This window comes from Salmo salar, chromosome ssa05 (assembly GCF_905237065.1).
Source record: "Salmo salar chromosome ssa05, Ssal_v3.1, whole genome shotgun sequence".
In the NCBI taxonomy this organism is placed as follows: Eukaryota; Metazoa; Chordata; class Actinopteri; order Salmoniformes; family Salmonidae; genus Salmo; species Salmo salar.
The window spans coordinates 41,965,845-42,100,299 of NC_059446.1; the positions used below are offsets into that span (position 1 = coordinate 41,965,845).

At 43.8% G+C, this 134,455-nt stretch overlaps 1 protein-coding gene and 1 pseudogene across 2 annotated transcripts; one reads left to right on the forward strand and one right to left on the reverse strand.

Annotated features, from left to right (window-relative positions):
* Positions 1-17,604: 17,604 nt before the first annotated feature.
* On the forward strand, positions 17,605-31,554 carry LOC106604908 (rod cGMP-specific 3',5'-cyclic phosphodiesterase subunit alpha-like; annotated as a pseudogene).
* A 1,485-nt stretch (positions 31,555-33,039) lies between these two features.
* Positions 33,040-93,642, reverse strand: LOC100136477 (peroxisome proliferator-activated receptor gamma coactivator 1-beta). Of its 2 annotated transcripts, XM_014200071.2 has the most exons (12): positions 93,487-93,642; positions 53,137-53,322; positions 52,069-52,254; positions 47,187-47,318; positions 41,308-42,271; positions 41,071-41,116; positions 40,527-40,591; positions 39,240-39,792; positions 39,030-39,105; positions 38,801-38,919; positions 38,519-38,652; positions 33,040-37,464 (listed from the first exon to the last, which is right to left on the reverse strand). In XM_014200071.2, exons 1-12 carry the CDS (start codon positions 93,565-93,567, stop codon positions 37,373-37,375), a joined length of 2,634 nt encoding a protein of 877 aa, XP_014055546.1. In that variant the 5' UTR covers positions 93,568-93,642; the 3' UTR covers positions 33,040-37,372. The 2 variants fall into 2 exon arrangements, with proteins under 2 accessions (XP_014055546.1, XP_014055548.1); XM_014200073.2 differs by lacking the exons at positions 53,137-53,322; positions 93,487-93,642 and having other exon boundaries at positions 51,982-52,237.
* Between the last annotated feature and the right edge of the window lie 40,813 nt (positions 93,643-134,455).

Sequence of the window (134,455 nt, forward strand, 5' to 3'; positions counted from 1 at the left end):
CTGTAAAGTCCATGGAGAACAGGAGCACCTCCTCCCAGCTGCCAACTGCACTGAGGATAGGAAACTCTGTCACCACCGATAAATCAACTATAATTGAGAATTTAAATAAGCATTTTTCTACGGCTGGCCATGCTTTCCACCTGGCTACCCTACCCTGGTCAACAGCACTGCACCCCCCCACAGCAACTCGCCCAAGCCTTCCCCATTTCTCCTTCTCCCAAATCCAGTCAGCTGATGTTCTGAAAGAGCTGCAAAATCTGGACCCCTACAAATCAGCCGGGCTAGACAATCTGGACCCTCTCATTCTAAAATTATCTGCCGAAATTGTTGCAACCCCTATTACTAGCCTGTTCAACCTCTCTTTCGTGTTGCCTGAGATTCCCAAAGATTGGAAAGCAACTGCGGTCATCCCCCTCTTCAAAGGGGGGGGGGGACACTCTTGACCCAAACTGCTACAGACCTATATCTATCCTACCCTGCCTTTCTAAGGTCTTCGAAAGCCAAGTCAACAAACAGATTACCGACCATTTCAAATCCCACCGCATCTTCTCCGCTATGCAATCTGGTTTCAGAGCTGTTCATGGGTGCACCTCAGCCACGCTCAAGGTCCTAAACGATATCTTAACCGCCATCGATAAGAAACAATACTGTGCAGCTGTATTCATTGACCTGGCCAAGGCTTTCGACTCTGTCAATCACATCCTCATCGGCAGACTCAATAGCTTGGTTTCTCAAATGATTGCCTCGCCTGGTTCACCAACTACTTTTCTGATAGAGTTCAGTGTGTCAAATCGGAGGGCCTGTTGTCCGGCCCTGTGGCAGTCTCTATGGGGGTGCCACAGGGTTCAATTATTGGGCCGACTCTCTTCTCTTCTCTGTATACATCAATGATGTGGCTCTTGCTGCTGGTGAGTCTCTGATCCACCTCTACGCAGACGACACCATTCTGTATACTTCTGGCCCTTCTTTGGACACTGTGTTAACAACCCTCCAGACGAGCTTCAATGCCATTACATCTCTCCTTCCGTGGCCTCCAACTGCTCTTAAATACAAGTTAAACTAAATGCATGCTCTTCAACCGATCGCTGCCTGCACCTGCCCGCCCGTCCAGCATCACTACTCTGGACGGTTCTGACTTAGAATATGTAGACAACCCCAAATACCTAGGTGTCTGGTTAGACTGTAAACTCTCCTTCCAGACTCACATCAAACATCTCCAATCCAAAGTTAAATCTAGAATTGGCTTCCTATTTCGCAACAAAACATCCTTCACTCATGCTGCCAAACATACCCTTGTAAAACTGACCATCCTACCGATCCTCGACGATGTCATTTACAAAATAGCCTCCAATACGCCTACTCAATAAATTGGATGCAGTCTATCACAGTGCCATCCGTTTAGTCACCAAAGCCCCATATACTACCCACCACTGCGACCTGTACACTCTCGTTGGCTGGCCCTCGCTTCATACCCGTTGCCAAACCCACTGGCTCCAGGTCATCTACAAGACCCTGCTAGGTAAAGTCCCCCCTTATCTCAGCTCGCTGGTCACCATAGCAGCACGCGCTCCAGCAGGTATATCTCTCTGGTCACCCCCAAAGCCAATTCCTCCTTCGGCCGCCTCTCCTTCCAGTGCTCTGCTGCCAATGACTGGAACGAACTGCAAAAATCTCTGAAACTGGAAACACTTATCTCCCTCACTAGCTTTAAGCACCAGCTGTCAGAGCAGCTCACAGATTACTGCACCTGTACATAGCCCATCTATAATTTAGCCCAAACAACTTCCTCTTCCCCTACTGTATTTATTTATTTTGCTCCTTTGCACCCCATTATTTCTATTTCTACTTGCACTGCAAATCTACCATTCCAGTGTTTTACTTGCTATATTGTATTTACTTCGACACCATGGCCTTTTTTTGCATTTACCTCCCTTATCTCACCTCATTTGCTCACATTGTATTAAAGACTTATTTTTCTACTGTATTATTGACTGTATGTTTGTTTTACTCCATGTTGCTGTGTTGCTGTATGTGTCGAACTGCTTTGCTTTGTCTTGGCCAGGTCGCAATTGTAAATGAGAACTTGTTCTCAACTTGCCTACCTGGTTAAATAAAGGTGAAATTAATAAATAAAAAATAGCTGTGTTCGAATACCCATACTAACATACTGTATACTACATACTTAATGAGTGTATATACTACATACTATTAGTTCATTTTAGTATACTGTAAACCAACAGCATCATTCCAGTTGAGCGTACTAGAGATTCGCCTGTCTACCGGAAGTTGATGCTGTTGCTATGCAATGGCTTGCTAGTAAATTCAATCTGGAGTGCCAAAGCGTTGTCAGATTGTGCTTTCGCAAATTCAGAGCGTTTCGCTCTCGGAGCGCACCCTGGACGCTCTGGCCGAGGAGTAGGGTTGATCCGAGCGTTCAACGGCAGTCAAGCACCCAAGCTAACTGGCTAACGTTGGCTAGCTACTTCCTCATACAAATGAGAGCACACCTCACTGACCATTTTACTCACCCTAGCAGAGCTGGTTAGGCTGTTTTCATGTCATCCAGAGCATTGGTGACTAACTCTGCTGCTGGCAACAATTTAATTACGCTTTTATTTACGTTTACTGACACCGACCATATTCTACAAGTGTTGAGCATTCGTAAATTCATCAGCTATTCTGCACGAAAGTGCTCTGAAATAGGAGAAGATAGACAGAATTAACAATGTCCATTGAAACGCTCAACGACTATACCAATTAGGTAAGAATTATGTGAATATTAAAGTCAATAAACGTTTGGTAGTTAGATAGTTAATATTATGCCTGGCAAGTTTGATGTATTAGTAGCCAACTAACGTTCGATAACTAGCTAACATACCACGTAGCTAATAAATTGTCAGCCAACATAATGTGTGTGTAACTTATTTGAAAAGTCATTACTTTATTACATTGCTCAACATTTTCTTAACATTTGGCATAATTAGTTATTTTCTCAAATCTGAAAACGCTGTGAAGCCACACCCATTTTCTGAAGAATTTCATTATGGGCCCTAAATGCACAGAAATAGTGTACATTGCATGTATACTACGTATTTTGGCGAATTTAGTACAACATCCGGGAACTTTTGGCATACTAACTATATCCATACTATGACCAGTAAGCATACCATATACTCAATTCATGTCACAAATAGTATGGTTAGTGCGGTTAGTATGAGTATTCGAACACAGCTCATGTCTCAATTGTCTCAAGGCTTAAAAATCCTTATTTAACACTGATTGAAGGTAACATCAATAAGGGATCATAGCTTCACCTGGACAGTCTATGTCATGTAAAGAGCGGGTGTTCCTAATGTTTTGTACACTCAGTGTATATGTTGTGTATTAAGTAGGGTTGCAAAATCCCGGGAACTTTAAATAAATTCCCTGGTTTCCCCAGAAATCCTGGTTGGAGGATTCAGGATTTCCTGCCCTTCTGATTCCGGGAATTCTCAAACTGGGATTTCAGGAAAACGAGGGACTTCCCAGAATTGTGCTACCCTACATTAGTATTAAGATCTATTTCTGTAGATATACAATCTTTAAAGCAGTTAACAGGACGTGTCACATTCTACATTTTGAGATGAGAGGCTCTGTGAGTAGTGGACGGCATTGCTAATGGTGAAAAACATGTTTTCCTCCTTTTCCTTAGGGTAGTAGCCACCTCTGTCCAGTGACTCCAGTACTGAGGTATTACACTGGGCCAGGAAAACCTGGACCCCCAACACCTTATAATCCTTACAGACTTCCTTCAATGCATTCACCCCTGCTGTGTCCAGAAACAGCACGGGGCTGCAGTCTATAACCACAGAGTGGAAGTTGTCTTGATAGGAAGATTTTGGTTGGTCAACTCGGTCTCTTTATTAATCTTAGTCCTGTCCTCATCTCCTGCTGTCATGGCTACTTCATCCTGTTTCGTCCTCTGTTTCTCCAGCTTCCTCTGCTGGGCGTTCTCCTTGACGGGGTCCAGGCCCAGGCGGCGGTACAGAGTCGTCTTGGAACAGGCTCTGGTTGGCATAGTAGATTGACGCCTCGTAGCGGAAGATGGCCACCCCAGGCTGGGTCTGCAGGCCCTTGTAGGATGCCAGGTCCACGTAAAGCTCCCGTTGGCCGGCCCAGCCCAGCTCTAAGGCCTGGGCTCTCTAAGTGCGCCCCAACACACGGAAGGCTGAGACCATCACCCCAACCAATGCTGAGGTTGCCATGGTCACCAGCCAGATGGCGGCATCCACACGGTTCACACGCCACATCCGCGGGATGTCTGTAAACTTGCGCAGCGCTCCCTGGAGATTCACCACAATGATCACTGCCAGCACACACCTAACAGACAACAACATGAAAACAATAGCAGGTTAATAAAGTCATCACCAAATCAGTGGAAGATAATCCTCCGGTAAACATGAGATGAACATGTAAAGAAAAGCTGAGTACACTTAGACACAGAATAGCATGGCCTCTGCAACTGGATCCTGGACTTCATATATATACACTACTCAAAAAAATAAAGGGAACACTTAAACAACACAATGTAACTCCAAGTCAATCACACTTCTGTGAAATTAAACTGTCCACTTAGGAAGCAACACTGATTGACAATAAATTTCACATGCTGTTGTGCAAATGGAATAGACAACAGGTGGAAATTATAGGCAATTAGCAAGACACCCCCAATAAAGGAGTGGTTCTGCAGGTGGGGACCACAGACCACTTCTCAGTTCCTATGCTTCCTGGCTGATGTTTTGGTCACTTTTGAATGCTGGCGGTGCTTTCACTCTAGTGGTAGCATGAGACGGAGTCTACAACCCACACAAGTGGCTCAGGTAGTGCAGCTCATCCAGGATGGCACATCAATGCGAGCTGTGGCAAGAAGGTTTGCTGTGTCTGTCAGCGTAGTGTCCAGAGCATGGAGGCGCTACCAGGAGACAAGCCAGTACATCAGGAGATGTGGAGGAGACCGTAGGAGGGCAACAACTCAGCAGCAGGACCACTACCTCCGCCTTTGTGCAAGGAGGAGCAGGAGGAGCACTGCCAGAGCCCTGCAAAATGACCTCCAGCAGGCCACAAATGTGCATGTGTCTGCTCAAATGGTCAGAAACAGACTCCATGAGGGTGGTATGAGGGCCCGACGTCCACAGGTGGGGGTTGTGCTTACAGCCCAACACCGTGCAGGACGTTTGGCATTTGCCAGAGAACACCAAGATTGGCAAATTCGCCACTGGCGCCCTGTGCTCTTCACAGATGAAAGCAGGTTCACACTGAGCACATGTGACAGACGTGACAGAGTCTGGAGACGCCGTGGAGAACGTTCTGCTGCCTGCAAACATCCTCCAGCATGACCGGTTTGGCGGTGGGTCAGTCATGGTGTGGGGTGGCATTTCTTTGGGGGGCCACACAGCCCTCCATGTGCTCGCAGAGGTAGCCTGACTGCCATTAGGACCGAGATGAGATCCTCAGACCCCTTGTGAGACCATATGCTGGTGCGGTTGGCCCTGGGTTCCTCCTAATGCAAGACAATGCTAGACCTCATGTGGCTGGAGTGTGTCAGCAGTTCCTGCAAGAGGAAGGCATTGATGCTATGGACTGGCCCGCCCGTTCCTCAGACCTGAATCCAATTGAGCACATCTGGGACATCATGTCTCGCTCCATCCACCAACGCCACGTTGCACCACAGACTGTCCAGGAGTTGGTGGATGCTTTAGTCCAGGTCTGGGAGGAGATCCCTCAGGAGACCATCCGCCACCTCATCAGGAGCATGCCCAGGCGTTGTAGGGAGGTCATACAGGCACGTGGAGGCCACACACACTACTGAGCCTCATTTTGACTTGTTTTAAGGACATTACATCAAAGTTGGATCAGCCTGTAGTGTGGTTTTCCACTTTAATTTTGAGTGTGACTCCAAATCCAGACCTCCATGGGTTGATAAATTGGATTTCCATTGATTATTTTTGTGTGATTTTGTTGTCAGCACATTCAACTATGTAAAGAAAAAAGTATTTAATAAGATTATTTATTTCATTCAGATCTAGGATGTGTTATTTAAGTGAGCAGTATATTTAGCTAATGAATAATGGGTTATGCATAAGCGTCTAATTTATAGCCTCTGTCTCTTGCGCAATACGCACCTGCGCTCCACTGGCCTCTCTTTAAAAAACGCTCCTTAGCTCTTGGAGTCCCAGGAAAAGCTAGACCAGAATATTTTGCTGGAGATTTTTTTTAATACTAATAGACTATTCGAAGAGGGATGCAAGCTCTTGTTTGTTGAATATTAAATACCGCAGCCAATAGAACTCACAGGGAGTTTGAAAGGAGAACGCACGATAACGGTAGGCTATAGCAGATACTTGTTCAGATCCATAACCATTCAATCTTCCTGAAGAGAAGTGAAAGTCGTCTGCATCTTATTCTAGTCCTATATTATTAAAGCATGTCATTACAATGATGAAAATATGGACAACGATATGTAGCTGACCTATCTATGGCCAAATTGCTCAGTTCAGCATCCAGGAAAATTACTCATGACAGTAAAACATCAACCTGCAACCGGAGTTTTTTTTTTTTTTTAAGAAACGAAATATGTGACCGACCACCTGAGTCGGTCTTATGTAGCGGTATTTGAAATATTTTTGTTTTTATTTATTTTTTACATTGGATAAAAGTAGTGACTCAGAGCTACAAAATGGTATATGATATACTACAGTTGAGGAACAATGGGAAAGTAATTCATCTTTGAAAGTTGATACATTTGTAACCCCAACTTTTAAAGAAAATGTCCCTTGAATGTCTTGGTACACCTACTGGCGAGCTCTTCTTTGTCTACAGCTATTCAGTATCGTTCACACCTTCTTAAGTCTTAGCAATGTTGAGAGCAGCAGCAACACTTTCGCAGTTCTCTATGGCTAACGTTATATATTTCAACCTTGCTACTATGGCTTTTGTTTAGCTATACATATTGAGCAGCTAATGTTATAGACATAAGAGGGTTACATGGCAGACCAATCCAAACTCATCTCTCGGCATGTCCAAACACACCAAGACAGTCGTGAAGAGGGCACGACAACGCCTCTTCCCCCTCAGGAGACTGAAAAGATTTGGCATGGGTCCTCTGATCCTCAAGAAGTTCCACAGCTGCACCAGAGAGCATCCTGACTGGTTGCATCACCGCCTGGCATGGAAACTGCTCGGCCTCCGACTGCAAGGCACTACAGAGGGTTGTGCGTACGGCCCAGTACATCACTGGGGCCAAACTTCCTGCCATCCAGGACCTCTATACCAGGCGGTGTCAGAAGGCCCAAAAAATTGCCAAAGACTCATCCCACCCTAGTCATAGACTGTTCTCTCTGCTACCGCATGCCAAGCGGTACCGTAACGCCCAGTCTAGGTCCAAAAGCCTCCTTAACAGCAGTCTCTTTACCTCAATTATCTAGACTAACCTGTGCCCCCACACATTGACTCTGTACCGGTACCCCCTGTATATAGCCTCGCTTCTGTTATTTTATTGTTGCTCCTTAATTACTTGTTATTTTTTACTTGAGTTTATTTTTGTGAATACTTTAACACTTTTTTTCTTAGAATGGCAATGTTGGTTAAGGGCTTGTAAGTAAGCATTTCAATGTAAGGTCTACACCTGTTGTATTCGGCGCATGTGACAAACACAATTTCATTTGTCCAGCCTATCCATTTTCTCAGCCAATCATGACTAGTGGGAAGGTTCCTGACTTTTTCAGTGGTTAAAGCAACTAGTCTCATAATTTAACAATTGTATTTGCATTTACAGATAGCATACAAGTTTGTTATTAAGGCGCATGAAAGTTCAGATGTTCCAGAAGGCCTTTCTGCGAAAAAACACATTGTCATAAAAATAATGAATATAAATACATACAGTTGAGGTTTACATACACCTTGGCCAAATACATTTAAACTCAGGTTTTCACAATTCCTGACATTTAATCCTAGTACAAATTCCCTGTCTTACGTCAGCTAGGATCACCACTTTATTTTAAGAATGTGAAATGTCAGAATAATAGTAGAGAGAATGATTTATTTCAGCTTTTATTTCTTTCATCACATTTCAAGTGGGTCAGAAGTTCACATACACTCAATTAGTATTTGGTAGCATTGCCTTTAAATTGTTTCACTTGGGTCAAACGTTTTGGGTAGTCTTCCACAAGCTTCCCACAATAAGTTGTGTGAATTCTGGCCCATTCCTCCTGACAGAGCTGGTGTAACTGAGTCAGGTTTGTAGGCCTCCTTGCTCGCAAACACTTTTTCAGATCTGCCCACAAATTTTCTATAGGATTGAGGTCAGGGCTTTGTGATGGCCAATTCAATACCTTGACTTTGTTGTCCTTAAGCCATTTTGCCAGAACTTTGGAAGTATGCTTGGGGTCATTGTCCATTTGGAAGACCATGTGTGACCAAGCTTTAACTTCCTGACTGATGTCTTGAGATATCCACATAATTGTCCTATCTCATGATACCATCTATTTTGTGAAGTGCACCTGTCCGTCCTGCAGCAAAGCACCCCCACAACATGCTGCTGCCACCCCCGTGCTTCACGGTTGGGATGGTGTTCTTCGGCTTGCAAGCATCCCCCTTTTTCCTCCAAACATAATGATGGTCATTATGGCCAAGCAGTTCTATTTTTGTTTCATCAGACAAGAGGACATTTCTCCAAAAAGTACGATCTTTGTCCCCATGTGCAGTTGCAAACTGTAGTCCCGCTTTTTTATGGCGGTTTGGAGCAGTGGTTTCTTCCTTGCTGAACGGCCTTTCAGGTTATGTCGATATAGGACTCGTTTTACTGTGGATAGAGATACTTTTGTACCCGTTTCCTCCAGCATCTTCACAACGTTCTTTGCTGTTGTTCTGGGATTGATTTGTACTTTTCGCACCAAAGTACGTTCATCTCTAGGAGACAGAACGCGTCTCCTTCCTGAGTGGTATGACGGCTGCATGGTCCCATGGTGTTTATACTTGCGTACTATTGTTTGTACAGATGAACGTGGTACCTTTAGGCATTTGGAAATTGCTCCCAAAGATGAACCAGACTTGTGGAGGTCTTCTTGATTTATATTGATTTTCCCATGATGTCAAGCAAAGAGGCACTGAGTTTGAAGGTAGGCCTTGAAATACATCCATAGGTACACTTCCAATTGACTCAAATGATGCCAATTAGCCTATCGGAAGCTTCTAAAGCCATGACACCATTTTCTGGAATGTTCCAAGCTGTTTAAAAGGCACAGTCAATTTAGTGTATGTTAACTTCTGACCCACTGGAATTGTGATACAGTGAATTATAAGTGAAATAATCTGTCTGTAAACAGTTGTTGGAAAAATGACTTGTGTCATGCACAAAGTAGATGTCCTAACTGACTTGCCAAAACTATAGTTTGTTAACAAGAAATGTGTGGAGTGGTTGAAAAACAAGTTTTAATGACTCCAACCTAAGTGTATGTAAACTTCCGACTTCAACTGTACATACATACATACATACATACATACATACATACATACATACATACATACATACATACATACATACATACATACATACATACATACATACATACATACATACCAGTCCAAGTCCAAAGTTTGGACACACCTACTCATTCAAGGCTGTTTCTTAATTTTACTATTTTCTACATTGTAGAATAATAGTAAAGACATCAAAACTAGGAAACACATATGGAAATATGTAGTACCGTAATTTCCAGACTATTAAGCGCACCTGAATAAGCCGCACCCACTAAATTAAAAAATATATATTATTTTCAACATAAATAAGCCGCACATGTCTATAAGCAGCAGGTGCCTACCGGTACATTGAAACAAATGAACTTTACACAGGCTTTAACGAAACACGGCTTGTAACAAAAATAAATAGGCTTTAACGAAACACGGCTTGTAACAAAAATAAATAGGCTTAAACGAAACACGGCTTGTAACAAAAAATTTAAAATTAGCGGTAAGCTTTAGTTGTCTTTTTGCACAGAGTCAATTCCTCACGCTGCTGTTTCCAACGTCTTATCGACTCATTAAGACCAAGCTCCCGTGCAACAGCTCTATTTCCTTTTCCAACAGCCAGATCAATCGCCTTCAACTTGAAAGCTGCATCATATGCATTTCGCCGTGTCTTTGCCATGATGAGGGCGACAAAATGACTACCGTAATCAGAATGATGGGAAGTTTGACAGCGCTCAATTTAATCTAAACAGTAAACAAAAAAGTTGTTTGACCTTAACCCGTTCGGCAATTTCATTGGTCTAATGAAAGCTTCATGCCACCAAAAAACTGAGCATGTCACAGAATTAGGTTTTTTTTAGAAAAAAATTGAAAGCGGGAAAAATCCATATATTAGCCGCGTCATTGTTTAAGCCGCGAGGTTCAAAGCATGGGAAAAAAGTTGCAGCTTATAGTCCGGAATTTACGGTAACCAAAGAAAGTGTTAAACAAATCAACATATATTTTAGATTCTTCAAAGTAGCCACCCTTTGACTTGATGACAGCTTTGCACACTCTTGGCATTCTCTCAACCAGCTTCACCTGGAATGCTTTTCCAACAGCCTTGGAGTTCCCATATATGCTGAGCACTTGTTGGCTGCTTTTCCTTCACTCTGCAGTCCAACTCATCCCAAGCCATCTCAATTGGATTGAATTCGGGTGATAGTGGAGGCCAGGTCATATGATGCAGCACTCTATCACTCTCCTTCTTGGTCAAATAGCCCTTACACTGCCTGGAGGTGTGTTAGGTCATTGTCCTGTTGAAAAGTAATTATAGTCCCACTAAGCGCAAACCAGATGGGTTGGCATATAGCTGCAGAATGCTGTGGTAGCCATGCTGGTTAAGTGTGCCTTGAATTCTAAATAAATCAGAGACAGTGTCAACAGCAAAGCACCCACACACCATCACATCTCCTCTTCCATGCTTCACATTGGGAACCACACATGCGGAGATCATCCGTTCACCTACAATGTCTCTCACAAAGACACAGATGTTGGAACCAGAAATCAAAAATTTGGACTCATTAAACCAAAGGACAGATTTCCACCGGTCTAATGTCCATTGCTCATGTTTTTTGGCCCAAGCAAGTCTCGTCTTCTTACTGGTGTCCTTTAGTAATGGTTTCTTTGCAGCAATTCGACCATGAAGGCCTGATTCACACAGTCTCCTCTGTACAGTTGTTGTTGAGATGTTGTTACGAACCGGCTCAGAGTTCGCAACAAAAGGGAGAGAACGTGGAGACAAGGAAGTATCAAAAATATATATTTATTAAATAAAGTAAACTAAATACAATTAACAATGGTGTGTGTAATCAGTAATGTAAGTGAGTGTTTTGCATGCCTGAATGTAATAGTGCAGGGTGTTGAAGGGTGCAAAAGCAAATAACCAAAAAGCCACAAAAATACTACAACCAAAATCAACAACGGTGTCTGCGTGGAGAGAGTCTTCCCAATGACTGTGGAAGAGGTCTCTTTATCCCAGGACACACCCGGGCCCAGGTGTTTCCCATCTAGCTGACGACCCTCCCAACTCCGCCCACCGGCATCCTAATAAGGAAACAAGAACAAAGAGAGAGAATACGGCAGACAGAGTGGGAGGGTCATCACAATGTCTGTTGCTTGAACTCTGTGAAGCATTTATTTGGGCTGCAATCTGAGGTGCAGTTAACTCTAATGAACTTGTCCTTTGCAGCAGAGGTTAACTCTGGGTCTTCCTTTCCTGTGGCGGTCCACATGAGAGCCAGATTCATCATAGTTCTTGATGGTTTTTGCGACTGCACTTGAAGAAACGTTCAAAGTTATTGAAATGTTCCGGATTGACTGACCTCCATGTCTTAAAGTAATGATGGACTGTCGTTTCTCTTTGCTTATTTGAGCTGTTCTTGCCATAATACGGACTTGGTCTTTTACCAAATAGGGCTATCTTCTGTATACCACCCCTACATTGTCACAACACAACTGATTGGCTCAAGCGCATTAAAAAGGAAAGAAATGAATTAAAATGCATTCCAGGTAACTACCTTATGAAGCTGGTTGAGAGAATGCCAACAGTGTGCAAAGTGGTCATCAAGGCAAAGGGTGGCTACTTTGAAGAATCTCAAATATATTTGGATTTATTTAACACTTCTTTGGTTACTACATGATTCCATATGTGTTATTTCATAGTTTTGATGTCTTCACTATTCTACAATGTAGAAAATAGTAATGAACGTAGGTGTGTCCAAACTTTTGATTGGTACGTTATGTTCAAATGTCTCTCCTGAAGTAGTGACGTGCGACATCCGCCTAGCTGCTTGAAACTAGGGTCACATATGCTTCATATGAGGGGAGGGATGCTTCTCTGCTAAAATCAGGGTAAAAGATTGAAATGAATGGGTCTTATTCAGTACATTTAGTTATTGCTTGCTTTTCTAAAAAGTCTACCAACCTTGCCACATAAGAGAGTAGCTAGCTTGTATAACTAACTTGATTGATAGAATGAAATGGCTTCTTGGTAGCTAGTGATGAGGTTGGGAGATAAGGAAACCTATCGGCTAGCTAAAGCAAACTTCATAAAATTGCTATGTGGCTAGCAGTATTACAGAGAAACATAAAAAAAGTTATCTTTATTTTAAACAGGACAAATCTGAGGGGGATGTGTCCCTATGCCCCCTATGGGCATGAATCCGCAAGTCCTACACCAGCAGTGCATGTTCTCTCCCAGCTTCATGGTTTGAATGATGTGCGTATTTAAATTCCATATAATAAAATACAGTAAAGTTATACAGTCCAAAATCAAAATGATTAGCCTACTGGAGCTTGTTTAATTTATTTAACCAAGAGAGCATATATAGCTACATCTTTGGCCTTTTTATATATTTCTGTTTTGATATGTCTGGTAGACATATCATAGGCTATGTATTGGATAAAGGAACAATCATTTGGCCTTTTTTTGGTCTTGGGCTCATAAAATGTCTTTAATGTAGGGCTCATCGGGTTTAGGTAGAATTGTCATGTAGATCAAAGCTCCAATCAAATCCAAACATATTTTAATGCGGTTACCAGGGAGAAAAGTTATTTATTCTCGGGATGGAACATTTGTAAACTAACGGGAAAATATAAAAAATATTAAACCCTAACAGGGATTTAGAGCAATAATCTCTATGGCTGTGTTAATAGTAGTATGAACTGGTCATGCAAGAAACTGACTAGGAGAGAGGAATACGTGGTATTGCCTAAGTAACCACACAGCTATGCAAAAAGTGCATGTCACATTGACATGCCATCTACTTGGATATACTTTATATAACAAAAATGATAATATAAAATATATATATATATATAAAATAATTATTCACATTTTCAAACAGTCCATTTATATTTTCTAACGTTGCTATACATTTGGTTGAGTTTCTCTCTCGCCTGAGTAGCCTCATTTCACTGCCAAAAATAAAACTAAACCATCTAGTGTTCAGTGAAATAACAACAATGTAAAATACAGGTAGCCTAGTCAAATAATTAGCATCCAATCACATTAACCGTTACTCGCTGGAATTCCACTAACAGTCCGTATGTAGCTGCTGCTCATTCCGTTTGCTCGAAAATCGATGAAATAGTTTTTAAAAAGTAAGGCCCGCGTCCATAGAGACACATACCAGCTTTAGTGGCAGTACTACACCTGCACCTGTCGACGACACAATTTCTTATGCTTCCACAAGCACATCAGATGCTAGCATCAGTAATTCTACATTTGTTGTTAGCCCAGCTAGCATGGACACTGACAGATGTGAATCTGATGCAGGCGAGGAGCTACTGCCCCCTTACCCGGGAAACCACCGAACAACAGACAGGGACATTAGACCATCGAAGAGGCGCAAATGTGATGAGAACTAATGTTACATTGATTTGGGGTTCACTTGTATTGGGAGTAGTGCCTTTCCTCAGCCACAGTGTGTTATATGTGCAAAAGTACTATCTCACAACTCAAAACCGTCACTCTTGCGCAGACATTTAGAAACAAAACATGCCAATTTGAAAAATAAGCCACGGGAGTTTCTTGAGCGAGAGTTAAGATGACTTTCGAGTAGTAAGACACGTATAAAAGCAACCAATACCATTTGTAATATTCATATGTGAATACATACTGAATTATAATTGGATGCATTTTACCGCCGTATCATACTGTGCGGTGATTGGTTAAGACCACCCAGACGGTTAGGTCATGGCCAGTTGATCATGGTTGGAGATAGGCGAACATGCAGTTGTAGCTAGTTAATAAAGAGTTATGTTAAGAAACATCCTGTAGTTCTGCGTTTTATTATTTTGTACAAAGCGTACAAAACAAGACACCATTAATAAGAAGGGACTAGAATAGTCTTATATGGTGAGCTATCGAGTGACTAGGACAGGCAAGCCCCATACTATTGTGGAGGACTTAATTCTTCCTGCTGCCACGGATATGACTGGGACAATGCTGGGGGAAAAGGCCCCAAAAAACTATACAGACAATTGCTTTATAAAACACTGTTTCACGACGCATCAGTCCCTTTCATGCCCTGCCTCCAGTCCACTTACTGATATCTGAACAAGAGAGACTCATCAAAATTGCAACAAGCGGTTCGGTGAAAATTGTATTTAATCAGAAGCCACTGCCAGACTTATGGATTGGGCTGCGCTCAGAGTATCCTTCCTTAGCAAATCACACTGTTAAGACACTGATGCCCTTTGCAACCACGTACCTATGTGAGAGTGGATTCGCGGCCCTCACGTGCATGAAAACTAAATACAGGCACAGACTGTGTGTGGAAAATTATTTAAGACTGAGACTCTCTCTAATACAACCCAACATTTCAGAGTTACATGCATCCTTTCAAGCACACCCTTCTATTTACCTGTGATGAGTTTTATATGTAAGATGGCTAAATAAAAAGCAAAATTCTTGATTATTATTATATTATATGAGCTCTGGTCCTATAAGAACTCTTTGTCACTTCCCACGAGCCGGGTAGGGCCAAAACTCACACTCATTCTTATGTTTAATAAATGCATCGTATAGTGTGTGTGTGGGGCAGGCTTACAATGAAGTGGGGGGGGGGGGATACATTTGCGAGTGCGCTGACCCTGGTGATAGAGGGGATACGCAGCTGGAGGTTGAATGTTTGAAGGGGTATGGGACTAAAAAGTTTGGCAACCACTGCATAATGGTTGCCATAAACGACTTTAACCTCGTTTTAAGAACACATTCAATAAAGTCTTCGTAATAAAGTTGTTAGGCTATCAATATCTATATAATAGCTTAAAATATTTGTTGATAACTTTTATAACGGTAAATACAGATTACATGATGTTATGAATGGGGACCATTGTAAACATTGCCAACGTGTGCACCACCAGGTTACCTCCTGTACTTTGTTGACAGCAGTTTAGACTACATGCACATTTTAATACGTTACTCACCTGAGCCTGTTACAACTCTTCGTTTATAAGGTTATTAGTAACAAAATCATTGGATACTTTATGTATCGTTCTGCAGGGATTCAGCGTAGCACTCGACTTGTGTGGCGTACGTCATGACATATTCAGTGTAGCCCTCAGCTTGTGTGGCGTACGTCATGACATATGAAGCCAAACGCAAACGCCCCATCACGTGACACACACATTCGATCAGAAAAGGGTTTGCATTTTATTCTTACTCTACATCTTTCAAGGGAGAAAAACTCTCTGAAGAATCGTCCTTAAGAACATCACAACATGAATGTAGTATGTCAGTGTTATGACAATTTAATGTCTGATTGAGAAACTATACAGTGCTGCAGACGCATTCGCTTTACTGCCCCCAAATGGCATGCTGTGTAACTTTGACATGCTAGACATCCTAAACCAGGGACCCCCAATAGGCAGACCGATTATATTTGTCCCTCCAAAATGGTCATCCCAGTGTAATCAAGGTTTGAAATTATTCTATTTTTGCCAAATTTGATATCTGTTTGAGGTTATTGTGGTCAATTTGCAGTGTACAAATAATTTATAACTATGTTCCGGACCCCTTGCCATCCGCCCAACAAAAAAATCGGCCCGCAGCTGAATGTAATTGGGGACACCTGCCCTAAACCCAACCCATGGATGCATTGGCTTCTATTTCCAACTCCCCCTGATAGGGTAGTCAAATCTGGGTGCAGATACATGGACAAACATAGATCAAAGGCTATACACTACAGCAGGGGTTTTCAAACTTTTCTTGCCCAGGGACCCCCACCCAGGCAAACCAGCGAAATTCTTCCATGAAGCTGTGAGAAAATGTTGCCATTTTTAAGCACATTTCCAGCAATTCTACACAGTTTGGTATAGAGCTGTCAGACAAGCAAATGTTCTGCAATTCTACGCATTTTGCCATGGCTAATGCTGTGTTCCTCAGCTCAAAAATTATAAGAACATCAATGGGCATGTGCCATGAATACCCGTTTTTTGGAACTTTGATTCTCCCTGACTGTCTAGCTTTTATTTGATTTGATCAATGTATTTTCTGCATGCTTTCTATCTGGTTTTGGTCATTTAAGTTGACACTCACTGAAACTACTGTTTTTCCATACCGAAAATGACCACTTACTGTAGATGCCCTGCCTAATTTTTTATACAGAAAAAAACTCTGTAATTATGTCCAATTACTGTAATTTTCTTCATATTAAAGAGATAGTTTTGGCAATGAAGCCCTTTATCTACTTCCCCAGAGTCGGCTGAACAGGAACAGCTAGAATGCTAATTGTTCCTGTAGACTTCCAGTCATTGCACTAATACTTCCTTCATACTGGACGCAGAGACATAACAATGGTATCCACAATGGTAATCTCTTTCCAGCTAGTGATATTCATCAAAAAATTATTTTCACATAACCGCCTGCACTACATCCGCTGACACTTGGAGGGCCACAGACTCCAGTTTGAAAACCCCTGCACTACAGCACATGACATGCAGCCTGCAGGCTGGCAGAAAATATAGGTCAGGAGTATTTGATTCAAATATTGTCATATTTGTCATTGCCAAAACTCAAGGCTTAGTGTAAGGTTTTCATTAGGCAAGCATGTCACACAGGCTGTAAACTCACACTCTGGGAAATATTTGAACTTAAGAGCTTGGTAAGTCACACTCCATCTCATTTCAACATTTAATAACATTATTTATTAACTCAGCTGCAGGAGGGTGATACACTAAACCAGTTAAAATCATTCTACCACTCCTCTGTTTATTGCTTTTAGTGCCATGATAATTTTTCTACTCAGTCTGTGAGTAAAATAGTTAATGGAAAGCACAGTAGGCTACGAATTATTTTCACGACACTTTAAGATATTTACCGTAGGACGTTCTGTACACCCACAAGTACTGTAGGCCTACAAAAGGTTATTCATTGAGGAGACAAATTCCAGGTAGGCCTATACGTCTGGCAACATGTGAACATAACATATTATAATCTCAATGTGTAATTGGATGCAGGCTTATCAACACACATGACCATTTAAAACCATCCTGCTAATCGCTATTCTTCTCAACTACCTGCAGACAGTTTAGGTACTCTCTGAGGAGCTGTAGGATACACACACCACACACAGCAACTGAAAAATGGCAGCCGTGGACAAAGATGTGGCGGAGAAGTTTCTCGACAGCAACCCTGACTTCGCCAAGCAATACTATGACGCCAAGTTCTGCCCGAAGGTCATCTCTAACCTTTTTCAAGACAACATGACTTCCCAGGTGAATATCAGCAGCTTCCATGAGCTGAACATGGTGGAAGAGAGTGAGATCATATTTGACATGGTCAGAGACCTGCAGGACAACCTCCAGATGGAGAAGGCCATCTTCAATTTCATGAAACATCTCAGCTTCATGATTCGATCAGAGAAGATGAGCCTGTTCATATACCGGATGCGTAATGGCACGGCCGAGCTGGCCACGAGACTCTTCAACGTGCACAAGGACGCCACCCTGGAGGAGTGCCTGGTCCAGCCGGATAGTGAGATAGTCTTTCCCATGGACATTGGCATCGTGGGCCACGTGGCCACCACCAAGAAGACTGTTAACATTCCAGATGTCTCACAGGTAAACATATAAAGCGATAGATCAATTGTGGAGAAACCTTGCAATTAAAAAATTCACATTCCCAATACAGGTAAGAACCACTTTACAGTTGACCTCCCAGTTTGTGTTATCTTATACAATTGGACATGTTTATTTCTATGAAATTTAGTAAACATGAAGTATTCCATTCCACTATATAGATGAGAGCATTAGTACTGACAGATTCAGAGGCCTACTTGCCTACTGCCTCTAGATGGGAGCATAAGGCCATCATATTTGTAATACTAATTCCCTCAAAGCCAGGTCCATTTTATTGGAGCCAATACATTTAACATTTGAAAATGACTGGCAATCTTATTTTCATACTTTACATGTTTGTCACGTTACTACTTATCCTCAGTGGATTGCCATCATTGTCCATACCTGTATTAAAATGAATTATGTGACCTAAAACTAATAAGATTATGCTGTTTTCATATTTAACCATGCACTGCCTTTGATTACAGATACATTCTTAATATCCACATCTAGAACCTTGTTATTCATTTGACCAAATAGAGCACAAACACTCACAGATAATATATCCTTTATCAAATAATAACAAAGTAATACAGTCAAAGTATCATCGTGATTAGACATGTTTTCCTGTCATAGACCTTCTCAACGGTAGCATTGTTTGTGAAATAGAGACATATGATTACTCAACTGATATCAAGGATTACAAGTGTCCAACCACTGAGAGAGACTGCTCAGTTCACTCTGGTATAGTTGGAATAATTATTTATGGTAATTAGGGAGAGGATGGTTCGAGATCTGTGTCTTCCTTTTCCCTAGTGAAAGGCAGAGCCACCATTACCTATATATGTAAGTGTGGTGGGGGATTGCCACGGCAAGGCAGTCCCCTCCCTCACCAATCGGTTGTGCAGGGAAGCATGACTGCTGGGTGTTACTGGGCCTGCAGGGGATAAAGCCCTTTAATCTCATCTGAATTAGAGCGATGCTGGATTATTTCTAAAGGTCATAGCCCAAAAGCCATTTTTCCCAAGTTAGCGTAATTTCAAGAGATCTCACCTTCATTCTATTCAATGTCACCTGTAATGTCCTTTCCTTTAATCCAGATGTTTTTAATCATGATACATATTCTCCAGTCAAGAATAGCTCACAATGACACTGAGAGAACAAACCATTCTCATCGTTAGATGATATGACAGTGAATTCATTTATTCTTGGATTAATATGAGTCTCCACAAAAGCATATTATGTTTTTAACAATGTGTTAGTAGTGTTATCAAAGTTAGTTTTTACATAATCATATAATAATTTCACTTTTTATTTTACTTTGGCTCTAGGGATTCACTGTGACATGCAAGTTAAATGATCTCAACAATGGATTTATGATCAAAAGTAAAAATTAAATGTAACAAGATGCAGCACATTGACAGATGCTTGTTTATTAGTTCTAAAAACTTTTCTCTGGATTACCCCTCAGAGCAGCCACTACAGTGATTTTGTGGACCAGATCCAAGAATACCAGACCAAAAGTGTCCTGGCTACCCCCATCATGAGCGGCAAGGATATGGTGGCTGTTATGATGGCTGTGAACAAGATTGGAGCTCCCCACTTCACTCAGCAGGATGAAGAGGTAACCTCTCTAACCCTACCCACTCCCCTCAGCAGCTGCGGACTGGGACCAAAAATCGTCCCTGGTATTTCTAACCACACCAGCCCATTTTCTTTCATGAGGCCCCCACATTGGACTTTTTTTCCCCCTTGCATCCCACATTATTAGCCAAATAATTATAATTTTGTGCAAAAAACCCACTGGGCGAAAAATGGACCAGCCAGTCTGCCGCTGCCCTTCAGCCTCCTTATGTTTACAGATTAAGCTCAGAAATACATCACTGCTAAAGTAAGACTGAATTTAGATGTTTTTGCACTTTACAGACTCTGTTGAAGTATCTCAACTATGTGAACTTGATCCTAAGAGTGTTCCATTTGAGCTACCATCACAATTGTGAGACCAGAAGGGGACAGGTAAGACCTCTCCAGATTAAATTGATGATGAGAGCTGCTTATATTTCATTATTACTAAATGATATGCTTTTCCTGCTTGACTCCATAACTACACCTCCTCCCATCCTTATAGGTCCTGCTCTGGTCTGCCAGTAAAGTGTTTGAGGAGATCACAGATATTGAGAGACAGTTCCACAAGGCCCTCTATACCATCAGGAATTTCCTCAACTGTGAACGCTACTCTGTTGGCCTCTTGGACATGACCAAAACTAAGGTGAGGTTGGACAGGAAATTCAACCTACTAAAAGCAACAGCATGCCAGTGTTGAGTAACCACTCACCATTATCTTGTCATGTTAATTTGACCTTTTATGTTTACTTCAACATGTTGACTTAATGTGGGTTAATATGTTCCCCTTGTATTGAAGCGTGATTAAATGGGAGAGGTGCCTCAATACGATGGACCCAAGACTCCTGATGGCAGAGTAAGTGACTAGTGACTAAACAGTACAGTAGACAAATTACCTGTACAGATCTGAGTCCATACACTGCTGTCTCCAGTTATGTATTCATACATCAACTCATACAATCTGATTCTAATTACATGCAACTCGTTTATCTCCAGGAAGTAAACTTCTACAATGTGATTGACTACATTTTACATGGAAAAGAGGAGATCAAAGTTAGTGAGTAATTTCCTCATTGACGTAGAAAATAGAATTATATACCAGTACATTATCTTTTAATATTTATGTGCAGCTTTTACACCCACAATTACATTTGGGTGCATGTATTACTGCATTTGATTTGGTACTTTTTGAAATTACACATCTATAAACTTCTTTCCTTCGAACTTTGAAGTAATAGTATCATATTATTATCTCCATCTCCCAGGTTCTTGTCAGGAACCCTGCTCTGGACCACTGGGCTCTTGCCAGTGGCCTGCCCTACCTACGTTACTAAGGAGGGACTGGTGAGCTGAGAAGCCTTCCCTTACTTACTGAAGAATGAATGCATCCAAAATGGCACCCTGTTCAATATGTAGTGCACTACTTATGACCAGGGTGCATAGGGATGGTAGTGTGCCATTCCCGGGATGCAGCCCATGTCTTCTCTTCCCTGTACATGGTATCCATGGGCACCAGACAACCAGAAAGTCATTATAGTTAATTACGCAGCTGTCAAACGCACACAGCCTGGAAATGAAATGTACTCTTGCACTGAAATGATGGATAATTGCAATTTTGTGGACATTGTAATTAATCGTGCAGTGCTTTTCATCTGAGTGACCATGATCATCCTCTCCTCTCTTCCATATTTCTTCTTCTCCCCTCCAGATCTGTAACATAATGAACGCAGCCCAAGATTACTTCTTCAGCTTCCAAGTAAGAGCAGATCTCTGTCTGATTAGCTCAGTGCTGTCAAATGCACAAATAATTGTTGTTGTTGTTTTGTAACTATTTGTATTGGTATTTTTTCACAGTTACAGTGTAAACAATGAATGAAATACAGAATATTGCACATGTGATTTTATACATTCAAATATACCATGAAAAAAAATACTTTTTGAAGGATGTAGGAATGTATATGCCCATACAAAAATATTAAATACTTAAGTAACACTTTCATAACAAAACATATAATAAACAACAACAAAGTTTCAAAAAACACGGTCTTCAAAATGAATAGAACAATTATAATAATAAGTCGGTCTAATATTAAACCCTAACAAAGGTAAATAAATTAAATACAAAACTAGGCTCGGCAGTTTGCTGTGGAGTAGAGGGAAATTGCATTGTCTCTACATAGTTAAAGAAAGGCTGCCACCTTCGGTAGAATTTGTCAGAAGAACCCCGTAGGGTATATCTTCTCCAATTTACTAAAGTGTAAGACATTTTTAATCCACACAAAATGAGGAGGGTGATTTCCCCCGAAGTAAAATCAACCTTCTTGCCAACAAATAATGATGTTATGGCAGTAGGAGCAAAAGATACCTGTAATACTTTAGATATAGTATTAAAGATGGCAGACAGATACTTATGTAGTGACGGGCAAGACCAAAACGTATGTATCAATAAAGCAGTAGCATGCTGACACCTGTATCAAACAGGGTTGACATCAGATCTTAGAGAGTCTGAGTTTAATCAATTAAAACAAATATTATCTCTGCTACTGAAGGGGCTATAGTCCTGTGGCCAAGTGGAGTATCATTGTAGTAGATAGATTGATACTGCTATTTCCAACACTTGGCAATGACTTATCCATACAAAGTATTTTAAATTCTAGTTACAAGTCATGCATCGCTGAGGACTAACACATTCAACGTCAAGGATGTCAGGTTCAAGTCATCAAATATTGTTTTTGTACTGCTGTGAACCCAATGCAAAGCCATTGACGCCAGATGGTTCCTGTTTCCTTGTCCTGTTCAGAAAGGGCCTGTAGATACATCTGGCTTGACCATTAAGAACGTGCTGTCCCACCCCATTGTGAATAAGAAGGAGGAAATAGTTGCAGTGGCCACCTTCTACAACAGGAAAGACGGGAAACCCTTCGGGGAGCAGGATGAAACTAATGGAGGTATGCTACTCTCAAGTGTTACTGAGGGGGAAGTAGAGCGAAGATACTGAGTCACCGCTGTATAAATAAATACAGGCCATTGACAGTATCTGCATTATTTATTGGTTAGAGTCAAGCCTCCTCCTCTACTCTCCTCTATTCTCATCCACTCTTACATTAGGGATAGTGTGTCACGTCCGTTGTTTGAATGAGACCAAGGTGCAGCGATGTAAGCGTACATCATACTTTTAATAGATGAACACCGAACAAAACAAAGAAAAAATACAAAACAAATGTAAAGTTCTGCAGGCTTGACAGTAGCTAACAAAAACAAGATCCCACAAAAACGCAGTGGGAAAAGGCCGCCTAAATATGATCCCCAATCAGAGACAACGAAAGACAGCTGCCTCTGATTGGGAACCATATCAGGCCAACATAGAAATACATAAGGTAGAATGCCCACCCAAATCACACCCTGACCTAACCAAATCGAGAAAATAACAAGGCTCTCTACGGTCAGGGCGTGACATAGTGCCAGTTAATGCATAATATAACTTTATGGAGCCTTTGAAATATTTATCAATAACATTGTAAGTTACAGTAATCTATTTTAAAATATAGCTTCCCAATCGTTATTGTAGCACATCCCCCTCTCAAATCCCGTTTGATAGTGCCTGTGTATACTGATTTTGTGAACCAAGGTCTGAAATACAATAGTCTAACTCTATTGTTGGTCATTGCAGTCTCTTACCCAGTTCCTTGGCTGGTCTGTGCTCAACACAGACACCTATGACAAGTGGAACAAGCCGGAGAACAGGAAGGACATCTTCCAGGACATGGTGCTGTACCACATCAAGTGCAGGACGGATGAGACCCAGAATGTCTTGGTGGGTAAAGTCAAGTTATTCACACACACAGGTGGTGAAAAACAAATTTATAACATGGTAAATAGCCTGCCATACTAGATACGGGGTTATCAATCAATGGTGGAATGTTAGTTACCATCTGTGAGATTTAGACAGAGAGATTTGTACAGAAAAAGAACCAAGGTTTTCAGGGAATGCAGAAATGGATTGATATAGCGTAATGTCATCCTAGGTGAACACTTATGGTGTTATTTTCTTTTAGAATACCAGGGAGAGGTATGGAAAGGAGCCAGCCCTCTACCAAGTCGGAGATCTTTCAGTTTCACTTCTGTGACTTTGAGCACAGTCATTTAGACCTGGTCAAGTTAGGCATTAAGATGTACTACGAGTTGGGTGTGGTGGACAAGTTCCACGTCCCCCGCGAGGTGAGACATCTCTGATGAAGAAGCATCTTGGCAAGAGTCTCTTCTTCCTACTTTTACCAAGTCATGTTTTTCCACTATAGATGCATAGCTCTGCTCAATAATGTGTAATAAAGCAACGCTATACAATTCAGTCGTAACAATTGCATGATTAACATTTAATAACTAAATCATGACAGTTTTGCTGGTTATGGGTAATGATTTGATATGATCCCAATGTAGAAGATGTTAGCTACCCTGGTTACATTGGCTTTATGACATGTGTTTCTGCTATGACTAGCTGACCCATAACTATCCCTATGCATATTCCTCTCAGACCCTCGCCAGGTTCTGTTACTCCCTGAGTAAGGGCTACAGGCAGATCGCCTACCACAACTGGAGTCGCGGCTTCAACGTGGGCCAGACCATGTTCACTCTGCTCATGGTGAGTACCTCCTCTCATCTACAGCTAACCAGCATTCTATTACAAAAAGAGGAGTCCCAAATGGCACCCAATTCCCCAGGTACTTGTAGTACTTGTAGTGCACTCGATAGGGAAAAGGGTGCCCTTTGGGACGTATTAAGCCTTACATTACACAAACCCTCAGGGATAAAAACATAACCTACATTACCGCACACGTATACCATGAATGATGATACCATGACAGTTGATACATGTAATACATCTTCAAGCTGTGGTGGCCAGGTGTAAGAGTCTATCTTTACTGCGTTGTGAACCTCCTGACACCAATACCCTCCTTCCATGTAATGTAGCGAGTCATCCAAGCGTGACCCTTCCTCTCGCTGCAGTGCTCCTATAATGTATAATCACAGTAAACTCCTCAGATATTCATAACCCGCAGAGGAAGGAGGAGCAGAAAGCAGCGTCAGGCTCATTATCAGCAGCCCTGCGTGGCTGTGTTGCTCGGTGGGTCCATGCTTCATTGGTTCTAATGAGGCCTACAGAGCCAGGCGTCTCCATAGGAGCAGGCTGGGAGCGGCGTGGGGGTGGAGAGGGTGTCACTGCAAGGACATTAATAAGAGGCGCAGGTGTGGCCCCGTACTGCCCCTGGGGGAAGCTCCATGAATCCTGGCCCTAACCTAATTTCTTGTATCATTAGACATGTGACCTAACCTAACTTTCTGTATCATTGCATTAGACAGGTGACCTGAAGCGTTACTACACAGACCTAGAGACCATGGACATGGTAACAGCCAGCTTATGCCACGATATCGACCACAGAGGCACAAACAACCTCTACCAGATGAAGTAATGGAATGACTGTGTTCAAATAGTGTTTGTTGTCGTTCAAATACTTTGAATGTTTGATTTGAGCCTGTCTAGAGTACCAGAGTAAGCTAGAGTAAGTTCAATCAAGCGTAGCTTAAGTATTTGAAGGAAAACAAATACTATTTGAACGCAGGTCTGCTGCCTACAGTGATACCTGGAAAAGTGTAGAGACAGCAACTGAGAAAGCAATGACTCGTTACTTACCAATGGCTAATCTATCTTTGCAATCGATCTCAATCTTCCTCTCTCTCCTCCTGTGTTTGTCAGGTCTGGAAACCCTCCTGCCAAGCTCCACGGCTCCTCCATCTTGGAGAGACACCATCTGGAGACTGGGAAGACCCTGCTGAGAGATCCTGTGAGTGGGGTTGCCTCCCAAATGGCACCCTATCTGTACATAGTGCACTAGTTTTGACCGGAGCCCTATCAAAAGGAGTGCGCTCTATAATGAATAGGATTCTATTTGGGATGCAGCCTGAGCCTCTCTAGGTTCTGACCTGAGATGGGTTGTTTTCTCCCTTGGAGAAGCTAGACTGTGAATGATGCAGTTCTGATGGCACAGAATGTGCCTGGGAGAATCTGCCCACCAGCCATCAGATAATTAGGCAACTTTCAGTGTTCACATTATCACCGGACCATGAACTGTGGCAGGCAGCGGCTTCATACTTCCCTCTAGGAACTGGAATATGTGAATTATCCTAGGGCTTTGTTTGTTATTCCTTATTCATACATTTTATATATAATACATATGTGTTGGTATTCCCGGATTCAACAGTACATGTTAATACTTATGTTATCACATTCAAACTTATCTTGGTACCTGTTTCAGGCCTTAAATATTTCTCCGAATCTAAGTCGTGCTCAGCATGAGCAGGTCATACATCTGATGGACATCGCCATCATCGCCACCGACCTTGCTCTCTACTTCAAGTGAGTGGGTACCGCTGTATTTCTCAAATATTTTTTAAATGCATGGCCCCATAATGCATACATTACATACCTGAGAGCATAGAGATTGTCTGTGCGTCCCAAATGGCACCCTATTCCCTACATAGTGCACTTGTGTTGACCAGAACCCTATCAGCCATGGTTAAAAGTAGTGCACTATATAGGGAATAGATACAGGGAATAGGGTGCCATTTGGGAGGCATGCTGAGTCATGGTAACTGAGGATGATTTTCTCCTGTCTGTAGGAAAAGAACCGTGTTCCAAAAGATCGTGGACCAATCGAAGACCTACGAGAGCTGGGATGATTGGACCAAGTACATAACACAGGAGACTACTCGCAAGGCGATAGTCATGTAGGTGAATTTCCTAGCTGAGTGGTAGGCCTGGGCATATGAAGGTAGTTGTGCCCTATGGAGGAAACTATGGATGTCTTTGTATTATTTCACTTTTCAAACAAAACAGGGTAGACACTAAGACAAAACAGGGCAGAAACTAGGACAAAACAGGGCAGAATCTAAGACTAAACAGGGCAGAAACTAAGACAAAACTAAGACAGGGCAAAAACTAAGACAAAGATAAACTATGGATGTCTTTGGCTACAGGTCCAAGACCATATTGGACTTAAAACACAATCCGTCATCAATTATGTTTTCACTAAGGTGTGGAGAAAATAATTGTACAACTGCTTTTCCTACAGACCTTCGAACTGTAATACTACTCACACTCTATTTGTCCTCTACATACACAGGGCTATGATAATGACGGCCTGTGATCTGTCTGCTATCGCCAAACCATGGGAGATCCAGAGCAAGGTAATGCCTCATGTCCACCAAATGCATCAAACTCTTTGCGTTCCGGCAGCAGACATTCATTGTCAATGGAGTAGTCCCCAACGCTGCGCTGTGCTCTGTGTACTACTGCATGCGTTCAATATTTTCCACTCGTGCGTTGCTTTACCTTGCGGTGGTACAAACGAAAGTACACACACAGACTCCAACTAGCTAACTTTTATCTAGTTGAAAAGTGAAGCATATTTTAAATTGTTTTATTTCACCTTTATTTAACTAGATAGGCCAGTTGAGAAGTTCTCATTTACAACTGCGACCTGGCCAAAATAAAGCAAAGCAGTGCGACAAAAACAACACAGAGTTCACATAAACAAACGTACAGTCAATAACACAATAGAAAAATCTATGTACAGTGTGTGCAAATGTAGAAGAGTAGGGAGGTAAGGCAATAAATAGGCCATAGAGGCGAAATAATAGCAATTTAGCATTAACACTGGAGTGATAGATGTGCAGATGATGATGTGCAAGTACAGATTGCAAGTACAGATACTGGGGTGCAAAAGAGCAAGAGGGTAAGTAATAATATGGGGATGAGGTAGTTGGGTGTGCCATTTACAGATGGGCTGTGTACAGCTGCAGTGATCGGTAAGCTGCTCTGACAGCTGATGCTTAAAGTTAGAGAGGGAGATATAAGACACCAGCTTCAGTGATTTTTGCAATTCGCTCCAGTCATTAGCAGCAGAGAACTGTAAGGAAAGGCGGCCAAAGTAAGTGTTAGCTTTGGGGGCGACCAGTGAAATATACCTGCTGGAGCGCGTGCTACAGGTGGGTGTTGCTATGGTGACCAGTGAGCTGAGATAAGGCGGGGCTTTACCTAGCAAAGACTTATAGATAACCTGGAGCCAGTGGGTTTGGTGACGAATATGTAGTGAGGGCCAGCCAACGAGAGCATACAGGTCGCAGTGGTGGGTAGTATATGGGGCTTTGGTGACAAAACAGATGGCACTGTGATAGACTGCATCCAATTTGCTGAGTAGAGTGTTGGGGGCTATTTTGTAAATGACAACATCGAAGTCAAGGATCGGAAGAATAGTCAGTTTTACGAGGGTATGTTAGACAGCATGAGTGAAGGAGGCTTTGTTGCGAAATAGGAAGCCGATTCTCGATTTAATTTTGGATTGGAGATGCATAATGTGAGTCTGGAAGGAGAGTTTACAGTCTAACCAGACACCTAGGTATTTGTAGTTGTCCACATATTCTAAGTCAGAACCGTCCAGAGTAGTGATGCTAGTCGGGCGGGGATGTGCGGGCAGCAATCGGTTGAAGAGCATGTACTTAGTTTTACTAGCATTTAAAAGCAGTTGGAGGCCACGGAAGGACTGTTGTTTGGCGTTGAAGCTCGTTTGGAGGTTAGTTAGCACAGTGTCCAAAGAAGGGCCAGATGTATACAGAATGGCTTTGTCTGCGTAGAGGTGGATCAGAGAATCACCAGCAGCAAGAGCGACATCATTGATATATACAGAGAAAAGAGTCGGCCCGAGAATTGAACCCTGTGGAACCCCATAGAGACTGCCAGAGGTCCGGACACAGGCCCTCCGATTTTACACACTGAACTCTACCTGAGAAGTAGTTGGTGAACCAGGCGAGGCAGTCATTTGAGAAGCCAACGTAATTGAGTCTGCCGATAAGAATGCGGTGATTGACAGAGTCGAAAGCCTTGGCCAGGTCGATGAAGACGGTTGCACAGTACTGTCTTTTATCAATGGCGGTTATGATATCGTTTAGGACCTTGAGCGTGGCTGAGATGCACCCATGACCAGCTCAAAAACCAGATTGCATAGTGGAGAAGGTACGGTGGGATTCGAAATGGTCGGTGATCTGTTTGTTAACTTGGCTTTAGAAGATTTTACAAAGTCAGGGCAGGATGGATATAGGTCTGTAACAGTTTGGGTCTAGAATGTCTCCCCCTTTGAAGAGGGGGATGACCGCGGCAGCTTTCCAATCTTTGGGGATCTCAGACTATACGAAAGAGAGTTTAAATAGGCTAGTAATAGAGGTTGCAACAATTTCAGCGGATAGTTTTAGAAAGAGAGGGTCCAGATTATCTAGCCCAGCTGATTTGTAGGGATCCAGATTTGGGCAAGTTGCTGCAGGGGGTGCTGAGATGTTGGCCGGGGTAGGGGTAGCCAGGTGGAAAGCATGGCCAGCCGTAGAAAAATGCTTATTGAAATGATTGATTATCGTAGATTTATCGGTGGTGACAGTGTTTCCTATCCTCAGTGCAGTGGGCAGCTGGGAGGAGGTGGTCTTATTCTCCATGGACTTTACAGTGTCCCAAAACTTTTTGGAATTAGTGCTACAGGATGCAAATTTCTGTTTGAAAAAGCTAGCCTTAGCTTTCCTACGCGTCAAGTATGGAAAATGCAGGCTAGACATCCAGCAAAACAAAACACATATGTATCGGGTGGACATGGGGGATTAACACAGATGTTTGAAGAATGAAGTCCTGCTGCTATTCTCATATGGCAGCATAGTAACTGCAGAACTACTGTATACTGTTGCGCTCAGCAGAGGATGTGAGAAGAATGTGGAATATCCTTTCTGTGATGGCATTTTGCTCGTGAGGTCTGGATTGCATCAGAAGCAGGCCTTTCATACTACAGTATCTATGAAATCTTAATAGAATATTTCCGTACTAGCAAGAGTGCACAAACAAATGCACTCTTGTTGCTATGGACATCATCATACTGTAAGTTTCATAATCAGTGTTGTGTGTGACCATTCCTGTGTGGGCCTGCAGATGGTGCTGTCTGTGGCTGCAGAGTTCTGGGAGCAGGGTGACCTGGAGAGGACTGTGCTGGAGCAGCAGCCTATTGTAAGAACTGCATGGAGGGAGGGAGAGAGAGAGAGCATTCCCATTGGGCATGTGGTTATGTACTGCCTATTATGTAGTGCACTGAGTCAGAAAGAGCGGTCACCACGGCCCAGTCAACTGGACCATATCCTGACTCACACCATTTTACCCAGCCAGCTCCCTAGGAGTGTAATAGCATTTGTGTCAGAATGGGAAACTTTAGTTTAGGTTTATTTGATTGCTTAAGCTGGAGTAAGTAGAGCCCAGTTGTTGTTTCAGTACATTTGCACTACTAATCCCATGATTCATATCTTTCCCCACAGCCAATGATGGACAGGACTAAATCAGCTGATCTTCCCAAGATGCAGTGTGGTTTCATCGATTTTGTCTGTGCTTTTGTGTACAAGGTGAGTCCCTGCGTCTCTATTATGAATCAATAACTACTAGATGGCACTGAAGACCAAGCAAAATAGATCTAACTAGTATTTTCAACTGAAAGTTTTCCCTCCCTCCTCATCTACCTCCCTCTTGTCTCACACCTCCCCTTCTTCCCCTTTTCTACCCCCTCCCACCTCCTCCCCATCTCCTCTAGGAGTTCTCTCGTTTCCACGTGGAGATCACTCCCATGCTGGACCGCCCGCTGAACAACAGAAGGGAGTGGAATGCTCTGAAGGAGGTGCACGAAGCCAAGCTGGCCGCTCTGGAGGAGGCCAAAACGGCCAAAGAGGAGGTAGCCGTCGCCACCACCGCAGCCAAGCAGGGGACACACACACACACAGCACCAAGAGACACACAGACAGACACAGGAAAGACCAGGGAATAAGACTGTTGATATTAATTACACAGTGGAATTTATAACGTTGGTGAAGAACCTCATTTATAGTAACGGCCATATCATTAAGAGATGCTCCAAACGTCCTCTTCAGACATGGAGGAAACTACTAAGAGCAGCTATTCTTGGGGAATCCAAACATTGCAGACTATCTCTATTTGAAACAATGTATAGCTTATGCTCTGGGGCTAATTACATTTAATCAATGTGAGATTAGGGCCCATGTTCATAAAGCTTCTCAGAGTAGGAGTGCTGATCTAGGATCCCTTTTAGATCATAATGAATACGAGTATATGGACAGGGAGGACCTGATCTCAGATCAGCACTTCTAGTCTGTGACGCTTTGTGAATACGGACCCAGTACTCTAACCTTGTGTTGTTCCATCTCTCACACAGGAAGTGCAGCCGAAGCAGCCCCCCAGTCAAATACCTGTGTTGTCAACTAGACTAGAGAGTTCCCAGTCCTGGACCAAAGTGACTATTCTTCTCAGCACCAAGACAGGAACTTTCAGTCCCTGTACCCGATATCGATTTACAAGAGCTGGTTAACATTAGCCTAGCATAGCTTTACAGTATACTGCACTGTGCTGTACACTGACCTATATATGGAAGGAATTGTATCAGGCTACAGAATCCACAGGGTACACAGGATGGAACAGGGTGTGGACAATGTCAACGACAGCCTATTCCTGTGCAATGAATGTGAATACTTAGGCATTTTAGTGGAATTTACAATGAACTGATTGTACTTGTTGATTAGGCAATATGAAATTGACTTAGAAATATGGAATTCAGTGTTAATAAAATGGGTGGGTATCATTTCCAATGGCTAAACATATATGTAGACATATATCTTTGATTTCAACAGTGGTTATCCTATGGTTATTAATAATGTACATAAACCTGTAATTCAACTCTCTGCACTGGTCCCTCACTGCAGAATTAAGTCCACAGCATTAGCATCATACCCTCTGCGATGCAGCATCCTCCCTCAGGATATAGTGTGTGTGTGTGTGTGTGTTAACTGTCCCACTGGGGCCATACATAACAATCTTACAAAACACAGAACGATGCCGTGAGGGTGGCAACCTAATTGAGCACGGAGAATGAGAACTGATTGGAGGAGGGGATCAGAAGGCGGGTTTTCCTTTCCTGTAGCGAAGAGCCGTGCGTCACCACTATACACCACACAGCTACACACGCAGTAGTGAGCACACGCAAGCACTTTGCTAAGCACTGCATTGTAGTGTCGTCACTCGTGATGGTGACGCTGCTGCCTCGCTCTCTGTGTTTCACCAATAGGGGAGAGCTGCAGTCAGGGTTGCCCGTATAGGGCTGTGATGCTCAGTGATGCTCGCAGTGTCTCGTCCTGACACAAGGGCAGCATAGCCGTATAGAGGCTGAGGCTGCAGAGGAATGAGCGACATCCAGTTAAAGAATATCACACTGATATGTGAACCACAGGCAAGAAGAGCAGAAAATTGGCCAGTGGCTCCTTAAGATACATGTTAGTCATTTAGCAGACTCCCTTATCCAGAGCGACTAGGTTTAAGTGCCTTGCTCAAGGGCACATTGACAGATTTTTCACCTAGTGAGCTCTGGGATTTGAATCAACGACCTTTCGGTTACTAGCCCAACGCTCTTAACTACTGGGCTACCTGCCGCCCTTAATCAGTCTAATCAGTCCTTAGCAAGAATAACTGCTCAGTGCTGACATAGACACTCCAAGGGACCCCACATCCCCTTCCCCAAGCCACTGTATCAAAATAATGAAATATAGAATCATACCAAATATGCTTGTGTCAGATGAGATGTTACTCTTCGCAGAAAGCAGGGGGAACGGTAGGTATAGCTTTACTCTGACATTGGTCATCCTAATATTTATATATTTCTTAAGTCTATTCTTTTACTTTAGATTTGTGTGTATTGTTGTGAATTGTTAGATGTTACTGTACTGTTGGAGCTAGGAACACAAACATTTTTGCAACAACCGCAATAACATCGGCTAAATATGTGTATGTGACCAATAACATTTCATTTGAATTGATTTGCTGTGTAAGCATTTAGCTATAGAAATACCCTTTTGTTGCTTCCTTGTATTGTAGTTACTAGTTGATGCAGGTCAAGAATCAGTGGCGTAGTATGCATAGTATCAGTGTCAATGCACTTTATGTATTGGCTCTGAATATGCAACACATAAAAAGGACTGTAAAGATATGAATTCAACTATTTTAACTACTGCGATTGTGTGTTGTCTTGATCTTGTGGTGTAACACCAAATCATTGTATCACAGGGATACTTCTAGACCTGCTCTATTCTATTTGCTCCAGTACATGTGTATAGTCTCAACCATTGACACATCAATTAATGCCAAACTGATAGTATAATGTCCAAACCTTCACATGTTGTTCATTAGGATTTTATTTTTTGGAGGCAAATCAATAAAATATGTACTTTTTACAGTATATGAGGAACATTTCTACGGTTTAATAATGTAAACAATCTCTGAAGAGAAATGTATTTAGTTTAAAATGAAGCCATAGTCTTCATTTTGAAACTATTTACATGAATTAAAATATAATTTATAACATCAGATAATTTCAGTCTATAGATAAATGTATCTACGAAACTAGATTTTAACAATTCAAAAGTACTGAAATGCATTTTGTCTCCACATTCTGAAGACATCTGAAATCAAACAAAACAGGAAGAAAAAAAACACCATTAAAAGACATCCAAACTAAGTGGCATATAAATAAAAAAAACAATAAACGTAAAATAAACCAACAGATGTAAAAATATAAAATCTTACTAGCAGTATTTACCGTTTACCAAAACTACATTAAAAAAGGAAATCATTTTGTGAATTTTGATAGTTATTAGATGTAAATAGACAAAAAAAATCAATAGCAATGAAAAAATCTGAACAAGAAAAACAAACAATATATGCCCTTTTATGTCCATTTTTCTTCCACCAAAGACCCGCTCACAGCTAGCTAGATTGTGACAGTTTGCAGCCCCCAAAGTGGCCATTGACATCACATTACCATTATGTTATCAGCTGTTTTCTGTGTGTTGACAGAAAGCTCTCTTTCTGTTTGGGATACAAAATAACCTTTGATACACATGGCCATTTACATCCAGAGTACAGTGAACAGTGGTGATTCAAGGACCAGTATTGCACACACTTTCTTTCTATAGGGCAAGTTTAATAACATGGTGAGTTTAAATAGACATTTTCCAATTAAATAAAATCGGAAAACTTAAATATGTATTTGTGTGGACTATGTAGTTGGATAATGACAGTTAGAAAATCAATCTGACCAGGCTCTCTGAATTCGATTTAAAGCCAACATCAAATATAGTTTTGGTCAACTTGCCTCAAGTTCATTTCTTGCCATTTTCTGAAATGAAGAATGGGAAGAATTGCATTCTGTTCTGACGAGGGTTACCTTTGGAAGGGGTTCAATTTGGATCATCTCTCAACCTAACAAATCCTAGATTGACAGTAGTTGTTGAAATGTGCCGAAGTGCTCTGAAACACTGAGGAAAATGGTCAACATCAAAGTTTTCTATAAGAAAGTATATAATCATCTTAATATCTACACAAACACACAAATATATATTCATATGTATATATATTTATATACCTTTTATAATATGGCTGTATTGAAAAAAGTTGTAATAATAATAAAACACATTGGATTTGAAAGGAGATAAAACGGTAATATTAAAAGCTATAGTGATAGCTTCATTTTCCCCCTATTGTTTTTAAGGCTCTCCTCATGAGAATCGTTTGTTGTCATTCAACTCTACTGATGGAAGCACTCCGCTGGCATCAAGTAGTCTGAAAATTCAACAGGGGCTAAAAAGCGCAGTGACTGTTTTCTTTCCCTCTCTCCAAAATTAGAGTCATACATGTTCACAAGTTGCCAATCATTACACAAGTGTCCACTGAATTTCAACAAGCTTAACAACATGTGTCAGTAATAGGCCGAGCTCCTTTCATGAAAAGTTGTGAACAGATATTTCACTATTTGGGGCTTTATGTGCAACGGTATTATTGTTATACGTGATTTTTTTTGATGTATGGCATGACTGACCACATTATTATTATTTGTCATTTTATATATATATATATATATATATATATTTTTTTTAACAGCAGTTCTACAACGTACAGTACAGGATCAGTTTTCAAGGATTTATTTTAACAACCAACCACTGAAATAACCACTTCCAATCTTTGAGAAAGGTTGTCTCATAGATATATGTATTGCATCTCAATTGCGTAAAAAAAAGAAAAATCATCAAAAATATTGAAATCATTAAAAAAGAAATTCAACTTTCTATAGCATATCTAAAGGGATACTTTATACAACAGTGTTTGACTTGTGTCAAGTCATTTTCAAATAAATTCCCTTCAGTTCAGTTACTCCCTGTATTGTTCAACCTTGCATCTTTAAACAGTTTATCCTTGCCAGTCTGATTTGCAATGGTGTCCCACCACCTTTATAACGCACATCTACAAATCGCTGTATAGACACAACGATACATTTCATGTTTACACTACGTATAGTGCTATATACACATTTAATAATATCATATTTATATTTTTTATCATGTAAACCAGCACATTCTCTCACTTTTTAGTAGTATACATACTAAGCACAAATAGTCATTCAGCTTTTCTTCTTTTGATTAGCAAGTATTTTTTTCTTTGTTTTTTTATCAGTATGTATAGCACTAAATATTTGTATTTTTTTTCCTTTAGTAAACCTACTAGGGTAAGCCACGAAGGCACATCCTGATAGGATACTCTAACACTGAATAAGGCGTCTTTGTACTTAGTGTGCGCTCTAATAAAGTCGAACGAGAATTCAGTGATGTAAACATTCAATTTCATGTGTGTTACAGAGGAGAAGATTAGATAAGTGGGGAAGAGAGAGAGAGAGAGAGACAGGGATAATCTGTTAGTAAAAAAGGAAGGAGGTTTGCCAAGGCTGGGGCAGCACGAGGCCCCATGCCCACACACAGAAGAGCTAGGGTGTACAGTATTGAGGGGCTGGGAGACAGGGGGACCTGGTCTTTGAAGAAAACAAGAAAGAGCGGGAGAGAAGAAAATTGGTTTTCAGTCTCCCAGCACACCAGAGGGCCATGGGTCCTCCTGGGATCCCCGGCGATGGCAGCGCCAACCCGAACACGAGACAGACAGACGACACACTCAGGTACACATCGGATACACAGTCCAAAAACTGACACGGAAACTATTTTGAGTTTTTAGCCACGAGGCGAGTTATGGGAGTTGTAGTAGGAAAAGCAAGCTGAACTCCTCCACCAATAAGAAAGGATAGCTTGGGAGAAGTAAATTAATGTTTCAGAGGAGGAAGAGCAAGAGTAAAAAGAGGGAGAGAGCACCCAAGAAGAAGAGGAAAGGATCTAAATGAGGTGGAGACGCTTGTCTGATGTGGTACCGTCCATATCTCTGGGAAAATTCAACAGAGTTCAACAGACTTTGGATTTACCACCCCTCTCTCTGGTGTTAAACGGTACAGTGAGCCTTGGACGCTCTCTCCCTCAGCTATGCTGCTGGGTGCATCACAAAGAGACAGGCTGCAATGGAGCTCTATTAAAGGAACACAACTCCCGAGACTTGGATTCAGGTAAGGGCTCTACATTCAGATCAGTGAGGTGTACATTCCATTACTATAGTATACGGTATATTCTAGAACCTGGAGTAAATGTCTGATTCTGCTCTGTCCTTGGTTGGGTTGCGCTTACTGATTGATATCAGACATGTTCAGATAGTACAAACAGTGCAGAGAATTGGCTGGGATAGATTGTGATTTTGCTCTGGAGAGTGAGTGAGTTTTCATGTGGTAAATATGCCTAGAAGTTTACTTCATGACATAATAGCGTTAGTTGTCATAGCCCCATTTATGTGGGGTTGGTAGGATAGGAAGTGACTGCCATCCTAGATCAGCGTAACCAGGTTGTGAGAGTGGCTAGCTCAGCAGCAGTGGGTAGGAAACCTATAGAGTAAAGCAGCCAACAGCATAGCAGTGTTGAGTGGCAGAGTAGGGGGAAGAAGTCGAGTGAGGAAACATGATTACCTCGTTAGAGTGCATAGATTAAATCAAGGAAGCACTAAAATGACAAAAAACAAGATTTTTTTTTCTTTTCATTTTCGATTTGTAAACTCTAAGCTGTTCCAAAGATTTTTTTGGTTTTGTATTTTATGTCATAACACACACAGTTTGAACATCCACAATTTTGCTAATATTAAGCAGGTTTTGTTATATACCGTACAACGTAATGGCGAATACAGCTTGCAGTTCCACCAGTAGTGACCAAGGGGGTACAAAAAAACGACACGCACACGCAGACACACACACCACAACGACCAACAGAGGGAGCAAGGTTTGCTACAGAGGTCTCGCCCGCCCACACGCCCATCGGCTCTCAACGGGACCACGACGAGTCACAACAAAGTCATGAACACAGACAGGAAGCAGCTTTTTGTGTTCAGATACATTTTATGTTGTTTCGTTGCTTTTTTTTCTCCATCCCTCCAACCCCCGCTAGCTTCCTCTGTAGTATCCTCAGCTGAAAGAGACAAGGTCCGTTTCTTATTCCAATGTTAAAAATGTAAACATGACGAGGTGCCTTGGTTGAGGTACTGAGCCGAGTCTGGGGGTGGTATGAGGGTTCTAAGGCGAGTCCAGCCGAGTCACCGTCAGCGATGCAGGCTCTTCTGGGCCTCCTTTAGCAGGGTGTCAAAGTCCAGGGCGTCATACTTGCTCTTCACCGGCCCTGGTCCAGCTTCGTCTGGAGAGGGAAACACACAGCTTTGTTAGAACAGTGTCATCATAGCCGTCAACATTACATGGAGATACAACTTGTACAATATCTTAGCATTGCCGCCATCCAACAGTTCATACTCCTTTGGGCGGCAGGTAGCCTACAGGTTAGAGCGTAAGGCCAGTAACCAAAAGGTTGCCGGATCGAATCCCTGAGCTGACAAGGTAAAAATCTGTTGTTCTGCCCCTGAACAAGGCAGTTAACCCACTGTTCCTAGGCCGTCATTGTAAATAATAATTTGTTCTTAACTGACTTGCCAAGTTAAATAAAGGATAAATACAAGTAAAAAGTGCTACACATTTCCTTTGCATTGTAATTTCAGAAAAATTTCCATAATATATCTGCCGCTAATAGTGAAATGATAGTTTCACAGTATTACTTATTCGCCAGTGTTGTGATTGGCTGTGATATTCCCCTATTGATTTCTCCTGCCAGAGTGGCAACTGTTGTCAAACTTGGAACGCTATTATGGCTTTGTGGCTGTGTTATCTAGTCGAAATCTCAAATTTCCTGGTTGCTAAAATTCTACAGTTCTGTCAATTTCAGTTTATGTGAGAAAACAAGCATTGAATAGGGTAGGGAATCATTGTACCATCTAAATCGCTGTGAAATATACTAAATATGTTTCACAGCGATTTAGATGGTACAACGATTCCCTTCACTATTCGGTGCTTGTTTTCTCACATAAACAAACTGAGCGAACAGTGTAGAATTTTAGCGAACAGGAAATGTGCTATTTCCACAAGATAACACAGCCACAAAGTCAGAACAGTTTTCCCAGTTTGACAAGAGTTGCCGCTGGGCGGGAGAAATCAATATGAGAATATCACAGCCAATCACAACACTGGTGGGTAATACTGTGTAATACTGTGAAACACTATCATTCCATTATTAGTGCCAGATATATTATGGACATTTTCTGAAATTACAATGCAAAAATTTGAATAAATCCGATGTGTAGCACCTTTAACAACTTTCTACATTCATGATTTGACTGTACTTTGACTGTATCTCTGTTTACCCAGATCTATGTATCTCTTCCTGCTGAGCCTGTGCATGCCACCCCCTCCGTTCTGGAAAAGCGGCTCTCGTCTGTGCCTCTGGATCTGCTGCCCGCTGGGTGCCGGACGGAACTTGATGACTCCACAGCGTTCCCTATGCGCACACACACAAACACATGCGCACGCACACACACATCAACACACACAAAAGACAGAGAGTTTCAGCACGTGATCCTCACCTTCACTGCATTCCGTACTCTGGAAGGTCAGACAGGCCAGACAGGCTGATAAAAAAGACCTACTCGTGTTTCGTGATGACTTTGCAGTCCTCTGGGTCTCCAAAGGCCTCGAAGCGTTTGCGCAGCATCGTTTGTGTGACGCTGCTTGGCAGGTTGTGTATGTAGAACACTTGGCAGTTGTCCTAGGCAACGACACAATGGCAACCGTCAGAACAAGACACTTGCCGCAGTGGCAAATCATGCCGACTTCACACGCACTGTAAAAACTCATAATGGCAGAACTGGTGTTTACCTCGTCAATTTGAAACACAGACTTGGAGATTTTGTTTCTCTGCTTGTCTCCGTGGCACGTCTCAGAGTTCTCACAGCTGAGGAGAGAGACACAAAGCAGAGACAGAATAAGACGGGAGCTAATGGAAGAACCTGAGTCACATGCCAATGCGAGAAGACAGTACACCTGGCTGTGACTGCTAATCAGACTGACAGTGGTTTATATTCTCACCTGAAGTCGGGCTTGCTGCTAGGCGAGTGGGGCTGGCAGCAGCTGGAGTGGAGAATGGGGGAGGGTGAACGGGAGGAGCGTTCCCCCTCTTCATCTGAGTTGTGGGGGGATAAAGCGTCCCCCTTTCTGTCAGCCCTGTTACCGTTACTCAGGTACTCTGGCACCTTGGAAAAGAGCCTGTCTTCACGCTGCTGTTCCAGCCTCTTGTCCCCTTGGACCCTGCGCTCAGCCCTGTCCCCCTTAGGCTCTGGCCCCTCCGGAGAGGAGCGTCCGAACAGCGAGTGGGCCAGCATGGCGGCGGTTCTCTTCCGGCTCTCCCCCAGACTCAGCAGGCAGTAGTCGTGGTCTCCGAAAGTCCTGTGGACTTTGGGTTCTGCATCGATGGCCTGGCCCATCTTGCGGAGCTGGGCGTAGAGTTCAGTCTGCTCGGGGAGCTTGCGGGAGTGGGCCCGGGTCAGCCACGAGCCCTTCGGGGGGGATTCAACTTTCCCCTCTGGTTTGAACAGCTCGTCCTCCACTTGCTTGTGAGGGGGGGTGGTGGGAGGGGTGAGGCCTGAAAAGACGCACCACTCTAATAAGTCACATGTACCTCACAGTGGTTTCATACAGCTCTGTTGGGTTAACATTAGAGAAACATCAACAGCTCAGACAATTTCACTGGTCACGTTTTAAAACACCGCTCATGTTTAACTGTTACTGGGTGTATTGTCTGTTACTCTGTTCACTTCTATCTGTCTTTCAATGGCTTTCCCAATACAACAAATTGCTTTGATGCTGTTATTTTGTAACATTACGGTAACACAGCACATTGATACGGCACAAGGCGAGCACACAATCTCAAATTCATTTTGACTGAAGTGCGTATTTGACTTTCAGTTGTTATTAACATTATGGCTTTTGAGGAAGATATCAGCGGCAGACACTGCAAAGCATTGTTATATCTGTCTTTCTCCGCTTCCCAAGTAGCTATACACCCAAATTAGCCATGTCAAGATGACATTTACCCAGGAGACGGATCACGTCATTAGACTCCAGTCATGCTCTTCACAACACGATACAAATACATTCCCCCTCTCCTCTACTGCTTTGCTACCGAGCTGTGTTAGCAATAGTATACGTAAAAGAGATAAAACGAGTCTACAACACAGTACATTTGCTAGCGAGACTTTATTTCCCACTAGGCAAGATACTTCTGACAGACACAAGGATATAGGATATAGCTCCAAAATGTTGTCTCGTCAAGCCAAGGTGTGGAAGACGTCAAGATGATCAACACCCCAACATTACCTGCTGTGCCACACAGGTCCACGCTGAGAGTCTGCTCAAAGGGCCTGTTGGCAAACTGTGTCTCTCTGATCATGGGTTAAAAGAGAGAGAGAGATTGCAGAGTCATCATCAGGGCCAGGGGAAGGGGGTGCATGGGTCGGGGTAGAGGGGCGATGTACTGCTCGGGTGCTCAGATTTTTTTTTTTTTAAGGATTTCTTTTCTTTTGTTGGAGATTGTATTACATTTTCGTTGTGAACGTGAACTACATGAGAATAGCTTTCCTTTACAGCCGTCTTTGATTGGTATTACAGTACAAGCTCCTTCTCCTATTGAGGTCTATTTTTGGATCTGTGTTACCATGAAAGGCTTGTGTGGAGTGCTTTGGGGGATATTACAGTCCACAAAGCAGCAAAAAACTATCTGGGGGCCAGAGAACTGCACAGTCATTTCACACATGAAAGAGTTTCAGAAGTGTACATTCAAAATAGCTTTGTGTGTCCAGTGGGGCTATGGGCTAGCAGTATATGTATTGTAGTGTATAGGACTATAGTACGGAAAACAAACCCAGTAGATTTGGGAGTCAGCGGCAGACAGAGGCAGGCGCGTTTCTCTGCAATCAGAATGAGAGAAAGAGTCATTGGTATAAAAACAACATTTTACCAGCCTTTTAACAGTGGCACTTGTGTTATTCATTCACATCAAATTGAAGAAAGATACTGCATGATGGAGCCATGTGGACTGAAAAATCGGGACAGGTCTTGAGAGCTTGGGGCTTCTGACATCGTCGCCATCTTGCCTTACCGTTTTGACAGCAGAGGTTATCGGGTTCGGCTGCGTCTGCCGTGGTTTGGGAAGTACTGTTGTTATTTGCGGCGGAGTCTTTCTCCGGGTCGTCTCCCAGGGGGTGTTTGACTGCCTTGTCCTCCTCGTCAGGGCGCCGCTCCCCGGACGCAGGCTCCTCCCTCACCCGGCCTGCACGCACCTTCTTGGCGAAGCGGCTGGGGAAAGAGGCGAGCCTGCGGGAGCGGCGGACTGAGAAGGAGGCGTCCTCCAGGTCAGGGCTCAGAGGGGCCTCTAGGCCGTGCTCTTTCATAAGCTCTGGTTTGGTTGAGCTGGCAGTCGGGCTAGGGGTCTCAGTCTTTCTGTCATGCGCTGGCTTGGTGATAGCATCTCTGTTATGGGTGTAGGGGGGACTGTGGAGTCTGTAAGGCTTGCTCACGTCAAAGGAGTTGACCGCTTTGAGCAGTTCGCGCAGGAGAGAGTTGGCTTTGACCTCCCGTCTGCGGGTAAAGGCAAGGCGCGGCCGAGGGGCGCTGCTCTGGGCCTGGGGGGCAGCCTTGTGACAGTTCGGGTGGATCATGGTCGTGGGGTACTCGGGCCTGGCCCTGCGTACCTGGCCTGGGCACTCGCGCTCCTTGCGCTCCCAGCCGGCCTGCTTGCGCATGGGCAGGCAGTATGTGTGCATATACTTGATGAGCTCCACCACAGATTTGAGTTCTTTCTCCGAGGAGAACTGGGGCTTGGTGGGCTCAAGGGGAGTGGAGCGTTCACTCTCACTGCTCGAGGACTCCTCCTCCTCCTCTTCTTCCTCCTCGGACTCACTGTCCTCATCGTCATCATCTTCCTCCTCGTCCTCCTCATCCTCTGTGTCGGCTGAAGGAGTGTCTTCCGCCTCCTGTGCAGAGGTCAGGTGCCGGTGGAGCTCTGTGCACAGACGTCCTGCTGGTCGCACCGCTCGGGGCTTACGCTCCTGTGTGCTTTCACGCTACAGAAAGAAAGAGTTAGAGTTACTACCTATAAAATTACCTTGGTGAGCCTCTGTGCACTGTATGGCCCAAAATATTAAGGAATGTCTAGGCAATGAGAACATACAGTGCCGAGTGAATATTTTTCAACTTATGAGTAAACAAAACCAGCACAGAGAGCCACAAAGATTCAACTTTATAAAACATTCCTTCATAATCATACCAATGTTCCCAGTATCATGACTCAGAGAGAGAGAGAGAGAGAGAGAGAGAGGGAGAGAGAGAGAGATAGATATTCTATGATGCACTCTATCTTTATGTAACCACCAGCTCATTGCCAGAGCTGCCCTAGCCTTTCTCCTGGTCGAGACTACATCCATCTGTCACTCCAAAGCCTCAGCATCACTCACTCTAATGCCACAGATGTCACACGCTTCAGCCACCACCACCGTAAAGGAAAAGCCAGGGCAGGACAGGGGTAATAAATGACAAAATAAAGGCTAAAGGTTACTACAAGCTTCACGCCGTTGATCTACGTGCATGCGCGTGGGTGGAGACGGATTTTTAGAGCAATGGACACCTTTTGGTAACATGATCTCCACACCGGTCCCAGTCCCATTCACGAGAGGGAGATAGCAAAGTTTTTTATTTTTATAATTTCAAATTGTTAGTAGTAGCTAGCTGACAGCCTGGCTAGCTAGTTTAAGCCTCGCTAAAAACATAGCAAGCTAGCTAGCATTTTTAGCTTTCCACATCTCCATATGAAATAATCAGATTTATAAAAAAAAATATGCTCTGGCAAATATTTGTATACTTGCCGGAGTAGCATAAATCATTATCCCAATTTGATATGCTGTTTGTGTATTGATTCCGATATCAGCTAAAAATAGAACGTCATCATGTTTTGGTCATGAAGGAAAAAAGCACATGGCTAGCTGGTTGTCTATAACAGGTTCCACCATTTCACAATAGCCTGGAATCACTAGTTATTATTTATAAACAAAATACCTTTTGAGTGGATTCTTGTTGTTTGGTTTACTGTTTGAACAGTCGCTGAGATTATATTTGGTTATCAATAATTAACAGCTACTTTGATGAATAGCCTATAGATCAGATCAAGAAACCAAACAACAAACACTTCTGTGGAAAGAATGATACGGCGCATCTCCATTTAAGTGATAATGCCCGAGAAGCCGGTATTTGGCGGATATGTTGGCACGGGTGTTGATAGGCCCGAGACAAAATCTCGGGCCGGCAAACCATGCCAATATATCCTCCAAACACCAGCTTCTTGGGCATTATCACTTATATACAACGGGTTACCAACATATTTAAATAATAATTTACATATTTTCATAAGAAAATGTATTTTGATGAATTTATTCATACTATTTCATCCTTCCACAACATGTAGTCCCGAAACAAATCTAGGGTTGCTACCCGATATATCAAGTGGTTTGTGCTGATTGTACGGACATTGTGACAGCCAGTTAAATGGCGTCCCTTGACAAGGCAAGAACAAGATGTATGTCAGGAGAAGTGCAGTATTGTCATAAGGAGAGGTATACTTGGAATACGGAGGAGGAATGGAGGGAAAAAGAGAGGCAGAGGAGGTTTAAGAGCGAGAGGGAGGAAAAGAGTGAGCTTGAGTCGGTTAAAAATGGTGGAAAACAGGCAGATGGTTTGTTAAAGAAGAATGGTAGAAAGTGTGAGAGTGAGCTGAAGACAGGAGGAGAAATGGAAGTGAATGAGGGTGAGGTATCGGAGGTGGTAGGTGTGGTGAAGTTCTCAAAGCCCAAGGCTTGCACCGAGGGTCAGGATGAAGAGGAGTCTGGAATAAGTGGACCCTTGCCTTTTGGCTGATCCATTTGTGGTTTCAGCGTGGGTGAAAACAGAGTTGGGTGCTGTGGAATCGGTGAGGGTATCCAGAAGTGGTCTTGTGATAATAGATAATAGTGTTTCTGCTGGTCTGAGGGAGAAGGCGCTCCATGTTAAACGAATTGGGGCAAGAAATGTGAATTGTTTTGCTCTCAAGAAAAGGGCACCATTGAAAGGAGTGATTACTGGGGTAGCAGTAAATGTAAAAGTTGACCAACTGAAGGAGAAAATTCCCAGTGTTTGTAATGCTCGTCGTTTGGTGCGACACAGACAGGGTGGCGTGAGTAGTGAAACAGAAGAATCATTGTCTGTTCTTTTGAGTTTTGATGTTGAGTCTTTGCCCCACAAAGTGATGTTAGGATATATAAGCTATCCTGTACAAGCTTTTGTGCCGAATACATTACGTTGTTACAGGTGTCAAGCTTATGGGCATGTGGCAGCAATGTGTAGGAGGGAGGTTCCTAGGTGTGAGAAGTGTGCAGAAGGGCATGAAACAAAGGAATGCATAGCATTGGGGAAAGTTGTGGTATGTGTTAATTGTAGGGGTGCTCATGGGGCTGGGATCAGAAATGTCCCGTGCAAGAGAGGCAGGTTGAAGTTTCCAGGGTTCGAGTAGTGCAGGAGTTGATATATGCTGAGACAGTGAAGGAAGTAGAGGAAGATGGGTCAAGGGGGAGGGATCCTGAGAGGAGTGGTGTGAGTAGTAGATCTGTACCAGTACAGAGGGACAAGTGATATATGTTTCAGTAAGATTGGATTTTTTGCATTTATAGCAATGGTTATCAACTGTACTGCAGGGATGGAACATGAGTCGCAGAAAATGGAGCTTGTGGTGGCAGCTGCAGAGAGGCATTTGGGTGTGCGAGACTTGACATCAGAAGAGTTAGTGTGTATTAAGAGGTGGTGTCCCATCCTTTCAGGTTGTTGGCCTGAGGTAGGACTAAATAGATTTAAATAGTGGAGTAGGGTGGTGTTCTTTTTTATTATTTGATTTATTTATGTATTCTTTTTTTTGTGAGTGTTGTGTTAGATGGTAGGGTTTTGTTTATTTTTTTCAAGCAATGTATAAGGGAGTTGTACTCCAGTCTAGTAGGTGGCAGTAATGCAACATTTATTGGATGCCAATAGCCAATAAATCACTGAAGAAGAAGGGTTGCTACCCAAGCCGTCTGATCGTTCGTTCTATTGGTTCGGTTGACAGAGACACGACACAGTTGTTCAGTCTTTTTGTTCTGTATCTACGGACGCGACCCAGTCGTTTGTTCTAAATGTTCCATTGCCATACTGGCTGGCAACGTTCGTATCTCTTGCTTGCTAGCTAACCAACTACGGCTAACATGCTGACCAGACCGGACACGTCGCGTGCGCAAGCGTCGGAAAATAAATTTAGAAATCCATGTTATTCAATTATTGCACCCACACTGCTCAAGCTGCGCCAACGAGCGTCAGCACTGCCAAGGGCAGTGCCTCTCCCATCTCCTCATTGGTTTATAGAAGCAGGTACCCAAGTACCATCTCCTCATTGGTTATACCCACGTGGGTGATTGAAAGACGAACTGTGTTGCCGGTCGTCATGGTAATACTATGAAAGTTTAGATGCCGATCACCATATGAGTTCAAAGATGAAAAAGCCTGGAAGGAGGAGAGATGACTAGAAACGATTCGGTTGGCCGTTTTATGTGTGGATTAATTGTAGGAGTAGAGGTCCTTGTGCATTTCAGGTAAAATAACAACTCAATGTTTATATCCCAGGACAAATTAGCTAGCAACAGCAAGCTAGCTAAATAGGACAAATTAGCTAGCAAGTGCAAGCTAACTAGCTAAATTTCCATACATATTTAATGCTTTTCGACCTGTCCCCAAATTAATGTCATTGGTTCAGAGTTTTTTTGATATTTTAACCTGCGTGTCGTGATCGCGTTTGGTGTAGGGGGACAAAATACATTTATGCACAATAGCGCACGCGCGCAGCCGGTTTGGGTTCCGTGTAACTTACAGTCAAGTCAAACAGTGCAGACAGAATAACAACAGTAGCTGCATTTGTTGAAGCTGTTTTCTAGTGACATTTATTTGGATACATCCATAACAATGCACTAATGAGGCACGATTTCGCCTGGCATAGAAAACGTGCTCTCTCGTTAGTACACTGTTGTTCAGAGGGGCTAGCCAACAACACAGCTAACACAATAACTTCAAACTGAAGCTGGAAAGACAGCAAACTAGCTGCACTTGGTTTCGTTAAACCTTTTTTCAATTGACATTTCTTTGTATATCTATATCCATAAAAATGATGCCAGCTGATTTATGATTTCGACTAGTTGAGAAACGCTGCCGGCCTCTCTCTCATCCTGACTCCTACACGTTCATTACTATGGGATTTGACAGTTGGAGATGGAATTTGAATATTGAAACAATGTTGCAGATGTCGGAGAGACAAACTGTAAGGTTTATACAAATCTCCGCTGTTGAAAACAAAATGTTAGTCTAAAAGAAATGTGCGATAATGTCTAGATTTTTATAGTGGAGATCAAGTTTATAACTTCCCTGTCTGGGCTGATGAGACAGTGGATTGCGCAGTCAGATGGAACAGAGTAAATAGGCATTTTAACGTCATAGATTTAGCCAGTGGTGACTTGTGGAATAGACACCGGCTGGAATGCGCTTTTAACCAATCAGCATTCAGTATTAGACCCACCCGTTGTATAATTCTTCCAACGCCACCCCTTTTGTGACAAAAAACTACATTGCACTGCGCTATGCTCTGAATCTTGTTGTATGTTTTAGTCTCTGAAAACACTATAATCAAAGAATTACCTTGGTGATTAGGTCCCCTATTCAACCCATATCCTGGATCCGGTGTCAGAGCAGTGAATGAACTAGAAAAGGACTAAGGATCATAGCCATAGAAAACCTTTCCTGTCGCGGAGCCTATGTATACGCTCTCCCTCTCTTTAAGTCTCTTGTGTTGCCTTCCCTGCTCTATTCTGAGCTGCTAGAGCTCTATGCTAGACAGAGCTCTATTCTAGGACACCACACACAGAGCTCCAACTCACTCACCTTAACCAAAGGCCTGACAGGTTTCAGATGCAGGCTCCTGCTGCAATGGCGATGCCCGCTGTTGCTGCTGCCCTCTTTGTGTGATTCCAGGCCCGTGGGCATGTTAGGGGGGGACAGCAGGAGCTTTTTCAGCTGTAGGGGGACATGGGTTGGGACAACTGTAATGTACATGTCTGTCAATAAATCAATCAATCAGCAGAACATACAGTAGCATCAACGTGTATTATCACTCTTGACATGACTCATCCACTCGCAAATGTATTTCCCCCTCTTTATTCTACTCCTTCATCCAGCGTTTGAACAATATAGCGCTCAAACTGAAGCTGGCAGGAGGAAGCTGTGTGAATATAAGATCAAACGGAAATGCGATTCTATAGCTCTCCCGCGCACTTTGCAATGGGGCGGTAATGCTGTAGCATTGCATTTCAAACGGAGATTTTACTTCCTCACATTTCCTTCATTACACTTTGAGGCAGCAGCAGCATCGCATGTGAAATCATCAGATGATATAAATCTGCTTACAACAACAATCCCCTAAGCTGCACTGGTTTTGGCACAGACTGAGGATAGCACCGGAGCGCCTACTGTAGATGTGAGGGAATGATGCGGCTGGTTATGTTTGGCTGATAACTAAATACTGTCTGGTCCTATACGTCATGTTTAGAGGCTTGTTGAAACAGATGATGAAATAGATGAGTAGAGTGCTAATTGAGTTGCCCATCCCTGTCAGCATGTGCCAACTTGGCATGGGCTTCAATGGTGCCTCTCAGTGTTTCATTGAGGAAGTGAAGGGGCGCTGAAGGTTTCCATCTCTTGTGTACAAAGTTCTGTTGGCACGCCAGGCCCATCCATGCCATGAAAGACTACTCTACTCTGGCCCACTTCCTGGCCTGCCTGGCTCAATGCAGCCCTTGTTCTCTGCCTGCTTACAACCTCATACACGCACACACACTGTCTTGCACACTCAGGCATGCATGCAATTTTAGAGAACGTTTTAGAGAGAACTTTGATTCTTTTTTTGCCAATTTCCTGCAATTCTACACATTTCTCCATGGAGCTGAGAGACGTTTTAAAGCTAATTTCCTGTGATGCTACACATTTTGGCATGGAGCTGAGAGAAAATGTTGCAGTTTTCAAGTGAATTTCCTGCGATTCTACATATTCTGCCATGGAGCTGAAAGAAAATGTTGCAATTTTAAAGCTAATTTCCTGCAATTCTATGCATTTTGCCATGGCTAATGCCATGTTATTTCACTCAAACATAATAACAAAATCAATACTGCTAAATGAATTGCTTTTGGAATTTTCTATTCTCTCTGACTGTCTGGCTTTTGTTTTGGTGATTATTAGTTCTCAAAGATTATATCATAAAACAAAAATATATAGGTCCATTATCTTTCCTACATACTTTATATCTGCTTTTAGTCGTTTAAAAGTTTACACTGAAAGCCTTTTTCCATCCCGATTATTTGGGGTAATTAATTAATTTCCCCAAAACATTTCTTTACACTGTTTGGTCTTATGCGGCCTGAAAAAACACTTAGGCGGCCCACCCAAGGATTTCCATGGCAAAAGCACACACACACACACACACACACACACACACACACACACACACACACACACACACACACACACTGAGATCAGCTGCAGTTACAGCTCCTGCCAGCAGAGGGAGTCCTCCTCCACTCACACACCAGTGATGACAACACCAGGGTCACATGCAACAAATCGTCTAGGCTGTCTCTGGGATGGAAAGGGACTGACAGGCAGGGAGGGAGGAAGGTGGACTGGTACATGTCACCATGTTAAACCACATTTCACCATATGGATGGGCCCTTTTTTTGTGAAAGTGGTGGCATCTCATTGGCCATCATTCCACTCTTCTAGCCCATAGGATCTACGTTATGTATAGTTGTTCATGACTTAGTATGCACAACAACAGTTGCATAATACCAGTTTTTGCTAATTTTGTCTTATTGCTGTTATCAGTGCCTACTGTTACCAACTCCTATTAAGATTCTTAAGCCATCTAAGGACATCGTGAGGGACATGTAATACATTTGTGAAGAATGTCCCTTCAGTAGGTGTGTGTGTGTAATATATATATATATATATATATATACACACACACTGCTCAAAAAAATAAAGGGAACACTTAAACAACACAATGTAACTCCAAGTCAATCACACTTCTGTGAAATCAAACTGTCCACTTAGGAAGCAACACTGATTGACAATAAATTTCACATGCTGTTGTGCAAATGGAATAGACAACAGGTGGAAAATATAGGCAATTAGCAAGACACCCCCAATAAAGGAGTGGTTCTGCAGGTGGAGACCACAGACCACTTCTCAGTTCCTATGCTTCCTGGCTGATGTTTTGGTCACTTTTGAATGCTGGCGGTGCTTTCACTCTAGTGGTAGCATGAGATGGAGTCTACAACCCACACAAGTGGCTCAGGTAGTGCAGCTCATCCAGGATGGCACATCAATGCGAGCTGTGGCAAGAAGGTTTGCTGTGTCTGTCAGCGTAGTGTCCAGAGCATGGAGGCGCTACCAGGAGACAGGCCAGTACATCAGGAGGCCGTAGGAGGGCCGCTACCTCCGCCTTTGTGCAAGGAGGAGCAGGAGGAGCACTGCCAGAACCCTGCAAAATGACCTCCAGCAGGCCACAAATGTGCATGTGTCTGCTCAAAACGGTCAGAAACAGACTCCATGAGGGTGGTATGAGGGCCCGACGTACACAGGTGGGGGTTGTGCTTACAGCCCAACACCGTGCAGGACGTTTGGCATTTGCCAGAGAACACCAAGATTGGCAAATTCGCCACTGGCGCCCTGTGCTCTTCACAGATGAAAGCAGGTTCACACTGAGCACATGTGACAGACGTGACAGAGTCTGGAGACGCCGTGGAGAACATTCTGCTGCCTGCAACATCCTCCAGCATGACCGGTTTGGCGGTGGGTCAGTCATGGTGTGGGGTGGCATTTCTTTGGGGGGCACAGCCCTCCATGTGCTCGCAAGAGGTAGCCTGACTGCCGAGATGAGATCCTCAGACCCCTTGTGAGACCATATGCTGGTGCGGTTGGCCCTGGGTTCCTCCTAATGCAAGACAATGCTAGACCTCATGTGGCTGGAGTGTGTCAGCAGTTCCTGCAAGAGGAAGGCATTGATGCTATGGACTGGCCTACCCGTTCCCCAGACCTGAATCCAATTGAGCACATCATGTCTCGCTCCATCCACCAACGCCACGTTGCACCAGACTGTCCAGGAGTTGGCGGATGCTTTAGTCCAGGTCTGGGAGGAGATCCCTCAGGAGACCATCCGCCACCTCATCAGGAGCATGCCCAGGCGTTGTAGGGAGGTCATACAGGCACGTGGAGGCCACACACACTACTGAGCCTCATTTTGACTTGTTTTAAGGACATTACGTCAAAGATGGATCAGCCTGTAGTGTGGTTTTCCACTTTAATTTACCACTTTAATTTTGACTCCAAATCCAGACCTTCATGGGTTGATAAATTGGATTTCCATTGATTATTTTTGTGTGATTTTGTTGTCAGCACATTCAACTATGTAAAGAAAAAAGTATTTAATAAGATTATTTCATTCAGATCTAAGATGTGTTATTTTAGTGTTCCCTTTATTTTTTGGTGCAATATATATATATATGACATATACAATATATACATACATACATACATACATACATACATACATACATACATACATACATACATACATACATACATACATACATATATATATATATATATATATATATATATACACACACACAGTCTGCATGATATCCTGTAATTTCAATTTTCTCTGAGAGACAGAGTGAGTAGGGGAAGTGAGTGAACATGTAGGTATGTACATAGCTCGTTTCACTCAGAGCTGTAACACAACAGGACCTTTGTAACCCTTGCCTTGATCATGTGAGATCTCTGTGTCTTTTTAAACCCAGTCCAAAGTGTGTGTGTCCGTTTGAAACTTAAGGAAGTATGTCGGCGTTATTGTGGACGAGAACAATAAGGACGTGTTACAGAACAATAAGGACGTGTTACAGAACAATAAGGATGTGTTACAGAACAATAAGAGGACATACAGTATATTACACCAGACTTCTTGGTTCACTTGCATGCTCATCCGAGCACACCGAATAGCAGCCAGCCAAATGTTTCCTAATGTAATGAAATCCTATCGTATTCTCTGTAAAAGACACCCGTTTTCTGTTGCAATCCGGAACAAGCATGAGTAGATAGGGGACAACAGTTGAAAAGGAAAAACATGTTTTTCCTGGAAGCGTGGTTCTGAGAGGAGAGGGGTGCAGGGGAGAGAGGGGTGGAGGCATCCCTGCAGGACAGTGTGAAAAGAGGAGAGGGGTGGGGGGCGTGTGAGGGGGGAGAATGGGGACAAGGGGGAATAGTGGAGAAAGGGAGGGACTGGGTCACAGGGTACTCTGCATCAGGGTTGGCTCCACAGTTTAATTGCTGGAGCTATAGGAGGCTGGGCTAGGTCCTAGGAGGCAGACATGGGCATGAGAGTAGTATATTACCCCTTTTAAGATGGCAAAGGAGTGAGAGAGAAGTAGAACAATGGGGGAAGGGGAAAAAAAGGAAGATTTAATGAGAGTTAGGGGAGATAGGGGGGTCAAAAAGAAGTGAGAGCCACAGTTTCTTTAAGAGACCATAGTTGTTAGAAGTTATTATTTAACTTATTAAGTTATTATTATTAGAAGTAGTGGTTGCTAAAAAGAATGGAAAAGCCCAAAATGAGAAAAATTCAGACCTTTGTTGCCTATCATACCCATGCTGTGGGGTAGTCAGAGCAGAGGCCCATCCAAATCCACCTTAAACAGTGAGGAAGGGTTCTTACTAGAGACGGGTCTTCTGTCTCTGAGCTCAGGGAGCCGTCACTCAGGGAGCCTGAAGGAAAGGGAAGGTCCTCCTCAGACCCCTCCCCCAGCGAGGGAAACACAGACAGCCCCCCCACCTCGTCCTCCACCATGCCGTCCAGGCTGTCTGTGAGAGCAGCCAGCAGCGCTGCATTCTCATCTTCTATCTGGGGAGGGCAGGAGAGAGAGAGAGGGTATCAGTGAACGCACTACCCACTTACAACACCGTTCATTCCCCTCTTCTAGGGGGCAGGAGGAGGGGAGGGGGGGGGTGTAAGTGAGGATACCACCCACTTATAGTACAACACAGTTAGTTCCTTACAACACAGAGTATTCTGCTTTTAAATTCCACTCTTTCCCTGTAGTCTGAGGGGCGCCAACCATCCACACACTGTGTTGTTCGTTTCAACAGCAGCCATCTTGCTAAGAAGCATCGAGTCTGGTGGTGGGATGATAGCGGAGAGGAGACAGCCTACGAGAAGTGAGCGAGGTTTCATTTTATGCCCCCCCACCCTCCCATCTGAAGGTTAAATGAACTAAGCTGGGAGATCAATGGATTCCACACAGGCATCCAAAACAAGGACCAGAGGGAGTCGTCCCAATCCAACTTCTACTCTACGTCTCCAAAATCAATCTGAACAAGGGATTATAATCAAGTGGATGGTAAGGTAAAATAGACCCAGGAACAACAGTGTTGTGTTAGTGGATGATGTTTATGAACACATTATACGAGATCTGTGCATTAGACAGATTGATAACGAGGGGAATTCTAAGATGGGAGTCTACAACCTTATCAGAGACTCAGACTGTAGCCTCTTCAGTTTACCATTAATGTAGTCCACTGTGTAGTCTAGTCCTACGCCATAGGAGTCTACAGCCATATCTCAGGGCTATTCTAGTCCTAGTCCCCATATTGGAGTTCCATTACATAGGTGTGGGAGGGGGTGGTCCTGGTGGAATCCTAGCCTGGTAGCCAGATCAGTTTCTAAGACAGCACAAACAGATCTGGGACCATGCTAGTGGAATCCTTAGGGGGGGGGGCGTCTCACCTCAAAGAACTCAGGGTCTCCTGTGCTGTACTGGATGGAGGCAGCGGAGATGTCTGATTGGTCGTTGCACCAGTGGAGCTCGCTGAGGCAGTTGACTGAGTCAAAGTCGCTGGCGTCCAGCTGAGAGAGGTCAATGTCAGGGAAGTCAGTGTCCAGGCGGTCCGAGCAGACCTCCTCCTCCCCATACTGTAGAAAGAGAGGGAGGGAAGGAGGGAGTGGAGGAAGAAGAGGGAGGAAAGGTCAGTTTAGACTCTTGTTATATCAAAGGGCGACTCATTAAGAAATACAGTACATTGAAGATATCTTATAAAATATCAAATCGTTTGGAAAGTTCATGGGAATAATCATCAGCAATTAGTACGCTCATGTTAATGACACAGTGAGTAAACTAGTACAGTACAGTGTGGTTGTCAATGACACAGAGCCCTCTGAAAGAGACAGTCCCCCTAATCTCTCTGCACACGCTCAGTATAACTAATGGACATAGGGATGAAACATGCGCCACGCAAAGTCACGAGACTGAGACCACCGTCTCCTAATGAGCCCTAGTGAAAGACTGAGACTGAGACCACCGTCTCCTAATGAGCCCTAGTGAAAGACTGAGACTGAGACCACCGTCTCCTAATGAGCCCTAGTGAAAGACTGAGACTGAGACCACCGTCTCCTAATGAGCCCTAGTGAAAGACTGAGACCACCGTCTCCTAATGAGCCCTAGTGAAAGACTGAGACTGAGACCACCGTCTCCTAATGAGCCCTAGTGAAAGACAGACTGAGACCACCGTCTCCTAATGAGCCCTAGTGAAAGACTGAGACTGAGACCACCGTCTCCTAATGAGCCCTAGTGAAAGACAGACTGAGACCACCGTCTCCTAATGAGCCCTAGTGAAAGACAGACTGAGACCACCGTCTCCTAATGAGCCCTAGTGAAAGACAGACTGAGACCACCGTCTCCTAATGAGCCCTAGTGAAGACGTCCCTAATGAGCCCTAGTGAAAGACAGACTGAGACCACCGTCTCCTAATGAGCCCTAGTGAAAGACGAGACTGAGACCACCGTCTCCTAATGAGCCCTAGTGAAAGAGACTGAGACCACCGTCTCCTAATGAGCCCTAGTGAAAGACAGACTGAGACCACCGTCTCCTAATGAGCCCTAGTGAAAGACTGAGACCACCGTATCCTAATGAGCCCTAGTGAAAGACAGACTGAGACCACCGTCTCCTAATGAGCCCTAGTGAAAGACTGAGACCACCGTCTCCTAATGAGCCCTAGTGAAAGACAGACTGAGACCACCGTCTCCTAATGAGCCCTAGTGAAAGACAGACTGAGACCACCGTCTCCTAATGAGCCCTAGTGAAAGACTGAGACCACCGTCTCCTAATGAGCTCTAGTGAAAGACTGAGACCACCGTCTCCTAATGAGCCCTAGTGAAAGACAGACTGAGACCACCGTCTCCTAATGAGCCCTAGTGAAAGACAGACTGAGACCACCGTCTCCTAATGAGCCCTAGTGAAAGACTGAGACCACCGTCTCCTAATGAGCTCTAGTGAAAGACTGAGACTGAGACCACCGTCTCCTAATGAGCCCTAGTGAAAGACTGAGACCACCGTCTCCTAATGAGCCCTAGTGAAAGACTGAGACTGAGACCCCCGTCTCCTAATGAGCCCTAGTGAACGGATAGTAAAAGTATTTTGGGGTATAAGCCAGTGTGAAGGGAAGTCTCTAGTCACCTCAGGGGAGAGATGGAAACCACATTTCATGGAGAGAGGGACAGAACAGGAAATAGGCTATACCTGTGGAGAGTGGAGCTGGAGAGGAGGACATGGAGGAGACTTGTACTGTTTGTTGTGTGTGTGTGTGTGTGTGTGTGTGTGTGTGTGTGTGTGTGTGTGTGTGTGTGTGTGTGTGTGTGTGTGTGTGTGTTGCTGATAGCCTTCTCCACCTGTTGTCTTTGGCATGCCAGAAGAGGGGACACTTCAGGTGTGTCAGGTGTGCCTGACTTTGACAATGCAGTTTGCAGGAGGTCCCTAGCCTAGCCTAGCCACAACCTGAATATCCTGTGCCACAGAGCCCTAGCTATGCATCTTTGATGAGTGACTAACACTAAATACTCCAGCTCTGTTTCACGTCGCAACCGTCTCCGCTAACCAATCCAATCCAATTCCACTCATTTCATTAAACTGGCTTGGGGTCAGCCCGGTTTCAACCAATCATCAGCCATCACTTCCAAAGACGCTTTTCTGGGGACAATGAGATGGGCAGTCGCATAGAAACAAGTAGAACAAGTATCATTTTGTCCTTTCTAACACATATTCCGTTTTCAGGACATAGATGTGCCACAAACTATCGGTGCCTCCTTGTCTAGTTAGTGAGATGTACCCAAACCTTATCACAGGAAGGATGTGTTCTCTTTGATACAACACCAACCCTCAGTGACATTTTAGCAACTGTTTGTTGGATCAAAGACTAGGGTGTAATAAATTGATACCATTTATGAGTTCATAAATTGCAGATGTAGAGCAACACAGTTGTAGTGTGTGTGCCATTGCAATGATCAAATGACTGGTTACTCAAGCAAACTGAATTAAGAGGTTCAGAGAGAGAGAGAGAGAGAGAGAGAGCTGTGGTGGCAGCCTGGCTGGTGTGATGTCTCAGAAGTTGACTCATCCCCTCCCCCTAGCTATGTTTACCCCTCCACCTCCCCCCTCCATCCTCCTTCTCTCCCCCTCTAGTCCCTCTCGGGAAAATAAGAGGCCAGGCTAATCAATTTCAACAATGTCCGACCGTTCTTTATTTCCAAGCAGGCTTTGTCTTTTTTACCTGTTTTTTCCCCTCCCTTCTCTCCAGTCTCCTTTGCAGACTGCTTGGATATCAATCAATAAAAAACATCCTTGGGCTCTGAAGGTTTAAGGTCACAGGCAGAACGGTCAGGCACACACACAAATACACACACATGTCCTTGCACGCGCACACACACACACACACACACACACACACACACACACACACACACACACAGACTGCTAACGCATTTGCAGTTACTTGAAGGATGTGACATGGACATGCATAATGACCCATTATCAGGAGCAGTCACAGCAGCCATGCTCTATGTAGCAGAGGACATAAGAGTGGCAGATTGAATCACATACCAGAATCACACCATTGCCTTATTTGAAGTGGATCTGGCCTCCGGAATCATTTAGTCATATCACATGCTGCTCACACACTGACTGTGGGGATAATGGGAGTGAGCATTAGAAGCCACTCCATTCAACTCAAGGGTCTTCTCCTCTGACACTCCACCCACCAATCCACACTGGTGGCCAATCAACTGAACTGAACACCAAGGCCACGTTCAGTAGCCAAACGTTGCAGATAGAAATGCCACAAATAGAGCCGACGTGATTCCTTACTCTACATATCAGAAAGGGGTGTTTGTTCTACTTAGCATATTTCTAACCGAACGTTCCCAAAACGTTGTGTCCTGCTAAATGTGCCCCAGTTCAGGAATCAAAACGCAGGAATCGTCTAAAGCCATGTCTATGTGCCGCGGTGCGGATTGATGCTAAGTCAAAACAAGGTTTTTCAACAATAATCAACGTATCAAATGCAGAGTAGATATTGTCCTGAGTGCCTCTAAAAGGAAAAATGTGTCATCCGACAAAATAAGCTAGGCACTTCGGGGTTCTAAAGTGGCATTAGCAACTTCCAATTAAGACATGAAAACAGTGTTAGCTCAGCCCTGTTTATTTATTTCACCTTTATCTAAGCAAATAAGTCAATTGAGAACCAATTCTTATTTAGAACAATGACACGGCCAAGAGGCATAGCAGGCCCTTATTTTATGTAGAACTACATACAGAGATAATTGTGCTACTGTAGGTAGGCTGCCGTATCATTGTTAATCCAGCCATAACCTACTATCAAGAACACCAGCACCCTCCTTTCAGCTCTTCTGTTCTTATCTCTGTGTTCTTACTTTTTCTGTCTTCCACCTCACACCTTGTTCTCTCGCTCCCTCTCAGCTGCTATGGGGGACATGTATACCACCACCACTCATATATGTGACATCAACAGAAGGCCTAAGGTGACCAGAACACTTGGGGGGGAGCAGTATGGAATGTCAACTATGCACTCTTTTAGATGTCCCTGTCTGCTTACAACCAACAGCCTTAATATGCTGCATTCAAAATAGGAAGGGAGGGGTGGAAAAAAAGAAAATAATAGAATCAATGCTTTGTTGAATTTCCATTTGGGTTCGCTTAGGCGACGCTTTCCTCTCCGTTCATTCAAAAAACGGCAATGACATCTATATCGACTCCCCACGAAACTAATTACAGGCGGCATATGAAGGATCTCTATAGCGTGTGTTGTGTTATATAAAACTCACAGTCACAAGTGCAGTCATGTGCTACAAGGTCAGTGGAACAAGTCGCACAGTGCGGGTCACTGCTGCTCTCTCTCTCCCAAAGCACAACCATACAAGGACAACCTGTAGGCTAGTGAGGACAGGGAGCATTGACTACTGTTACAAATACTGTTACTAAGATCACCGTGGTGTCTGGATTGTGAATGAATAGACAACTACAGTGCAATGACATCTTAAAAAGGAAGAGGTCAAGGAGGGTTGTAAGCCAACTGAACTGACAGACAACGGTCCTTCACTTTAAGGCCTTCAAAAGAGAAATAGTAAACCCTTTGCTTTGAGGTATCTTACTATGCCCATCAAAAGGGCTTTAACTCCACATCAGAGAGAGAGAGAGGGAGAGCGAGCTCCTGTCCTAAACTCCTGACTATCCAACCTTTGGGAATTTCTGATGAGGGGGGAGGAAAAAAGGACCAGCCCTTGAGATTCAGCAATACCTACCAAGTCCTGTGATTTAATAAGCAAACAGGTTGCTCATTCATCTCCAGCACTTTCTAGCTAATAGGCTCTTATCTAGGTGCCCTGTTCCCTTTGAGCCCCTTGCTATCTAAGGTATGTTATATATAGCTGTTATCCTCAGTCTTATGACTGGCTCTTACACAAGCTGCTTGTGACGAGCCAGCCAGGCTTTATATTCTGGCCATGCCAAATGCAGATGCGCTCTGCTCTATTCAGCCTCTCCAGGAAACAGACACACAGACGGCATGACAGTTAGGAAGCCAGACAGACATGCATACACACAAAAACACACACGACACTCAAGCTGTAACTGTAAATGCAAATGAATGGACTAGATGGGTTCAATCCAACGTCATCTTCAATCGTCTCATTTAACAAATCCACAACAAACAAATAGCCGCCATGTCTATAATACTCCTCTAGGAGTCTCTGTAGGCTTTCACTATGAGGAGTAGTGATGACAAGTAAAGTCTAGCTGTGAGGTCAAAGGTCAATGTGCGTCCTGTTAGTTTCCCCTGACCCTCGACCACATGACAGCTAGCCTAACGTGACTAATATGACCCATCTCTAGAAACAGACGGACTAACTGAATATTGACGAGAGAGAGAGGCTTTTGATTAATGAAACTCCAAATTGGCAAGCACTTGTCCTGCTTGAGTTGTGACTTGTGAGTGGTGGCTATTAGATTTGTTCCTCATGAGAAGCCTCTCTGAAAGAAGGATGTCTCCTCTCTAACCATTTTTATTAACTGCCAACAGTCGGTTAGTAGAAGAAGTAGGTCAGTTAAAGTGGGATCTGGGAGAGCCATGTACTATACACTCAATTACTGATTGTTCCTGTCATGGCCATCATTCAGTGGGATTGATACGTAAGTCTTCCTTACAGGTCCAGTAAGCAGTTTATTACTTTGTTTAGCCTGGGTACAGTGTCCTTATGGCTTAAAATGGAGTTCCTGAGTGCCCCTCTCGGTCCCATCAGACATTGGCTCACTTTCAGCGCACCTTTTATCTCCCATGAAACAACAGGACGATTGCTGTAATTAGATATGCATCTTATTGAGCTCCTGTTTGAGGACCCAAGGAGAAGCATCCAGGAAAAATAAGAAAGGCCTATTGTATTTGGGAAGTGAGAATGTATGGAGTTGAGTCCATCTTGCTAAACAACACAGTTGGCAGTACAGTTGGCTAATATATCCATTGTGGTGGTGCCACTCCAAACTGTCCATTGTTTTGTGTTTTGTTGTGTTCGTTTACGATGCAGAACTGGGGGTTATTGTCTTGGAAACCTTCTTAACCCCTGTTTATTTTCTAGGGATTGTCGAGATTTAACGCGAATTAGAACAACTGCGGTGTTTGGATTGGGGGCCCTTCCTCTGGCCACTGCTTACTCTTGTGGAATAGATCCTTTACACTCACCTAACCTCTATCCAACCCCTCACTGACAGTCACACTCTGACAGTAACATACTGTAATCTGTTCTCTATCCAGACAGGAACAAACGCCCACGACGACACTAAATCTGGACTAAATCAGCCACCGGCTGGTGTGAAGAAGGGCTGATGACGATCGAAGGCCGATTCTGACAGATGACCCAATATTAGCTGTGCTCTGACCTAGAGAAGTTATTACGGGACCCTTGTGTTCCTTGGACGGCCTCAGCAGTCACCAAACAGTGCAGTAGCCACACCCCTTTTGAATCCCATTTAACTGTTGTCAGATTAGTAGTCAAACTAAGTCTGAGTGGTCCTGGATGAGGCGCGTATCAAGTGCGCGTCAAGGACGTCCACGGTGCGGGGGAAGAGGTGGGCGATGCTGAGATGGAGGAGGGATGGAGGGAGAAGAGCACTGGGCTCTCAGGCACACAATCTCTCTCCACTAGGTAGGACAGTAATGGGATCTGATTGGAAAGCGGATTCAGTGCTTAGAATAAGGGCTTTGATAGTCTACCAGTTCATTCAGGGGGAGATCTTTGCATTAGAAAGGAATGGACAATAGGTTACCAGTTTAAGACTGGGGTTGAAGAGGAACAAGAATACAGTTACTATAGTAGCTCTTCCTAACAGAGTCAAATATCTGGTGCTTGCAGATCGAGTTGTTTCCAGGGATAGTTTGTACTACAGGCTAGTTGCAACACTAGTGATTCATCACCTGTAAATCAGTGTATCTGATGCTCTTTTCAATAACGTCATTATCAATTAGCGCCTGCTGATTAAACCAACCCCTACTCAAAAAACACTACTTTGTTACTATAGGTAATGTGTCAATCACATTGTGTGTGCGATAGGAACCAACCATGCCAGACAGAATAGGATGGTGTACAGGTATAATTTAGGCTTATTGAAACCAAGCTCCACTGTAGTAACAGATTGACACTTTCACCACTCCTCCTCTCTCTACTACGCAAACCTCTGGTTGCTGAGACTTTCCTGTCACGTGTCATCTGACGCGTGACAGCAATTATTTCACTCCCATTATTTTTAACTGACATCACTTGGTAATCTAGGGCCCTTAAGGCCCTGTTTGTAAATCCTTAACGAGATTGGAGAGAATGGTGAAGGGCCTTATCGGTAAGGGCAGGGCAAGAGATCACAAGGGTTAACAAGTCTCTTAGTCCGTCTGAAATTTGCAGTTTGTATGTGACGACTGGACAGGAATGTGTTTATATTTACATTGTACAACTACACTGTCTGTATGTCAAGCCCTTGTAATTTACATTAGGTACAGACTATGCAAATATCATAGCCTAGGTTAATCTCCATTTTGCGTAGAATCAGATGACTGACAACTTCCCTTCTTACATCATAACTGGCACCTTTCCTCGCTTTGGTTTTAGAGACAGCTCATTCTGAGAAACCTTCCTAAACTCACCTGTTCTGACTCTGATCCTACACTGACTACTATACTGGACCAGCTTACACTCCTTCAGAACCGCAGAATCCACCACCAATCCCCCGGCATTGACCCTAAATCCCCCCCCCCCCCCGCCTCGCTACTCCTCTCGGGCGACGGTGATGCGTCCTGATTAATTACACTGCCTGTAGAGGCACAAAGGCCGACCACTGCAGAAAGAGATACCGTTGCTGCAGACACTCAACCCTCCTATTTTAATAAGCAGTATGTGAGGATACAGGGAGAATAACTGCAATGACCGACTTGGTGAAGTGCAACTTGGGAGTCTGGGGTCCTCCTGGGGAGGTAACATGATTCAGTAACACTGGGAGAACATGTTATTCAAATCTGATCATCAATTATTAAAAGGCAAATTAAGTGACGCCATCATGAGTATCTAAACTTAAGATGGCAAAATACAGATAGATCCCACAATGTTATATGTACTGTACGTCATATAGGCTGTGAAATCGTACATTGACCTTTTTTAAACATGCCAAAATCTAGACATCGTTTGCTAAATACTTTAGTCTGAGACTGCCATCATTGAATTTGTTTGTGGTGACGAGGGGCACAAGGCACGCTGTACAAAATAAAGTCATCAGCGGTTGGATCGTCTCTAACCAATCAGAGTATCAAAGCCAATGACACATTTTCAAACCACAGCGTTACCATGTGTGTTCTGGCTCTGGCCCAGCCCATTGGTTTCTGGACCAATCAGACGGCCCCGAATGTGTTCACATTCGATGAAGGATCAAGAAGGAACTCAGATCCAGACTCATTGCAGAGAAGAAACTAACGTTTGTGGGCGTGGCGTAGCGTTTGGTTGGAGCTGGGTAGCCAGGCAAGCCAAAATCTTCGTACACTATCAACTGCATGTCAATACTTGAAACAGCGCTCAGATGTGGTCAAAATAAGACTGACAGCGTTTAAAATAAATACTGCGAGAGGGATGAGAGAAGGGAAAGCGTGCCATCCAGTCTTGATATACATTTTTGATTGCTTCTTTTGGATCGTCTCTTCTTTTCTACTGGAGGACTGACTCCATTACCATCCTATGAGAGCAGAGCTTTGTCAAGTGCTGTCGGGGCTGTCTGCAGCACCAGCCTGGGAGCAGCCAGCCCATCCAACAGGGTAATGAGATGGAGACTGGAGCGACCAGGGGAGTAGAGAGAGACAGGCTGGCTGAGACAAATGGGCATGGCAGCATTAGCAATGAGAGCTAATGATCACCCAAAATGTATTCTTATTTGTATTCCGAGATAGAAAACACAAACAGCTAGCTAGTCTATTGCTTTGCTTACCACAGACACGTGCTCATTTCTGAATCCCTGCTGCTAATCAGCTGAATGTTTGTTAGTGATATGATGCTAAAACGACAACCCAGACTTCAATTACTCAAAAGGTCATGCATGCCTGCCATTAACTGACTGCCTGAGTGGGGGAAGACTGGATGGAGGGAAGCGATGGTATGGGGTGAGAGATAGAGCTGGTTACCAAACGTTGGAAGAGATGAAGGATCTGCAAGAGATATAGAGGGGTAGTCAGCACTTCTGAACTTCCGAGGCCGTATCCCATTGCAGTGGAAGAATGAGACGCACGCTTCTCAAATTTCAACACCTTGTGTAAGTTCGCTGGCAGGCTATTCCGTGTTACATGTTCTGTTCTTTACACAGCACAATGCAGTTACCTAAGGTGTTATTATTACCTGAAGAGGCGATGGAGGGGGGTTTATGTTGGACCAAGCCAGCACTGGTCTCAGCATATCCAGGCAGATATCATGCTGCTAGGCTAGCTATCACAGTAGGGAATCTTAATGACCTAGTCGCTACATCCTTCATCATACACATCTCTACTCTAACCCTGATTTATGGGCAAAGCAGCCATTCAATTATGATGACGGAGTATGGTGTGTGACAAATCAGGAGCATACTAGTTTTACTAGGGCGTTTCATCAGTGACGGCCAGGTTGAGCAGGTAGCAAATTCCTTCCACTAACTGGATTAACATACTGCAGTATAACAAACAGAGGGGAGGATGAGGGAGAGGCCAGCCTGAGAGGGCGGGAGGAAGAGAGAGGGAGGGAAAGGAAAAAGACAGGAAACGAGCTTGGCCCTGGTCACCTCACATATCGGTGACTGCGGAGCAGACATATCACGACGCAGGGGGAAATCTGGCAGGGGTCCAGCTCTGTCTAATTCAAATGCCGCAGTCAGCGACTACCTGATAGCTGATCAGTGAAGATGGCTTGTTCTGTAATCAAATCAAAAAATGCTTTTTCCTCGGCTGAGTTCTCCAGTCTCGCCTGCGCGACAGGGCAGCAGCAGACACTGTTAGGGATATTACTAGGCTTTCTCAGGTGACCATTCCCCAATGAGCTGCGAGGGCAATTCATCTTCAGGGCGATGGGGCCAGCCAGACTGCTGTGTCCTTGAGCTATGCTCTGTGAGCCATGTCTCAGGCTATTGAGGAGTGATGTACAGGCAGCAGCAATCTGCAATCAGGGCATGAAGAGCATGGGGAGGAATAGGAATATGAATTGTAATTCATATCCACTTAAACATAGAGGCAAGGTGTCTGTTTCACAACACCAATACAACCATGTAATGGTGCAGAGCGCATAGCACACAGGGCCCTGTCGTCTGTGTCTCGCTTTTAATGGGAGTGAACATTCTTCTCCTCTGGACTGTCCCATAGCAACCCGGCCTGCTGCATATGTCTCTCAGTTTAAATATGGAAATATTTTCTTGCTCTCTTGCTTTCGGTCTGTCCCTCAGGAAAATGTACTGATGCACCAGAATGGGAAAAAAAATGAATGGCTTCACTCGACCAGCGGTTCCCAAATGCAGTCATCCAAAGCGTTGCATTATGGGTATGGGAACAGTTAGACTAGGGGGAGGAAGGGAAGAAGGGTGAGAGGGTGGGAGGTTTGGCACTAAAACCAAAGTCGTGCAGAGTGTCACGGCCACTGGCATAAATCTTCTCAGGTTTCCCCGTCTACTGTTCGATAGTGGCCAAGATATCGAGGTAGAAAATATCTGCCCCTCTATTTTGGGGTGCCCTGTGAGAACGAATGGGGTTTGTTTTGAAACCCAAGAATTGACTGGAGAGCCGCGCTGATCTTTGCCGCTGGAATTCAAAGGTTGAAAGGACAGCACTGAGACACTGTAGAAACCTCCAACAGCTGTCAGCTAAAACCTCCAACCTTGTCAGGAGATGTCCGAAGATCTTTCTTTTTTTAAGACCTAGGGGCTATATGACCCTGTATGACCAATAGGGCTAAACAGTATGACCCTACAGTATCAGTTCCACAATTATGTAAGGTGACCCAGCTAACCATGTTTACTGACAACACAGTAAATATTGTCCTCAGTTTTCAACCTCTAAGAAATTACTTTGACGCCCCAAAATACTTGACCCCATGGCATAAATAGAGTTGGATTGACGCAAACACATTTTGATCCAACATCCTCATGACCAAAAATGCTCTCTGGCATTAAATAGAACCTAATAAAGGAAATCAGACTGACTGTAGATAATAAAATGCCTGGCAGTGCTAAAGTGGTCACCATGAACCTCAAAATTCACACTCTTGCTTGGCCTGACATTGCTCGTTCTGATATTCCTTCATTCCTTTCTTAGATTTTTTTTGTATTTGTGTGTATTGTTTTGCACTGTTTGGTATAACTGCACTGAAACATAAGCATTTCGCTGCACCTGTGATAACATCCTGCAAAATATGTATATGTGACCAATAAAATGGTATTTTGATTTGCTGCCAAGCTGCTCCAAGCAGGTTATTTCAGTGACAGTAGGTTGCAGCCACCCAAACCGGCAGTTTGCCCCTGCACAGACCCATAGGACAAGCTTCACACTCTGTAAATCTGCTTTTCAAACAGATGCAGACAGTATGGTAATCGGTTCTACATAAACGAGACACAATAAGAAGGCAGATATCATAACCCCTCAGATATCTGCTCTGAAATCTACTCTCTCAGTTCCCCCTCAGCCTGCCTAGCACAGCCTATAGTCTTCAGAATCAACCTGCATCAACATGAGGCGTTTTCTATGATTCAGCATTTTTCCATGCAGCCCTTGAGGAAGAAGCGGTTGTTGGGTGAGAAAGAGGTCTATAGGACACTGCTGCACAGGGATTCTTGGCCAGGTGAGCTTTGGAAGTTGGGGGTGACTCATCCCATCTAATGGTCAAACAGAAGGCTCTGCCATCTGCTAGCCTTCCTTCCTACTGCAGCCATTAGGGGGCTGATATCCAGTAGTAAGTACCTTCATAATGCTTCTTAACAACAACTGGCTTGCTCTACTGCGGATCCGCCTATTATCGCTGCCTCCCTCCTATGCATAAGGCTGTTGAAATGTCTTCTTTTTAAAATTATGACCAGGTCTGAAATAACAGAGAGTTACTGACAGGTATGTATTATTTAAAGCACAGAGCCGCTGGCCTCGGGAAATGGTAGACAGGAAGACACTGTACTAACTGAACTCAGTTATAGCCTAAGCTTAATATTGTGTCCTCTGGAAGCATTGTAGAAGTGGGGGAGGTTGCCGCGGTGGGCTTGTGTGCCGTTTTCAATAACTCAGTTAACTATCATATTAATTCAGGCATTCGTTCATTAGACCACACACAGGACATATAAAGTGTAAACCGGTGCGGCTGGTAAAAGTTTGAGTAGCCTTCTAAATAAATGTAGCGTATTTTTGAAGCCTATATTAGATTCTGGGAATTCCCTCCCTATGGCACTTGTAACTTGAATGCGCCTCGAGAGGAATAATTCTCTCGCATAGAACACACAAGTCGCCTAGGTAAATAGATAAAAACTATTCTACTATGAGTGTAGCAGATTTTTCTATTCATCACTCGTTTTGTTTGCAGAGGAAAAGTAAATGTGCACTGTTTCAGCATCTTCAAAGGGTGCCTCATGTACCATCTTTTTTTGGCGTGGTGGCAATGATTTTTCTGTGACGCGGCGCCGCAGCTAAATGACTGCAGCAGAAACACTGCTAGGCTAGCTAGGCATGGCTACGATTTAGCCTAGCACTCAACTCAGAGGAGGTTATCAGGCAACCTGTTTTTGGCTCCTAATGAATCTTCCAGGCTAAGCCCAACAGTTAAGGTCTTTAGCGGTAATTACTGCAGGGCAAGATTTCTTTTCCACTTCAGTTTTCCTCCTGTCTATGGTAGAGCGGGCTGTCATGTTAAAGACGTTGCACCAGCTTAACACGTGCTGAGCACTGCACCCAGACAGAGGAAGGGACAGAAGGTCGTGACTGCGGACCGGCAGAGCAGGGGGGGGGGGGTTGGGGCAGGGGGGTTAGTGGCCAGGAGAGTTGTCCTGGCTGTACCCCGATAACGACCAGGTCCCTCTGGGTGAAATGACACATTCCCCATCAGGGACCCCCTTAATGGAGGGAAACGGCTAATCAGGTCCTTCCAGCCATCCATTCTTTTTAAACAGCAGGATACATCTCCTGTATGAAATGTACTGCACACAAATGCCTCACCAAGGTAAACTAAGCCGTGAATGGGAGCCCCTGTTCCACTCGTCTGGCATTACTTTCCAGAGTTTAGGAATAGGATCATATCTGATTGGTCTATGGACTAATCCATTCATCAATCAACCGGCTGTATGTAGGCCTATTAGAGCACAGTTGGATGCCCCCCCCAAAAAAAGTAGCTCCTGTGAACCGCACGTGTGTCATAAAGCTAACAGACTAATGAGTTTTGTGAAGCAAGGGGTCTGATCTGATACTCTTTTAGTGTAGATTATGTGTGTACTCTTAGACATGCCATTTCAAAGCCACATGCGTTCCAACCAAATTAATTGCATTTTCTGAGAAATTGTGATGAATTCTCTTCTTGGCAGGTGACCAAGACAAATCCTTCTCTTTTTATACTTCAGTGCATTCAGACTACTATGTGTGGAATATGATAGTATTTTCCTAGAGGACAACATTGCAGATGTATTTTCAACCCAATTTAACAATAAAAAACGGATTACTCCCTGGAAACCAGTGACAACTGAGCAACTGTAATTCTGAATGTGATTGGAGCACCCATGGAAGTCATTCTGAGCTCATGTGATGACGGTCAACCTGCTGCTTGCTTCTCTGTACCTGCTATTTCACCTCAAAGGGATGGGGTGGTGGGAATACAATGTGCCAGTCCCATCTCATCCCTGTGGTGTCTCTCAGCACCTTGCCTCTCCAAAAGGTCAGACCTTTGGGGGTGCTAAATATCCGGACTCTTGCACAGATGGGTGGAAACAGAGCCCCCCCCCACCAGAGATATTTGAGCATCTGAAACTCGTGAGGAGACGACGGGCGGCGGGGAGTCGGCCGTCGTGTCGTATTCCACACAGTGCACCGCCTCACCTTGGCCTGACTCATTTCTAAATGGAGAGGATCCCCTTTCTCTAGTGAACACAGTAAACCTACACTAAGAGCCAAGCTATCCGGTAGTAGCCTGCACCCTCTCTCTCTCTTATGAGCCTGTCCACATTAGGCCATATTCACTGAACTGAGAACAGTGTATATACCTCGATCCATCTAGAGAGCATGCAGACCGAGACAAAACTCAAAGAGTACCGAGCCCTGGCACAATCCATTAGTACTAGAGAAAGAGACCGTGTTTGCTGTGTTGTTCCCTGCATGGCCAGTCCAATAAAAGCACCTTTCACAAGTGCTGAAGTTTGACGGATAGATTTGGTCCTTTCAAACGGAGAGAAGAATACTATAAAGACCTCTTATTCACCACAGTGGGTGTAAGCAGAGAAAACATCAGGCACCTTCTCTCCCTTAATCATTTATCATGGATCTGGGTTGATGATAAGAAAAGTAAAAAATACACAAGGAATGGACGCCCTTTCACAGCCAACGACTTCTGTTGAAATCAGGGTGGGAGGGGGCGACGCAAAGGGCGCCTTGCCTTCCACAAAAATGTTCTAATTTGCTTCGATTGTGAAGCTTGAACTTGCTTGGCAGCCAGTCATGAGGGAGGGCGGTGGTAGTAGTGCCACTAAAGATGTCTGTCAGACACATCCAGATAAGCTGTTAAGACTAGGCTACACCTTGACCCATTCTTCCTCTGACGGACTTTCACTCGGGCATTCATTCACTGGTGAAATCAACCCTAGCCCAGGGATGCCTAAACAAAAGCATTGCTAGGAGACAAATACAGTAATAACCCCCTGCAGAGCACCTGTGTGACACATGAAGAGAATATGTAACTTATTATACACATTTTCTTATCTACCATCTACCAGACTGTTTTTATAGGTTAAGCCTTGTTGCACTAAGTTGGAGCCTAGTTCAAATAAACATTGAGTAATGAGAAAGAATAGAGGTAGAATAGATTAAGCTTGAAGTCTGTACAGGCATGCTCAGTGCAGTCACACCTTTCTCTTTAGCCCCCTGCCCCTCCCTTTGAGCCAGATGAAGAAAGTGCCCGTCTGCCTGCTGACTGATAGTTCACACACGTTCTCCATCGTCGCTCCTCTCATTAGCCAAATGAGCTGTGTCTGTCTGTCTAGAGGAGAGGAGCTGTAGCGGTGAGACAGTGGTTGGTTTGCTGGTTGGTCCGTCATCCCCCGCCTGACTTTACATCTTTTCACAGTCGTTAACCGAGCTGGTCTATTCAGCTGCTTTCATTTCAGCAGCAGAGAAAAAGGAGCCTAGCAGACGCTGCTATCCTTAGCCGACCCAAGAACGCGCACCGCAAACACACACACACACACACACGTGACTGCAGTGAGAACTCAAAGCGTGAGAGAGTGAGATGGAGAGAACCGGAGAGAGGAAGGGGCAGACGCGAGTGAGTCAGAGATAGCAGGAGAAAGAAAGAGGTAGAGGGAAAGAGGGGAAGGGGCATGTGTGAGTGAGCAAGAGAGAGCAGGACACAGAAAGAGGTAGGAGGGAGAGAGAAAGACGTGTGGTTTCTAAGCAAAAAAAAATGTCTCCACTCCTTTAGCAGCCCCTCTTTCCCTCTCCCTCCAAGCCCGGCAGCATTGTAAAATACATCACGTTTGGTGCTTTTCACAACTCCCTGCTCTCCCTCTTCTTCTCTCTCTCTTTCTGTCTCTTGATCTATCCCTCTCCCTTAGCTCTGGTAGCAGGGTGCTGTGTCTGTTTCTGTGTCACTGCCAGTGTGTCTGCCGGTATCAAGGGAGGTGTGCTGTAGGAAAAGAACAGACAGACGGGCAGCCACTTCTCTGGCTGCCATAGGTACAGGGATTGGCGCTAAGCGACCGACGCGGTGTTAAACCCCCACGAACGGCCACACCTTTCCTCCTGCCTGTCTGCCCAAATCTGCTGATACGCACAACACAAGCCATGAAGGGCACATTGACAGCGCAGCACACCGGTCTGTCCCTACCCGGCATCAAGGACACTATGGCAGAGTGGAGTCGTGCGGTGCAGTAGGCAGATCCTATGTCTCCCTCTCCTCCTCCTACACCGAGACTAGGCTACTAGCTACAGTAGGAGCCCTCCTGAGGGAGCTAATTGAAATGCTAAGAAAGTGGTCCTTGTCCCCTAAGGCCTATTACACTTGCCTGGCCCAGATTCACATTCGCTGCTGGGTGGACATACAGATGTAGGATCTTAATTTGATCACCCAGTTCTTGCAGGAAATTTCATAGCGTATTCAAGGTTTAAAAAGTTGTACTTTCCACTTGAACATTTCAGACTTGATTTGCAATAACAAAAAATGTACCAACCCCTACAAAAATGTCCATTAATTATAATCCACACAATAATTCACATTTCCATTTGCTGTAGGATTATTTTCCTGCTGTGAGAAACTGGTTCGAATTAAGATCCTACATCTGTATGCTGGTACGTTGGTGACCAGATCTGTAGCACCTTTACAAGGTACTAATGTGCAGATCTCTGAGTAGAAACGGGCTCTAGCGTTAGTCCCTGATGTGGTATGGTCAGGATGGCCCCTTTACAGTACTTTACATTCTCCTCCCATCTCCCCTAATGATTATGAAGCCCTTTGAAATGTGTCATTGGCCTTCACGAGTCACCAGATAGCCATTCTGACAGCTGCATCATGAAGAGAAGAGCCTAGGCAGACACTAAACAGGGCTCCACAGTGGGACCATTTTACTTGCATATGCGCCTAAATATTTTGCTGTGCGACCTGGAATTTTAATTTAGGAGCACCAATTCGCCTAGAAGAATTAAGGATTCTAGCTTAAATATCTCCAATATTTTTATTGTGCTCCTAAATTTCTTTGTGTGCACCTACATTTTTCAACTTAGGCGCACACGTGCTCCTTGTAAAAAAAAAAGATTAGCGTAGAACCCTGTTAAAGAGGGGGCTTAATTCCACTTAACATCTTAAACATGTAAAAAGGCAATTCGTTGTGGTGGTGGCCGTAATATGTTAAAAAGTGTGTTGCTGGTGACGGTAGCTATTTCTCATGGCTTTAACCACTCAGCGTGGGGAACACATTAAGCACCTTGAGCTCCTACGTTTCTCTCCGTTATCATTTGCTTATTGATTCAATTAATTAGACATGGGGCCATTTGGGAAGCTTTTACTTTCTTACCTGTGTTCAGGTTTACCAGAGAGACAAGGACTTGGTTCTACATTTCACATGACATTTTAGTCATTTAGCAGGCAATCTTACCCAGAGCCATTTACAGGAGCAAATAGGATTAAGTGCCTTGCTCAAGGGCACATTGACAGATTTTTCACCTAGACGGCTCTTGGATTTGAACAAGGGACCTTTCGGTTACTGCCCCAACACTCTAAACCACTACGCTAACTGCCACCGCTCTATGATCAGTGACCTCACAGAGGGACTTTTACTATGTTGGCTAGTTCCATAAACAAAAGACAAGGTCCAGGATGATGCAAAGTATGACAGCATTACAGGGATTTTAGGCACTCTCTCTACACACACACACACACACACACACACACACACACACACGGAGGGAGCATGTGTGTGCCTGGGGTGTAATAAATCCAGAGGGAGGGATGTTGGAGGGAGCTGTGAGGTCACAGCAGATGTCATTCTCTCTTTCGCAGTCTGTCCAATCTATCAATGTCAAGGTCCGGCTCACTGACAGAGGCAGGACAGGCGGCTGGAGCTGGATCGTCTCCATGCTCCCTAGCCCCCAACCAACACCACCCTAGCCCCTCTCACAGCCCCCCTGCTGTGAAAATCACTAGTGTCACTCAGAGTACCACCAGCCTCAATCACTAAGCCTTTCTGCAAACCCTGAAAATGACCATTTAATTCAGGGACTCACGTGAGTTTGTCTCAAATCAGTGATCATTAGCTATTATGCGGTCGGTAATTACAAGGCTGCTAGTGTGTTTGTGTGCAGAGAGAGAGAGACATAATAAAGGGTTATTATTTTACTTGTAACATACTCTGGTTATAGTCATGCATGCTTAAAGTGGCAATCAGCAGTTGAAACAATCGAAAAGCGTTCTCCACACCACTGTTTCTGTAAAAATCTGAGGAATGGGGCTGGGGAAATGTAACCACTCTCAAATGAATAGACAGAGCTATGGATGCAAGGACTGACCATCCTTGATATCAAAACTATAGTTTTAACCATGTTTTGAGGCTATAAAGAGTTTGTTTACATTTACTTTGTTTCCAAACATCGGAGTAAAACAAGATTATATTTTGGGTTTCGATGGAGTACAACAGTTGAACTAAGCTCATGATAAGTTGTATTCTTTAAGAATCAATGGGTACATATCATGAATGTAAGTCCATGCTAACCTGAATCACACTCTGGCGTATTCCAAGAACTGCCCTGGCAGATTAAGGTTGCACACTAAGCGACGGTTCAGATGTGTGTTCAGATATCGGTCACAACCCTGGCGACCTCACAACGACTGGTGTGCCCCTACTTCCCCTCCTCCAAACCCCACCCCTGTGCCTTTGCTGGCCCACTGCCAATATAATCAGCATTGCTGTCCTTGAGCGCCAAACACAGGGTGAGGGATGTCTCTGTGACACATCATCACTGCACTTCCACCCCATTACTCACCTCTCTCCACTCTGCTCTGATCAACCAGCCCCCTTGCTGAATCACCCCCACTGCCCCATACCCCACACCCCACACGACGACAGTCAACAATCAACCCATTTCCTCCTGTTCACCTCACCTTAGACAACTGAGCAATGATTTCCTTCAGCGCTCATCATCACGACTCACTCTGGACACATTGGGTGTTCCTCAAAATGCAAGCCGGAGCACGCGAGGGTCGCAGTATGAGTCCAAATCAAAGTATGCGAAACGGACACAGCGGGCACTTCTTGAATGCGTACTCCGTTTGTACTTATTTTGAAGCATGCGTCGATTCAAGCTTCAACGGAAGATATACAAAGAAATATGACGCAACCATGTAAAAAATGGCGCAAAAGGTATTGAAATCAATGGCGGCCATTATTTGAGCTGAAGCCAGAGCAAATAGACCCCAATTAAATGTTGCCTATTCACATCTCATATGTTGCCTGACTCCAATATTTTATTTTGATACGTTAATAAATACATGCTGTGTTAATTTTGGCATGTTTACCTGCCTACATACCGTAGAACACAAGCCCATAATCAGTCAATAGGGCTCACTGGCTAGCTACTAGTACTGTTAGCTAGCCAGATAGCCACAAAGAAATGTTAGCTCGCTACCCACGAAGAACTGACATATATCTTGCATAATATTAGTATTTTTGCATGTTAAACTATCTGGTTAACTACGTTATTACGATTCACATATAGCTAGCTGGTAGTTATGAAGTAAAACAGTTGCTTTGTGTATATCTTGTTTTGTCTCTATTGCCATTGTTGTCCTGGTTGGAAGACAGTTCAGTCAATGGGTTAGTCCACAGTAAGTCAATAGGGCTAAATGGCTAGCTAGCCACGAAGAATTGGTAATTACCTACAAAGAAATGTATATCTACCTTGTATAACATTAGTTTTAGGTAATTATTGCCTGTTTAAATAGCTGGCTAGCTAGATTATTAAGATTCACATATCTAGCTGATAATTATGAAGTAAAATGTATGCTTTGTTCCCATTGTCCTGGCTGGACGAAGGTTCAGTGAATGGGGAGGTGAAGCGTGAGTTAATACAGTAGGGAGAGTGTAAGTGCTTCTCAAATGTATTGTTTTATGCATTCTCCACACTCTCGTCCTCACAAGAAAGTACCCAAGAGAACGTGGTCGGAGAATGAACTTGGAGCATGGTAGTACTGGCTTTAGCCTTAGCAGCACTAACTGACAGCCTGCCTAACAGTAACACGTCTTGCCACATTAGCCTCTTAAATTCCACACATTCACACAGAAAGACAGAATAGTACTAGAGACCAGGCAGCATCGTTGGACTGTCCAGCCCGTGAGACTCGCTGGCTGCTATCTTTCCCCCATTACCATTTTGGGTGCCTGGGTGAAGTGGGCAAAAGGGCAGGTGCTGTCAATCAGAATAGCTGTTGTGGGAAGGAGCTTAACTGAATGTGAGGAGATAACTGGGCTTAGTGGTTAAGCTATTACTGTTCTAAGGTTTAAAAGAATGTTAGGAATTACACTACTGTAATGATTTTTAAATAAACTGCTGTTTCCCTGTATTTGCAGGGTCTTATAGGCTTTCTTCTGTCTAACTGAGTTATAGAGAAAAACATCACACAGAAATGAACGTTCACATTTAACATTTAGTTGACAGATGGCAGACAGTGTCAGCTCTGCCTTGACACAACAACCCTAGAAAAGATCCTCCTAGCTTGACTAAATAAATAAAAAAGCTTAAAAGCTTACAGAGTTGGCTATTTTTCCCTTTGGAGACAAGACTTTAGTGGAGAAATCGGTGAACTCTAACATTATTTCACCATGATACAGTTACAACATTTATAGTGTGAGTAAATCATCATGAGCAGATCTGACATCGGTGTCTTGTTGGTTTGCGTTACATTTTTTTCCAAGAAAATTATTGGAAGAGATTAGAGGTGCACACTTGTTTACCCAGTGGAATAACCCTGTTGAAACACTGTTGAAACAACCGGGGCTATGAGAAACCACGTCAGTGAGCTGTGAAGCTCTAGCAGCACGTGACTCCCCAGCTCACAGAGCACCACTGCCATATTTGGTAGAAAAACCTCATCTGGGTAAGACAGTGACAGAGAAAAGCGTCTGCAGATTCTGCACTAAACCCTGCTAGGCTGCTTGACTTCCTCAATCAATCACCAAATACAGTCAACTCAAGACAAGCCCACTGACTGACTAAAAATGATAGTTACACAAATCTGACTTTCGTTAACTTGGACATTTCTTTTTCTAAAATTGTGTGTGTGTGTGTGTGTGTGTCGTCGGTGCAGCCTATCTTATCAGAGAGAACAGCAGCTGCGGTTAAAAAGGACATGGGCGACTACAAAAGGACACGCGTTCTCTCATCAGACAAGGCGCTAGTCCTTTGAACTTCACAGCTGTCCGATCAAAGAGCATCTTCCTTTGAGATTTCCACAAACAGCCTTGTCTCTGCCAGTCCCGCTATCGCGCAGATCCATGGCAATCACACAACACAAGCCTACGTCCCCAAAAGCAAAGACCCCAGCCCATACACATGTAAAAATCACCTGCTTCACAAAGGTAACAATCAAGACTATTCTATTCGTCTCTCTTATTACATTTCGCCAAAAAGGTGATTATACATGAATTCAAACAAACAGACCCAGTGGAGGAGTAATGTGGACCAAATGGCTCCACTCTCCATCAATCTCTCTCTTTCTCAGAGCTAGGCCTATAGGCCACCATGGGGCTGCTTCATTTTCCCCAGCTCTACTGTAAACCTTAAGCCATGCAGGTTCAAACTGTCTCAGACCCCCTCGTATGGGGCCGCTGTATCCAGGCAGGCAGGCAGGCTGGCAGGCAACACTATACGCTTGTTTGCTGAGGCAGTACTAGTAGTAAATAATACATGGCTGTGAAGATAGTTCTCCCGGCCAGTTCACTTCATCTCACGACTCACGAGTGACGTTGTGATTCCAGACTCGGAAGGCCTATCCCGGCCCGTTTCTTCCCTGCAGAGGGGAGGGATGTGGACACGCTACACTGGTGTCACCCTCAGGATGGAGCGGGTGACCTCGAGCAGTGGAGCTGTTTATGGCACCATAGTGACCTTCACTCCAGGAGTCCAACAGAACACCATGTGATTGGTTAGGTTTGGCTTTATTTTATTCTTCTTCCTAACTATGTGTAACCACTCTTGCTAATTGTGATACACTATATAAGTGTTTGAAATGTATTGATAAGGGTCAAGTGTTTAGGAGCTAAACCAAAGAAGAGCAAATAAGCGCAGGCGTGTGACGCGTGTTGCAATTGTTTTAGTGATTGTTCTGAGGCAGAGCAGGACCCTAACCCCTGGTACTGTTAATCACTGCATCATGTTCCTGCTGTTGACTGACTGTGTGACACTGTGTCCTCTCCAATGTCCCTGTGGCAGTGATAAGAAGATAGGAGAGGTAGAGGAGGGAAACCGTGAAAGAGGGATTGTGAAAGAGGTCCTCTTAGGACTTTGTGCCATACGTGATGATCAGTGGAAAGAGACACCAGGTGATCCATCTCCAGGCCCCACTCCCCTCTTCTGTCCAGTCCCACCTCCTCCCATCCCACCTCATGTCATCAGGAAGTGTCCACCCACTGACTAGGTGTCTCCCGTGACAGCCCACAGAGGAGAGGAGAGAGGGCTGGCTTTGTTGTAGGAAGGGAGGGATTGGGGCGAAAGAGAGGAATGTCCCCTTCACAGCTCAGTACCCCTGCGGGACACCAGAAGACCAGTGGGGGGGGGTCTGTCATTCACAGCCACGCTACTCCACTAATGGAAGCCCCTGGCAGTGGCACACACACACGATTCACCAGTGACGGATGTGCGCTTTTGATGAAAGTGCCCCAGTACGTTTCCAACTAGTGTCGCAAGAGATCGTTTGCTAGCCCTGAACAGTCCACAACATCAAGGCTAGTGGTTTACTTATTAATGCCAGTGATATAGAGAGAAAATAGCCCTCTGGACCTGCTGGGCAAACACCTGAGGTATAGTGTGCTGAAAATTCCCTGGTGTTTTATAAGTGCTGCCGTAGAATATTTCAGGACAGGTGTCGGTGTCAGTCGGCAGCACAGCACAGGGTGAATTTGTGGGTCTTTGTCGGGAGGTGAAGGATGTACTTATGCAAGGTTCACTGCTAGACGAGAGGACAGAATGACTTACTCATTTCACCAACACTCACATTTCCCTCACATAACTGGAGTCGTTTGCTAATCCTACAGAAACGTAACACGACTGGCCTCACATTCATGGTAACGGATTGTGAAACGTGAAAAGTTACTACTCTGGCATGCAGATGTAGTAACTTGCCCCTTCACCTACAGTACCAGTGAAAAGTTTTAGAACACCTACTTATTCAAGGGTTTATCTTTATTTTGACTATTTTCTACATTGTAGAATAATAGTGAAGACATCAAAACTATGAAATAACTCATATGGAATCATCTAGTAACCAAAAAAGTGTAAAACAAATCAAAATATATTTTATATTTGTGATTCTTCAAAGTAGCCACCCTTGCCTTGATGACAGCTTTGCACACTCTTGGCATTCTCTCAACCAGCTTCATGAGGTCAGTCAATCCAGAACATTTTAAGAACTTTGACATTTTCTTCTAGTGCAGTCGCAAAAACCATCAACCATGGCTCTCATGAGGACCGCCACAGGAAAGGTAGACCCAGAGTTACCTCTGCTGCAGAGGATAAGTTCATTAGAGTTACCAGCCTCAGAAATTGCAGCCCAAATAAATGCTTCACAGGTAACAGAAATCTCAACATCAACTGTTCAGGGGAGACTGTGTGAATCAGGCCTTCATGGTTGAATTGCTTCAAAGAAACCACTACTAAAAGACACCAATAATGGTGTCTTTTAGAAGGCCACCATCCCGGAGTTGCCTCTTCACTGTTGACGTTGAGACTGGTGTTTTGCGGGTACTATTTAATGAAGCTGCCAGTTGGGGGATGAATACTTTTGCAAGGCACTGTATGTCACAACGATTCATCGATACGTATGCTATGATGCTGGTAAAGTTGTCTCGCGCACCTACAGTGCTGGTCATTAAAAAAAGCTAGCTAGCTCATGTATGCAAACAATGTTCTTCCCCAAAAACATAGCGAAACGACAATCTGTTTCAGTAGCTATAGTTAGCTACCTAACTATATAGCTAGGTGTCATCATCTAAAATAACCCTAATTTATAAGACAGTTCTTATTTGATTAATGGTGGTCGGACACATTATGTGAAGCTAGCCACATTAAGGATTAGCCACAATAGTGGACTTTGTGGTTAGCCTTCAAAATAATGGCATAATTCTACTATTTGTATTCATTTGCATCACTATCAATGACATACTTTTATTTTGAAGGCAAACCGCAAATTCCACTATTGTGCCTAATCCTTATTGTGGCTAGCTTCACAACACATAACCCGGTCCGGTCGAGCCTCACTAGCCAAATGAAGCTAACTCGCTGCTTATAACGTTAGCTTTGGGAAACAGGGTTAAGTAGCTGGCTAGCTATTTATTTTCATGAACTGAAGTTCAATTTCAATAGGCGAACAACAAGTGGCAACCTAGCTAATACTTACTCACAATGATTCCTAAATCATTGCTAAGAATAATGAAAATGACTGCAAGCTAAAGCTAGTTACCCCAGAAGTTGCGGTCGAACAAATTGTTTTATTACCAACGCGGTATTGTAAACACATTGTTCGTGGCCGGTGTTTGCAGACTTTTTTTGTACAGCTTTGACAGTGCTACTGTACCTTTTTTTGACACGCAAAGACCCAAACGGCGTTCATAGTATGTATGTCATGAAGCTAATAGCAGTGACGCTATTACTGTGTAACTCCGGTAGGGCAACATCTGAAAAATAGCACACTTGGTAGTGTGTACCGGTGCCCGACCAGTCGGCGAAAGCCAACATCACCCACGACAGAGAACGGCTGATTGTCAAGGGCAATGAATTGAATTATCTTGGCTTTAATGGATTTCGCCTTTGAGTTGTCTCGCTGAAATTTTCTTACTCTTTCAAATGACTACTCGATCCACAAAGGAGACATTGTGGGCTAGGTTAGGGGAAATTGTACATGGCGTCATTACGTCATGTACCTACGTTATATAGGTATGCACGGCAGCTTTGACATCAGTTTTTAACATCGCCGTTAAACTAGACATCGGGCTGATACCGATGTTGGCATTTTTAGCTAATATCAGCCGATTCCGATATATCGTGCATCCCTAGTTGTAACGTTTTAAATCTGTGTTGCTGGTATGTCTTGTTCCTTCAGGTCAGCTGCATTGCTAAGAACATGGTGCTAGAACATTCTAGAAAAACTTACTCCACAGGTTCTTAACAATTCCAGCTCTATTCAGCCTTGTTTTGTACCAACCTTGAGGTTAAATAGCATGAAACAAATGGCCCAGTGTGCCTCTCGCATTCTAATGACCCTTCAGATAGAGACAGAGAGACCCCTCTGAAAGCATTCAGTCCTCACTATGGCCCACCACCACCAACAGACAATCATGGTGACACCACCCAAACACTGCCATGTACCCCAACATAAAAGGACAACTCCAGCAGCCTCCACATGACCCGACTCCTAATTAGGCAGGATTGTATTGTCAGTGATACAGCGGCTTGGCAGAAGCCTCTAAAACATGTGCTTGGCCTTTAGAGTCCCTGATGAGCTGTCTGAGACCAGAGCATGATGCATTCCCTTTCCATTGCACAGTGCCATTCTCTCTCCAAACAGAGTGGGGCTTTTTTGTTGTTGTCATTTAGCAGACCGTCTTATCCAGAGCGATTTATAGGAGCGAGTGCATACATTTTTCACTGGTCCCCCATGGGAATTGAACCCACAACTCTGGCATTGCAAGTGCCATGCTCTACCAACTGAGCAACACGAAACATTTTGGGACAATGTACTAATAAAACAGATCCCAAAAGATTGTTTTTGAGTGGAATTTGAAGAAAAATCATCAGGCTGCTGGGGAGATCCAGCTCAGTCTTGTGACTTCAGCATAGCACCTTCAGCAGAGAGAGAGAGAGAGAGAGAGAGAGAGAGAGAGAGACAGCAGAGAAACATTGGATCTAGTTACTGACAAAGGAAAACTGAAATGGCTTAGCACGAGTACAAATCTTCCCAGGCATACATATCTTCTCCATTTCTAGACTCGCATCCAACCACAGACCTTCCCCCTTGGCCACATTATCTAAATAGAGTGTAGAGAAAAGCAGAAACAGTCCCTTGAGAAAGCGTCTGGAAAGTGGGCAGAGTGGGAATCTGTGCAAATCGTTTTCCATATCTTTCCTAAAATCACCTCAAGACAAATACCTGCAGAGAAATCAATGAGTCATCGGGGCCAGAGAGCATCTCCATCTCAACTCCCTTCACTGTTTGCCTTTCTCATCCAGGCGTCTGCCCCAGGTGACTGACACTTTTACTAGACACATGATAAATAAAACGGGGATAACGCCTACAGCCTCTGCTAATAGGTGTTCCTGTGTGTGTGTGTGTGTGTGTGTGTGTGTGTGTGTGTGTGTGTGTGTGTGTGTGTGTGTGTGTGTGTGTGCTTGTGTGTGTTTTCACCTGTCTGCGTCACACAATCCATTCTGTATCGAACCTGATGATGCACTGATATCTTCAGGTTCGAATAATTTATTCAAAGAATAACATGCAAATGAATCTGCAGTCGTCCCAATGAGTTGGCTCTTGCTTCCTTGTGTTGACGAATACGGAGAAAGGCTGAAAATAAGGTCAGGCTAGGCACCAGTGAAGCAGTGAAAAGCACAAAGAGTGCTGAGAGAGTACATGAAAGGACTAATGCAGGGGGAGAGAGAGAACGAAAAAGAAAAAGCATTTTGTGGAGTGGGCAGAATTCAAGGCTTTGACAAGGAATAGAACTGACTCCGGAACATTCTTTGGTGATTGCAAAAAATGTGCCCATTGGCATTGAACAACAACGAGGGCCCAGAGTAGACCTTGTCTAAAGGACTTAACTCACTCTTCCCTCGGTGGTTGAAGACAAGGGCTTTCGAGGACCGAGACAGTCAGTCCTTTATCGCAGGAACACACCACTTTCTTCCATGAAGTTAGAAAGGTTTAACTTAGGCTACTTATACCTCGTTTCTAGTGGGGCAAAAGCAGCAACAGTCAAATGCAGCGAGTAGGAGATGTCACTGGGTTCTGTCAGGTTCCATATCAGTCAAACCTAAGACATATAGCTACAATATCATCCCACGATATGCCCAGCAAAAGGAGAGAGAGAGTCATCTTCAATTTCATTTCTCTCTGTGTTAGTCAAGGTTGGGAATCCACAATTATACCAATATTTTCTCTTAGTATTTTAATGATCCTATATGGGAGATGTAGCCTACCATTCTAATACGCATGTGGGAGGGAACTCAAAGTGTGGATAAACCAGTTTTAAAGGTACAGCCTTCACTGAGAATTGTAAGAGTTACCTGTATTGCATCATGGCATACCGTATTTCAACAGAGTGAATCTGGTATGTTTCGAGTGGGAGGAAATACTATGAGATGGGATGGTATTCTTAGATGTAATCATGTGCAGACAGAGGACAAGCCAACACTAGTTTGAACAAAATTGTACAAATCCCAGCTGAAGAGACCATCTAGCCAATACAAAGTTAGCTTACACTTACAAAACAAGGTAATAAAGTATTGTGTTTCCAGGCCCTTTCCCACCTGTGCATTAGACAGTCTGGAGAGAAATGGTCTCTTATTAGAACAGCAAGAAAGCCTAAGGGTGGGGTGGGGGAGCAGTATAGGGGGTGGTGGGGAGGGACAGGACGGGGTGAGAGAAGGACATTTATGGCGCAGGATAGCAGCAGGGGTCAGAGGGTTGCTGTGAGTAAAGCCAGTCAAGCTCCTAAGTCAAAAACCAGCTTCAGCTCCCAAGCTCCAGTCACGCAACCAACACCTAAGCCTGCCAAGCAAAAGGTGGGGGAAGGGGGGAAGGGAGGGAGATAGGAGGGGTGATTCTACCTACTGTTCACCTGCAACGCTGGGTGCCATAATGGTGAACCAGCCATTGCTGTTGCCAAACGGCCTGAACAGAGATAATGGAAATGTACAAGTTTTGAGCAGCCTGGCTGGCGGGAGGCCACTGCCAGGAATCAGAGAGTTTAGGGAGGCACTAGAGAGCCAGGCCACCAATGAGATCCCTCCCCTACTCCTGTAGTTTCCCTAGCCAACACACCGTGTGGTGGAACACTGTGTTGCCTTGTTGTCGTGGGAGGGCACTGCGCTGGTCCCTGAACACCGTTACCAGTAGACTGCTAGCCTCTCGCATCCCTGTACTGTTGAGCTGAGCCCTTTTCTTCTCCGTGAGTGGAATGTTTTTTTGACACGTGTGTGCGGGTAGTGGCTTGCAGTGTACCCCATCACTCACTCACCTAAACAGTTTCATACTGGGTAACATGTACACCTTCTCCGGCAGTAGCAGCCCTCAGCAACATGTTTACTACCTAACTACCAGGGTTTCCATAAGGAAAATGTGACCGGGATGATTTTAATTTACCGGCCATTTGATACATTTACCAGATCCATATGCATTGGGTGCATAACCCATTAGGGCATCCACCCACCGTGCTCAGAATGACAGAAATCACATTTTGATTATGGTAATACATCTTAACTGAACATGCAACTAATATAATGAAGCAGCCAATAAAACATAATTTTCAAACATTTGCCAAAATGTAATTTGCAGGAAAACACCATTCTAAACAGCGCACCTGGGAAAACACCATTCTAAACAGCGCACCTGGGAAAACACCATTCTAAACAGCGCACCTGGGAAAACACCATTCTAAACAGCGCACCTGGGAAAACACCATTCTAAACAGCGCACCTGGGAAAACACCATTCTAAACAGTGCACCTGGGAAAACACCATTCTAAACAGTGCACCTGGGAAAACACCATTCTAAACAGCGCACCTGGGAAAACACCATTCTAAACAGTGCACCTGGGAAAACACCATTCTAAACAGTGCACCTGGGAAAACACCATTCTAAACAGCGCACCTGGGAAAACACCATTCTAAACAGTGCACCTGGGAAAACACCATTCTAAACAGCGCACCTGGGAAAACACCATTCTAAACAGCGCACCTGGGAAAACACCATTCTAAACAGTGCACCTGGGAAAACACCATTCTAAACAGCGCAACTGATAGCGGTTCCACACGTGACAGGAAAATCTCTGTTAGAAACTTCGAAAGAGGGAGAATCTAAAGATGCAACAACTGGGATGGGTTGCTAACATGACTAGGATTGTGCCTTTGGCTTCTGGACAACAAAAGAAAGTTAATATGAAAACCAACAGAACAGGAAAGAAATGGCATGGTGGTGGGTCCAATAGGGAAGTAAATGGAAATACATTTGCCAAAATAATATAATTACACCTGCCTAAACAGAAAAAAATGTAATAATTAAAAATACTTCACCAGAAAGTACGCCTGATTTTAAAAAATAATACCCTAGCCTTGTAAAAAAAAAAATATATATATATATATATATATGGTTTGAAATGGTCCATGTGAGCAATAAGCAAGTGTCTGGTTTCTCTGTCCTGATAATGTTGAGGGAGCGCGCACGCCTGAGCACGCATTGAACTACCTGGCCTGCTGCACAGAAATGTAGGAAAGTGTTTTTTTTAACATCCATTGCGAATGACAATAAATTAAAACTATAGTTCTTCACAGTAAACTATTTGAAAAATCTTTCCTAAAACCACCCCCCTTGATAATCACCAATTCTCGTGTGAAAGAACAAAAGAAGTTATACTGTAAGCCTACTGCTGCATTGGCCAATAGGCTATGAGTTCCATGCGCTCATTTTTGTAGCCGCCAATGGATCACTGTGTATCAATATGTCCATATGGCAGAGGCTGGCGATCTAGCATTAGTTGACTTTTAACTTTTAGATTTTTATCATTTTAATTCAGACTTATAATTAACCATGCAACAACGATTTTGAGAAATGAAAACTGTTATTGAAATTGTTCCACGAAAATGCCCATTTGAAAATCATAACTGGCACGCAGAATGGTCGAAATGGTAGGATAAATTGTAAGCTTCCCCAAACTTGAAATTCACGCACCGCCTATGAAGTCTTTATAAAATAATTACCTCCACGTTTCCATGGTCGGATTTTGCCTATAGGCTACTACGAAGCAAGGTAAGCCGTGCCTCATAATAGGAAATAAAACATTCAGGTTTCAAACAATTAAGTATGTTTTCAAAATGCATACTGCCTCCAGCTCACATTGTAAAGTGGTGGGTGACACGCTGATAAGCACTTGAATGGTGAATGGAAGGCGCACTTCAATTACCAATTGAGAAATAAAAATAGTAGCTATTTTTAATGGTGCAACAAAACTGTTTAACACGCAATTGTGTTTAGAATTGTTGCGCAATGAATGGGCTTATAAAAGCATGTATTACTCCAGCAGCAACCAGCTGAGGAGCTGCAGGAGAAATCCTGCTCAAAATAGGCTCCGTGTGCTGTGCGTGTGTGATAGTGGTGTTGGATAAATAAGATACATGATGACTAACGAAAATACACAAAGGCCAATTGAATTCCCCCAAATTATGCTAATTAACATATTAGACCTATAAGCATGATGGCCAAACGTATTTCCATCGCCTTGTATTTCCATCAATAAATAACTGGGTTTTGGCCTATAAAAAAAATGAAAAGCTGATTTATTTATCAGCTTTTCATTTGTTGCCGGGGAAAATGACCGAGAGAAGAAAAATGTTTTTCTCCCAGTCATTTTCGCCGGCGACAGTTTAATTTATCGGCTTTTGATTTATTTATTTTTACAGACAAAACCCAGCAATTGTCGGCTAACGGAAACAACCCTGCTACCTACATACCTGCTGCCGTCAGGTCCTCAGGCCCCGCACCGGCACCACAACACAGGTGATGTATTGAAAGTGTGTGCCAGGCGTCCATGAAAAGGTCACCATCATAGTGAAAGTGTTATACTCATAACTCCGAGGTTAAGCTAACAGTCAGACCATGATGATAGTGATGGCCTGCACTCATAACATTACAAGGGTCAGATCAATTGTCTGGTCCATTTCCACAGGGCAGGTTCATGTTTACCCTTTCATAACTGGATACTAAATCACAGAGCAGTGAAAAACAGATAGGGCACTCTGGATAGTGCAGATGGGAGATCATATAGAAAGACAACCAGGCAGTAACTCTTACTCTATCTTGTGTTCAGGTTGCAGTAAGGAAAGTAGTTGTAAGGAGTCGTAATCCCCCAGAGAGCTTGATGACGATTAGACGGCATCATGACTTCACACGGTCAGGTCATCTAACCTGACATGCTGACAACACATCATGCAGATGCAGAACTGTGCCACTGCCATGGCAGCTATTTATAAACGGCACCTTCATTTGAGCAGCGGAAATACAAGGAATCGTGCTGATAAGAATAGTAATAACCTAGCCTTAAAAAAAGGCAGGATTTCTGTTCATTTCACTTACTGTCAGCCGGTCCTAGGCTCTGTATGCCTGGCTGTGTCATTGGTAGTGATTGATGCAGTTACATATCGCAATATTATTTTGGCCGATATTATAGCGATACTTTGACTCCAAGTATCGATTTGTAAGAACATTTTTTTTTTTTATGTGTGTTAGCTTGCGCTAGTCGGCTGTGCCTGCACCTGTTTTTCAACCTATAGCCTGTTCTCCATCTTTTAAATAGCGAGCCGTCATGTTTTCAGCACTTTTATTCCATGACTGACAAAAACTACTTTTGCCTTCTCTTGTCTCTGCAGCAGTCATATAGTGAGCAATAGGTTAGGAACATCAAATGGCAGTATCAAATCACAACACATTTAGAAATCGTGAGAATCGCAATACATATCGTATCGGCACCTAAGTATCGTGACAATATCATAGCGTGAGGTCCCTGGCAATTCCCTGCCCTAGTCATTAGCGATCTGTTTTTTTAAGAACAGTGCTATAGCCATGAGCTATGTTTTCAACTGCCAACAGAGGAACAGTAGATGAGAGATGTCTGACAAGGTTGTTGGGTTCTGATTGGGCATGTGATATACATAACTAATATCCAGCCTGTAAAATAAATAACAGAGTAGGCTATAGCTGCAGGTCAAGCACTACATACCGCCTGTGCATGGCCACACATTTGACATAATAACAGATTAGGCATTTACTGTCACCCGGTGAGTTCTAAACTTGTTAAACTAAAGAACGGGAAGTCAACATCCATTCCTGCTCTGAACATGAACAATACACACCACTACTTAATGAGCAGGTTACAAAATTGAGTTGAGCTGCCATCCATAACCCAGCCGGTGTTAGGAGGTAAGCCCTTGCCAGTCTGAGCTTGCCCTCCCCAGTCCCCAGTCCCAGGTGCTGAGTTACCATGGCAGGGCTGGTACACGGCGAAACCGTACAGTACTGCCCTATCAGGACCTTGGAATTTTCCTTTAACCTTTCCGTGGTTTACAATCACACCCAAGAGAGAGAGAGAGAGAGAGAGAGAGAAAGAGAGGAGCCCACATCTCAGTGATGTCGTCTCCGAACACTTTCTGACCCTGGCCATGTCCTCTGGCTACTCAAGCCACCAGGCTATTTACAGTGCACATGACTTTACTACAAATAGTGGAGGTCATTTAGTATGAGGCAGGCTTCCGCCTCAACCGGTTGGTCCGCCAACAGTGAGGGTTTATTATGAAGAAGTCATGCATTTATCACCCAGATCATCAGATGGATGGGCTTCAGGGATAAATAAATAACAAACTAATAACAACAGAATCACATGTAAGTGCTATATTGGATATTATTAACTGGGTGGTTCAAGCACCGAACGCTGATCGGCTGAAAGCTGTATGACAAAATTATATTTGTACTGCTTTAATTACGTTGGTAACAAGTTTATAATAGCAATAAGGCACCTTGGATGTTTGTGGTAAGGGCTGTATCCAGGCACTCCGCATTGCGTCATCCCTAAGAACAGCCCCTAGCCGTGGCATATTGGCCATATACCACACCCCCTCGTGCCTTATTGCTTAATTCTATTCAATTAATCTATTCATATCAACATCTAATGGTTCTCCTGACACACTCTGAATTAGTGAGCAATACTGATCAGACTGGCTATTTAAACCTCAGGGTTTAAGTATCTCAATCCATATTCCACACACACTGGTGCATACACACACTCTCCACACTTTGACAGAAGATGAGTCTGTACTCTGTTACCCTAGCTCACACTGTATTTGATCATGCAAGACCACTCCTTGGGCTGTGAAGTGTTATCTGCTAGAGAATGTGTTAATTTACCATGGCTCAGGGCTGATGAAGACTTGGACCGTTGCCCACTCAACCTGACCAGACTTTAATTTACAACTGAACCAACTGCAACTCACGAACCCTCTCGCTCTCTCATTAATCGCTGTTTTACAAACTTCTACTACAAACTGTCCAGAAAAGATGGTAGGGGAAACAGCGTCACTGTAGGGGAATCCGCCCCACAGCCGTTGTTATTATTATTGTTATTGTTTGTTGATGAAGCGGCGGTAAAGAGCATCGCCTAACATGGTAAAAAGTATATATTATTCTGTACTCTCGCGCGTATAATGAAAAAACAAACGTGTTAGCTTTTTGCAGTAACTTCTTTCTTGTTGTACTGTCGCAAACAGACGTGGCAGTTTGACCATTAACCTGTTAGGGCTAGGGGGCAGTATTTGCACGGCTGGATAAAAAAATGTACCCGATTTAATCTGGTTACTAATCCTACCCACTAACTAGAATATGCATATACTTATTATATATGGATAGAAAACACCCTAAAGTTTCTAAAACTGTTTGAATGGTGTCTGTGAGTATAACAGAACTCATTTGGCAGGCAAAATACTGAGACAGATTCTGACAGGAAGTGGATACCTGATGTGTTGTATTACCTTTAAACCTATGCCATTGAAAAACACAGGGGCTGAGGAATATTTTGGCACTTCCTATTGCTTCCACTAGATGTCACCAGCCTTTACAAAGTGTTTTGAGTCTTCTGGAGGGAGATCTGACCGAACAAGAGCCATGGAACGATGATGGCCCATTAGACACCTGGCGCGCGAGTTCATGTTGGGTACCCTCGTTCCAATACGTTTTAAAAGAGAATGCATTCCTCCACCTTGAATATTATTCATGTTCTGGTTAAAAAAGGCCCTAATGATTTATGCTATACAACGTTTGACATGTTTGAACGAACGTAAATATTTTTTTCCCCTCGTTCATGAAGTGAAGTCCGGCGGGCTTAGATCATGTGCTAACAAGACGGAGATTTTTGGACATAAATGATGAGCTTTTTTGAACAAAACTACATTCGTTATGGACCTGTGATACCTGGAAGTGACATCTGATGAAGAGAATCAAAGGTAATGGATTATTTACATAGTATTTTCGATTTTAGATCTCCCCAACATGGCGGCTAGTCTGTATCGCAACGCGTATTTTTCTGGGCGCAGTGCTCAGATTATTGCAAAGTGTGATTTCCCAGTAAGGTTATTTTTAAATCTGGCAAGTTGATTGCGTTCAAGAGATGTAAATCTATAATTCTTTAAATGACAATATAATATTTTACCAATGTTTTCTAATTTTAATTATTTAATTTGTGGTGCTGACTTGAATGCCGGTTATTGGAGGGAAACGATTTCCTGAACATCAACGCCACAGTAAAACGCTGTTTTTGGATATAAATATGAACTTGATAGAACTAAAAATGCATGCATTGTCTAACATAATGTCCTAGGAGTGTCATCTGTTGGAGATTTAAAAGGTTAGTGCATAATTTTAGCTGATTTTATGGTTTTGGTGACGCCTGTCTTTGAATTGGCACAACATTACACACAACTCTTGTAAATGTACTGTCCTAACATACTCTAAATTTATGCTTTCGCCGTAAAACCTTTTTGAAATCGTAAAACGTGGTGAGATTAAGGAGATGTTTATCTTTCAAAGGGTGTAAAATAGTTGTATGTTTGAAAAATTTGAATTTTGACATTTATTTGGATTCAAATTTGCCGCTCTTGAAATGCACCTGCTGTTGATGGAGTGCACCACGGGTGGGACGCTTGCGTCCCACCTAGCCCATAGAGGTCAAGGATTCCAGCTTTAAATCATCTAAATGATTATGAACGTTCATCTTGTGTTTTTCAGGAAAGAAATCTTCAGAAAGAATGCAGCCCATTTCATCTTAACGCAATACACCGAGTGTACAAAACATTAGGAACACCTTCCTAATATTGAGTTGCACCCCCTTTTGACCTCAGAACAGCCTCAATTCATCGGGGCATGGACAAAACAAGGTGTCGAAAGGCTGGGATGCTGGCCCAATGCTTCCAGTTGTGTTAAATTGGCTGGATGTACTTTTGGGTGGTGGACCATTCTTGATACACAAGGAAACTGTTGAGTGTGAAAAACCCAGCAGCGTTGCAGTTCTTGACCCACTCAAACCGTGCACATAGCACCTACTACCATACCCTATTCAAAGGCACTTAAATCTTTTGTCTTGGCCAATCACCCTCTGCATGGCACACATACACAATCCATGTCTCAACTGTCTCAAGGCTTAAAAATTATTCTTTGACCTGTCTCCTCCCCTTCATCTACACTGATTGAAGTGGATTAAAAGGGTGACATCAATAAGGGATCATAGCTTTCACCTGAATTCACCTGGTCAGTCTGGTCAGGTGTTCCTAATGTTTTATACACACCATAAAAACCATCAACTTCAAAAACTAACTTGCAAGCATGTTGACCCTACATTCACACAATCTGTCTCCTAATCCATCAACAATAGGCTACCTGCAGATTCATTGTTTGCCTGTGGCTGTGGTACAGTACAATGACCTGGAGGATGCTGACTACGGCCAAATGCCTGATTGCACATTTAAATGGTAAAGCAGGTGGTGGTGAATATCATCAGGGGACGGGCACACCTGGCAACCCAGTTCCAACTTCTCTTTGCATAAATCAGCCTCATCAGACAGTCTGCTGCTGTCCTGGCCTCTGTAGCAACAGTCATCTGCTTTAGTGGCCAAGAAAAGCAAACACACACTGAAGACTACAGAGTGAAGCAGCTGCCTTCTGCTCCTAAAGTTTTCAGAGTAAATTGTGCAATCCAAATGGCCCTCTATTCCCTATATAGTGCACTACTTTTGACCAGAGCCTATGGGTGTTGAATCTGCGTTTTGACCTTTCTCAGCTCTAACGTGTCATTTAGTCCCATAGGCATAATGTTAAAGCCCTTGATGTATTTCCACAAGCAAGGTACAGAATATGAAACAGCCTCATGATGGTGTTGTCAATATCATTAGAGTTGTTGTGATGAATACAAAACACTTGGATATTAATTAATTAAGGAGATAACTTCACTTTCATCTTAAAAGGCAAAACAGTATGGCTTGACTATACATAACCCATTCTTTCATAATATCATATTTCAAGACGAGTTTAAAAACCAAGGCTAATTTCAAAACGAAAATGCAAAGAGATGCGACATTTGCATGTTGGCACAGCAAAAGATGAGTCATAGGACAAGAGATGATAAAAGCACAATAAAAAGCAAAAACATGTTATCCTTATTGACTTAGAACTACACAGCCTGAATATGTAGACGACCAACTGCGTGATGTAGTCAGTGTGTGCCTCAGGAGTCCATGCAAAGGCTAACCTTTGATGCCAGTTGTGCAATCAGCCGAAGACGGATTAGTCTGCATCAATTATTGATATCTAATCACCTGTTTCATAGTTGCTGCAGCAAATTGGCTCAAATTAAGATCCTACGTCTGTACTTTTGAGCAGAGCTCATCAGGGCTACTGTCAAAGGTAGTGAGTGCACTATGAAAGGGAATAGGGTGCCATTTGGGAAGCACATAGAGGCTCAGAGCGGAGGGGAGGGGAGCGGTACAGTGATCCGTGACAGCGCATCCTCAGGCCTCCCTGAGGAGAAGCCTCAGAGCTTTAAAGCCTCAGCCGGATGATGGATCTCTGGGGCTTTGGGAGAGGAAGCAGCCATTCACATCCTCAGTGACAAACCACGCAGCCAGGCAGTGACACACGCAAAACCTCCCAGTAAAACCTCTGGGAGATTAGAATCCTTAATCCTCATTTGATTTGATCATTTTGAGTGATGAACAAATTGAAACATGAAAATATAGAAAATGTTCCAACTGGATATGGGTAATGAACATTAAAAGGTGGGTGGTATCTTTCAGAATGACCCTAATATGATAATGTGAGAGAATTTGAAAATATAGGTGAAATGCTACTCCTAGATCAACATTACGTTAACTTTAGCTCCACCAATTGGTCAAAACTGGTTGAATCAACGTTGTTTCCACGTCATTTCAACAACAACAAAAACATATATTCGATGACGTTGAATCATCGTGAAAAAACGGATTGGATTTTCAGAAACTCATCATCAAGGTTAGGAACTTCCGTCTTTTTTTCACCCAACTTTGAACCTAAATCCAATGACAAGGTGCATTTTTTTGTTGATTTCACATTGAATTCACATTAGTTCACAACTCAAACAAATGTAAATTAAAACTAGACATTGAACTGACATCTGTGCCCAGTGGGCTGTATATTATGATAATCCACTCAAATCCATTTAAAAACATAAGAGGTAAAGAAAGAAGCACCCTTATCAGTGATAAGAATCATCTCTGTAACAGTTTCATTGATAGATTTTCCAGATTAGCACCATTTAAAATAGGGCTAAAAGATACAGTAATGTCACAGTGAACATCCAGACACATAAGCCACTGTCTGACACTCCTCTTCAAAGTGTCCTGTGGATCGTGCCCAGTTTAAATCAGCATCAAACCCCCCCTGAGCAAAACAAAGGGCAGTCTTATCCATCATCTTCAGTCAATCAGTACACAGCATAGCCAAAGCTAATTTCATTTATTCCATCTGAGAGACAGGGAGGTGTACAGTAGGAAGTCCTCATTTCATAGAAATAGCCTAACGCATTTGCTCTAGTTATAGAATAGGTCTCCACTTTAGGGCTGACAGGTGACTCAGCCCATATCACGGAAGCTGAACACATAACACTGCAGTATTCCATCACGACAGGACAGCTCTGTGTCTGTGTAATAATACACAGCATTTCATTGCAGAGAGAGAGACTGCTGAGCAAAGTGAGGACTCTGCCTGGTGCAGTGGGCTATATTTTTTTCTCTGTCTGACTAAATCTGGGAACATAAGACTCCGTTTCTAAGCTGATATGACCATAATACATTTGACGACTGAGCCAGGAGTCCTTTTGGACAACAACTCTCTCAGCAACCAGAATCAAATGAACCACTGACTGGCAGCCGGTGAAACCACATTCTGTATGATGTAGGCTATGATGAAACAAACTACACAAATCAATTTGATATGTATGTAACTCATTAATATTAGGGAAAGAACATAACTGGGCTACATAATAGCACAGGCTTTTAAATATTTATATCAAAATGGATAATTACATTTGATGAAGCATCTCAAAATAATGCAATACTTCTAAAAAGTTGGCCCAATAAAAATGGATTGAGATGGATCTGCAAATACTAAAGGACATAAGATCCAGCATGATCAATTTCTAAAACTAGAACTTTGAGGTTCAGGCAGGGTTGTGTGTAAGTAGGACTGATCTTTAGATCCTCTTGACTGGACAAGACTTGAGTAGACCAGCTGAAGTGGGAAGGCGGTAATTACCAGTTGTAAAGTCGTAAAACCAGCTGGATGCATTCACGTGCTTTGAACTTGTTGAGTAAGGCTGATTGGCTAATGGCCAACAAGCTGCTTCCACCATAAACTAAAAGTACAGCTAACATGCTTGTAAACAAATTATATTGTTTAAAAAAAAACATATTAATAGATTGCTTCTAATAAATAATGTTTTGTTGTTCCATTTAACTGCAGAAAATGATGTTATCGAGGTCATTTCCTCAGTAGGTGACGGCAGAGGTCATCATGTGGGACCTCACTGATGATAAACGAGTTTCCCACTTATTAGCAGTTGGAGGGGCGTTCAAGATATTTTCCCCAGTCGTATGTGGTAAATACCACATTCCCACATGGTTGTGAACGCAGCATTAGTCGTGATCTAGGCTGCTTAGAAGCAGCAGCAGTGGCGGCAGTAGCAGTCACATGATGCAACCAAAAGAAGGGAGTGTAGCTGTCGCTCATGCACGTCACTGGAACCGCCTCCGTACTACTACGCATAACTGCAGAAAGCACATGACTGCAGCAACTACGTGTTCTATAATTCTGGTCACGAGAATCGAGTACTATTACAATGACCATATAGCACTGTCAACCCAACAACCCGACTAAATGAACATGCAACAGTATGTAACACAGCAACGAATCTAATTATACAATGCTAATATCACTAATGCGATCAGACCCTGAATGTTTCACCCTAATTATTTTGTTACACTAGACCAGACACTTTTGGGAACTACCGGTAACAAGGTTTTGTAACAATAGCTCGGTGCTTACGCAAACGATTAGCTACGAATACATAATCGCATTAATTTTTCACAGATGGGCGCAATATTACGCATTTCTCAATCTCATCGTCATTCTTGCAGCACCTGAAACTCCAAGGACGTCGACTATCATTATCGTTGCATTGAAGTTGCTAAACTTTGAACCGTGAGAGGCGCACTATACAGAAACAGCAGCGACCGGTCTAGTTGAAATGTCTTTCGTTTTTAGATGGGCTGGTGATGGTAAAACAGTAGGCTAGTCAACACACGCAAATTGCATTATTTTGCAATAACAGAAACATGAATCAAAACATAACCTTGCTTCGTCCCGTAACGACCCATTGTTTATAGATTGTTTGCTATTAACGTAGATAGGATGGAAAAAATTACATTCTAGTAATAGAACCAACATAAGAAATGCATCAATATTTCTAGATAACGTTAGTCAAACCTTTGTATAAAACATATTGCCAACATATCCGTATTTTACAGTTATTTCAATATCAAATGTTTAAAGAGCCACAAGTCACATTCATGCCATTAGTACTAACGTTAGCTACTTGCTGATGTCTCTGATTTGGCACGACTGACGTTAGTAAAACAATTGTAAGAAGGAGTAAAAGTAGAGTAAATGTTTTAAAAGCAACATATAAATTATTATATCGCTGTTAAAACAAAATAATTTTGCATAAACCCAACTATTAAACTAAATGTTTTATGACTTCCTATCACCACGTTGTATGCGCTAATGACATTTCCTTAAAACTCCACGTGAAGCCCAGACGTCAAGGTTTGAAGACGCCGGTTAGCTATAGAGAGCGGAGATGCTTACAGCCAGAGCACACATGAAGATGAAATTACGCATGCTTCTGCGAATAACATGCAAACATGAACCCCCGGCCATGTAGTCCTGACCCTGCACATATAGAATATGAGCATCCCTTACCTGGCTCCCGGAGTTTTCTGTCAGGTAATTGAAGACAAAGGAAGAGAGCTCCTCATCTAACAGTGAAGCGCAGTCCGCCATCTTCTAGAGAATGAGAGCGGAGAAGTCAGAGAGCGGAGTATACAGGCAAAGACTGTAGTACAGTGTGATACAGGTCTGTTCACATGCAGTTGCGGTTAGCCGCCGGTTGAGGGCGTTGTCATAGACTGCTTAGACTGAATACAAATATACTATTACATAGCCTAGTAAGTAATGATGTCATAACACTGTTTGAATAAGCAAATTAGATACATTTACCTACGAAAGGTGCACATCAATCGATGTGTATTGTCCTTGACTTATTAAGTAATGCTTGGAAAAACAACACGGATATGAGCAAAATATATATTTTTTGCCAGGCTGGAATGGACTCAAAATGCGTATGGTGACTACGATGATGACTCATTTACAAGTCAAACACGCAACGCAACTAATCTGTTCACACAACAAGCCTAACAACTTAAAGTGCTGCATATCTATAACTCATATTTGAACATACTTTTCCATTTTGTTCTATTTTGACACACTCCTGTAATCCATAAATTGCACAGAATTCGGGGCATTTGCCACCACTCCAAACACCACTTTTCTAACACCCATGTTGAGGTCTGTTGCCTGGTTAGGTTTGGCAACCCAAAATCAAAATAGAATAAATGGACATTTGTCATTCCTTGCTATTAGGCCTACAATATTCCTATTGACGGCAGGTAAGGATATATGGTTTGCTCATTGGGCCCACCTTTGCCCCTCCTGATTGCATATCAGTTGGATCATGTTTCAGGGACAAGTGTAAGCTATGGTTTCCCCATCTACTCCCCAAAGCCCCACTTCATTTATTTACCATTCACAACTCAACACAGGCAGCTAGTGATGCTTATTGTTGGCTTAGCTATCTTATGAAGGTTATGAATTGTACAATTGCCCTAGCAAGGTTTGCACCTGATTAGCTAACTAATTGGTTTGCTTACCATGCACAAAAACACACACACACACACACACACACACAGTCCTTTATGCTTTTGTATGCAGCTGATGCCAGCATGTCACACCACTGGACAGTAGTGCTTTGAACATGACAAGGCCAGGGACAATGGCTGTTACATCTTCACTCTGTTATGCCACTGTCTAAGAAATCATATATCGGTACTCTCATTCCTATTTTTAGATCCCTTAACCCTTTCTATGACATGTCTTCATCATGTTGTGTTGGACATTTTGTTTAAATAAATTAATCTAAGGATGTTCCAAAAAGAACCCACATAGGCTGGCATTAATGTTCGCCTGTAATCTTCCTGTAATCTTGGCCAAGTCTTCCAGCAATACAGATGAATGTGGGCCAAGCATGTTGCCCAGTATATCAAAGAAGCATAATGCATTTGTCATTTCATTAGAATTTGATTTGTTCTAATATGCTCTTTTTGATGTACAGTATGATTGATGCTCTGTATGTACATTTTAGGTTCTTGAGCTGAATGGCTGGTGGTTGGTTGTGTGTCTTGAACTCGAAGTTGAATGTATCCCTGTGCTGACCTAATAGAAGTCCTTGGGAAATAAATAATCAGCTCTTGGATCTGATTTTCAAGGCAAATAATTAATTGAAATATGTCTTTAGAATGTAATTTCTTGGTTGGTCAATTCCTTAATTCCTAGCCCTTGATCCTAACTGATAAGTAATTCACAAAGACTACACCTCAATGGAGACAATATCACTCAGATTCGGATGATATCTAAGGAAGTATCAGGATTTTGCTCGCCTGTGGTAGAGTATCTCATGATAAGCTGTAGACCAACCTAGAGAGATTTCATCTGTATTTTCGTAGCTGTCTACATACCACAACAGACTGAAGCTGGCACTAAAACCGCACTCAATGAGCTGTATTCCTACAATAAGCAAACAGGAAAACGCTCATCCAGAGGCGTCGTTCCTAGTGGCCGGGGACTTTAATGCAAGGAAACTTAAATCAGGTTTACCTAATTTCTATCAGCATGTTAAATGTGCAACCAGAGGGAGAAAAAACTCTAGACCACCTTTACTCCACACACAAAGACACGTACAAAGCTCTCCATTTGGCAAATCTGACCATGACTCTATCCTCCTGATTCCTGCTTACAAGCAAAAATTAAAGCAGGAAGCACCAGTGACTCGGTCTATAAAAAAGTTGTCAGATGAAGCAGATGCTAAACTACAGGACTGTTTTGCTAGCACACACTGGAATATGTTCTGGGATTCTTCCGATGGCATTGAGTAGTACACCACATCAGTCACTGGCTTTATCAATAAGTGCATCGGGGACGTCGTCCCCACAGTGACTATGTACATACCCAAACCAGAAGCCATGGATTACAGGCAACATTCGCACTGAACTAAAGGGTAGAGCTGCCGCTTTCAAGGAGCGGGACTCTAACCCGGAAGCTTATATGAAATCCCGCTATGCCCTCCGACGAACCATCAAACGGGCAAAGGGTCAATGCAGGACTTATGATTGATTCGTACTACAATGGCTCCGACGCTCGTCGGATGTGGCAAGGCTTGCAAACTATTACAGACTACAAAGGGAAGAACAGCGGAGAGCTGCCCAGTGACACGAGCCTACCAGACGAGCTAAATTACTTCTATGCTCGCTTCAAGGCACGTATCACTGAAACATGCATGAGAGCATCAGCTGTTCTGGCTGACTGTGTGATCACGCTCTCCGCAGCCGATGTGAGTAAGACCTTTAAACAGGTCAACATTCACAAGGCCGCTGGGGCAGACGGATTACCAGAACGTGTACTTCGAGCATGTGCTGACCAACTGGCAAGTGTCTTCACTGACATTTTCAACCTCTCCCTGTGTGAGTCTGTAATACCAACATGTTTCAAGCAGACCACCATAGTCCCTGTGCCCAAGAACACTAAGGTAACCTGCCTAAATGACTACCAACCTGTACCACTCACATCTGTAGCCATGAAATGCTTTGAAAGGCTGGTCATGGCTTACATCAACACCATTATCCCAGAAACCCTAGACCCACTCCAATTTGCATACTGTACCAACAGATCCACAGCTGATGCAATCTCTATTGCACTGCACACTGCCCTTTCCCACCTGGACAAAAGGAACACCTATGTGAGAATGCTATTCATTGACTACAGCTCAGCGTTCAACAACATAGTGCCCTCAAAGCTCATCACTAAGCTAAGGACCCTGGGACTAAATACCTCCCTCTGCAACTGGATCCTGGACTTCCTGACGGGCCGCCCCCAGGTGGTAAGGGTAGGTAACAACACGGGGGCCCCTCAGGGGTGCGTGCTCAGTCCCCTCCTGTACTCCCTGTTCACTCATGACTCCACGGCCAGGCACGACTCCAACACCATAATTAAGTTTGCTGATGACACAACAGTGGTAGGCCTAGTCACCAACAACGATGAGACAGCCTATGGGGAGGAAGTCAGAGACCTGACCGTGTGGTGCAAAGACAACAACCTCTCCCTCAACGTGATCAAGACAAAGGAGATGATTGTGGACTACATGAAAAGGAGGACCGAGCTCACCCCTACTCTCATCGACGGGGCTGTAGTGGAGCAGGTTGAGAGTTTCAAGTTCCTTGGCGTCCACATCACCAACAAACTAACATGGTCCAAGCACGTTAGTTTGGACCATGTTAAGATTTGGCATGGGTCCTCAGATCGGCCCAGTACATCACCGGGGCCAAGCTAATTTTTTGCAGACATGTTTTGGTACCCTTCCCCAGAGCTGTGCCTCAACACAATCCTGTCTCGAAGCTCTACCGACATTTCTTTTGACCTCATGGTTTGGTTTTTGATCTGACATGCACGGTCAACTGTGGGACCTATAGACAGGTGTGTGCCTTTCCATGTCCATGTCCAATCAATTGAATTTACCACAGGTGGACTCCAATCAAGTTGATGAGACATCTCAAGTGTGATCAATGTTAACGGGATGCACCTGAGCTCAATTTTGCGTCTCATTGCAAAGGGTTTGAAAACCATCTATTGCATCTTGCCTATGCCGCTCGGTCATTGCTCATCCATATATTTATATGTACATATTCTTATTCCATCCCTTTACTTAGATTTGTGTGTGTTAGGTAGTTGTTGTGGAATTGTTAGATTACTTGTTGATATTGCTGCCCTGTCGGAACTAGAAGCACAAGCATTTCACTACACTCGCTATAACATCTGCTAACCATGTGTATGTGACCAATAAAATTTGATTTTGAAACCATGCAGTTTATTAGGCTACAGATGTTATAAATTCTGATAAACTTCACAGGGTGGTGAAAGTGCACGGTGATCTTGATGCTCCTTTCCAATAAATATTGAGGGTCTTATTCTGGTGACATGAACAATGCTCGACTACCACAATAATCTCATCAGGTAGACTAGCCTACCCGCCCAGCCTACCTGCACTGTATCTGCGAGCTGTTGGCTCGCTAAAGCGCACATGCTAAAACCAGAATAGTCACATTTGCTATTTAATGCAACAGTTTTTGTGACAAAATTATCGGTAGAGTTATCGGGTACATGAAAACTTAAGGTCAGATTTCTGTCCACAACAAGTCAATTTGGTGGAAACACCACTGGTGGGAAAATGCGCATATTTTCTTAATGACGATGCTAGAATATTACCATAAAAATCTGTCGCAAATTGTATGGAAACCTGGTTAGTGTTAGGCATGTTTGTCACCTTACCTATATTTCAGCACTGAACAGGTAATTTGAGTTAATTTCAGTTAACTCTCTCAGCGTGAAAAAGACGTGGGAGGGGGCCTCATTATCATTTTTCCTCGTATGCTTTGTTGCAGGTTTATGTTTAGAATAGTTTGTTTTAATATCTATGTTTCCTCATGCACATTGATTGATTCATTTATCTTATACTATACAAAGTTAAATAAATAACATTTTTCTAAACTATTCCAATCTGTAAGGGGTTGGACTTACTGCACCCATTACTGAGATGGTTGTTCCAGTTTAGGTAGTCTTTTTTATTGAAACCTTCACCGTAGCAGTCATTCTGAGTACAGGTTGTGGGTGATAAAATATTGAAATTCTTCCCTCTGGCAGGATTCTGATAGGAATTACTAATCACTTCACAAACCAGCATAATGTGACTTGCAGGTCTGATGTGGCCCATGAACCAGGATTTTCAGACCATAATGTTGAGGATAACTAGGCCATAACTAAAGGCCTTATTAAATGTATAATATGGGGTCATAAAGTGTTCACTTCTAATTGAAACACATTCACTCAGGCAATCACTTGGTGAAGGCTTCAGGAATAGAAGTTAATGAATGCAACAGCCATGTCTCTGTCACTAACAAAGACAGTCATGGGTGGGTATCTCTCACATTCACTCAAAAGGCATGCTGGTAAATATGCAAATATGGCTTTACACCCTATAGCGTTAAAACAACACCCCAATGTTTAAAACCTAAACGCCTTGTACTGAATAAACGGGTTCATGTGTTTAAAAAGTGTTACAGCAAATAAAAATGTTTCCAAAAACACTAACGTATTTTCATTGAAATTCTAAATAGCTTGACACGTTTAAAAAGTGTTGCAGAAAAGGTTTTAGTTATGTGTTCAGATCCTAAACACTTGATTTTACAATGACAATGACCATAGGAATTGCACAAACAGAACCCGTGACCAGGCAAGTGGAAATGTTGCTGTAGACTACTAGGAAACGTTGTTGTCGTGGGCTACTACTAGAACTAGGCTGTCTATGGTCATCAATCAGTAGAGTGCCCCATTTCATCAGTTATATCATCTCATTGATCTGTCAGGAGGAAAGGCCTGATGCGATGTGGGAGGTCAATACAGCGGGGCTGCCTGCTGCACGTTCAGCCCAGCCTACCCCAGTGGTTCAAGGACGCCAATCAATAGGATTCACACAATCTTTTCCGAGACGGGGGGCTAGCACGCCAGTGTTGTTGATTGGTAACAGGGATTATTTTGCTCAGTCGTGATCAATGGGAAGGAAATGAGAGCAACACGTCGCTTTCGCCGCACGTCGACACCATTTCCCAATGTGACGCAGCCTGGCATAGCCCCAGTCACATGTCTGATCAAATGACGCTGATCATTTTAGAGATTGATGCACTGTAAGTGGTAAGTTCTAGTCTGGGTCCTCCTTATCATACCGCAACCTGTGACTGACCACTGACAATTTTGTTGTGATCCATCGGGGGTTAAGAGGTCAGGTCAACTCATAAGTCAATAATTGGCCTCATCGATGCCATGTCCATTATCAGTCAGTAATGTATGGTTGGGAGAGTTCTATAGAGAGAAGAACGAAAATGCCCTATTCTATATTTTCATGCCAAGTTTTGATGCAGTTGTTTGACACTATTAGGAAATTTGTGGCTTTTCTTGTGGTTGACTGATTTCATTGAGAGTTTAGCTTACACACGTTTATCTCTGGAAATGTATACAAACAAAACAATGATTGATTCTGACATCTCTTCATAGCATCCAATTTCATCCGAATCTTAGGTCACCGTCATTCATGTAACATGGATAATCCATACTGAGTGATAAATCTATAATACATGTAAAATCACTGACATGCTCTTAATAAGTCAATATACAATTAACAACAAGAGCGGGAAAGAGTATGAATGAATGGCTTCTTACGACTGAGCATCACCTACAATCACAGAGCTGTAGAAAAAAACAGCCAGATGTTCAGCAACCTAAATGTCTCTCCACTGAGGCATGTATAAAATGCAATGTATTGAGGGGGGAAGCTTAACCCGCAGTATGACCTATGTGGCACGGTGACGTGGTGCATGTAGCGTCCTATATGCATACAGCAGAGCACAGCACACTGAACCCGTTGAGCACTCCTCCAGCTTAACGGCCTTTCATATTGGAGGCAAGTCAGAGGACTCGACAAAGATGCACAGGATTCCGTGCTCAGCGCTCTGTGATTGGCTGGCCAGGCTCTTGTCTCTGAGTGGAGGAGGAAGGAGAGTGAGTCTGTAGTGAGCTAGAGCGAGAGAGCTGGAGACCCGATACCTCCGGCCAACACGTGCCTTTCCATCACGACTCCCTTTTTCTTCCAGCACAATGCTGGCAGGCAGGCAAGCTCACCTCCCTCCGCTGCTCACCACTCTCTTTCTCACTACTTTATTGTCGTGCTGGTTAAACAAACTGCCACAACCAGTCGCTCAGGTGATAAAGGGTTTCAAAGTCGTCTGATCTAACACAAACAAGCAGTGGGGGTGAAAAGTTTGCTCCGGCTGAGCGGTCACATGCCAGACATTTCTCTGCATAGACCTCGTCCAGTCCTCCCTCCCCTTTCTCCCATTTCTCCCAGGGCCACTACCCCCAGACATCGCCCTAGGGCAAAGAGGAGTGGGGCTATATTTAGGGGCTAGGGGATAGATGGACGCCAAAGGCCCTATTTACACTTGACCTAACCATCATAGCATGTAACATTTGGTCATATCATATCCCCTGTAAATTTGTAAATTTCTAGATTGAGGAATAAGGACAGAGCCATGATGATCACCAACAGACCAAACTGCAAACTGTGCTTGGAAAGCGCTTGCGTTTGGAAAGCCTCTCCATGTTTGGAGAGCTTCTGCGTTTGGACTTGTTTGAACAACGACAGGCGTAAATGAATAGAGATCCATATTCTGTTGTTTGCCTCCTTTTGTCCCCGACATGGATCTGAATGTGAAATTCAGAAGTCTCTTGGACCATCCCAGAATATTGATCAAGAGCAAACACACACAGTATTTACTATATGTTCCTGGATGGGTAGGAATGTGTTAACACAATAAGCAAAAAAAAAAAAAAATATGATTAGTCATAGGATGAAGCAGAATGGAGAAACCCAGAAGTTTGATACAACATTGACACTTTTTCTTCCAGGAAGTGTGATGCACTGAGTTGCTACAGGTAGGTTACATATCAAACCCACATAACTGATGTTGGCTCCTCTTCCGTCTCATTACTACACTGTCGATGACAGGACCGCAGAAACAAGTTCTGACGAAAATGGTTAATTACTCTGATAAATCTAAAACAAACTCTCTAGACAATGGACAGTGGCATTTTCTTTGGGGCTGTCTGTTCCTTGACCTGTGAGAACGTGTGCACTGCATTGAGAGTGGCTGAGTCAGTACAGCGTGTGTGTACATTGTGGGATATGTAGCATTCCTGCCATAGTTTTGTGAATAGAGGGGTGTCGGGAATAGAACAATTTGGGTTTTCAGACACGCTAAGCCAGCAAAGTGATTCCAAAGGCACGATTTTCCACACCTTGACGTAAAAGATTCACACACCACACACTCTCCCTACTCATGTGCACACACATGCATGCGCATACTCTGTGCTCGCATTCTCACACAACAGAAAGCTGTTAGGCTTCTACTGCTTGGGACAAGAGTGACGCAGGTGTGTGAATCTGTAAGGATCCGACATCCTCTCCTCAGAGAGAGAATGTGTGTGTGTGCGTGCGTGTGACCACTTGATGGGTGGCTGTAAGGGGGCAGGTCATCTGGCCTAGAGCCTGGGGGAAGATATCTGTCACTGTCTGCAGACCTGGCAGTCTCTCTCTCTCTCTCTCTCTCTCTCTCTCATAGTTCCAGTAAGCTTCATTCCGCCTTCTCACCACCACCAGCCAAGCCCTTCCTCTGTGTTCCTGCTGGACAGACAGGCAGCGAGACAGACTGTAATTAAGATAAGCTCACATTAGAGGGTGTGGAACCCCGTACTGGGGAAATGAGAGATCTGAGTCTCTATCCTATCTACTAAATTATTATCCTTCAGGACACCAAAGCGGTGCAATCAAAGCACTGGTAAATGGAGAAAGAAATGTGAATGTGTTAAGACTAAGTAGTCTATTCTATAATGATATTCCCTGACTACTGGGTGACTGGATGTTGGCTACCTTCTTAAGATAGACTAGCTGCATGTGTACATTGATTTGAAGTGATGAATAGAGAATCTAGGATAATGCTGAATTGTCTGATTTGGTCTCAGCTGGATTTCTGTGTTTTTTCTGGGAAATGGGAGAGGTTAGACTGCTGGAGTCAGCCTGTGATGTTGACAGCCCACCTGCTATAATGCTGTGTGAGTGCACCGCTGCAAGATGTAGTCCAGGCAGGCAAACTAGGCCAGATTAGTATTGGAGGCTGAGCCAGAGCGTTGCCTTCTGGGTGCCCTGATGCTACTTCCCCCTGCCTCCCACGTCTCTCCCCCTTGCCTCCCCTTCCCTCATGCCTCCCCCTCCCTGCCTTCTCCCTCCCTTTTGTATCCCCATGAGGTCACTTTCCTCCCTCCTCCTTGCCTCCCACCCTGCCTCTCCCTCCCTAGGGAGAGACTGATTTATCGAGGAGAGCACCGGAGGGGACCCACGACAATCTTGTTTCACAACCCTCCTAGGTTTAGCAATAATGAAGCAATGCTTAACGTTGAGTATAATAAACATTGATCCCATTCAGTTGGATTTTTAAGACCTCAAATAACCCCCCCCCCCCTCCCCCACACAAGAGCACGCGCGCAGACAAACACAGACGTAAATCCCGATTAATACACAGTGCACACAAACACGTGCACACACACACACACGTACCAAATGACAGGCACATGTCAGAATAAGCAGTGGAAGCAATAGGAGCTGAGGTATTTATTGAGGATTGAAGGACATTAGGGACATGCAGTGGGTGTAGCATACTTTGGTAAATATAGTCTAGCCATGGTGACCAGTGCCAGGCACTCCTGGGGGGTTGTGCAGGGGAGGGGGGGGGGGGCTGTGTTGCCTCTGGGAACACAGCAACACAGGGAGCAGCCGATAAAGAGATTGGCGTTTGTTATATTTTGGCCCATTCCGTGGAAAGACAGAGGCATATCTGGTAAGCATCCCAGATGTTTGGCATTTAAGCAATCTGGAAATGCAAGTACCAAGGGAAACTCCTCTCTGTCCTCCTTATGTGAGTTTCGCACTGCTCTGGACCATACAGGCAAACATAGGAATCCCTCATGGCACAGTTAAAACACAACATGCAAGAGATAGATGGAAAAGTTTCTGTCAAGTGTCTGTGTGCAGCGGGTAGGACGGAGTCAGGCGCAGGACACAGAACTGAGTAAAAACATACTTTACTCAAAATAACACAAAAACTAATTCCATACAGGGAATACAATCCAGCTCTACACAAAAGAGCAAACACTTAACAAAGAACAAACACGCACAAAACCTTGTGGGAACCAGAGGGTTAAATAGGGAATCAATTATAACGTAATGGAAACCAGGTGTGTACAATCAAGACAAAACAAATGGACAAAGAAAAGTAGATCGGTGGCAGCTAGAAAGCCGGTGACGTCGACCGCCGAACGCTGCCCGAACAAGGAGAGGCACCAACTTCGGCGGAAGTCGTGATAGTTTCATTTCAAAACGCTACATCCATTTTCAGAAATGTGAGTAAATGATATATTTTATTGTTTAAAGAAATTATTAAAGAGCTTGGTGTGTTATTTTCACTTTCTAATCATGGCATAGATTTGTTCAATGACAGAAATGTATTTGTTTAAAATCTACCACTTGATGGTTCCATTTTAGAGAAACAAATAATAATTTGTTTATTTTTGCTAAATGCTATATATCTGCCTTACTCTCAGAGAAATACGTTTTACATTTTTATACAGTCAAATGTAACAAATATGTTTTTTAAAATAACTGTACAAATGATACATTTATGACATTTTTTCATTTTTACATTTAAATAATTAAATGCAGTTATTTGAGATCAGTATGTAAAACATGTATATTTGACATTTTAGTCATTTAACAGATGCTCTTATCCAGAGCGACTTACAGCTAGGTGAGACAACCACATATCACAGTCCAATATACAGGATACAAACATTCCATTCCAGCTAAACAATGGACATATAGTGTTTTGCAAGAGAAAAAGCTAACATTTGATGATTTTTTTTCTGCCTCTAAAATCTAAAAAACATCTGAGAACAGTCATTTTTATTTTATTTTATTTATTTCACCTTTATTTAACCAGGTAGGCAAGTTGAGAACAAGTTCTCATTTACAATTGCGACCTAGCCAAGATAAAGCAAAGCAGTTCGACACATACAGCAACACAGAGTTACACATGGAGTAAAACAAACATACAGTCAATAATACAGTAGAAAAATAAGTCTATATACAATGTGAGCAAATGAGGTGAGATAAGGGAGGTAAAGGCAAAAAAGGCCATGGTGGCAAAGTAAATACAATATAGCAAGTAAAACACTGGAATGGTAGATTTGTAGTGGAAGAAAGTGCAAGTAGAAATATAAATAATGGTGTGCAAAGGAGCAAAATAAATAAATACAGTAGGGGAAGAGGTAGTTGTTAGGGCTAAATTATAGATGGGCTATGTACAGGTGCAGTGATCTGTGAGCTGCTCTGACAGCTGGTGCTTAAAGCTAGTGAGGGAGATAAGTGTTTCCAGTTTCAGAGATTTTTGTAGTTCGTTCCAGTCTTTGGCAGCAGAGAACTGGAAGGAGAGATGGCCAAAGGAAGAATTGGCTTTGGGGGTGACCAGAGAGATATACCTGCTGGAGCGCATGCTACAGGTGGGTGCTGCTATGGTGACCAGTGAGCTGAGATAAGGGGGGACTTTACCTAGCAGGGTCTTGTAGATGACCTGGAGCCAGTGGGTTTGGCGACGAGTATGAAGCGAGGGCCAGTCAACGAGAGCGTACAGGTCGCAGTGGTGGGTAGTATATGGGACTTTGGTGACAAAACGGATGGCACTGTGATAGACTGCATCCAGTTTATTGAGTAGGGTATTGGAGGCTATTTTGTAAATCGCCGAAGTCAAGGATCGGTAGGATGGTCAGTTTTACGAGGGTATGTTTGGCAGCATGAGTGAAGGATGCTTTGTTGCGAAATAGGAAGCCAATTCTAGATTTAACTTTGGATTGGAGATGTTTGATGTGAGTCTGGAAGGAGAGCTTACAGTCTAACCAGACACCTAGGTATTTGTAGTTGTCCACATATTCTAAGTAAGAACCGTCCAGAGCTGTGATGCTGGACGGGCGGGCAGGTGCGGGCAGCGATCGGTTGAAGAGCATGCATTTAGTTTTACTTGTGGAGGCCACGGAAGGAGAGTTGTATGGCATTGAAGCTCGTCTGTGTAGAGGTGGATCAGAGACTCACCAGCAGCAAGAGCGACACACACATGAAAATACTCATAAACAATCATTCTGATGAAAAAACACAAATATGAAAAATTGGTGGATATACAGTAGTGTTTTAGAAAAAAAACTCTTCAGATACACTCCTTTGGAACCTTTTTGGTTCCAGGTAAAACCTCTCCGTGGAAAGGGTTCTATATGAAACCCTCTGGAAAGGGTTCTATATGGAACCCAAAAGGGTTCTTCAAAGGGTTGTCCTATGGGGATAGCCAAAGAACCCTTTTAGGTTCTAGATAGCACCTTTTTTTTCTATGAGTGTAGCAATTAATCATATGAACGAGTAATGAGTCACTCCCAGCAGGTGGTAGGAAATTATCAAGCTTTAGAGTCACTTCCCTCTATAATCATTCGGACCGAAAGTTAAATCCAGTTTGAGGCTAGCGTCTCATTTTGGGAGTCTGAAATGGGTGTAGGAGAATGATTGGTCATAATCTCATCACGCCATTTAACACACACACAACCACACAAAAAGATTCACTCACGCATGCTCACGCGCATGCACGCACAGCAAAAACACAGAGACATAAAAGCTTCTATAACAGAGCCTTCTTATCTCAGTGCAGCACACCTCTTTACCGGTGATACGGGCAGTAATTGAATTGTGCATGAGGCCATTTGCATGAATAGGGGAAGAATTCAAAAAGCATCACGGACAGCTGAACAGACTCCGTCTTCTGGCTCCTTGGCTTGCTTTGACTCCGACTCTATGCTCACCAGCCTCTCTGCTGTTCAGTGTCTGGTGTGTTAGTCATATGCAGATTATACAATATAATCCTACTGGATTCACCTTGGTTCATACAGAGAAAAGAGCATAATACAATATTACGCACAGGGATCTGTTAGGATCCCAGGACGACACTACCTCATCACACTCTACCCTGCCGGGATGGATCCACAAGGAAAGTCGATTTTTTTGTGGTGTAAATGTAAGGTTCAATAACGGACCGTTGTGAATGCTGTAGCAGCATTTCTAGACGGGAACTTTTTTCCAGTACATCAAAGTGTCACATTAAAGAGCTTTTTATGTATTCATGCATTTCCTAACGCTGGCTTTCAGCCCTTTCAACGGTCCTTACTGGTGACCCATGGATAGATCAGTGATTTGATATAATGCTTAGATGCAGCATGACTCAAGACATCTTGTGAACCAATCAGATACATACATTTTTTTTCCTCCCACGTGACTAGCCCCAGGGTAATCTCTATGAACCCAAACAAAGCTGTTCATCTAATACTAAACCATCCAGCCTGGCTTGCACACTTTATAAACGCATCGTATTCTCTCATACTATCCTGGCGGTGTGTGTGTGTGTGTGTGTGTGTGTGTGTGTGTGTGTGTGTCATGATATATTGAAAGGGCAGAGACCTTTCCTACCAAGCACACTCCTCCGGTGGTGATCGAAGTGAATGCCTCTACTACACCTCACTATATAATGTCACCCAATAAATGTTCAATCAGAACCAATCATGCTGGCACGTAAGGTTAAGGGACTCTGGCTGTGGCCACAACAGTCTGCAACTATGGCTTGTCTGGCTTCACCTCAGTATGATTACATTGTTACAAGGACATTACACGACCACATAGCCAGAGTTGGATCTGTGATGTCGTGTATAGACCATGAACCCATTCCCCTCCCTTCGCACAAACACTTCCACTGTCTCTCCCTCCCTTGGAAACAGCTGCTGTTGGAGTTGAACCAGAACACCAGCTTACTGGGTCTTCTTAGTTTGAGCACAATGAGAGGGAGGCGGGGAGGGAGCCCATACCAGCAGCAGTTCACCCTGCACCGTGGATGCTGGCTATTACAATACATGACCCTGGCCTTTCTTATTCCTACCGTGAGAAGGCCAGAATAAGCTGGTCGTCATATACCCCGGAGCGACTGCTGGGGGGAATACGGAGGGAGATTAGAATAGTAGGGATGATAGAAAGAGAAGAACAAGAAGATAGCATTACAAGGAGGATTAGATTAGGAACACTTTATTATCCCACCAGGGGGAAATTGGTTTAGTCATGTGCTTAAAAAGACAAACGACATTTCATATGGAAAGTGCAATAGGCAACGTATTTACAGTGAAAGTTCAATACATATGTACACTCCTATTAACCAATCAGGAGTCTTTTGGTAAATGTCTCCATTAAACAGCTGTATTAAAGATTTCCTGTATCTATACGTCCTGGACTTCTTTTAAAGAAGGGTTTTCCCTCTAAGTCAGGCTGCGGATGCTTTTGATAGAATTGTGGATGAAGTGGGTGGATATGTGATGGAAGACAGGGGGCTGTCATCAACCTTTCACTACCTGTTGTCAGAGCGACACACTCCCTCCTCGTGGGCCGAGGCTGCTGGTGGAAATAAAGAGGGAGAATAAGGTTAGAGGATAGAGAAAGAAGAAAAGGGAAGATATGAGGGGGAGGATATTTGATGGAAGAGCGAGTGCCGGTGTCAACCTTTCACTGTCTGTTGTCATAGCGACACACTCACTAGGCCTACTCATGGACCAACACTGCTGCTTGGAAAACAGTGTGAGAATAGGGTTAGCGAGGAACGAAAGAGAAGACGAAGGTGCTATTATGAGGAGGGGGATATATGTGATGGAGAGAGAATGCTGGTGTCAATCTTTCAGTGTTGCCACGTCGACACATGGCCAGGGCCAACTGTCCCTGGTGGCCTGATGTTGTAAAAGGGGAAATCTTCCATAATTACCTCAAGATTAGAGAGCACATGACCACAGTAAAATCCCCAAATAACCTCTACAAATCCTCAAATTCTGCAAGCTTTCGGAAACACCACCAGAATACTAAGAGGGGAGGGAGTCAAAACCATTCGCACTACATACCTCCACAGTTATGTACAGAATCTAGAGCTATGTCCATAATGGCACGCTTTTTCCTATATAGTGCACTGCGAGCTGTGGTCCCTGGTCAAAAGTAATGCACTATATATGGATTAGGGTGCCATTTCAGACGCAGCCTAGGAATTTCCCCCAGGCCTTATACACAGGCGTCAACTGAGTCAGGAAGAGTACAGCCCTTTTAAAGAAGAAGTCTGAACCACGCAGCGCCTGAAAAGAGGAAATCTTTCTGATTCATCTGTGTGGGTTGGGGGTGCATTCAGTTCACCATCCAATTCACTCTCAGGCAATCACTGTGTCTGCAATGCAACACACCACTTGTGAAAGCAAATCCCAATACCTTCACCATCCTCCTCCTCATCATCTGTCTCACTGATACTGACTAACACAGTGGGCTGGGGGGTCTGCAATCCGTACTTCCTCCATCTGGGCTTTTTTAAATACTTCTGTATTGTCTAGTATGCTTTCGGTAACGCTAATGTTTCCTTCTCTGTGCCAATGAGTGAAAATGACAAGCCAGATGTGCAGCAAATACCTGCAGTTGTTGCTCAATCATATGTAGTCATAATTAGGGACCTGGGTTTTTCCTAGGCAGGTCACATGCTCAGGAAAAACTCTGGGCCCTAGTAATAACATGTAATAATCGGAACTCTCTGTTCTCTCTGAGTGCAATGTGAGACTGCGGTTGTTTCCCAAATGGCACCCCATTCCCTACATAGTGCACTACGTAGGGCACGACATAGGCAATATGGTGCCATTTGGGATGCACATTTTTGAGACCAAGGCCATTTCTAAGCTGCAATATGTATACAGACAGTGTGACGGGGACAGGGACCTGACAAAACCCCTGATAGGATAAGAGCTACCATGACGCCATCATGACACTTACCCTCCCACTTGATGTGTATCAATTTGCCACAGATCAGACACATACCAGGCCAGAGTCTGGAGGCTGGCACAGCAGTTCCTCTGCTCACCTTAGGCAGCCTGCCAGCCACCATAAAACTCCTTGTCATCATTCACTGTTAGCCTTCTATACAGATACAGTTCACTTCATTACACTCTTAGAAAAAAGGGTTCCAAATGGGTCTTTGGCTGTCCACCACAGCCAAAGACCCAAGCCTTTTTGGTTCCAGTTAGAACCCTTTTTGGTTCCAGGTAGAACTCTTTTGTGTTCCATGTAGAACCCACTGTGTAAAGGGTTCTATATGGAACAAAAAAGGGTTCTCCTATACGGACAGGTGAATAACCCTTTTAGGATCTAGATATAAAAAAAAGTGTTATCTAGAACCTAAGAGACACAAACACACACCCTTTCCCAAGAAATGTGATCATCTGATTATAATCTGAACAGAACTGCATTCAGTTATCAGTTTCTCTATCAGTCAGATTGGTGTCTGCTAGACTGAAGTGCAAGTACAAAGTGATTGCTGCAAGGAATGTGGGTGTAAGGTTATTAATGTTATAACATGATTAATACTGTTTATTACCAAGTCTGCAAAGTGCATAGTTCATTGTGTAGCCAACTATTGCATAAGCAGCATACACCGAAAATATCATAATTTCAAGGTTTTCTGTCAGATCACCTTAATTTCACAACTTTGTGGCTATAACTTATCAAGCCTCTCCTTCCTAGAGTCAACAAGAGCTTGGCATGCCCTGTGGGTGAAGGCTGGTGTTACTGAGGGTGTGTGTGAATTAACAGGTCCTGTGGGTGGCAGTGTGTGTGTGTGTGTGTGTGTGTGTGTGTGTGTGTGTGTGTGTGTGTGTGTGTGTGTGAAACCATGAACCAGGCCAACCTCTGTGCCAACCCCTCCGGCCCTGCTCTAGCTCCAACCGCCTGGCCAACGGTGACTGTGAATGTTTGCATTAATTATCTTATCTGAGCATTAGGAGGTCAGGGGTCAGCTACAGGTTCCTATAGCCGAGAAAAGCATATGTCAGCAGCCTAGCCCCAGTGTATGTATATACTCTCTCTTTCTTTCTCTCGCACTCTCTCGCTCTCTCTCGCTCTCTCTCGTCACTGGAGAAAGGTTAGTTCCAAATGAGCAGCTAGTTCCAACATTCCAGGGGTGTCGCTTCACATCTAAGAGTCAGCTGCCTGGTAGAAGAGGGTGAAGGGTGACCTCCAGGCACCATTGACATTTTAACACGGCAGCATGGAGGGTCTACTACACTGTAGCTTACAGGCAGCTCGGTGGCAGCGACTACAGGGAAAAACCGATCAAGATGACATGGCAAAATGCTCAACTATTTAAGGTTTAAGACTTGCTGCCACTCCAACTGTATGTTATTTCATAGTTTTGAACATATTGAAGTCGGAAGTGTACATACACCTTAGCCAAAAACATTTAAACTCAGTTTTTCACAATTCCTAACATTTAATCCTAGTAACAATTCCCTGTTTTAGGTCAGTTAGGATCACCACTTTATTTTAAGAATGTGAAATGTCAGAATAATAGTAGAGATAATGATTAATTTCAGCTTTAATTTTTTTATCACATTCCCAGTGGGTCAGAAGTTTAAATACACTCAATTAGTATTTGGTAGCATTGCCTTTAAATTGTTTAACGTGGGTCAAACATTTCGGGAAGCCTTCCACAAGCTTCCCACAATAAGTTGGGTGAATTTTTAGATGTTGCCTCAATATAGCCACATCATTTTCTTATCTCATGATGCCATTTATTTCGTGAAGTGCCCCAGTCCCTCCTGCAGCAAAGCACCTCCACAACATGATGCTGCCACCTTCGTGCTTCACGGTTGGCATGGTGTTCTTCGGCTTGCAAGCCTCCCCCTTTTTCCTCCAAACATAATGATGGTCATTATGGCGAAACAGTTCTATTTTTGTTTCATCAGACCAGAGGACATTTCTCCAAAAAGTACGATCTTCGTCCCCATGTGCAGTTGCAAACCGTAGTCTGGCTTTTTTTATGGAGGTTTTGGAGCAGAGGCTTCTTCCTTGCTGAGCGGCCTTTCAGGTTATGTCGATATAGGACTCGTTTTACTGTGGATATAGATACTTTTGTTACCAGCATCTTCACAAGGTCCTTTGCTGTTGTTCTGAAACTGATTTGCACTTTTCGCACCAAAGTACGTTCATCTCTAGGAGACAGAATGCATCTCCTTCCTAAACGGCTGCATGGTCCCATGGTGTTTATACTTACGTACTATTGTTTGTACAGATGAACGTGGTACTTTCAGGCATTTGGAAATTGCTCCCAAGGATGAACCAGACTTGTGGAGGTCTCCAATTTTTTTTCTGAGGTCTTGGCTGATTTCTTTTGATTTTCCCATGAAGTCGAGCAAAGAGGCACTGAGTTTGAAGGTAGGCCTTGAAATACATCCACAGGTACACATCCAATTGACTAAAATGATGTCAATTAGCCTATCAGAAGCTTCTAAAGCCATGACATCATTTTCTGGCATTTTCCAAGCTTTTTAAAGGCACAGTTAACTCAGTGTATGTAAACTTCTGACCAACTGGAATTGTGATACAGTGAATTGTAAGTGAAATAATCTGTCTGTAAACAATTGTTGAAAAATGACTTGTGTCATGCACAAAGTAGATGTCGTAACCGACTTGCCAAAACTATAGTTTGTTACCAAGAAATTTGTATGTAAGTGCATGTAAACTTCCGACTTCAACTGTATATGGAATCAAGTAGTAACCAAATAAATATATTTTATATTTGAGATTCTTCAAAGTAGCCACCCATTGCACACTCTTGGCATTCTCTCAACCAGCTTCATGAGGTAGTCACCTGGAATGCATTTCAAGTGTGCCTGTCATTGTTCCACCTGTCACCAGAGGGTGGCAGAGACCGTCCTTGAGATATTAATGACACTCAGGTGTGTAAAATTTACTCATTATGATTTCCTTGTTAAAAGATGTGTGTTTTCTGTTGTCCTTTGCAGAAGATTGAATTGTTTACCATGTGTGTTCGTTTCCTGAGTGAGTTTTCGAGAGTTAGTGTTTGTTGTTTTTTCAAGTGTACTGTGATCATGTGGCTACTGTTTCTCAGTTTAGTATTATGTTTATCCTTAACCACTGATTCCCCATCTGGTATCTTCTCTGCACCTGAGTCCAACCTTACCACATCACAGCAAGCTTCTGCCAAAACATGGACCCAGCAGAGATCACCCAGATCAAGAAGGTTGTAACCCACCAAGAAGCACTGCTGGGGCGGCAGCAAGAACAACTCTCCCAAATATCAGAGACTTCGCCATTGAGTTCCGCACCCTCGCCGCCGAGAGTAGGTGGAATACAGAGGCCCTGGTCATCGCTTTCCACCAGGGTTTGTCTAACTCCATCAAGGATGAACTGGCCTTTCAGGGACTGGGAGAGGACCTAGAGTCCCTGATAACGCTGGCAATCAGGATCGACAACCACATCTGAGAACGCGTGAGACAGCATTTTTTTTGACACCACCCCAGTATCCCGGTTTCCTGAGCACCCCAAGCCCCCAAACCCAGCATTGAGGAGCCCATGCCACAATTGTTCACCAAACTGGACCTCCGCAACACTTACAATCTGGGCAGAATTAGGTTGGAGGGGGGCCCTCATCCTTTCATGATCTGGACGGACCATAAGAACTTGGTCTCCATTCAAGAAGCCCAGAGGTTGAACACTTGCCAGGCTAAGTGGGCACTGTTTTTTAACAGGTTCGATTTCACACTAGCCTATCGCCCGGGATCCAATAATCAGAAAGCAACCCGCCAACACGATGTCTCTAACGAGGAGAGGGACTCCGGCCTGTTCCACCAAGTCCTCACGAAGCAGCCAGCTGGGTTGCTCCAACCTCTGCCCATCTCCAGCCGGCCCTGGTCCCACCTGTCCGTAGACTTTATCACAGGGTTACCTCCATCCCAAGGGCTTACCACTATCCTGGTGGTCATTGATCGGTTCTCCAAGGCAGCTCATTTCATTGCCTTACCCAAGTTGCCTTCAGCGAAAGAGGCCGCTGATCTCATGATTACCCATGTCTTTCGACCTCACGGACTTCCCCAGGACATCGTCTCGGATCGTGGGCCCCAGTTCGTCGCACGGTATTGGAAAGCCTTCTGTTCCCTGTTGGGAGCGTCGGTGAGTCTCTCCTCTGGATTCCACCCACAGTCGAATGTGCAAGCAGTGCGGCTTGGTTGGGTTGTGTTTTGAAGGACGCGTGGCTCTCGACCTTCGCCTCTCCCGAGTCCGTACGGGAGTTGCAGCAATGAGACAAGACTGTAACTACCAACAATTAGATACCACGAAATTGGGAAGAAAAAAGGGTAATTTTTTTTTTTAAAGAGGAACCCCAAACACCCTTGCCAACTCTGACACCAGCCCCCATGGGAGGTAGTAGTAATCATGGATCTGTTTCAGGGAAGGTTAGAAAGCAAAGCAGGGAGATCCAGACAGCCCCGTGCCAGAATTCACTTACACCCCTGTGTTGTACTCCGCCCAGATGAGGAACTTGCTCCAGTTGCTGACCTGGGTGGAGACGAAACAGCGGAGGAACTCCAGCTCCAACTAGGAGCTGGAGAAGTTCCTCTGCTGTTTCAGAATTTCCTCTTTTTTTTTTACCATTTTTTCTCCCAATTTCGTGGTATCCAATTGTTGGTAGTTACAGTCTTGTCCCATCGCTGCAACTCCTGTACGGACTCGGGAGAGGCAAAGGTCGAGAGCCACGCGTCCTCCGAAACACAACCCAACCAAGCCGCACTGCTTCTTGACACAATGCACATCCAACCCGGAAGCCAGCCGCACCAATGTGTCGGAGGAAACACCGTACACCTGGCGACCTGGTCAGCGTGCACTGCGCCCGGCCCGCCACAGGAGTCACTAGTGCGCGATGAGACAAGGATATCCCTGCCGGCCAAACCCTCCCTAACCCGGGCGACGCTGGGCCAATTGTGCCCAGAATCTCTGGTGGCACAGCTAGCACTGCGACGCAGTGCCTTAGACCACTGCGCTACCCGGGAGGCACTGGGGTTCCTCTTTACAGTCAATAGGGGAAGCTCCCTAACCCCTGCCCAAGCCCCTTGATACTGTTAACGGTAGAATCGATGGCCACTATAGCACGGATACTGGTGGTGGTGATAAGCTCCCATTTAATTACATGGCAAGGCCATTTCAAGGCCACTTCTACATGAAACCTCCCCACTGAGATCAATATATATTCCCAAGGAGCAACCCTGTGGTTAGAATAAGGAAACATTGTGGAAATGGAGAACTGGGTAGAAAAACATGGGTAGAAAAATATTCATGGTATACTGCGCAATGAGAATGGAGCTGGGGAATGCTTCGCTGATCACACTGATACATGTAGTCCTCCTGAGAACGTGAATTTGACACATTTAGCACTAGTGATTTTGTCAGGGAATGTGAAACGTCACTTCAATTTAAGTCAATACTGTCCCACTGCTCCAAACAGAGCCTTATCCAACTCCTCCTGGCTGGCAGTAGTTTTCCTATCAAACACCCCTCTGTCTAGGACTCTAGGCCTTACTTCCCGGTATATTTTGACAGTTGGATCAGAGGAATTCAAAACAAGACCATTGCCTTCTCACTGAGTGAACAGTCGGCCACGCCTCCCCGAGCACCACTCCCCCTCAGCCTCCCTGCCGCCACCAGGCTCTTGTTTTCATAATGCAGTGTGAAGGTTAAGTCCGGCTTTGCTTGTTTAACGTACACACAAGGATGGTATGGAGAAAAACAAAAGGCTTTTAACCCTTTCCAGGTGTGGAGGGCTGGGGCCCTGGTCTGAGGGGGCTGCAAGGGGACCAGGTGGCCCGTTGGGGCCAGCCAGCTGTGCTTGTGTTGGGTCAGTGTGCCGACCCTCTCTGCAGGCTGGGCTCTAGGAGGACAGTGACTTCTGTGAGGGCCCGGGTCCCTGGGGCATGACCCTGGCAGTGTGGACCGACCTTTATCTAGCGGGAACTCAGCACGCCTGGCATGTGCTAGGACTCTCCACTATTTTCCTTTGCCATCCTCTCTGCTGCCAGCCCTCATCTGTTGTATACAGAACTCAATGATGCAACCCCCCACAAACACCCACATACACTCCACCTCACACACACACACACACACACACACACACACACACACACACACACACACACACACACTACCACCACCCTGCACACACACACAACAGGTGTCTGTGACAGCTAAAGCATGCTCTTAGGTAACATGAGGAGCACAACATTGGCACAATGTATAAGCCCTATTTAAGTAAAAGTGAGGGTCCGTAGGGGGTCCGTAGTTTAATCGTTAACACACGGAAAGTTGTCAGTATCAGACACGCAGTACTCTGAGTGTACAAAACATTAGGAACACCTTTCTAATATCGAGTTGCACGGCACCCCCTTTTACCCTCAGAATAGCCTCAATTCGTTGGGGCGTGGACTGCAAGGTGCCAAAAGCTTTCCAAAGGGATGCTGGCCCATGTCAAGTTGGCTGGATGTCCTTTGGGTGGTGGACCATTCCTGACACACAGGAAACTGCAGTTCTCGACACACTTCTGGTAGTAGTTGCGAATGGCACACAAACTCAATCCATGTCTCATTGTCTCAAGGCTTAAAAATCCTTCTTCAACCTGTCTCCTCCACTTCATCTACACTGATTGAAGTGGATTTAACAAGTGACATCAATAAGGGATCATAGCTTTCACCGGGTCAGTCTGTCATGGAAAGAGCAGGTGTTCCCTTATGTTTTGTTCACTCAGTGTATATAGTATATTAAACTACACAGAAATAGTCTGTGCGAAGTGCTGCCTGCACACAGGCAGGCAGAAGTTAAACACACCGACATGCTGATAGACAGACCTAGAGCAACCAAACGGGGGGAACACCATGGCACATTGTCGTCATGTGATTCATCCCAACCTGAAATAACTGTATGTGTGACTCACAAAGGGGAATGTATACCAGTGCACTCTGTGGTATGGTGGAAATACAACTCTTAAAGGTGAACCTCAACCCCCTTTTAACCAGCATCATTCCTGGCTCTAGAATATATCGCCCTGACCATCTCCCTTCACTCAGAGAGAGAGAGAGTGAGAGAGAGAGAGAGAGAGAATGAGAGATCGAAAGTGAGAGAGAGCGAGAGCGAGAGCGAGAGAGAGAGAGAGAGAGAGAGAGAGAGAGAGAGAGAGAGAGAGAGAGAGAGAGAGAGAGAGAGAGAGAAAGAAGGGGGTCCAGCTATAGAGCCTAGCGGTTGGTGCAAGGTTATAGATAAGAATAGACTTGGGCTCTGAATGATTTATTAGCCCTGTGCGCTCCAGCATATTAGTCCAGAAGAAGACACACACACACACACACACACACACACACACACACTCACAACTCCTGCTCAGCACGCATGTCACATTTTTACAACACACACGAAACACATACGTAAAAAGAGAGAAAGAGAGATTCACACCACAGACAGCTGAACTAACTTGAGCTCTGCCAGAGTCCCTGAGACCTGAGAACAGCATGTGATGTTGTTACACATAACAGCAGTTCGAAGTTCCACAGTTACACTACCAGCATCTGCTCATACCGCATGATAGAGTAGGGGGCTAGAAATGATGTTCAGAAGCATAACCATCAAGGTGGAAAAGTGCAGGTGACACAACGCTTCCCCCTCCCTTCTCTCCCTCCCTCCCTTGTTTTGACAGCACAGACGAACAGTTCAAGGAATCCTAGGTAGAACACAGTGGCCTTTTCTCAATTTGATTTGCTAAACTTCTGTGCTAGTATAAAATGAGACTCAGGCAAAAGACGCTTACATGGGTGGATCCCGAAATAGTGCTAAGAACTAATTCAGTTAGTTGTGCAATACATTGTATAGATAAAAAGATAAGTTGCTTATTGTTTTTAAAGGTGTGGATGCTTTTCTCCTCTGAAAAAACAAAAGCTGATTCCAAGGGGGTGTGGCAGATTTCAAAACCCTTCAGTGAACGACTCATGTAGGATATACATGACTCTCCTTGATGAAAGATGGCTATCAAGGATGGGAGGACACTCTTCTGTTTGCCTACTAATGAATTGACATCTACCAAATGAGAAAAGGCCAATGTCACCACATCAGCTTACAATTATGAAGTCACAGCCAGCCAGGCAGAAAATGTCGTGACCCCGCCCACCTCTGGCATTTGACCTTGGGTCTTATTGGGTACAGGGCGTGCACCTGTCAGTCCGAGGGGCCACTGTGAGGGTCCCTAGCAGCAATGTCCAATCCAGATCCATAATGCTGACACACATGTGCTCAGCTCAGATCAAACAGAATTAGCAATCTTCTTGCCACCTTATTATTGACAGTACATATACTGGCAGTTCAAAGCTTCAAAGCTAGCTACAGTAATAACTTAGCAGTTATAGCAGTTATTACTGTAGCTAGCTTTGAAGCTTTGAACTGTTAGGGGTACAGAGACTGCACATTTATGTAACACTTTCAGTCCTAACAACAACACTGTGCACATATTTATACAGAACAAAAATATAAACGCAACATGTAAAGTGTTGGTCCCATGTTTCATGAGCTGAAATAAAAGATGACAGAAATGTTCCATACTCACAAAAAGCTTATTCCTCTCAAATGTTGTGCACAAATGTGTTTACATCCCTGTTAGTGAGCATTTCTCCTTTGCCAAGATAAGATAATCTACCTGAACGGTGTGGCATATCAAAAAGCTGATTAAACGACATGATCATTACACAGGTGCACCTTGTGCTGGGGACAATAAACGGCCACTCTAAAATGTGCAGTTTTGTCAAACAACACAAATCCACAGATGTATCAGTTTTTGAGGGAGCGTGCAATTGGCAAGCTGACGGCAGGAAATTCCACTAGAGCTGTTGCCTGAGAATTGAATGTTCATTTCTCTACCATAAGCCGCATCCAAAATAATTGTTGAGAATTTGGCAGTACGTCCAACTGTCCTCACAACTGCAGACCACGTGTAACCAAGCCAGCCCAGGACCTTTACTTCCGGCTTCTTCACCTGCGGGATCGTCTGAGACCAGCCAACTGGAGTATTGATGTCTGTAATAAAGCAATGTGGGGAAAAACTAATTATGATTGGCTGGGCCTAGCTCCCCAGTGGGTGGGCCTATATTCTCCCAGGCCCACCCATGGCTGCGCCCCTTCCCACCCATGTGAAATCCATAGATTAGTGCTTAATTCATTCATTTCAATTGACTGATTTCCTTATATGAACTGTAACTGTAAAAATCATTCAAATCGTTGTATGTTATGTTCATATTTGTGTTCAGTAATAGTTGCATTGCCTGGAACTGACATACAATCATCCATATGTACATAGTAAGAGACGTATCCAGTACATACCTACAGTGCACACAGGCTCATGCACACACTCAAACACCCTCTCTGCCTCTCTCTCCTCTACTCCTATTTCAGTCATGGCCTGCAGACACAAGCACACACACACGCGCGCACACACGTCAAATTACTTTACTTTGTCCCTCTATGATTTCCAGGCTGGCTTAAACTGCATGTGTGTGTGTTACTAATAACTCAGACATGGCAGACATCTGAAGCATTTAGTTGCAATTCATACTTCAGCTTCTCCCCCCCCCCCTTCTGCCCTCAGAGTGCTCACACATCTATCCCTAGGCTGCTCACCTTCTTTCTCTCTCTGCTCTCGCTCCCTCTACTCTCTCTCTATCTATCTATCTATCTATCTATCTATCTATCTATCTATCTGCCCCCCCACCTCTTTCCCTCACTCTTTCTTTATATCTCTGTTTTCTAAAACAATGAGTTCTTGGAGTGTTTAGAGTGGGCGGCAGGCAGGGCAGGGCTGAGCTGTACAGACTGAGTCACAGAACCGCTCCAGCCCCAAATCTGTATGACTAATGGGGCCGCTGAGGAGCCTTCCTCCTTTTTAAAAGGACTGCTTTGAAAAATGCATCCAGCACCAACTTTCCACCTACCTCCCATAGCCCAAAATCTACTGTAGCGTTCCTCATAAGAGCAAACAGATGTATTATTGAACAGATGGGCTCCCAGTTCAGGGAACTGGGGTCGTCACATCAATAGCTCTAGTAGAAAATAGCCCTTTGGTCAAAATACAGGAGCACTAAGAATTCTCCAAGCTTTGAGAGACGGGGCTCCCCAAACTCAGTATGTATGCTAACTTGGCTTTAGCAAGAGGACTAAACTCCAGTGCTTAAGCATGGGATAGAGTTAGTAAAGCACCATTGAGTGGCTAATAGTAAATTGCTCTCCTTGTCTGACTTTGATCCATAGGGGTCAGTCTTACCTCAAGGATATAATTTTGGACAAATTCTGCCGTAAGGATTACATACGCCTCCGAACATGTTAAGAGTTTGCCTTTCACCAGAGTGCAGCCATAAGCAAATAAAAAGCTTACATTGACAACCGTTGGCAGGAAGGGCGTGCAAGAGTCAAAACAGGTCACAGCGAGCGAGAGAGTCAACGCAAAGCAGTACCGGGCTTAAAAATGAACTCATCTTTCCGGGTTACTCATTTCCAAGGAAATTGTCTCTTCCCTGAAATCCTACAGCGGTGATAACGTCAGGCCTGCTGTGTGCAGTTGGGGCTTACAGCAATACAAATCACACTGGCCCTCTGGAACGTGCCAAATGTCTTATAGCATGAGACACGAGAGGCTATCTGGTTTCATGACAGAATAGACTGCGTCTATGTGGGATTATACCGGTCATCAACTGGACAGGACAAGCATACAGGCATACGAGCCAGCCAGGCAGGCAGGAAGGATAAACATCTGCATGCTTGCTTATCAGATTAGTGTTTACCACTGGTTGAAAGACATAATAACGGTGGCGGGTATGAGAGGTTAGTTGATCATTGTTTTGTAGCGTGCAGTATGTTTTGGTTTAGTAAATGCCATGGTGTGACCTTTTAACCACCACCAAGTCATTCATCGGTGTAGGCGGGATGAGTAAGCAAGACAAGTCTTTGTGTCCCTTGCTTATGTGAAACTTGTTTTTTTCCCCCCCTTTCATTGTGAGGAGGGAGGTGGCCATGGTGCGCAACATTAGGTTGTAGGGGAGCCGTGTGTCTCTGTGGAATAGGTCGTGGCTAATTTCTCTGTGGAGGGGACCTGTGATGGGCCTTGCAGGCAGCGAGTGGGGGGGCTGTAACGCCCTGGCCATAGAGAGCGGTTTTTGTTCTTTATTTTGGTTAGGCCAGGGTGTTACATTGGATGGGCGTTCTATGTTCATTTTCTATGTTGTCTGTTTCATTGATTTTGGCCGTGTAGCTTCCAATCAGGCACAGCTGTTGTTGGTTGTTGCTGATTGGGAGTCACACATAAGTGCCTGTTTTTCCGTTGGGGTTTTGTGGGTAATTGTTTCTGTTTTGTTTCGCACCTGACAGGACTGTTTTGGCTGTCGGTTTTCTTGTTTTTTTGTATCGTGTTCTTACGTTAATTAAATAACTATGATGAACACTAACTCCGCTGCGCCTTGGTCTACTCTCTCTCCCGACAGCCGTTACAGGGGCGTAGTGCGGCCGGCCATCCATCCATCCATCTACCGGGATTAAGAGCTCAGAGCCAGTTTCTGCTCTCACACAGAAGAGAGTAAGGGCACAGAGTTGGGACCCGAGAGAGGAGATGTCACCTCAATCAGAAGTGCTCAGAGCATTCACTCGCCACCACTGTACCAGGAGCCAGCAACACTTTAGCTATAACACAACCGCAGTTGAACTAGACGTTATTACTTGAGGTCAGCATTAGCTCAAGTCATTAGTCCCTGATCACGTCCAATAGCATTGAAGCACACATGGGAATATCCTTTATACCAGTGTGTGTAATTCAAGATTGATCCAATAGACATCTGGGACAGCCACTAGGCTAGGCATAGTTTGAGCTGGGAGGAAACCATCTACTATTTGTTTACATTTGTGGCCAATCCTGCTTTGGGCTGGGTTATATAGACAATACAATACAATACAGTACAGTACAATGTAATACAGTACAATGTAATACAGTACAGTTTAGTAGTACAATATAATACAGTACAGTTTGCTGTGCTAAAGGAGGGTTCCTCCTTCTTTAGATAACTGGTGTGTTTTTATTCATTCCCAGACTAATATGAGCCCAGACCAGTGCCATACTATGTTGCCCAGCCCTGACAGGGAGAGACAGAGAGAGAGAGAACAAGCCTTACTACAGTGGGCTTTCACAGCCCAAGACAGATGCAGGCTCATGTTTATGAAGGAGACAAGCAGCCTAAATTTAGTTTGAATGCACTCCACCCCACCCCTCCTTCCTGCCTCCCAACAGCACAGACAGAGCCTGTGGCTCTCTCAACAAGATGGATGACGTCCACAGAGTTCATCAAGGAACAACTTCATGATATAACACCATGAATAAACACCGCATTCTGATTTTTAAGATGGGGTTATCACCAAAAAGTTGAACCCTTAACGTGCATTCGGAGTAATTGGCCAAACTTATCGTAGCATTTCTACAGCGTCTCAGACAGTGCTACTTTCACATTGTTATGTCCATGAGAGTATAGGAGGACAGGGTGGACGGTAGAGAACGGAGGGGGGGACAAAGTCCCTGCAGCTAGTCGGCCTTGATTGCTGGCGATCATGATGTAATCAAATCAGGCTTAATGGAGGATTTGTTGTGTGTGTGGGACTCTCCTCCCTTCCCTTCACTCTCATTGACTGACAGGACAGCCTACCTGACTGACTGTATAGACTGATCTGTGTGTGTGTGTGTGTGTGTGTGGGGGGGGGTGTGTAATCAAGGCGGTAATCTGCACAAACCCTCGGTCCAGAGTGGTCGGTCGGTCCACAGGGAAGACAGCCAGGTCAACCTTAAACTGTCATTGAGATTACTTACACAGCTCTCAGTCCATCAGAATTGGGTTGTGATTGTGCTGCTGCGTCACTATCTTGACTTGGACATCTGATAGCTTGCCATCTTCATTTTATTGTTTGTCTCCATCCTTTGGAAAATGACAGCAATAAAAGAGGCGAGATATGAGCGTCGTTTGATGTTTCAATCATATATAAAGAGCAATCGTGAATGGCACACTCTGATACACACAATGAATTTGCAGTGGACGAGGATAGGGACATGAAATCCTGTTGGTTTTTGTAATTTCATAACTGTTCTCACTCTCTAATGTTATGAGACAGTAGGCTATCTAAAATGAACCAGCCAGAGGTTACACCGTAGGCTGTGTGTTCTGTTACCATTATAGTAAGGCATATATTGATGCAATCCTGAGAAAATCGGTAAAGTCTGGTCAAGACGTGGGGGCTATATCATATGGAGACTGATGGGCTGCATGACACAAAATTGTTTATTGATAATCTCTCCAGGAAGAGGGGGCGAGGTGGAGGGGAAATAAACTGACACTCCCCCTAGTGGCGGCAGAGATCTGTTTGGAATCCCGACGAAATTGTGACAGTAACACTAACCTTAATTCACAGCAGGCCAGGGAGTGTACAGCATCAGTGTTGTCTCCTCAGATTCAACTCTGCAACTCCTCCTTGGTTGGTCTGCAGTGAGATGCACACGTACGCGCACACACACACACACACACACACACACACACACACACACACACACACACACACACACACACACACACACACACACACACACACACACACACACACACACACACAAAAGCCAAGAATGGAAATGTTTGGTTTCCACCAAATCATGGAGAGGTATGGAAAGAGTGTCAGAAAGAGAGTCAGGATTTCCAAATATTTCTTGAATGAGGTATGCTGAGCAGTAGTGCTCTTGTTAACCGCATAGAGTCGATTGATGCACCGGTGTGTCAATATAACAAACATAATAAAAAAATCCCCATCAAAATCCGTCAGTTTAAGCTAGAGATATGTCGCAGTTCCGCATCTGCGGTGAACGGTGGCAGAGAGGTGTTTGTCAGACCAGGAGACGTCTCACAAAAATGTCTGTAGCGTCGGAACCGTTTGGACTACAAACTAATGTGACCCCACTGTGGAAATTCTCACGAACACGATGGTTCTCCGTTTTGCTCTATGACCCCCATAAGTGTCACGGGACTCATCTGAAGGTTATGAAAAATAAATGGAAGTATGAAGGTAGTTTTGTGCCTACCCAATTTTTTGTGTTATTCAATATGTTTCTCTGGGCTATGGTAGTAAAGGCCAAATTCTATATTTCATCAAATCATTTTTGTATATATTTTTATATAACTAAAGGGGTCCTTCAATTTTAAATCAAATAGCTAAATGATCCATAGTATGACCATTTTAAAACAATTCCATCTTAAACCAATTGTTTTCATGCTCTTTCACAACTGTAAATTGTTCAAACATCCTTATTGTATGGTTTAAGTCATACTTGCTGTAAACTGCAGTCATGGACATTATAAAAACCATTGCATCATAGCAAAAATGTACAAGTCATCCGTTGTTATCAGGATTGACTATCAAAGCATGTTGTTTTGGGTGCCAATGATCCACCATGTTGACTGTTTACAGTGACAACATTGTTTACTCCAATCAGCCAGCATGATTCACTGAGGGCAGTGTTTACATGTAAAGCATATTATAGAGGACTCATAACATAACCCTCTGTGATCTCTCTCTCTGTTCGTTGTGTGTGTGCGCGCGCGTGTGTGAGTACAGATAGGGAGAGAACAGGCCGGCAGCATCCAGAGAACCTGTCCCACCAAATGCCTCTAAATACCAGGATTAGGGCCTGAAATCCCTTCATCTGCACAGGGATTACGGTGCAAGTGAAACAGGTGTTTATGACATATCATTCAGCAAGTCAATAAACAAGCATCACAACTCACCAGAGTATCACTTGGAGTGATAGCTGGACTAGAGCTAGGGTGACTGGGGACACAAATTGGCAGTGCTGGCTGGGACGTGACTGGGACATGTGTGGCTGTAAGAAAGGAAATCCTAAAAAGTCAAAGTCAGTCAGGGCCTTGTGCGTGCCTGACGATTCCTGACCTCTGTTGTGACCCCCTCCCTTGGCTCCTGTGTGCTCTGCGTCCTGTCCTAGCTGCTCTGACTTATTTTGTTTTTATCACTAGCATTTCTTGTATGTCAGTGCTATTATGGACATGACCTTGAGCTTCAAGGCAACCTTGATTGAGTGGCTGGCTGGGGCTGGGAGGCAGAGAGAGGGGCAGCTGCCTCGGCAGTCACACTGGATATAGGGGGATAGAAAAGGAGGGAGAGAGAGGGGGGGCAAAAAGGTGGGAGCGAAAGGAGGAGACAGATGGAGAAATAGGGCGAAAGATGGGATGGGGGTAAAGGGAGAGAGAGAGGTACATGAACAGGGAAAGGCACAGGGCTTTTAAGATACAGGCAGGCACTCAAGTAGCAGATGAATGCATAACATGATCACATGGATACACCATGACATGTTCTACGCTAAAGAGCATTAATTCACCATATTGCATCTGTGTACTCTATTATTGATGAACTAGGTGCATTTAAAAAATCTGTTTTACCTGCTACAGCTCTCAAAACATTATCTACAGCATTTTGTGTGTCGTCTGTTTTCCTAATTGGCGTCGGCATAGCAGGCTGTGGCAGTCAGTCACCTCGGTCCCTTTCGTCTGCTTTGCTCTCTGTTAATCTCAACCCACCGTCTCCAATCCACTCCAGTCTCTGCTCTGGGCTTCCTCACAGGCTGTTTCACAAGCCTAAATTGGCCAACATTTCAAGCTGGTCTGACCAGCATGGTCTAGACCAGGTATTCCCAAACTGGGGTACGCGCAATGCCGTTGGGGGTACGCCAAATAAAAATGTGATTCACATTTTCAAACAGTTTATATTTTCCAACGGGGCTATACATTGTTTTTTCTCACCTGAGTAGCCTCGTTTCACTGCCAAAAATAAAATTAAACCATCTAGTGTTCATCGTAATAATAACACAATGTCAAATACAGGTAGCCTAGTCAAATAATTAACATCCAATCACAATAACCGTTAGTCTCTCATGGGAATTCCACTATTGATCCGTATGTAGCCAAATGTAGCTGCTGCTTATTCCGTTTGCTCGAAAATTGATAAATGGTAAAAAAAAAAAAGTAAAGCCCGCATCCATCAAGACACATAGCAGCTCTACTGGTAGTACTACTACTACCAGCAGTACTACACCTGCACCTGTCGATGACACAAGTTGTTCTGCTTCCACGAGCACATCCAATGCTAGCATTCTAATTCTACATTTGTTGTTAGCCCAGCTAGCATGGACACTGACAGATGTGAATCTGATGCTGCCGAAGAGCTACTGCCCCCTTACCCGGGAAACCACCGAACAACAGACAGGGACTTTGGACCATCGAAGAGGCGCAAATATGATGAGGACTACATTGATTTGGGGTTCACTTATATTGGGAGTAGTGCATTTCCTCAGCGACAGTGTGTTATATGTACAAAAGTACTCTCTCACAACTCAATGAAACCTTCACTCTTGTACAGACATTTAGAAACAAAACATGCCAATTTGAAAAATAAGCCACAGGAGTTTGAGCGAGAATTAAGACGACTTTTGAGTAGAAAGACATGTATAAAAGCAACAGATACCATTAATAAGAAGGGTCTAGAAGCGTCTTATATGGTGAGCTATCAAGTGGCTAGGATAGGCAAGCCCCAAACTATTGTGGAGGACTTAATGCTTCCTGCTGCAGCGGATATGACTGGGACAATGCTGGGGGGAAAGAAAAGAAAACTATACAGACAATGCCTCCATCAAACAACACTGTTTCACGACGCATCAGTGACATGGCAGGAGATGTTTTGAAACAATTACTGCTTTGAATATCTGGGTGATGTCTTTTCTCCCCTGAATGATCTGAGTCTAGGATTACAGGGACTCTCCGCAACTATATTCAATATGTGGGACAAAATTGAGGCGATGATTGAGAAGTTGTAGCTCTTCTATGTCTGCATTAACAAGGACAACACACAGGTCTTTCCATCATTGTATGATTTTTTGTGTGCAAATGAACTCAAGCTTACGGACAATGTTAAATGTGACATAGTGAAGCACCTGAGTGAGTAGGGTGCGCAATTACACATTTACTTTCCCGAAACGGATGACACAAACAACTGGATTTGTTATCCCTTTCATGCCCTGCCTGTCCACTTACCAATATCTGAACAAGAGAGCCTCATCGAAATTGCAACAAGCAGTTCTGTGAAAATGTAATTTAATCAGAAGCCACTGCCAGACTTATGGATTGGGCTGCGCTCAGAATATCCTGCCTTGGCAAATCGCGCTGTTAATAAGACACTGATGTCCTTTGCAACCACGTACCTATGTGAGAGTGGATTCTCGGCCCTCACTAGCATGAAAACTAAATACAGGCATAGCCTGTGTGTGGAAAATGATTTAAGACTGAGACTCTCTCCAATACAACCCAACATTGCAGAGTTATGTGCATCCTTTCAAGCACACCCTTTTGTCACAACCGGGCCGTGGTAGGCTTGATTACCAACAACGACGAGACAGCCTACAGGGAGGAGGTGAGGGCCCTCGGAGTGTGGTGTCAGGAAAATAACCTCTCCATCATTGTCAGCAAAACAAAAGAGATGATCGTGGACTTCAGGAAACAGCAAAGGGAGCACCCCCCTATCCACATCGACTGGACAGCAGTGGAGAAGGTGGACAGTTTTAAGTTCCTCTGTGACGAACTCAAATGGTCCACGCACACAGACAGTGTGGTGAAGAAGGCGCAACAGCTCCTCTTCAACCTCAGGAAGCTGAAAAAATGTGGCTTGTCACCGAAAACCCTCACTAACTTTTACAGGTGCATGATTGAGAGCATCCTGTCGGGCTGTATCACCGCCTGGAACGGCAACTGCACTGCCCACAACCGCAGGGCTCTCCAGAGGGTGTCTGCACAACGCATCACCGGGGGCAAACTACTTGCCCTCCAGGATACCTACAACACCCGATATCACAGGAAGGCAAAAAAGATCAAGGACAATAACCACCTGAGCCACTACCTGTTCACCCCGCTTCCATCCAGAAGGTGAGGTCAGTATAGGTGCATCAGAGCTGGGACAGAGAGATTGAAAAACAGCTTAGATTGTTAAACAGCCACCACTAGCGGTGCAGACTTGATATAATTGACCACTTTAATAAATGGAACACTAGTCACTTTAACAATGCCACTTTAAGAATGTTTACATATCTCACGCCATACTGTATTTATTTTATTTAACCTTTATTTAACTAGGCAAGTCAGTTAAGAATTCTTATTTACAATGACGGCCTACGAACAGTGGGTTAACTGCCTTGTTCAGGCGCAGAACAACAGATTTTTACCTTGTCAGCTCGGGGATTTGATCTAGCAACCTTTCGGTTACTGGCCCAACGCTCTAACCACTAGGCTACCTGCTGCCCCAAAATGCTGTATACTGTATCCTTCACTATCTATTCTTTACTATCTATTGCATCTTAGCTGCTCTGTCAATGCTCATCCATATATTTTATACTTATATATTCTCATCCCATTCCTTTACTAGATTGTGTGTATTAGATTTTGTTGTGGAATTGTTAGATATTACCTGTTAGATACTGCTGCACTGTCGGATCTAGAAGCATAAGCACTTTGCTACACTTGCAATAACATCTGCTAACCATGTGTATGTGACCAATAAAATTGTATTTTATTTGTTTAAAAAAATGTATCAGTGTGTGTGGCAGGCTTACAATGATGGCAAAAAAAAAACATTTGAGAGTGCGCTGACCCTGGTGCTAGAGGGGGTACGCAGCTGGAGGTTGAATGTTTGAAGGGGTACGGGACTATAAAAAGTTTGGGAACCACTGGTCTAGATGGTGATGCTGGTGATGCTGGTATGCTGGTGACCAGCTCATGCTAGTATGCTGGTGATGAGCTTATGCTGGTGATGCTGGTATGCTGGTGACCAAGCTGTTCTATGCTGGTCCAGCATGGTCTGCAAAACCTTGCCGATCATTATCATATTTCCCGGTATGCTCTATTGCAGTTATATTGTTTTATTGTTTGTTTCAATATCTGTGTTTTGCATTGACAATGATTGATTAATTACTCAATTAATGTATCTTATGTGCACACAGATAAATAAAATAAATGTTTCTAAACTAATTCTGTTAGTTGGACTGTTGGTTGTTCCAGTTTATATGATTTAGGTAGTCTCATTTATAATCTTTCTAACCCTGGAAGTCATTCTGAATGCAGATCGTGGGTGAATAAAACTTCCAGTTCTTGGATATTCCCACTCTGGCTGGATTCCAATAGGAATTAAACATCACTTTACAAGCCAGGATAATGTGACTTAATGCTGGCTTTACCAGCATACAGATGTAGGATCTTAATTGGATCACTTTGTTGCAGACTTTCCTAGTCTGATTTCTCATGCTAAATTCTTCCTCTGCGCTGTCGTTCGCTACATAAATTAGTCTGAGACTGCCATCATTGAAATCGTTTGTGGTGATGAGGGGCGTTGTACAAAACAAAGTCATCAGCGATTGGATCGTCTCCAGAGTATCAAAGCCAATGACGAATTTACAATCCGCCGCTTTACCCGCGTGTGTTCTCGTTCTGGCCCAACCCATCGGTTTCTAGACCAATCAGATGGCACCGCTTGTGTTCACGTTCGGTGAAGGGTCAGGGAGGTACTCAGATTCGGACTCATCGCGGATAAGAAACTAACGTCCTTGGGCGTGGCGCAGCATTTGGCCGGAGCAAGGAGTCTGGGTGGCCGGAGCAAGGAGTCTGGGTAGCCAGGCAAGAACTTTCCTGCAATGCAGAACACTTAAAACTTTTAGTGTATTTGAGGTTTAAAAAAGGCTTCTGAAGTTTGTAATTTCCACTTTGAACTTTTCCCTTACGAAAAATGTACAAGCCCTAAAAAAAATGTCTGTTAATTATAATCCACATAATAATTCACATTTCCTGTTGATGCAGGATTATTTTCCTGCAGTAGCAAACTGGCTCAAATTAAGATCCTACATCTTTATGCTGGTACGCTGATGACCAGTCTCCAAAACAGAAGGAAGGCTGGTCACCAGCAAAAAACACCGCGAAGGCTGGTCACCAGAAAAAACACAGCGAAGGCTGGTCACCAGCAAAAACTCAGCGAAGGCAGGGCTCTGTGGGACTAATTTCCAGTGTGTGTGTTGTTGTTTATGTCTGTCAGGTGCCACGCAGTCTAGATCTCCTCATCACTCCTCACCTCCAGCTCGTGTCTCCAGCCAATTAGACTGTCCCCATGCACCCCACCCTCTTCCCATGCACTGATCATGATTGATCAGATGCTCCTAGCTAGCCCAGCACTGGCCAGTTGGGTCCGTTGCATCCTCTCTCAAGCATATAAGTATGAGCCGGGCCCAAACTGTGCTTTTCCAGTCCGAGAACATGGGTGGGCATGGGATGCGTAAACAGTATTCTATGTAGTTTCTCATTCCTGTTATTATGTTACTACTGATATTGTCTGCAATGATTAGTCACTGTTTACTACTTCCTATTTATTTACATATAGTCTTTGCCATTATTCTTAATATGGTGTTACTATGTAATACATGGTTATTAGGTCATTAGATACAGTCCTGGTTCTCGAGAGTTGCTGTGTAATAGCCGACTGCTTATTGCGGCAGTGAATTATCATACAGTCCTTCCTATTGTGCTATTGAAGTTCTGTGCCATTACATAGTTATAGCTCCTTTATATCATCCATTCCATACTTTGTTCTATTCAGTGCACTCTGCATTAGAGAACCATCCCCATGTTCATCTTCCTCAGTGTGTCTAAATAAAGTTCCTGTGTGTGTTAACTCTTGGGCTGCTTCATTCCCCTCTAACCGGGGCGGTGTCAGTGGGTCACAAACCAGTAGAATACGCAGAGCCGGGTCGCTCTTTGTCAACCAGTGAAGGCTCCAGCAAACACAGCGAAGGATGGTCACCAGCAAAAACACAGCGAAGGCTGGTGACCACTGACCAAGGTGACCAGCCTTTACTGGTTTATGATGTTTTATTTCAGCAGGGAAACACAAGGCAGGAAGTCCAGCACCAAGCAGCCAAATCATTCCGCTCTGTAGTCTTTACTCTAGCTAAACACACACACAATTACTCCTCAATGATTAAGCCATGCTTATTAATCTAAACCAGCAGTCTTTCAGAGGGCTCTGTGGAAGGGGGATGGTGTGTGAAGGTGGTTGAGCTGTTAATTGAATCACAGGGAGGGATCCATGCAGGGGCTGGAGCTGGGTGGATACATGAGGAAAGGGTCTCCACACAACCTGTGTGTATGTAGGATTATGTTGCGACGTGAAGACATGAGGTCTTAGCAGCTTCTCATTGGCCAAGCCTGTGGGACGAGGAGGTGAGGACAAAGGCTATTTTTTTCACACTCAGATGCAAAGATTGGAATGGAATTGCCACAGCAGACAGATAGTGATGGTTTTTGAAACCCCGGACTGCAGCGTAGCAATAACAATCATCAGCTGGCTGGGAGAGACTGGAAAATCAAGCTCGGTGACACCGTATACAGTGGCTTGCGAAAGTATTCACCCCCTTTGGTATTTTTCCTATTTTGTTGTCTTACAACCTGGAATTAAAATGGATTTTTGGGGGGGTGTGTATCATTTGAGTTACATAACATGCCTACCACTTTGAAGATGCAAAATATTTTTTATTTAGAAACAAACAAGAAATAAGACAAAAAACGGAAAACTTGTGTGCATAACTATTCACGCCCCCCAAAGTCAATACTTTGTAGAGCCACCTTTTGCAGCAATTACAGTTGCAAGTCTCTTGGGGTATGTCTCTAAGCTTGGCACATCTACCCACTGGGATTTTTGCCCATTCTTCAAGGCAAAACTGCTCCATCTCCTTCAAGTTGGATGGGTTCCACTGGTGTACAGCAATCTTTAAGTCATACCACAGATTCTCAATTGGATTGACTAGGCCATTCCAAGACATTTACATGTTTCCCCTTAAACCACTCGAGTGTTGCTTTAGCAGTATGCTTAGGGTCATTGTCCTGCTGGAAGGTTAACCTCCGTCCCAGTCTCAAATCTCTGGAAGACTGAAACAGGTTTCTCTCAAGAATTTCCCTGTATTTAGCGCCATCCATCATTCCTTCAATTCTGACCAGTTTCCCAGTCCCTGCCGATGAAAAACATCCCCACAGTATGATGCTGCCACCACCATGCTTCACTCTGAGGATGGTGTTCTCAGGGAGATGAGAGGTGTTGGGTTTGTGCCAGACATAGCATTTTCCTTGATGGACAAAAACCTACATCTCATCTGACCAGAGTACCTTCTTCATATGTTTGGGGAGTCTTCCACATGCCTTTTGGCGAACACCAAACGTGTTTGTTTATTTTTTTCTTTAAGCAATGGCTTTTTTCTGGCCACTCTTCCGTAAAGTCCAGCTCTTTGGAGTGTACGGCTTAAAGTGGTCCTACGGACAGATACTCCAATCTCTACTGTGGAACTTTGCAGCTCCTTCAGGGTTATCTTTGGTCTCTTTGTTGCCTCTCTGATTAATTTCCTCCTTGCCTGGTCTGTAAGTTTTGGTGGGCGGCCCTATCTTGGCAGGTTTGTTGTGGTGCCATATTCTTTCAATTTTTTAATAATGGATTTAATGGTGCTCCGTGGGATGGTCAAAGTTTCTGATATTTTTTTATAACCCAACCCTGATCTGTACTTCTCTACAACTTTGTCCCTGATCTGTTTTGAGAGCTTCTTGGTCTTCATAGTGCCACTTGCTTGGTGGTGCCCCTTGCTTAGCGGTGTTGCAGACTCTGGGGCCTTTCAGAACAGGCGTATAGATACACTGAGATCATGGGGCAGATCACGTGACACTTAAATAAAGTCCACCTGTGTGCAATCTAGCTAATTATGTGACTTCTGAAGGTAATTGGTTGCACCAGATCTTATTTAGGGGCTTCATAGCAAAGGATGTGAATCCATATGAACCCACCACTTTTCAGTCTTACATTTCTTTTTTAAACAAGTTACTTTTTCATTTCACTTCACCAATTTGGACTATTTTGTGTATGTCCATTACATGAAATCCAAATAAATATCAATTTAAATTACAGGTTGTAATGCAACAAAATAGGAAAAACGTCAAGGGGTGAATGATTTTTGCAAGGCAATGTAAAGACCACCAAACCAAACTTTCTTCCAAAGCTTCCAACAAATCACCATTACCTCAAAATGAATTTAGTCAATAAGCCACACTACCAACTTCATAACTACAATGGTTTAACTTTGAAGTCCGCCTCCAAATCCTATTCAGACACGCTAATGTGCAGTATGTGTCCATAGAGATTGTGTACAGTGCCACAGTTATTCACACAAGCTGCATTTAAAGGTTGCTAACCAATTAAAGGGTCATTGTATGTGTTGTGACATGACGGTGATGAGATTGAGGAGAAGTAGCTAGCTAGTGCAACAGTGAATAGAGGGCAGTGCCCTATGTGAACACTAATGACAGAATCTTTATTAAATGGCCATAACGGTGCCCTCTCCCCAAAGACATATTACCACATTCCTTTTACGGCCACAGAGGCAGAGAGAAGATCCGTAAATGACAGCTTTAAGGAACTGTTGGATTGGGGTGAATCGAGCAGAGGAAGGTCAAAGATTTACCTGCCACGTGAGGCGTGAGCGAAGGGGCGTCTTCCACTGCATTATTGACACGGTATCAGACCCAGGGCTGGAGCATGAGGGAGAACACGAGCCAACTTCACGTGGCCTTGATCGCAGGTGCCAAATACAGAGGCTGTTTCCACAGTGTGGACATGCTATAGGTCTTTTGGTAGGGCCCTGTGTTTAGGAGAATCATGTCAGATGACCTTGTTTTTAACATTTATTGAAAAGCTTTTTCAAACTGTCCACTTTTCTTTTTATGTCAGATGGTCCTGCACAATACTCAGACAATTGCTTTCATTTTTGGTGTAATTCTCATTTCTGGAAAAGGTTCAAATGAAAAAAAGGTTCAAATCTAGGTCATGTGACATGATAGTCCAAAACACAGGGCCCTCCCTACTTATAGGATATCTACTACAGATATCACATTGGTATTCAGAGCACGCCCTATTGGCTGAGCTCAGGCTTCCCAGATGTATGTTCGAAGGATCCAATGTGTCATACAAGAAAATCCATTCCCTGCGTCTTATCTTCCCTGTATGTCCCCCCCCCATACAGAGCAATGCACAGGTTTCTCGTCATTCCCACCTCAAGAAAAATGTTACCGTACACGGGCAGAATAATGCAAGTGACTAAAAACAGGGCAAGACACAGAATCACATCTCACATGGGGGGGGGGGGGTTTAATACATGTTTAATGTTAAACACATTTGCAAAATAACACCACAAGTACAACTGCAAAACTTAACAGTTAGTTCCTACACTAGCAACATAGCACTCCATTCGGCGGTAGCTGCAGTCCACACTGTACAATACAGCAACAAGAGTACATGAGATGATTGACAGTTTAAAGAGCGAGATGAAAATATTAGTACCACATCTATTTCAATAAAAATACATTCAATAGCTTGACACAGCAGCGGCTAAACTTAGAAATTCAGTCCAGCTGAAAGAAGTTTGCACTCCTCGTGTTATAATGTGCGACAACCTATAAGCTAAGTGTCATGTAAGTGTTATAAAGTGCCTTATCGGTTTGCCAGAAGGGGGCATGGCACATAGTCTGTCCCAGTGCCAGATGGTGGGGGGGGGATGAGCTCCTCTTTCACGTCGAACATAAACACCCCCTTCCCTCCCTTCTTCCCCCCCTCATGGCTCTGCGTTTCACGCCCACTAAACTATAGCAAGCTCCAAGTCCTGCGCCCTCGTGATCACGGTTGACATCCCTGACATTCGAGGCCAGCACTGTTTACAAGAGAGAGGGCGGC

Bases quoted from the DNA above. Each gene is read 5' to 3' on its own strand.
- LOC100136477 (XM_014200071.2), bottom strand. From the start codon at position 93,567: ATGGCGGACTGCGCTTCACTGTTAGATGAGGAGCTCTCTTCCTTTGTC. The intron at 52,255-53,136 runs GTGAGACGCCCC...TGCCCTCCCCAG, and splicing joins GAGACCCTGAGTTCTTTGAG to ATAGAAGATGAGAATGCAGC. The intron at 37,465-38,518 runs GTAAACAGAGAT...TTCCCTCTCCAG, and splicing joins GAAGAGATACATAGATCTGG to ACGAAGCTGGACCAGGGCCG.